Genomic DNA, 121896 nt, shown 5'->3' on the forward strand with positions numbered 1-121896 from the left:
CTGTGGTAGAAAATAAAATCTGAAGACTTAAGTTTGATTATGTCCTACATATTATGTTTGTATATTTTGAATCTCAAACATCTAATCTATATGTCTTCCATTTTTAGCAAATATTATAATAACCCAGAGGCATATTAATATCTAGCACATTACAAACAGCCTAGGGTATAGATTTTGTATTATTTACAAAATAAAAAATAATCTTCAAATGGTAGAGATACTGCTATCTAAAAGAGGATGGAGTATTCTTACTTCTTTCCCAACATAACCACAACATACATTAAGGAAAAGTATAGATTTGATTTGCTAAATGTAATTTCAGAAATAAATTACAAAGAAAATCAAAGGCAAAATGCCCAATACAAGCCTATGTGAATTATTCATGCCCACAGGTGTGGAGGGGACATAGGGGCCCTGTTACCACAGGTGTGATTAGAGACTGAGTCTGAACATACGCTTTCAGGAACAGGGAGGTAACAGTATACCACACATAGTGGTTTTAGTTTTGCTTTTGTTTGTTTTTGTTTTTCCTATCCAAAGTGGCACAAGATTTTGGGGTTTTGCCTTGCCTGTGCTCCCCCAAATCTCAAGTCGAAAAGAAAAGAAAAGAAAGAAGGAAGGAAGGAAGGAAGATAGAAAAGCTTCTTACTTTGTAGAAGTCACAAAATGGTAGATTATAGTTAAACCATTCTGAGTTTCACCAAGTTAATTGTTTATTATTTAGATCACAAATAGTTTTGAGAATTTCCCTGAGGACCTGTTCACTCCCATACTTCAGTTGCTTGATGCAATTGAAAACTGGGATTGAGGAAACTTCTATCCTTTTCCACTCAATTCAGCAACAGCCCAAGTCCACCACAGATAGAAATGCATGATGATTTCCCTCCCTGTCAACATTGTGATATTGACTAACAATCATAGTTCTTTTTCTCCCAACTCTCTGTGTAATCTCTCAGTTTGGGAAAATAGGTCTCAGAATGACTTTCATCCCTTTTGCTCTCTGCTCACCCACCTTTCCCATTATGCATCTTTGCATATATAATCTGCAACTTTCTTTTTCTCCTTTACATACTCAAAGCTATTCAACAAACGTTTGCTACTAGGCGCTGCAGAGGGGATTCCAGGTGAGTTAGTCTTCCTAGAGTGCACAGTCCAGCAAGGACAGCAGTGGTTAGTGCTTTATCAAAGTAATAGCACTCCTGCAGGAGCCTAGCAAAGGCAACGATCTCTCCTTTCCTGGATGTGAAAGTGGCTTTGGGAAAGACCCAGCAAAACAGCCTTGAAGCAAGGATAAGATGTTCCCATGTGAATAGTTTGGGAGTGTTTATTCTAGATGTCAAAGGCAGAAATGTATAAAACTTCAGAGGATGTTTGAGGAACAGTATTCACAGAGTATCCTGGGGGAATGATAGCCCTCAACACTGACTTTATCTAATTCTTCTACTTTAGCTTATAAACCTTCTCTTTAAATGTGTTCATTTATCACAACCCCTGTTAAGCACTTACTAGGCATTAGACTCTGGGGGATATGCAAACTTCAAATAGCTGAACATTATAGTTCGATTGTCTTCCATTCTTTAGAAACCTCACAACTTCATATTTTTATTCACTTCCTTCCATGATTTAGGGAAAGTTAGCAACTCCAACCTTTACTGCCCTTTGGAATCACCTAAAGGGCTAAACAACAACAACAATAAAAACACCCCATACCCAGAGACCTCCTTGGACCAATTAAAGCAGATATTTAGGCGATTCTTGTGTAAGGAGCTCTGGTATAGGCTGTCCAAGGAGTATCCTGTTGGGTAAAGCTAAGACCCCTGGAAAGAATTAGCAGTACAATCCCCTACCCTGCCCCAGGGCCATGAGCGTGGAACAGATTAACCTCCATCCACCTTTTAAAGCCCTGGCTGCTTTTATCTTTCCTGAGTTAGATACTTAGAATATCTGGAATATCTTTCGCTGGGTCCCCATGGACTTCAGGATAAAGTTAAAATTCTTCACAGAGCATTCAAGACCCTTCGCTGATTTCTCACTGGATGTATATTCAGCCTGAGCTGCTGCCCTGAACCCCCCCCCCACACACACACATCATTCTCAGTTTTGAACAGGCTCTTCCTTCTTCTTATCCTTGTCTTATTCCCTCTTTTCACTCCACACCTGTGTATGACTAACTTGTTCTTCTAGGCTCCATGAGCAAGTGTTTCTTGGTCGTGCCCCGTTCCTCAGGATGAATTAGACCCTCCCTCTCTCTACTCTTTGTGCTAGGTCCACTGCAGTACTTTTCTCCCTGTGTTATAATTGCTAACTTTTCATTAGTCTCCTCACTAGAAGGTGAGCTCCTGCTGAGTGGGCAGGAGGTCATGTTTGCTTCTGAAACCCTTTGTCCGCCACGCTTGACACACAGCAGAGGCTCAACTATGTATTGGAAAAAGAATTTTATGATTTCGTGAGGATGTTACTATTCCATAATATTTCCAGATCCCTGCATTGTCGCTAACTGGTTTTTAAACTCTTGGAACGTTAAGGGGCCACCTGCGTGTAGCACGTTTCGGCTATTGCTAGACATATGCACATAATCCACAGCTTTCTGTGGATAAAACGCTTCAGTTTTAGAGTTATGTTATTTTAAAATTATTCTATATATTTAAAAAAGTTGAAAATGCAGACTCAGAAAATGCTCAGTGATGTAGTGATTTCTTCTCTACATTTATAAAAACTAACTGGATAACTTTATTTGGAAAAAATTCCATGCTGAGAAGGAAAGATCTTTTCTTTGTGTTTAATTAACTGTTGCTACTTCAGGCTTAAGGTACAGGGAAATGAGAAAAACAAATTTATTTAAATTGGATAAGCAATCTGCAGATCAGTGAGAAAGAACCCGACGTCCTTTGAAGAGCCCTTTTCTTCAGGTTTCTCCCGTTAAAAGGGTAGAAGAGCATTGAAATTGCATAAATAATGCTAATGAATATTTAATGAGTGATTGACCAAATGCCAGATGTGAACCTACCGTGACCAAAACCAAGGAAATATCTTTCAGTGGTTTTCACAGTCAATGTCTCTGGGGAATCATTTTTCAAATAGGTTGTTAAAATGTTCCTAGTTTTCATAATCAGGCATTTATCTTCTGCTTCTATATTTAGGTGCGAAGTAAGAATCTTTGGGCTCGTAACCAATAAGCCAAACATTGTGTCTCACGGAAGTACAGCATTGTGTGCTTCAAAGCTACGGGAAGCACACAGATAATTTAAACCCTACTGTGCCACTACGCCACTCTGAACTGCTGCAGAGAAACATTCCTGTTATGTAATGAAACTTTTCTCTTTGGATCATTTCCTTTCTTACTATTTTATCTCCATCAATTGCTACTTGCTCTCTTAACACCAGGCTGATACCGCCAAGATGTTACAACTGGATTTTTCATTCTTAAATGTTGAAATTGGATTATTCCCCTTCACACTTCTATTTTCCGAAACAAATTTTTGGGTCTCTCCACAGGTTTATTTTCTCCATCTGTCTCAAGCATTTTTATCTTACTCATTTCATATTCTTAACTAGCAAGGGACTTTTGCAGGTTGGATTGGCTGGGAAGCAGACTCTGAGATCCAATTTTTTTCCGTAAGGTTTATTAGAGAGTGAACTCTAGATTGACGACTGTGGAAAGAAAAGAGAGGAAAGCAGGACTGAGCAGAGGAAAAGATTGAGCGGCAACATAGCCACATCCAAGTCTTCAGCTCAGTCAGTCAGCTGGTCCCATAGGGAGCACAGGGGCTGAGATGACCCATCATCAGTCCTGAGTTTAAATGTGGGTGTTGCCAAAATTCGGTCTCTGTTCACTGGTGCTGGCTTAAATCTTGGAGACAAACCTTGGGGTGAAGTAGAAAGAAATAGCTTTATTGCCTTTGCCAGGCAAAGGGGGCCACAGCGGGCTAATGCCCTCAAAGAATGTGTGTCCTGCCCTGGAGGGCGTAGTGAAGAGTCTTACAGTGTTCAAGGAGCAGGGCGTGGTCAGTTCGTGGACACTCTTCTGATTGGTTGGTGGTGAGGTAATCGGGAGTCAGCATCATCAACCTTCTGGTTCCAACCAGTCTGGGGTCTACTTGCTTGCGGGCAGTTCACATACAGTTCACTTCTCCCGCCTGATGGGGGTTTCAGTATCTGCAGAACAGCTCAAAGGACATGGCTCAGAATATTATCTATAGTCCTGAGGAAGAACTAAAGGTCCTTGACTTTGTTTCATGGCTAAAGTATTATTATTTTGTCTTGCTTGACTCTTTTCCTTTTTTCCTCCATTTTCTCACTTCTCTGATTAAATGTATTCTTTGACCACAGCTTTTCTACAGACAAAAGGCAGGCAGAGGACACGGGTGGGGATCTATTCTGGGAAGGCCTCATAGGGTCCTGCTCGGTTACAAGGGGCCAAGGGCTTCATACACAGACCAATCATTAGCTCTGGGCTGCCCTTGGTCAAGGAGACTGTCTTCACCTGAGCCAATTCCGGGACTCACAGAGACAACACTACCAACGGCTAGGGGAGAAGTCTTTCCTTCCTGATGGGGGATCTTTGTGCCACACCATAGTGTCCACTACAAGACCAAACTGGTTCAAATGTGCCTTTTAGCAAAGAGAGTTAGGCCAACATTTCCTGAGGGAATTTAATGACTATTGCCAACTAAGGTCTTTAGATAATACTCTGATGTGCGACATGAAAGGTCTCCTTTAGAAAACAATTTGAGAGACTGAATTAGGTGGGGGGGGGGGGGGGCGCCCAGGGGGAAAGAGCAGAGAAAATGAGGTGGGAATGAGAAGGACTGAGTGAGTTCGTTTAAGTGGAACAAAGTGCCAATGAGAAACCCCAAGTGGCATGGGAGCCAAAAGGATTTTAAAGAACATAGTTGTCAATATCTGATTGGAAGTTGTTGCTGTTGCCTCAGTGTCAGCCTCTCTCAGCTCCCTCACTCCCGTGAAAGTCTTTAATGAAATTTACTTCATGCATGTGTCCTGCATGAATTACGTAATTTTAGTGGAGGTTAAGGTGTAAGTTTGAGATTCATAAATGGGCTGACAGAGCATATGTGCAAATAGGAGCTCTGTGAATCAGTAGTTTTTAAGGGGTGATAAAATTCCATGGATTTGATACATGTGAAAACATATATAGTAGTTTTAAAATAAATAATGAAATTATAATTCAGAATTTAGCGAAAGAACCACTTTTTGAACTCATTTCCCTTTGAGATAGTGAAGACACGCTAAATATGTTAGTACACACCTGATAGAACCTTACTGCCAGAATGTCTTTTCTTGCATGGATATTTGTGTCAACAATTTATTAAAGGACTAGAGCAACGAAAATTGGATGAGTAAAATCTGTTTGGGGAAGAAAATCATTGCAATTTTAAGATTGAACCTAGAACAATTGGAGGGATAAAAAGCAAACAAAAATCTGCCATTTTCCAAGTACCCATTCTTGGAAGTGGGTACAAGTACAAGTACCCAAGTACTCACCAGGCCTTGGGCAAGGTGTCCTGATCCTAACACAACCTTGGATGGTAGATAGTCTCATTTTGCATGGAGGAGCCCAAGGGTTAGAGAGGTTATGTCACTTGACTGAGGCTATAGAACTAAGATTCAAACCCAGGTTGGTCTGGCTAAAGGCCCATGTTTTCTCAATTGCTGAGAAGTTTTGAAACTGTCTCATTAATTCTGATAAAAAGGAAATGCTCAATCTGACTGACATGTTTCAGCAAAATTCTATGGTACAGATATTATATTATTTCCAAAATCCTATGTAGAATATAAATTATCACAAAATGAGGAAACAGAAGGAGAAAGGACAAAAGGATCCTCATAGAACCATTAGTATGTTGGGCTAAGGTGTTTTCAATGACTAAGTAAGAAGGTAGTGGTGATTAGCAAGAATGTCATGGTAATTATATCTGCATATTATTTGAATTTGTTATACAACATCTGCTCTGGTTAGTAAATTATAACCTGTTCATTCCATTATCCAATTCCAAACCCATAATATTTCATCAATGATTATCGACATGATTGTGTTGACCTTGAGAGAGATATCTGAACTCACGTGCCAAACTCATAGTTGTAACCGCAAAAACAGCCCCCATATTTGTACATGTGGGCTGACCAGGCAAGCAGCATCATTTACCTAAAGATTTCTGAATCAGATCTGTCTATGCTTATTTCTGTTATACCTTAAACTTATAGATGTCAGAAATACCTTATTTTTAACGTATCTATTAATGGCTATAATGGAAAAAAATGTATTCAGTGTGAAGAGCTAATCACGCTGTGTCTCTGTATTTGTTAGATAAATTTGTTGTGAATCATCTTGGGTAGGTTTTATGTAAACTGGCTGTTAAAGAATGAACCCATGTGGTATGTAAATACAAGATTATATTTAAATTCTAAATAATTAAAGGTGGAATTTCTAGCATTAGAGGATGTACTCTTTTAAATTGTTATAATAGTCTCTTCTCCAAAGAGGTATTTTTAATAGTTCCTTGACGCTTCTTACTCAAACTTCTTTTGATTCTTATGTGTTCGCCACCACCTCCACTTTAGTACAACTACCCAATATTTTTCCATCCACTCTTCAGAGAACTATTTGGTCATTTTCTTCTATGTCCATGGACTTTCGGGCTTTGTGACTTTATCTTGTTCTGTTCTGCAACTCATAAAAATTAGTTAGCAAGTGTAACACTAAAATCATTTTCTACCACAAAGCCAACTTCGGTGTCTTCACCAAAAGAAGATGTCACTGCTCAGTTTAGAGAGAGCAGACATGTACAAATCAAATCAGGGCTGTCCCCTGTAGGTCCCAGCATCACACAAAAGCTTGACTCTCCAGTTACCCAGAGTCCGGTCTCAAATATGCTTTCCTTCTAGGCAGGTTTTCTGTAACAGATCCTGTGCCCACAAGACTCTCCCTTGGGCAGAAGCAAGCACAAAGGCGCTTTGTCTTCCTCTTGAACAGGATTCAAGGCGACAGCCCTGGTTTCTTTGCTTGTAGGTTCTCCAAGCTGTTCAGCGTGACAGGAGGAAGCAGAATGTGTCTGTGGTCCTCCCACCTGCCACATTACTCTGAGTCACTTGGGAGCAAACTGTTGGGGACCCTCATCCCACTTCTGAAGTCCAGCTTACAACTCTTAACAGGAGTCTTGAAAGAAGCAAGCTTTCCTTTGGTTATATTTATGTGGTTTACTTGGTGTTATTTCCTGATAAGTACATCATACAGTAAAGGCACATTATTCTGTCTCAGAGGAAGGACACCTTTAGGAAATATCAACACACACAAATTAATATGTTTCCACAGGTTAGAAGAAGAAAAAACCATTTTTTTCTTTATGTTTTACATATGTAAAACATATGTAAAACGTGTCTTTGTTTCTTACAGAACCAATAAATATTGATTTAGCTCCCGTAAGTGCACACGAGCAGGTGACGATGAGACTGAAACCCTCTGCTTCATACAGGGAAAGTGTGTTCTATCAGTGGACTACAGCCCCTAGGAATTATTCCTTTACTTGTGTTTCCTTGCTTATTTCTGCTACGTTAGGCTTTATATCCTCTATCCTTCCAACCTGTTTGGCAAAAACTGCCAAATGCTATGTGTTTTCCCCCTTGTCATTTTCTGAATTTCTGTTTGCCATATTTGATTTTCATTGTTCATAATGTGGTACAGTATTTTTAACATCTCTTTTTTAATTCTGAGGCCATACTCTTTATAATGTTTCTCTCCTGTGCTCACGGTTTTAAAATCTTTCAACACTTCTAACTTTTAAAGGTTTTATTCTGTGCTTAGCCACTTTCATGCTTTATTTCTCTCTTTTTTCATCCTTGCTTTTGGGTTTACATTCCTAGACTGTGATCCTGCTGGGCAACCGCCTGTTACAAACTGCAACGCAGGAATCTCCTGGGAACAGCCTGTCAAAATCGTCTACTTGGCGATCGGTTACAATGCTTGGCAGGTGGTGTGTGACTGATCACTGCTTGAGCAGAAATGTATTAAACTGATATGTGGCCACATTACTGTCACCTAAACAGCTGATTATAGATGATAAAGTAGCCGTGGAGCAGAAAAATAAGATTACATGAACAAAAAGCAAAATTACCAGTGAAATCACATAAAATAATGGTAAAGTGTCAAAAGATGGACCAAAACATTCATGTTTCATTGTTCTGAGACTACATTTTCTTGTGCTATGAAATAATTCGGTGTACATATGTGAAACAGCATATAGTGTGGATATAGCTGTTCAAACTGTGATTTTTAAAAAATATTTTCTAATTCTCATCTTTGTGTTTCTGTTCCCTAGTCTCTCCCCATGTTCACTGGAACGGACCTAGATACTCTACAGCAAAGCCATTGAGTAGAGGATGAGAATGGAGTGGGAAGTGATAAAAATCACGAGGAATGTTGCCTAGGTCCCTACAGTATAACGGTATGGTATTCTACATCTGGGCCTTAATAAAGTCAGAAACTATTCTTTTATATATGTTGAATAAAGAGGAGCAAGAAATTCAATTTTGGAAAAATAGCAAAGGAATTATGTGAAAAAGAAAATCCTTTTTTGAATAATTTATTCTATTAAACCAATTATTATATTTAATCACAAAAATGTTTGATTAAAAGACAACCAGATGAAAAATAACAGGAGCTGGCGAGGATATGGAGAAATTGGAACACTCATATTTTGCTGGGGGAATGTAAAATGGTACAACCACTGTGATAAACAGTTTGGCAGATCCCCCAAAAATTAAAAATAAAATTACCATATGACCCAGCAACATTCCTAGGTATATGCTCTGGAAAACTGAAAACAGGTACCCAAGGAAACACTTGTAAATGAATGTGCATAGCAGCACTATTTACAATAGCTAAAGGTGGAGACGGTCCAAATGTCATCAACAGATGAATGGATACATGCGATGTGGTGTATACAAACAATGGAATATTTTTAGTAATAAAAAGGAATAAAGTACTGAATATGCTACAACATGGATGAACCTTGAAAATATTATGTTAAGAGAAATACATCAGATGGAAAAAGTCACATTTTTGCATGATTCCATTTATATGAAATATTCAAAATAGATAAATCCATGCAGTCAGAAAGCAAAGTGCTGGTTGCCAGGGACTGAGGAGAGCAGGAAATGGGGAGCGATTTCTTAATGGGCATGGGGGTTTTCTTTGAGGTGATGAAAATGTTTTGAAATGGGGTACAGATTGGAGTCACACAACATTGTAAATGTACTACATGCTACTGAATCGATCACTTTAAACTGGTTAAGTTTATGTTTTGTGAATTTCACCTTAATTTAAAAAAGAGAGAGAGAATCAAGTCTTTTTGGAGATCCAAAGAAAGATAAAATTTTTCCTGACAATGTGAGGAAATGTATATTTCCACAAAAGTTTAATAATCACCTTGCATTTGAATGAATAGATGAAATTGTAGTTTTACATCTTCTCCTGAAGGTTTATTCATCATTTATTTATTTAACAAATATTCATAGAGTGCCTAGTATATTCTAGTTATATTTTAGTATCACTTGGTTCATCCTTCTGGGGAAATTTTCTTTTTTTTTAAGCAATGTTTTATTAGGTTTGTGGATAAAAACAAATAATTACATGTCTATTTAAAATCTATTTTCATGTAGTCTTAGACTTTAAGGGGAATTGTCAAAGAACGTTTGCTTAAAAGATGAATAAGTTGGAATTGGAATCCAGCCCAACATTTGTTTTCCTCGCTCCCTCCCTCTCTTTTTCTCTTTCTTACTTCCTTTTTATTTCAAAATTACTAAGTCAAATATATGAGAATGTTTTTAAATGATAGCTACAGAAGTTTAAAATATTATGTTTTTGATATATATATATAGTATATTTGAAAATAGTTGTGTGTATATTTTTAAAATGTTCCTTTTCTCTATCCTTAGAAGACCAATGATTTTCTAATTCATTTTAGAGCAGAATCCTGTTTTTAAATTTAATCTCATGCAGGAGCTCAATATAGAAAACAGATAAACATGGAGCTGAGCTACTTGAAGCTGCCCCTGCTTTACCCTTCATCAAGTGGCCTCTGACCTTGGAACACAGTTTGAAAACTGCTACTTCAACCAATTCAGTATATTTAATGACATTTCTTGTTCCCCTATTTCTATATAATTTGTTGAGCCTGTTACTACAAGAAAGGAACAAATTGCTCATTTTCAGTGATACATGGATTCAGGGATTCCTCCAGAATACAGTTAGTAAATTACTTCTAGTGAAGTAAATTGTACTTCAGTAGCCTGAAAGAGATCATGAAGTTCAGAAGAGAAAACAACCTATGTCTCATTCCATTCTTTCTATTAGGTTCTGGACATTCTGTACAGTTTGGGTTTTTAAAGGTTTTCGTTGTTGTTTGTTTGTTCATTTTGGTTTTTTGCTTATTCCCATCGGACTAGGTCACGGATCACATGTTATTGGTCCCCCTTTCTAATTTTTTATTATTAACCTTGAAAATCATCTGCCAGCTATATCTTCATCTAAGCACAGATGATTTTAAAACTTATTCTTGGGGAATGACCAAACAACACATAGTTCATTATAGCAGGAGAAGGCAGGGACTGCATTCATTGATCTAATGACAGCCACCAGGAAGAATTCATTCTAGCGAGATGCATCTCCTTAGGGGCTGGAGGAAGACAAAAATTGAGTTTATCGTAGCTGCTTGCATGATAATGCCTTAGGTGTCCTATCAAGACAACTATGTACTAATCAGGAATTCAAAAGCTGACCAATGTTTATTCCTATGGAGTCCCAAGACATCTATCTTCTGCAAGCATCAGAGACTGCTACTCTTTCCAAAACTTGGTAGAGGCCAGGAAATTACAAATGACATTATTTGCTGCCCACCTGAAATAAAATTATTCAATACAGAATATGTAATTTTGGATAGGTCTAAGCCCTTTGCCTCCTCGCTCTTTTCCCTCTCACCACCACCAGCAGCATATACTACTTTGACTAATAATTCTGGAAAGTTCATACCCATATCATCCTCCACGCTATGCACCCTCCTCTCCTGCTACCCAACTACTTTCTTGCCAATGTCCAAGAACAGCCTTATCCTATTATCTTTTTGTTGTGTCCGTTTGGCAAAATGACAACCCTAGATCAGTGTAGTTCCACCTTTCTTTTCCCATACAGGAGATACTGAACGGTCATAATTGCATAAGTTGATACTGTAGCAGACTCATTGTGTCCAATCCTGATAGAACAAACTCCCATTGCTGACTGTCAGTCATTCTATGAGCAGTTCTCTAAATATTTATTAAATCTCTATCACGTGCCAGGAGCTAGTCTATGCTCTGGTGAGGTAGCCGTCAGGAAAACAGGAATGGGTCCCTTCTGTCACAACACATTCCAGTTGAGGAGAGAGAATATAAACGAGTGAACCAGAATAAAAGAAAGTTTCAGTTACTGTTGAGTGCGGTAAAAAGGGTCACCAGGATGATATGATAGAGGTATAGGGAGAGTGCCACTGCTGGTCATGGTCAGGGAAGGTCTCCTTCTTAGAGGAGGTGACTTGAGTTGAGCCAGCAAGACAAAAAACACAGGGAGGGCATCTCTAGAGCAAATAACTAGATTCATAATAGAACAGGGGCTTTCAAATCAAGGAAATGAGGCCAATGAGCTCAGAGTCGCATATATAACAGTAAGTAGAGTGAGCAGGACTGATCATACAGGGCTTGTAATCCATGCAAATAATGTTCTGAGTACTAGGGGAAAGCCCTTTAAAGGGTCTAGATACTTTTTTTTTACTGTCTGAGAAAGAGGTTAAGCAAAAGGGGAATGCTGGAATGCACCCTGTGGTACTGCATTAGATAGGAATCAGCGGAACTAATTACAAATAGTTATTTACAAATAGATAGATAGATAAAAAACTTAAGTGTATGTATGTGAGTAACGTTTCAGGGTACATGCATATATTTCCTAGCTCAAACACTGAGAGGGTCTGGAAGCAGTGAGTAGCTCTTTGTCAAAGAGCACACACAGCATCTAGATCTTGGTTTTGAACACATTCTCCAATAAAAGAACCCAGAATTCCTTGGAGAAGCTGATTCCAGGGCTGTGCTGAGAAAAATGCAAGAGAAGCCTAGAGCATCTCATGGTGCCAGAATGCCCAAACCCATGCACAAAAAAGAAAAAACGCTGGGGTCAGATTGAAAGGACATAAGAGCCAACCTGAAGGAGCTCCTAATGGTCGTATCTGGACCTATTTAAGCAGCAATATCCACAACTACGGTACTGGATTATAATCCATACGGATCGGGAATCTGTTGATATTTACCAGTACTGACACAATCTGGTTTTGAAGCTTTTTATGGTTGGCCTTTGTTCGAAGCTGATTTTCACTCTTGGTTATTTCTGTGAGGACTTGCACAATGTACTCTTTTTTTTTTACACGAGTGATATATACCTGGCTGAGTTCTTGTTGCATCCCCTCCCCACATCTATCCTTTTACTCCTACGGTCCCTTGTGTCAGGCAGTCACCCTCTTGGGGAAGGTCCCTTCAAGGTGACTCTGGCTCAGGGAAAGCATTAATCCTGAGCCCCCCTACAGACCTGCAGATATAGTTTTTGTTTCCAATAGCCACCTCTATCTACTTTAAGATCAGAAAAGCTAGTCATCTCTAATATCTCATTTTAAAACTTTTCCAGATGTGAATGACACTGACGTAGTACCTCCCCGAAACTCTAGGCAGTACAAGTCAAACTCTCTGAGTAGTCCTCCTGACTACCCACTCGATTTGCTCATGTTAAAAGGCCAATAACCTGACCCTTTCTTCTGCTGGGAGAACAGGGAAAGGGAGGAGAAAATGCTGCAGTAGTTCACTAGCTTTCCTCCAAGAAACTCTTTCTCTCCTGTTCATTCAACTTCAGACTTCTAGAATTCAAAGAGGGAATGGCATAGGAAGAAGTATTGGCTAAGTGCACAAAGTTGATTTTTGATCACCTGCTTTACAAGTCCTGCATAGATGTCTAGCACATGACTATGAAATGTGGAAATACTTGCAAGCTGTGTGTGAATTCTCAAACTGGCAACAAGTTCTCAAACTTTTGGGCCTTCAGCTATCCTCAAGGTCCAAAGAGGCCCATTTTCTTATTTTGAGATAAGAATAAACTTGCCTAATAAGAACTCATTGCCATTTTCCACAATAGACTTGAATAATTTTCCAAACAATTCTTGTGGGCCTTGGCAGGAGACCTTACCTTATCTGAAAAATGAACTCCAAGAGAAATTACCTCAGTTTTGCCATTTCAGCTACTTTTATCCTTCCCTTCTTTTTCATGGAGTGCCCGAATTAATGGATACAAATAGATCCATACCTAGACACATAGTGAATATTCAGAACACTCTGGACAAAGAGAAACTTCTATAAGCTTTCAGAGAGGAAATAAAAAAAAAAAATGGAGGGACACTAATAAAGGGTGAAGGGTCAAAACAACTTTGAATTTCTCCATGATCACATTGAAAGATCACGGACAACATGCTCAGATGGCTGAAGGAAAGTTGTTTTAAATTGAGAATTCGAGATCAAACCACACTCAATCAAGGATGGGGATAGAATAAAGATATTTTAGTCATGTGGGGTAGCAACGAATTATGTCCCTTGTACTCTTTCTGTGAAAGCCAGAGAAGATGATGCATTCACACAAAGGACTGAAACAAGAAAGAGGAAAACACTGAATAGATTCTGTTTGGAAAGACATGAAAGGAATCCCCACAATGAGAGTACAAAGCGTCTCTGGAAGACAGCTGTGCACCAGGCCAAGGGGGCAATGAGACTAGATTGGAGTCAAAAAATGAAATTGATAGAATGACATAAATCTGATCATTTAGGAGAAGATTTAAACATTTGGCAAAAGGTTTGGGATTGAATTAGTGATGAGCATAGAGAAAGCTAAGCAAACAAAGAAGATAATTAACTCCAGAGAAAACTCATCTGTTACTAGCATTTGCATAATCATTGTAATGTAAACAAAAATATTAATCTAATCAACCAAATGACATAGCTATATTGGGAGGATTAGTAATGGGATGGTTGTGTACTTGTGGGACTCATCTTCCACAGTAGCAACTGATCAAATGATTCCTAAAACTGAAATATCAAGAAGTAGGAATACCAACATGTTGATGAAAACCATGGAGTTAAATACCACATAAACAGTTAAAAGTGATGAACATCATTGCCTATGAAAAGGAGAAATGTGGGGAAAGCGTCCACGGGATTGCTTTGTTACCAAACTTAGGCATTTATTTCTTTTTAAAACTTCTGCATATACCCGGAGAAAACCATAACTCGAAAAGATTCATGCACCCCAATGTTCATTGCAGCACTATTACAATAGCCAGGACATGGAAGCAACCTAAATGTCCATCAACAGAGGAATGGATAAAGAAGATGTGGCACATATATACAATGGAATATTCCTCAGACATAAAAAAAGGAATGAAATAATGCCATTTGCAACAACATGGATGGACCTAGAGATTGTCATATTGAGTGAAGTAAGTCACACACAAAAAGACGAATATCATATGATATCGCTTATATGTGGAATCTAAGAAAAAGGATACAAATGAACTTATTTACAAAACAGAGGTAGAGCCACAGATGCAGAAAACAAACTTATGGTTACGGTGGGGGGATAAAGTGGAGGGGAGGAGTAAATCGGGAGATTGGGATTGACGTATACACTTTACTATATATAAAATAGATAACTAATAAGAACCTGCTGTATAGCACAGCATAGGTCAATACTCTGTAATGACCTATATGGGAAAAGAATCTAAAAAAAAAAAAGAGTGGATATATGTATAGGTATAACTGATTCATTTTGTTGTACAGCTGAAACTAACACAACATTGTAAATCAACTATAATCCAATAAAAATTTTTAAAAAAACTTCTGTACACATAAAATTTTAATAACAGTGAAAAGAAAACACAGTAAAAACAAAACATTTACAGGGACTAATGAGGTCTCACCCCTGTCAGTCATGGGACTTACAGTCCAGTAAGGGAAACAGGCAAATAATAACTAAATAAATAAAATAATGGAACAATAGCAAACAGGGTACCTGATAGAGAATAACTGGGGAGGTTTCTTTCTTTCTTCCTTTCTTCCTTCCTTCCTTCTTTTCCTTCTTTCTTTCCTTCTTTCTTTCTTTTCTTCCATCCTTTCTTTCTTTCTTTCTTTCTTTCTTTCTTTCTCTCTTTCTCTCTTTCTTTCTCTCTTTCTCTCTTTCTCTTTCTTTCTTTCTCTCTTCCTTTATTTCTTTCCTTCTGTATTGGGTGGTCAGGGACAATGTCTCTAAAGAGGTAAAACGTAAGCTGAAGTTAGAATAAAAAGTCATACGTGGTGGGAATTCCCTGGCCGTCCAGTGGTTAGGACTCCGCACTTCCACTGCAGGGGGCACAGGTTCAATCTCTGGTCGGAGAATTAAGATCTTACAGGCCACAAAGCCAAAAAAAAAAAAAAAAAAACCCAAAAACAAAACCCCTGAAAAAAGTCATACATAGGAGTAGCTGGAGGTGGGGTTGGAGGAATGTTCTATGTAGAAAGAAATGTCAGTTAGAAAACTTGACATTTAGAGAAACTGAAGAAATTCGTAAGTGTTCATTGCGCATGTGATGAAGTGTTTGAGATGAGTTTGGAGAAACAGGAAGGGGCTAGATTAGGCATGGATTTCACTTATAAAATTATATCTAGAGGAAATTAGGATGTTTAAGCAAGCAAGTAAACTTGTCTAAAGATCAGCCTGGCTGCCTAATGGAGAATGGGTTGGACACAGGCAAGATTGGAAGGAGGTAGTCCAGACAAGAAACAATGGTAGCCATGGAAACGGAGAGGCATGATTTAATAGAAAACATATTTGTCATAATGTACAAAATTAGGTGATAGATCTAACATGGTGTTTAAAGGAAAAGGAAGTATTAGTGATAACAGGTTTCTGGTTGGAGCAAGCTGGGAGATGACGGCAGCATTTACTAAGGCAGGGAATGCCAGAGAAAGAACAGATGGGAAGGGGAGCATGCAAGTAGGAAAGTAGAGTCTTTTCTGCACAATTTAAATTTCAGATGCCTTTAGGTACTGAAGAGGAGCCGTGAATCTCGCAGATGGATTTGTGAATCTGGAGTTCAGACATACGTCAGGGAGCCGTCAGAGATGGGCAGGAGAGCACGGTGATGTAGAAGTCAAAGAGGAAATTGTTTCATGATTGAGAAAGGAAATCAACTATGTTCAATACTGCTGGGGGGAAGGTAAGAAGAGAACAGGTATGTGTCTCTTGTGTTTGGCAATATGGAGGATATTAGTGACCTTGAAAAAAAATAGCTTTACCAGAATGGTGGAGGCAGCAATCAGAGCTGTTGAAGAGTGAGAGCTGAGTGAAGAATTAAAACAGAAAGGGTTATTTCCTAAGAAATATTTGTTGAATGAATTGGATATCCAAACAACTGACTGGTCCCTCAGTAAATGGGAAAGGTTGAGTAGGCCACAGGATGAGTTGCAGGATAGGCAATAACAAAGGTCAGGAAAATCCTATATCATAGGAGATTGTAGTGTAAGCCTCATAAGTTAGACATTAGATCAGCTCCAGACTAGTAACAAATGGCTAGTTTTATTTTTCAAGTAAAAAGCATTCAAGTAAGTGTAAAAAAAACAAAATAAAATCAGAGCCAGTCTCTCCACCAGATTCATAGACATCAAGAAACCCAGAGCTCTTAACACCCAAGTAGTACTTTAGAATTTTAGTTCGTAAAAGCAAGCTATTTTGAATGCCTATTGACTCTCACATCTTCGATATGTTTTTGTTAATCATACGATTTTAAAACTGGAAAGATCCTGTGTTAGTTTCATAGGGCTGCTGTAACAAATTATCAAAAACATGGTTGCGGGGCTTCCCTGGTGGCTCAGTGGTTGAGAGTCTGCCTGCCGATGCAGGGGACACGGGTTCGTGCCCCGGTCCGGGAAGATCCCACATGCCGCAGAGCGGCTGGGCTCGTGAGCCATGGCCGCTGAGCCTGCGCGTCCGGAGCCTGTGCTCCGCAGCGGGAGAGGCCGCAGCAGTGAGAGGCCCGCGTACCGCAAAAAAACAAAACAAAACAAAACAAACAAACAAAAAACCATGGTTGCTTTAAACAACAGAAATTTATTGTCACAGTTCTGGAGATCAGGACTCTAAAATCAGTTTCTTGGGCCAAAATAAGGTGTCAGCAGACACCTGCTGACACGTGCTCCCTCCGGAGGCTTTAGGGAAGGATCTGTTCCTCCCTTCCTCCAGCTTTTTATGACCCGGGCATTCCTTGGCTTGTGGCTGTGTCAATCCATGATCACATTGCCTCGTCCTCTTCTGTACCAACTATCCCTCTGCCTCCTTCTTATAAAGATGCTGTGATTACATGTGGGGCTCACCAGATAATCTGAGATAATCTCCAAATCTCAGGATCATTACCTTAAGCACATCTGCCATACATATTAGCTAACTTTTACACATTCCAGGGTTTATGTTCAGGGGAGAGGGGCATCACTTGGCCGACAACAAGTCCTCAAAGAACATTGAGTGTAACTCTCCTTGTTCATGAGGGAAAAGATGCAGAGTTGAAGTGACCTACACAGACTTACCTAATAACAGGACTGAAGCCAGATGCCAGCCCCTTGCTGCGGAAACCTCACATTGAATTAGAAGCAGAAGGACTCTTTTTTTCTGGTGTTGTATAGGCAAACTAGAGATTCATGAATTACAGAGACTGGAGATCAAAGATTTGAAAAGAAATCATGAATTTGTGGTTTTATTTGGATGATAAACCGAAAAATTATTTTTAACAGTTGTACAGATGAAGCTTCTCATTTGTGGTGCTAATTCATACTTTAGAATGTTTTGTTAGATTAAGGATGTGGTGACTCCAATTAGTGTTTCTTAACTGGGATGTGTGGGCAATTTTCCTGAGGGTTCTGGAAAATTTTATTCTCTCTCTTTTTTTTTTTTTTTGGTTAGACTTGTTCCAACTTTTTTTTTTGAATGACAATTTTTTTTTTCTTCTTTTGAAGAAACAATGTTTGAAAACAGTGGTGTTGATCAGTGTGTCAATATATTAACCATTCAGATAATGAAACATTATTTCCCCTCACACCAGGAGAGATAGAAATAAACCTTGTGTGGCCAAGATCCCTCCTGTTGAAGGAGCAGGGAACGTTAGCAGGGTTTTCATGCTTCCGAACCATTTTTTTTTTACAATCACTGCAGTACACTCTTTTCCATTTTATTTGTATATTTGTTCCACACATAAGGTTTCCTAGCCAAAGGGAGAAAAAAAAAGTTAAAAACAATGTCTTGGATGATTAAATCATACCACAGACGGTGCTGAAATGGTAAAACTGCTGTTGTCAGTTATCACTGCAGACTTTTCCAAGTGTCACATCATTCCTATTAGGTGAAAAAACCGTATAGTACAAGAGGAAAATACTCAATTCAAATTGCTTATTTGACAGTCACTCAAAATTGCCACAGGGAGGGATGAAGAGATAATATCAGCATATCTTCAAAATAATTGGGTCAGTTCTAATGCTATTTGGAAACCTCATTTGTAAATATCTGTCGAAGAAACTTTTCCATTTCTTAACGTGTTCAGCCCCACCATACCTTGTCTGAAAGCTGAGCCTAACGAACACCATGTTCTGCTTCTCGTTTTATGATTTTGTTTGCAAGAATGTGGGCTGCCTGGGTCCTTCTGTTCTGGTGGGCTGACTACTGTGGGTGGTCTAGCAGGTGTGGCTGGCCGCCGTCCCAGACCCTGCCTGGTTGTAGGGTCCGGGTCACCAGGTGGCGGGCTGTAAAGCCCAGGGGGCCCAGAGCTAATGCTGCTCACTGGCGGGCAGAGCTGCATCCTGGGGTCTGGTTGCAGGATCCAGGGTTCCCAAACCTGGTGTCGGACCACTGGTTGGTACGGCCAGTTCCTGCCACAGCTTGCTGCCGGATCTGGGGTGTCCTGAAGCTTGTGTGGACCTTTGGTGGGTGGGACCGGGGCTCATCCGGTCCAAAGGCTGGTGCTGGCCTGCTGGTGGGTAGGCGGGGTCCTGCCAGCACAGGCTGTGGAGCTGTGGTTGTCCTGGGGCTGGCATCTGCCCTCTGGTTGGTGTGTCTGGTCCCCGAGTCTAGAGCAGGCTTGCTAGTGGCATCAGGCCCCAGGGGATTCTGGAGCTGGTGCCTGCCCACTGGCGGGCAGAGCTGGGTCCCAGGCTGCACCCTCTGGTAGGCAGCATGGCGTCCTGGGCAGGCTGTGGGCTCAGGGGTTTTCTGAGAAGCCTGTGTGCTGTTGCGTGGGGCTGTGGCCCTGCTCAGTTAGTTGCTTGGCCTGAGGCTAATAGGCTGGAGGGAGGATTCCAAACCGTCGCTTGCCAACACCAGTACTGTGGTAGAAGGAGCTCCCCAAGCGGCTGCCGCCAGGGTCTACATCCCAAGGGTGAGCTCCGCTCGCTTCCTGCCTCCCCGGGAGACTCTCCAAGATCAGCAGGTGGGCCTGACCCAGGCTCCTATCAAATGACCTCTGCTAGGGCTTCCCTGGTGGCGCAGTGGTTGAGAGTCCGCCTGCCGATGCAGGGGACACGGGTTCGTGCCCCGGTCCGGGAAGATCCCACATGCCGCGGAGCGGCTGGGCCCGTGAGCCGTGGCCGCTGAGCCTGCGCGTCCGGAGCCTGTGCTCCGCAGCGGGAGAGGCCGCAGCAGTGAGAGGCCCGCGTACCGCAAAAAAAAAAAAAAAAAAAAAAAAAAAAAGACCTCTGCTGCCCAGGGTCCTGGAGCACGTGAGATTTTGTGATGCTCTTTAGAGTGGAGTCTCTGTTTCCCACAGCCCTCTACGTCTCCCGCAAGTAAGCCAGGTGGCCCTCAAAGCCGAACACTGGGCGGGGCCTATCTTCCTGGGGCAGAACTCCCTCACTGGGGAGCCTGATATGGGGCTCAAACGCCTTGCTGCTTGAGGAGAACCTCTGCAACTGTAATCATTCTCCCATTCGTAGGCCACCCACCCGGGGCTGTGGGTCCTGACGATACCGTGACTCAGCCTCTCCTCATCTCCTTGTGGTCCCTTCTTTATACCCTTACTGGAGAAGATCTTTTCTGGTATGTTCTTGTCTTTTTCGCTGATAGTTTTTCTGTAAATAGTCATCATTTTGGTGTGCTTGTGAGAGGAGGTGAACTCAGGATCTTTCTGCTGTGCTGTCTTGGGAACGCCCTCCAATCATTAATTTTAATAACAAAATATCAGATTTTTTCTATTGTGATCAGGCTTATCCAACCATTTTTCATGCTTGATTTTAATCACCTGATCAGCCAGTTGTATAATTTTAAATAAGGGTTTTCAACACCCTGGTTTATTAAATAACATCAACCTGAAAATAAAAATCTTACAATGCAGAACCCAAATAGAACTGATTCACAATTATTTTAGTGAGAGTTATGTATCCGTGTAGCATAGTAGGCAAGAGAGTGGATTTTGGAGTCAGACATGGTTCATATCTTTCCTCTGACATCCGGTTCAGATTAGTGAATAGTCTAACATTTCTGAGTCTCTCAGTAACTGCTTATGTAAAATCGGGATAATAATATTTTACTGGTAGGCTAATTTTGAGTTTTAAATGGTTATTGTATATAAGATGCCTTATAATGTCATTTTAAGATACCACTTACGTAAAATTTTAGAGAAGTAGAGTACCAAAATATTTGAAACCTGCAGTGTAGTAGAATCCAGTGAAGTTTCCTGCTGTCACTAAAATATATGAATCAAAATATCCCTATAACTATGGAGTAAATACAATTCCTATGAAAGTGAGAATTATAAAGCACCATTCAGGTGATGGAATGATTCTCACAATTTTACTTTACAAATGACACTCAGGTACTTAATCAATTTTTCAATTGCTCTTTGAGAGATGAAAAATAAACTCACATATTATCAACGTAACAATGTCAGCTGAAACTGTACTTCAGATGATAGTCTTGGAAGGAAAATATAAATTAGATTCAACAGTTCTGGAGCCACTTTTTCTCAAGAATTAAATCCCATGGGTCTTAACGATAGCTTTAAAACGAATGGGAAAATGCTTGGCAATATTAACAATAAGGTACCGTATGTACTGCATGAGCAAAGAATAAGCTTTATTTAAGGAAAAACGTATGCTCTATGAGAATGTGAGGACCCATGATTAAGGATTCAAACACAATAGACCTGTCCAACAATGTGGAGGTTGACAGCATGCTGTTATCAGCATACGTGAGCGAATGATTGGTACATTCTTCTGAGAGAGGCAGCCACCATGCTGTGGGAAGATCAAAACACAGATAGAAATTTCTCATTAAGTTTGTTAGGTTGGAGGCAATTGTGTAAGTGTGTTGTCAGCACTCTTGAAAATGCTCTTGGCTAGAAAAGGCAAATTCCTTGGTAGCAAAGTAAATTATATGTCCCCTACAAGCTGTTGTTTTTTCAATTCACAGTTAGTGTTTTCCAGGGTAGATGAAAACTAATAAAAATTTATTACTGACATAAATAAGTTATACTGACCTTAATATTGTTTCTTCTAAGGGAATTCACCCCACTGGAACATTTATAGATAAGATATAGATGATATAGACATAGATTTAATGTTATCAAACTCTTTTAATTATCTATAACTAAATATATAAATATTAATGTTATATGTCAATTTATGTTAATTGTTATATATTAATGTATCTATTTATGTATATAATCAAAAATACATGTATATGATTGTATAATAATTATATAAATAATTATATATAACATACACGTATAGTTTCCTAGGGCTGCCATAACAAAATTCCACAGACTAAGTGGCTTAAGTAATGGAAATTTATTTCATCAGGAGGCATGAAGTCTAAGGTCAAGATGTTCACAGGTTTGGTTCCTTCTGAGGCCTCTCCCATGGGTTTGCACATGGCCTCTTCTTGCTGTGTCCTCACATGGTCTTTCCTCAGTGCAGGTGCTTCTCTTATTATGAGGACACCCGTCCGTGAATTAAGACCCACCCTCAAGACCCCATTTTAACTTAATCACTTCTTAAAGACCTTATCTCCACATACAATTACATTCTGACGTGCTGAGGATTATGATTTCAACATATGAATTTGGAGGGCGACTCGATTCAGCCCATAACAATACATTTTATATTAATTATGTTTATGACTACATATTAATTATGTTTATAACCACATAATTAATAGAGTTTGATTACAGTTGCTAAAAGTTTTACATGAGTAAGTTTAGTGTTCCATTTTCTTTTGTAGAATATCTTAAGGTGAAATGGCTCTGGACTCCTTTTAGGTCTCAGCTGCTACAATAGTGGAACAAGATGCCTACCGTCCTAGGTCACATGATCCTTGAGTGACACTCCCAGGAAAACTGGAAGTGCTAAGGAGTGGACATTAGCAATCTCAGTGTCAAAAACCTGCCACACCCCTGATGATTCCTGTTAGGCATAGCTTCTGAGCATCCTACCACATGGTGTTTGAACTGGTCCTTGAAGCCCAGCATTCCCTTCTGGGTATGACATTGTAAAAGAGATATTAACAAGCCACAGCAAGAATGCAGAAATTATTTTCTATATGACTGTGCATGGCAGAACTAAACTAACTTGTGAAAATGACAGGGAAATGTATTTTACCTCAATATTGGGAACAATCTATGTGGCTTAAAAGAGAATGGGCTTCTTATTATGTGGTTAACCCCTTGTCCAATAAGTATCTAGAGGGAGGATAATCCCCAGGCCACCCTCCATGAAATACTCTACTCTTTCAATTTCTACTGTTATTGTAACTGGATCTAACTGGTGCACGTAATTACTGATTTGTTTCCTCCCAGAGAAAAGAAATCTGCAGATAAGTGGAAAGCTTACATCTGATAGCATCAGGGTTTCTGGAAGGTCAAAGACTATGAAATATAATGGGACAGTTATCATCTTATTCTCCTTCAGTTTTTCAATATTTTGAGGATTTTTAACTGTAAAACTAATTTAATAAATTTAAAAAATCAACAAGAGAACTCCTTCTTTTTAGTGATTTTTTTCTATATGAAGCAGTTATGTTATCCTCAATGGAAAAGCAAATATATGCTGGTGCATTATTTTTCTTTTTTTCCAAAGAATTAACTGTGCAGTCCATTGTATGGCTTAAGAGCTATGGTAGCTTAGTATAATATATAAATGGAATTTTTTGGAATAATTTCAAAAAGCTTGACACCCTCTGACTGTGCATCATCTCTTTGTATTGTCTCTTAATTCATGACAAATCAAATAATGAGACCAAATTAACTGAAGAAATTTTTATTCCCAGTGATTTAGAAAGGACCCTGCTTGGGCAACTGCTCTCCAAAAGAGAAACAGGCATAATAGGGCAGAAGATGGGGGCATGGGGATTGAGAAGAGGGACTGAATTACATTTCCCAGAGTGTTGTGTACCTTGTATAGGATCATGAGTTCAGAAGTTAGGTTTAGCTTGGGCAGAACCAGTTCTAGGAGAAAGGGAAATGGATTTGACCCTGCGTTCCTGGCCTGAGAGTCATATTGCTACACCTAGCAAGTTATTTGATCCTTCTCTCCCATATTTGATGTTAAGTTGAATTTTTCCCCAACATTTTGATATAGTAAAGGGAACAAATACCATATAATGAAACAAAAAATTGTGATTTTTCTCCAAATCTGAGATATATAACAAAGATAGTTTATTATTTTTTTTCCTGTGTTTATAATCTTTTTTTTAACATCTTTATTGGAGTATAATTGGCAGGATGAGAATAAAAATGCAGACCTACTAGAGAATGGACTCGAGGACACGAGGAATGGGGAGGGTAAGCTGGGACAAAGTGAGAGAGTGGCATGTGCATATATACACTACCAAATGTAAAACCGATAGCTAGTGGGAAGCAGCCGCATAGCACAGGGAGATCAGCTCGGTGCTTTGTGAATAAAGATATTTTAAATCTATAAATACATGTTATAGTTCATGTTGATGTTATTACTTTAAATGGAACAAGGTATTTACTTGCTTTATACAACAGCATAAAGATAAGAGAATTCTGAATTTCAGAAAGTAATCTATTACATCTTCTTCTGTCTATGCTCTCATTTTAAGTACCCAACTTTTCCCCCAAACACAGAATGACTGATTTCCTAGGAGTTAATAATACATGTGCATTTCAAAAATAGATGGGAAATCTAGAGTGCAAAATTATTTTCTCCCAGTATTTTTTTTTCAGTATTTCAACTTTTCAGATGTATATGTATATGACAAAAGAAACCGTATCTTCTGTGAATGTGTTGTCCATTCTCACCTTGTTGCTCTTTTCTCTCTTTGCCAAATCACTAATCTGAATCAGTCACTAGACAACAGAGTCAGTCTCAACCTAGTTCTATTCCCATTTTACTCTATCTAACTGCATTCATTGTCAAGGTGTGTTCGACTGTTTTAATATGCTTATTCTTTTATCAATATTCCTTTGTTCTTTTTTTTCTAAATTTATTTATTTGTTTATTTATTTATTTTTGGCTGCATTGGGTCTTCATTGCTGCACGCGGGCTTTCTCTAGTTTTGGTGAGCAGGGGCTGCTCTTTGTTGCGGTGCCCACGGGCTTCTCATTGCAGTGGCTTCTCCTGTTGCAGAGCACAGGCTCTAGGCTCGCAGGGCTTCAGTAGTTGTGGCACACAGACTTAGTTGTTCCGCGGCATGTGGCATCTTCCCGGACCAGGGATTGAACCTGTGCTCCCTGCATTGGCAGGTGGATTCTTAACCACTGCACCACCAGGGAAGCCCTCCTTTGTTCTTTACAGGAGTCTACTACTATGATCTGTTTTTACCTCCATGGAACACTTCTGGCACCAAATGTGTGGATTTTCCACACCAAGCAATTCTCCAGTTCTCTGTGGACACCAGCTCAGCTCCTACACCAATTCTGCCACTATCTACCCAGACCCACAGCTTAAGGGATCAGTCCCACATGACTGCCCTCCACCTTTAGATGCCAATCACATGTAGTAGGTCCCCAGGTCACCCACACTCTTGTCTGACTTGGCTACAAACTGGGGGTTTCCACAACCACCTCCTCAGTTTTAATAATTTACTATAATGGCTCACAGAATTCAGGAAAAAACTCTACTTATTATTACCAGTTTATTGTAAAGGATACTCTAAAGGACGCAAATGAGGAGCCAGATGGAGGCACTGGAAGGGTCCCAAGTGCAGGAGCTTCTGTTTCCATGAAGTTTGGGGTACACCATCCTCCTGGCACTCAAGGATGCATTGATCAACCCAGAAGCTGTCCGAATCCCCTTGTTCAAGGTTTTTACGGAGGTTCTGTTATCTAGGCATGATCGATTAAATCACTGGCTTATGGTGATTAGATCAGTCCCCAGCCCCTCTCCCATCCCTGGAGGTCCAGCGAATGGGACTGAAAGGTTCAGGCCTCCAATCATATGGTTGGTCCCTCTGGCAACCAGAACCTTATCCAAAAGCTATCTAGGGGTTCCAGCCACCAGTCATGTCATTAACATATACTCAGGTGTACTTGAAAGGGACTTATGAATTACAAAAGACAATCTACTCAGCCTTATCATTCAAGAAATTATGAGGGCTTTAGAAGCTCTATGCCAGGAACTGTGGGTAAAAACCAAATATCTATTTCTATTACATCACAACATCACAGTGGATTTAACCACTTTGTAAAATAGCTAATTAGATATTTTCTGACCTTCCGTTTGAGTGAAACATAATTAAATCAAGCATGCAGGAATCCAAGTGGATTAAGTTTGAAATCTGTGACTTACCTGTACCATAGACTAAATACTGGAAAAGCTTCAGGTGGGCAACAGAGATAAGTGGAAATCATTTTAGTACTATCTGAATGTTTCTGTTCTACATTAGCTTACTCAAGATATTCTTAATAAAATACTTCCTGTAGTTTTTTCCTTGTATTTGTTTCAAGTGAGATTTTCTGGGAATCTCAAAATCTTTGTTTAAAGTGATATCTCTGAGATTAGAAACAAATATTTTGTTAGATAATAAATTGGAGTGTACAACTCTGAGCAACACTGTACTGATGTCCAAAAAGTTTTTATCATTTTTTTAACTTTAAGATTATTTCATTTATTTTTTGCCATCACCTTTAAGTGAAACTCCAGAAATGCTAATAGTGGATATTTCAAGAGTACTGCTTATATGCCAGCTAATATTCTAAATGCTGTATGTCTATTAATTTAATCCCTGCACCAACCCTATGAGGTAAATATTATTACCACTCATTTTACAGAAGATGAAACTGAGGCTCAGAGAGATTAAGTAACTAACCTAAGGGCACACAGCCAGTAAGTGGCAGAGTCAGGTTTTGAGCTAAGCAATCTTACTTGTGAATATTATGCATTCTACCTCCTTAAAAATCTTTTATTTAATTGCTCCTGCTCTGCTTTTTCTTTCGGGTCTTTTCTAGTGTGCTAGAGCAGGGGAAAACATTTTTAATCCAACTTTTAAAAATTCTTACTTTAGATAAATCAAGAAATTTTAGGGAAGCATTTTACCACTACTGAACCAAACAATTCTTAGCAATATAAAATGATTTTCTTAACTTTCATGCAATTTTGATATATTAGAACAGTTTGTGAAGTTCAATAGTTTTAACTTCTATACATTCTATGTAATCTGTTATCTTGACACTATGGTTAATATAATACCTAAAGAAGATATAAATACTATGGTAAAACTGATTTTAAAAAGCCAAATAGGGCTTCCCTGGTGGCGCAGTGGTTAAGAATCAGCCTGCCAATGCAGGGAGCACGGGTTCAAGCCCTGGTCCGAGAAGATCCCACATGCCGCGGAGCAACTAAGCCCGTGCGCCACAACTACTGAGCTTGTGCTCTAGAGCCCACGAGCCACAACTACTGAGCCCGCACGCACCACAACTACTGAAGCCCGTGCGCCTAAAGCCCGTGCTCCGCAACCAGAGAAGCCACCACAATGAGAAGCCCGTGCACCACAACGAAGAGTAGCCCCGCTCACCACCAACTAGAGAAAGCCCGCGTGCAGCAACGAAGACCCAACACAGCCACACACACACAAAAAAGAAAAAGCCAAATAATCAGGCTAAAACTTTATTTAGCAACTTATTTCTACTTCTGAAACTAATATAATGTTATATGTCAATTATATCTCAATTAAAAAAAATGTACCTATATGAGAAATCCTTTTTCATTTCGGCAATGTTTTTTTTCATATCCTTTTGTAGATAAAACTTTTTTACTCCCCTGTGAGGTTTGTGTCACTATGACCTAAAGAAACGTGAAGAATTAATATAGCGTTTGAAGTTGAACAAATAATTTCCTGTTGCATTTTCTTCTTCATATGCCCTCATTTTCTATGTTTCCCCCAAACACTGATGTATCACCACAGGCTAAGGATACATTTCAATTCAGAAGTACACTATCCAGTGTGCAAGGGTTTCTTTGTACTTATTTTTCTTTCAGTTTTTCAGTCTGTTACATGATGACTATGCAAGTTTCTTCTGGTAACAGGGTATATTTTGTCTTATCCGTTTTCATAAGCTTTCTTACTGTACTAATAATTGCTTTTTATTTCTTTGTTAAAAGTTGAATCCAACAGTAGTTGCGAGCTTGCTATTTGTCTCCTCCCCTTTTCTGTGCCTTCCCCTTCACCCTTCACAATCTTCTTTCCAGCATCACAGTGCTAAGCTCATCATTTATTGAGTACTTACTAGGTGTTAATCATTGCATTTAACATTTTACATGAACCATCATATTTAATCTGTATACAAATCTTAATAATAAATAGGAACTATTTTTATGTCTATTTACAGATAAAGAAAATGAGGCACAAAAGAGTCCAGTGCTCATAACTGGAGTTTGAACTCAGTAATCCATGCCCATAAGATCGGCCCCCCAATAGAATGCCTCTCCCATAAAATAGGTGTGACCTCTGTGTTTGACCAACTGACAACTGATTTCAAGCCTTGTTAAAGAAACCCCTGACCATCTTGGCTCCTAAATATATCATTAATTCTAGTCAGAAAATTTGATTTAAGGTAAATAAATAATGAAATTGGAACTTTTAGTTAGCAATATGCAAATAGTCAAGCTGTGGTTTACAAATGGTTTTTATAGCCTTTTATTGGGAGGCGACCCAGTTCCATAGGTTTAATTGTTACACAGAACAGACAGGTTACAGGGAACTCCAATTATATAAGGGAGATTGTTTTTATAAACATTAAATATTACACTTACTATTTCACACACCTGTAAAAATTATGCAAATCTTTATGGCATCTTTCTGTTTGAAGAAGTAATTTTAGTTACTTTCTTAGACAACATGAAACATTTGTACTTACCTAAAACATGACCTTATGAACACTTTACTCAGACATTTTTATTCAAGTCAAGTGTTCAGTAAACAAATACTAAATAAATGTCTACTGTATGTTGACCATTGGGTTAGTCCTGTGGGTATTGCAAACAGGAAAAACCAAGATTAACTGTCTGTGAAATAACTTTAATAAATATAACAAATAAGTGAACATTGAAGATTTCTGATTCTGGGATTCCTTTTTCTTTTCCCCCCTGTAGTAGCTATGCCTGAATGTAGATACCAAATACCAGTGTTTCTTTGTAATGAAAAGCAACACGTATAGGGTTTCAGAAATCTTTTCTTTTTTAAAATTTTGGTTATTTGAGCAATAAGTTTGATTATTTAGAGAGGTCTATAAATTATCCTTTATTCAAAATGTCTATAATTTTAATCATGTTATTTTAGTTGCAATAGGTTGTAAATTTGCAATAAAATAACAGGAAGGCTGTAACAGATGTTCTGTCAGCACGTGTGATCTCATCTGAGACAATCAAGCATTCATCATGCTTAATCTTCATCGATTGAACTGTACTGATTTTCAATAATGTGAGCTCTGTACATTCAAAAGGCTTCTGATACTTAGGAAGAAAATCTTTTGACTGGGAGATTTTTTGTTCAGTGGCTAATTTACCCCAAGGATTGCCTCATCTATTACAAATCGTGTTATTTAGTTGTGTATTATTTTCATATTACTTGATTATAAAGGTGGCCATATACAGTCCTTTTTTTTTTGGTCATTCATTCCATATATTTTTTTGCACATGACAAATAGTTCACCTAAATAAGTAGAGTATTTCTCTGCATAAGATAAATATTTCACCTAAATAAGTAAAATTTATGCTTAAACCGGATGCAATTTGTAAATAACAATGTTAAATTATTTCTTTGAAATATACGACCCAGATGGCAGTTTAATTCATTTAGACAGTTACAGAATCCTATTGAACAACACATTAGTAGTAATACTTGCAAAAAAGAAAATACAATTAGGCTTCCCTCAGGTCTATTACACAATAAAATAAATTTCACTGAAAATATAGAATTTCCTGGAGAGTGTTTTGTTTTGAATTATTCTTGGACCTTAGAAAATATGGGGCAAAAAATAAAATAGGGAAAAAAGGGACAGCAGGACTTTATAATCTGTACATTCTTTAAATGATGGTTTATGGAAATGTGTGTAAGAAATGGAGAGTGGGGAGGAAAAAGCAGGACAAAGGAGAGAGCCAAAGAGATCATGAAAGTGAAAGAAGAGGCCAACAGGGGTAAATAGAGAAAACACAGGCAGTTAGAAAACCAAAAGAAGAGGAAGAAAAGAAAGAAGAGGAGAGGAAGAGGCGGAGGGCGAGGGCAAAAGGAAAGGGAAATAGAAGGGACCTGCCAAAGGAGAAGCAGAATCGTGAAAGTTCAAGACCAAAGCTCTTCCTTTCACTCGCAAGGCCAGACATTCTCAGACTAAGGCTCAGACGTTCCTGCAGCTCGCCAAGCTGCTGCGTAATGAGAAGGTGATGTCCTGCCTGGAGGCTTGCTTTCCTAGAAAAGGAGTGGTTGTAGGGGGAGAAATGAATGAAAGCTCCTGCCAATGGGACCTGGGGAGAGGCAATTAGGTCTTGGCTGGTTCTCAGGTCTTGCAAAGGCCATTCGTCTGCACCTGGAACCGTCTTGGTTGCTGGGTAAATGACAGCAGTTTGAGAGGCTCCTGAGGAAATGTGGGGAGTTGCGGAGAAACACAGGAAGGGTGAATCTAGAGGTCAAAGTAAGATTTAAAGTGGGCAAAAAAAGGTATAGAGTCGCCCTTATTTCTTTGCCTTTTCCAACAAAAGGGTTGGAAAATAAAATAATATACCTTCCAGAATGTCTTTCCATTTATTCTGAAAAAATTGTCATTTTAATCCCGGATGATGTTATATTTCAGGGAGGGAAAATCAGAATTATGTGCTTCTGATACCTGTTCTGAGATTTTATAAAGAACTTCCTCTCCCAAACTCCACCCCTACAGTTAATTATTTATATAATGCATTTGATTATCAAATTCTTTCCTTTTCCAAAAGACATGCAGGCTGAAATCAATGAAATGTTACTTTAGGTGGAAATTTCTTTATCTTTTAAGAAAAAAGAGAGAAATTTGGGGGAGAGATGCATATTATGACATCATTTTATGATCTAACTATCTATCTATCTATCTATCTATATATATATATTTTTTTTTTTTTTTTTTTTTTTTTGCGGTACGCGGGCCTCTCACTGTTATGGCCTCTCCCGTTGCGGAGCGCAGGCTCCGGACGCACAGGCTCAGCGGCCATGGCTCACGGGCCCAGCCGCTCCGCGGCACATGGGATCTTCCCGGACTGGGGCACGAACCTGTGTCCCCTGCATCGGCAGGCGGACTCTCAACCACTGCGCCACCAGGGAAGCTCTATGATCAATATTTATATAGAACATATTATACTTTATATTAAGAGCAATCTGAATTAAATGCAGATTCATTTTAAAGCCACTAACTCTAAATTTTTAAAAATTCGATAGCATTTTCTTCGCTTTTAGATCTCAGAAAACATATAGAAAGTTTATATTTGCTAACTTCCTACATTTATTCAGCAGCAATGCCAGTTTAGATGCTTGGCAATTCTTAGCATTACTGGAGCATAAGCTTCATTTGTTGAAAATGTGCCCACGTTACCCATTCATGCCGTTTGTTTTAATGTGCAGACCTGCCTCACAGGACTTCAGGGAGAATGCTGAATAAACACACTAATAATCATGTTATACCAGGAAACAATCTTAAAATCCACTAAATGAAAATCTGTGGGAATGCTAACTTCTTCTCTTCTTAGACACATTACCAAGTTTCAAGAACCAAAATATGAGAAAACAATCATAAAGAATTTTTGGAATGAGGGAGTAATACTTTCCCCTTTGCTTCCCAATTTGTGAAGCTACTGTTACATTACTCAGAGAATAGTATTCCACACAGCCCAAAGGACAATGTCAAAATTTTTTCAAGACAAAGTTACAGGTTTTCAAAAAGGCAGCTGGAGTGAGGAGAGACAGTAACAATAGGCATTGTAGACTTTCTCTGCTAGAGAAAACACTTTGAGACACTGCGTAAAACAGTGACCAGCTTAAACCAGTTTGTCTTCTTAAATAGGTTGTTGATTAATCAAACTGAAACAGCTGGTAAAGCACTGATCCGCTTAAACTGGTTTTGCCTCCTTGAATAGGCTGTTGATTAATCAAACCTTGAGTTATTTTACATAGACAGCACTGGGCATGTGCAAGATGAGAACCCATGTCTCCTGGATAACCCCAGAGTGAAGGATCTTCAGTCTATGGAACTCAAAGAATAGAAGTGTTGCCACCAGAGCCCTTTAGCAATCAAAACTTCCTTCAGTAAGGAAATTCTGGCTTCCAGCAGCACGAGTAGTTTTTATGGACTGCTTTGAGACTAGCCAGTCAGCTTCCAAGTTTGAAATTTCCCAAACCCCTTGAATTTCACCCTGAAGCCTAGAGCAGGAAGACAGATTTGAGCCCTGTTTCCTGTCTCCTTGCTGGTGGACCTCAGAAGAAAGCGCTCTATTTTCTCAAAAGCCAGTGCCAAAGTCTTTGCTTCTGTGTGTGAGAGGCGGCGAGTCCTTGCTGGGTAACGATGTCGTCTGGGCTTAGAGGTAAGTTGATGAAATGGTACCAGTACCTTACATCTCAGATGGTTTTCACTCCTCCACGCTCTCACCCTGTGTCTGACCATACTCTGTCTCTCAACAGTAACCAGTTTGTCTCTAGTGTTTTCTTCTGTTCCCTCTTAGCACTCTCCTCCTCTTATGGGCAGCCTCCCCCTTCTACTCATCTTCGTTTTCCTCCTCCGTATTTCGTTGTTACGCGGGCCTCTCACTGTCGTGGCCTCTCCCGTTGCGGAGCACAGGTTCCAGACGCGCAGGCTCGGCGGCCATGGCTCACGGGCCCAGCCGCTCCGCGGCACGTGGGATCTTCCCGGACCGGGGCACGAACCCGTGTCCCCTGCATCGGCAGGCGGACTCCCAACCACTGCGCCACCAGGGAAGCCCCCTTATTTCTGTTGTGATCTTTCTTCTTTCTCTTGTCTCCATACATTTTCTGTCAGAAGCAAGAGGGAAAGAAAATATTTAGGAGCTTTCTCTTTGTAGTTTGTGTTGCTTTTGATTTTACAGTTGTAGGGGAAAAAATGATGTTATAACTTTTTTTTTTTAACATCGTTATTGGGGCTTTACAATGGTGTGTTAGTGTCTGCTTTATAACAAAGTGAATCAGTTATACATATACATATGTCCCCATTTCTCTTCCCTGTTGCGTCTCCCTCCCTCCCACCCTCCCTATCCCACCCCTCCAGGCGGTCACAAAGCACCGAGCTGATCTCCCTGTGCTATGCGGCTGCTTCCCACTAGCTATCTATTTTATATTTGGTAGTGTATATATGTCCATGCCACTCTCTCACTTTGTCACAGCTTACCTTTCCCCCTCCCCATATCCTCAAGTCCATGCTCTAGTAGGTCTGTGTGTGTAGTGATACAAGGGAGGTTAGTAAGTTGGTGTGATGTGTACTTCAAAAAGAGAACGGCAATTCAAATTCTGCATAATTACTTACTAGTGAAAGTAGTCGTTCTCCCTGAGGTGGTAGCTATTTTGCCTTCTTGCAAATAGTTTCCTCACAAGGTTACTTGCCAAGATAATTTTTCCATTGGTGTGAAGAAGACATAACTTGCTGGCAAAACTGCATCAGTGTATTAAGGATGTATCTAGGGCAAATAAGTAGCTGTTTGTTACAGCCCAGAATGAGAAAATTCGATGCCTTCATCACAGGGCTAAAACCTCTAACAAAGGTAACAACATTAGCCAAATATAGATGTCACATTTTAAATCTCTACATCAATCAAAAAAAAAAAAAAGAAAATCAGGACTAGTTTTGGGGTTGGTGATCACAAATTTGAATATTCAAATTATTTTTGTTCCATTAAAGTAAGTAAAATGAATTTTACTAGAAAATTTTCTTTTAGTAAAATTTAATTAATAAATTTAAGACATTTAATTCTTTTCGGTTTACAGCATGTTCTGTGTATTTACTGATCTCAGTGATCTTCCACTAGCTGCAGTGCCAAGAACTTTATTGATGGGCAAATGGTACCCGACCTCGTGGAATTCTATTGTAAGATGCTTTATAGGCATCTTAGTCTGCCCATTTTTCAGAATACACTACAGAATCAGTTTTCAGGTACTGGTACTGCTCTAGTAATATTTACAATGTATTTCTGAAATATGAAAAGATAGGTTCCTTTGTGATACCCAAGAATGCCTTTAGGGATGTTGGTGGTCATTGTTGGTAATGATGATGTTGTGGTTGCTTTCTCAAATATGCTGTACTTTGAGTATACCACATGGGATGAGAGAAGCCAAAATTATACAGACATTCAGTGATGGTCTTTGTTTATTGCTTCCATTCGTTGAGTGGGGTGGAGTTCACAGTTTGCTGTTAATATGGAACTCTGTGAAAGGCTAAAACCCACGTATGACCTGTCAGTTTGCCAACCATTTAAAGGAATGAGAATTAGTGTTTATGAAATAGAATCATGATTCAAAAACTTAATGACAAGCTTCAGAAAGGGCAATGAAAGTAGCATTAAAAAGACATGTAATCTCTGGAGAGTCTTTTAAATCTACAGAATAATTTCCACACTATTTAGCTGCCTCCTCAGCAGGATTAGAGATCTAAACATGTTCGTTAAACATTAATTCTACGATGGTGGGATAGGGAATCAGATGCAGTAGGGGATTGAAAGAGGGTTTCAGATTGCGGGAAGCATCTCTGTAGAGTATTCTGTGTTAAGCACAAGATTACTCTGTGACAAATCTTGAAAAGTAGTACATGTGAGTATATCTAAGAAATTAGGCTAAGAAAAGCACATGTTCTTGACATATATTGGATGTGTAAGTAGCAACTATCTTTGTTAAAGTTTAATATTTTTGCTATCATATATTATTCATCTAGCCACCTCAAATGATTTTTGGAAATGGCTAGGTGGTACAAATAAGTGTATTTTTTTCTACACATGTTTTCTGGCAAATTATTGTCATCCTTAATTCACAAATTTCATATAGATGAAGAAATAGATATGCAGTCCTCTTTATACACATTATGTACAATTAAATGCATTGGTGGTGATGATGGTGACAGCAAAGATCAATGGAAGTAAGTTACAAAAAAATTTTTGAAACTATCTGTAATTTTAGAAACTATCTGTAACTGCCTGTTTCCTGGTAAGAAGGATCTAGTCAAATTCTTCACTAGTGGCTAAAGTAAGCCAAGTAGAGTAGTATTTATAAGAACACTCACCCCTCGGGTTGTGTCATGTAGTATTTTCATTCTTAATCTGAGTGGACTTGATACAGTTTTTGTTTGAATCTAAAAGATATGGGGAATTCAAGTGTTTGAATACAAATATTTGGATGTAGATTTAAATACATTGAAAAAAACACTAACTCCTAGGCTGCAGTCTTGTGGCATTTTAACTGTAGTCTTCAATGGGCTTGGATGTAAGTATTTATTTGAATCCAACAGAAAATCATGTTGCCACCAGGATCTGCTATGGACTAATATTTTTTTAAAATATGGGAATAACATTTTTAAATGTTCTAAATATTACTACGTAATACTAAATATTACTACAAACGACACTTGGTACCAGACCAAAGTCTGGGCTTTGATATTTCATGAAGAAACCCACGAATAAAAGTACTAAAAAAGTCCTAAATTTGGACTTCTTCCAGAGTTCGGGATTGTTTAGTCACGATGCCAGCCCAGAGAAATGGACACTACTTTGCTGTTGTTTTTCTCCAAGCACAAACGCAGTACAGCTCATTGAAGATTCTCACCGAGCTGTGATAAAAGCTCCCAGGGGAAGGTGCTTTATAACACTCCTCTGCTCATTGATGAAACCCTGGGTTTGAAACCGCTGGGGCAGCAGACATCTCTGCCTCTTACAGGGAGGATCAGCCTGACTAAATGTACAATCTAGGAAGGGCGGGCTATCATTTCTGCTCTAATGCATCCCACACATGCTTGCAAGGATAGAGGATAGGCAAACTATTTTGAATAAGGAGAATTTTATTGCATCAAAAATTGCTTTTGAAGACAAAGATTATTACTCAGCTAGTTTCTAATGTGAAAAAGTTGACAGTAATAAACCATAGCAATTTTTTTTTAAAGTACCAAGTTGTATACCCATTTTCTTTAGACTTGGATAAAAAGTACATGATAAAAATCTTAAGTTTTATATGTATAATATACATAATTTATATATATTAGAAAAATATTTATATTAGATATATATTAGGTAAGTGAAAACCTTAAGTTATATATATATAACATAACTGAATGTATATGTAATATAAATATATGTATTATATATAAAATGTTTCTATATAACTGAACTTCTACAAATTAGAAATTCATTCAATTCAGTAAATTTATATTTTGAAACAGATAAACAACTTCAAAAAATCCCCTTTAAGAGCATTAAACCAGTCAGCCGAAAATCAATATGGCTTATTTTTAGCCTCTTAATGCCCAAATGATATTAGCCCCTTCTACCAAAATGAGAAATTTGGTAAGAGACAGTAAGAAAGAGCAATGTAGGCACACTTGGCTTCGAATACGAAGTTTCTTAATTCTTAGAGTGATCCAAAAGCAAGTAATGGAAGTTCAGTCAGAGGTGCAGAAAAAAGAGGGATTGGTTATTAAAGATACATTTCCTATCCTTATGGAACTACTCACGATTTGGTGGAGTAAATCGCAGCATGACTCTGAATAATGTATTTAAAATGCAGTATCTATCTGTGCTGATTTACTTGATACTTATTTTTACATTATTTAATATATGATTTATCCTGCCTGTCACAAAGTAGGTGTTTATTAAATAACTGATGAATGAATGGGTATGAAATTGTCATCAGTAATTAGAGTGTTAGTATACTTTGGGAGTTTGCTGGGCAAGAAGGTCTGGTGAGAGAGTAGAGCTCTGGAATTCAATCTAGGAAATAATATCCATTAAAGTCTGCTGTCTCCATAGGAAAAATCAAGAAAATCCCAGTGTTATATTTTTTATACATGGAAAGTTTGATCATGATGATTAGAAATATATTACATAGCTGTCCTACATTTTATTGGGTGGCTTTTTAAAAGATACCGAGACAAGGTCACAGCAACTTAGAAGTGGCTGGAATGCTTTTTGGCTATGGGTGGCAACTTGTCATTTAACTGTGTATTTTTACAAATACGTATGAAAATAAAGAATAATATTAGTAATTAAAACTCCAAACACCGAAGCATCATTTAGTGCTAAATGTTCTAAATTATCTAAATACAAAATCAAAAATTAAATCGTGCAGGGCAATAAAAATATTGTCAAATGATTTACTTCCTTCTGTTCTTGCTAATATTACAGAAAAGGCAGGACATTGAAATCACTGGTATCTGTTGAAGTATATTTGGAAGACAAAGATTCTGTTTAATCTAGGAGTACTTGAAGAAATTAAAAAAAATTATTTTTAATTTATTTTTTAATAGATCTTTATTGGAGTATAATTGCTAACAATACTGTGTTAGTTTCTGTTGTACAACAAAGTGAATCAGCTATATGCATACATATATCCCCATATCCCCTCCCTCTTGAGCCTCCCTCCCACCCTCCCTATCCCACCCCTCTAGGTGGTCACAAAGCACCGAACTGATCTCCCTGTGCTATGCAGCTGCTTCCCACTAGCTATCTGTTTTACATTTGGTAGTGTATATATGTCCGTGCCACTCTCTCGCTTCACCCCAGCTTCCCCCTCCACAACCGTGTCCTCAAGTCCATTCTCTATGTTGAGGTCTTTATTCCTGCTCTCCACTAGGTTCATCAGTACCATTTTTTTTTTGTTTTTAGATTCCAGGTATATGCGTTAGCATATGGTATTTCTTTTTCTCTTTCTGACTTACTTCACTCTGTATGACAGACTCTATTTCCATCCACCCACCTCACTAAAAATAACTCAATTTCATCTCTTTTTATGGCTGAGTAATATTCCATTGTATATATGTGCCATATCTTCTTTATCCATTCATCTGTCAATGGACACTTAGGTTGCTTCCATGTCCTGGCTATTGTAAATAGTGCTGCAGTAAACATTGTGGTACATGTCTCTTTTTGAATTATGGTTTTCTCAGGGTATAGGCCCAGTAGTAGGATTTCTGGGTCATATGGTAATTCTATTTTTAGTTTTATAAGAAACCTCCATACTGTTCTCCATAATGGCTGTATCAATTTACATTCCCAACAACTGTGCAAGAGGGTTCCCTTTTCTCCATATCCTCTCCACCAATTATTGTTTGTAGATTTTTTGATTATGGCCATTCTGAACGGTGTGAGGTGATACCTCATTGTGGTTTTAATTTGCGTTTCTCTAATGATTAGTGAGGTTGAGCATCCTTTCATATGTTTGTTGGCAATCTGTATATCTTCTTTGGAGAAATGTCTATTTAGGTCTCCTGCCCAGTTTTGGATTGGGTTATTTGTTTTTTGATATTGAACTGCATGAGCTGCTTGTATATTTTGGAGGTTAATCCTTTGTCAGTTGCTTCATTTGCAAATATTTTCTCCCATTCTGAGGGCTGTCTTTTCATCTTGTTTATGGTTTCCTTTGTTGTGCAAAAGCTGTTAAGTTTCATTAGGTCCCATTTCCTTATTTTTGTTTTTATTTCCATTTCTCTAGGAGGTGGGTCAAAAAAGATCTTGCTGTGATTTATGTCATAGAGCTTTCTATTTATGTTTTCCTCTAAGAGTTTGATAGTGTCTGGCCTTATATGTAGGTTTTTAATCCATTTTGAGTTTATTTCTGTGTATGGGGTTAGGGAGGGTTCTAATTTCATTCTTTTACATGTAGCTGTCCAGTTTTCCCAGCACCACTTATTGAAGAGGCTGTCTTTTCCCCACTGTATATCCTTGCCTCCTTTATCCAAGATAAGGTGACCATATGTGCGTGGGTTTATCTGTGGGCTTCTATCCTGTTCCATTGAGCTATATTTCTGTTTTCGTGCCAGTACCTTACTGTCTTGATTACTGTAGCTTTGTAGTATGGTCTGAAGTCAGGGAGCCTGATTCCTCCAGCTCCATTTTTCTTTCTCAAGATTACTTTGGCTATTCGGGGTCTTTTGTGTTTCCATACAAATTGTGAAATTTTTTGTTCTAGTTCTGTGAAAAATGCCATTGGAACTTTGATAGGGATTGCATTGAATCTGTAGTTTGCTTTGGGTAATATAGTCATTTTCACAATGTTGATTCTTCCAATCCAAGAACATGGTATATCTCTCCATCTGTTTGTATAGTCTTTAATTTCTTTCATCAGTGTTTTATAGTTTTCTGTATACAGGTCTTTTGTCTCCTTAAGTAGGTTTATTCCTAGGTATTTTATTCTTTTCATTGCAATGGTAAATGGGAGTGTTTTCTTAATTTCACTTTCAGATTTTTCATCATTAGTGTATAGGAATGCAAGAGATTTCTGTGCATTAATTTTGTATCCTGTTACTTTACCAAATTCATTGATTAGTTCTAGTAGTTTTCTGGTGGCATCTTTAGGATTTTCTATGTATAGTATCATGTCATCTGCAAACAGTGACAGTTTTACTTCTTCCTTTCCGATTTGTATTCCTTTCTTTTTCTTCTCTGATTGCCATGGCTAGGACTTCCAAAACTATGTTGAATAGCAGTGGTGAGAGTGGACATTGTTGTCTTGTTCCCGATGTTAATGGAAATGCTTTCAGTTTTTCACCACTGAGTATGATGTTTGTCATACATGGCCTTTATTATGTTGAGGTAAGTTCCCTCTATGCCCAATTCCTGGAGAGTTTTTATCATAAGTGGGTATTGAATTTAGTCAAAAGCTTTTTCTGTATCTATTGAGATGATCATATGGTTTTTATTCCTTAATTTGTTAATATGGTGTTTCACACTGATTTGCTTATATTGAAGAATCCTCGCATCCCTAGGATAAATCTCACTTGATCATGGTGAGATCCTTTTAATATGTTGTTGGATTCTGTTTGCTAGTATTTTTTTCAGGATTTTTGCATGTATGTTAATCAGTGATGTTGGTCTATAATTTTCTTTTTTTGTGATATCTTTTTCTGGTTTTGGTATCAGGGTGATGGTGGTTTTGTAGAATGAATTTGGGAGTGTTCCTCCCTCTGCAATTTTTTGGAAAAGTTTGAGAAGGATCAGTGTTAGCTCTTCTCTAAATATTTGATAGAATTCACCTGTGAAGCCATCTGGTCCTGGACTTTTGTGTGTTGGAAGATTTTTAGTTACAGTTTCAATTTCATTACTTGTGATAGATCTGCTTATATTTTCTAATTCCTCCTGGTTCAGTCTTAGAAAATTGTACCTTTCCAAGAATTTGTTCATTTCTTCGTGGTTGTCCATTTTATTGGCATATAGTTGTTTGTAGTAGTCTCTTATAATCTCTTGTATTTTTGCAGTGTCAGTTGTGATTTCTCCTTTTTCATTTCTAATTTTATTGATTTGCATCTTCTCCCTTTTTTTGTTGATGAGTCTGGCTAAGGGTTTATCAGTTTTGTTTATCTTCTCAAAGAACGAGATTTTAGTTTTATTGGTCTTTGCTATTATTTTATTCATTTCTATTTCATTTATTTCTGCTCTGATCTTTATGATTTCTTTCCTTCTACTGACTTTGGGTTTTCTCTGTTCTTCTTAGTTGCTTTAGGTGTAGGGTTAGATTGTTTATTTGAGATTTTTCTCGTTTCTTGAGGTGAGATTGAAGTGCTATAAACTTCCCTCTTAGAACTGCTTTTGCTGCATCCCACAGGTTTTGGGTCGTCGTGTTTTCATTGTCATTTCTTTCTATGTATTTTTAACTTTCTTTTTTGATTTCTTCAGTGATCTCTTGGTTATGTAGTAGTGCACTGTTTAGCCTCCATGTATTTGTGTTTTTTACAGTTTTTTTTCCCTGTAATTGATTTCCAATCTCATAGCATTGTGGTCAGAAAAGATGCTATTTCAATTTTCTTAAATTTTCCGAGGCTTGATTTGTGACCCAAGATGTGATCTATCCTGGAGAATTTCCATGTGCACTTGAGAAGAAAGTGTATTCTGCCACTTTCAGATGGAACGTTCTATAAATATCTATTAAATCTAGCTGGTCTGTGGTGTCATTTAAAGCTTGTGTTTCCTTATTTATTTTCTGTTTGGATGATCTGTCCATTGGTGTAAGTGGGGTGTTAACGTCGCCTACTCTGATTGTGTTACTGTCCATTTCCGCTTTCATGGTTGTTAGCATTTGCCTTATGTACTGAGGTGCTCCTGTGTTGGGTGCATAAACATTTATAATTGTTATATCTTCTTCATGGATCAATCCCTTGATCATTATGTAGTGTCCTTATTTGTCTCTTGTAATAGTCTTTATTTTAAAGTCTATTTTGTCTGATATGAGTATTGCTACTCCAGCTTTCTTTTGGTTTCCATTTGCATGGAATATCTTTTTCCATCCCCTCACTTTCAGTCTCTATACATCCCTAGGTCTGAAGTGGGTCTCTTGTAGACAGCATATATATGGGTCTTGTTTTTGTATCCATTCAGCCAGTCTGTATCTTTTGGTTGAGGCCTTTAATCCATTTACATTCAAAGTTATTATCGATATGTATGTTCCTATTACCATTTTCTTAATTGTTTTGGGTTTGTTTTTGTGGGTCTCTTCCTTCTCTTGTGTTTCCTGCCTAGAGAAGTTCCCTTAGCATTTGTTGTAAAGCTGGTTTGGTGGTGCTGAATTCTCTTATCTTTTGCTTGTCTGAAAAGCTTTTGATTTCTCCATTGAATCTGTATGAGATCCTTGCTTGGTACAGTGATCTTGGTTGTAGGTTTTTCTCTTTCATGACTTTAAATATATCCTGCCACTCCCTTCTGGCCTGCAGAGTTTCTGCTGAAAAATCAGCTGATAACCTTATGGGGATCCATTTGTATGTTATTTTTTGTTTTTCCCTTGCTGCTTTTAATAATTTTTCTTTGAATTTAATTTTTGTTAGTTTGATTAATATGTGTCTTGGTATGTTTCTCCTAGGGTTTATCCTATATGGGACTCTCTGTGCTTCCTGGACTTGGGTGACTATTTCCTTTCCCATGTTAGGGAAGTTTTCCCCTATAATCTCTTCAAATACTTTCTCAGGACCTTTCTTTTTCTCTTCCTCTTCTGGGACCCCTATAATTCGAATGTTAGTTCACTTAGTGTTGTCTCAGAGGTCTCTGAGATTGTCTTTGATTCTTTTCTTTATTTTTCCTTTATTCTGCTCCTTGTCAGTTATTTCCACCATTTTGTCTTCCAGCTCACTTATTTGTTCTTCTGCCTCAGATATCCTGTTATTGATTCCTTCTAGTGTATTTTTCATTTCAGTTGTTGTGTTGTTCATCTCTGTTTGTTTGTTCTTTAGTTCTTCTAGGTCTTTGTTAAACATTTCTTGTATTTTCTCAGTCTGTGCCTCCATTCTTTTTCCGAGATTCTGGATCATCTTTACTATCATTACTCTGAATTCTTTTTCAAGTGGGTTGCTTATTTCCTCTTCATTTATTTGGTCCTGTAGGTTTTTACCTTGCTCCTTCATCTGTGACATATTCTCTTGCTGTCTCTCTCTTTTTTTCTTTGGATGAGTGGGATTGCGTTCCTGTCCTTCTGAGTGTTTGGCCTGAGGATTCCAACAGTGGAGTTTCTAGGCTGTTGGGTAGACCTGGGTCTTTTTGCCAAGATGAGGACCTCCAGGAGGCCTCACTCCGATGAATATTTCCTGGAGTCTGAGGTTCTCTGTTAGTCCAGTGGTTCGGACTTGAAGCTCCCACCACAGCAGCTTCAGCCTGACCCCTGGCTCATGAACCAAGATCCTGCAAGCCATACGGGGTGACAAAAAAAAAAAAAAAGGAGAACAGTAAAAAATAAAATTAGACTAGGAAACTAACAGTTATGTTAGAAAGAATATAAAAATAAAAATATAGATGAAACAACAACTGGAAGGTGAAACAAAACCACAATAGTAAAAAAGGAGAAGAAAAAAATGGGGGGGAAGGCCTTGCTGTGGAGGGTGAGGCCTAAGAAGGGGTGGGGTTTGGGTGGTGGGCAGGGCCTATACTTAGCACCCACGGAGCTGGAAAAGGCCCTGGCGGGTGTGGAGTGTGGAGCTTAGGCTCAACAGAACAGAAGGGGCCCAGGCGGGTCTCCTGCCTCTGGTCTCAGAGGGTGGGGGACCAGCCTGGGCGCTCATCAGGTTTCCCGGGCTCGAGTGGGTGGGGCAAACATCCTCTGCTCCTCTCCCACTCCTCAGGTCCTGGAGGGCCCCTCCCACCTGCCTCTCTTGTAGATTGTGATGTAATTTCAGGCAGGGACTAAAGAAATTATCAAAACTTTCCCAATATTTTTGAAAATGACACATTTACACAGAATAGAAATTGTCAATCATTCGGCCTTTACTTGTCCGCATCTGGCTCACACTCTTCCCCAGTGTCCTGAGTGAGGCTCAGCTGTGAAGGCACAGCTATGTTGGCTCAACATGAGACATTCTGATGGGCAATAGTCACTTCACACTTACCTGCAGGGTTATTCCAGGTTCATTAGGCTGCAGTTTGAAATCTTCTACAGATTATCTGTGATATGTGTTGTAGTGTGTTCATTCCTTTTTATTGATTGGCAGTCCTCTGCTGCATGGGTATGCCAGAGTTTGCTTAACTATTCATCTATTGCTGGACGTGTGGGTGGAACCTAGTTTTTGGCTATTATAAATAAAGTTACACTGAACATTTGTGTACAACTCTTTGTCCGAACATACACTTTCAAGTTTCAGCAAATTTGAAAAATTTTTAAGTTTCTGCCATGAGGAGATAATATTTTCACTTCCGAGATTGGCAATATTTTTAAAAATTGTGAGTTTTGATGAGTATGTGTTGGGGGTAATGAGTACTCTTTAAACATGAGCAAACTGGGCCTATGGAGTGGTACAAATCTTTTCAAGGGCACCTTGATAGTACGTTAGAAAATAAAAATATATGCTTATCCTTTGTTCCTGAAATTCTCACAATTTGCTGAACTATTGGGAAAATTACCTTCTTCCTGCTTCTGTTCCTCATAAGTATAAGGAGAATAATACATGATACATATCTCACACGGTTAGTATGTTATACATAGGATTATAGTAAGCATTAGAGTAATTGATTCATGAAAAACGTTTGCCATACCAAAAACTTCTTACTTATTATTTTTAGGATAACTTATAGGAATCTCTTGTTCAAAACTATCTTGTTAAATACATAGGGAATATATGTTTAAGGGTGTTCACTACAATAACATTGTTATAATGAAACATTGGAGATAATGCAGATGGCCTTCATAAGAGATTATTAAATCAATTATGGTACATCTTAGGAGGTAACATACAGAAAGGATGGATGTGAGTGCTGGAGAAGAATGGCTGATTCTAAATACTGCCTCAGTCCTTCCTACTTGTGAAGCTTGGTCCATTCCTTAGTCAATCGCTGTTCAACCATAAAAATGATGATAATAATACCCACCTTATAAAAGCTTTTGTAAGGCATCAGTATAAGTTGCTTAGAAGAAAACCAAAGCAGAGGGAGCATCCCATAAATCCATAAATTGTAGTATCACCATGGCATATATGCACCTGTTATAAGAATAAGGCAGGTCTGCATGTGTTACCACAGGATACTCATTAGAGAAAAGTGTTATTTTTTTCCCCTGTAGATATTGTATGATGGAGGCAGGTAAAATGTCCACTTCTGTATTTTTAGACTTGGGTGTAAGTGTTCAAATGTGTCAAGTACTACTTTATTCTCTAATTATAGGAAGGGAACAATAGTTTTTTTTAAATTTTATTGAAGTATAGTTGATTTACAATGTTGTGTTAGTTTCTGGAGTACAACAAAGTGATTCAGTAATACATATATATATTCTTTTGTCAAATTTTTCATTACGGTTGATCACAGGATATTGAATATAGTTTAGGAAGGGAACAATAGTTAAGCATATTTTAAGTTTCTAATTCAGCTTTAAAAATTCTCATTACAAATGAAAATTTTAATATGTAAAATTAATCAGCTCAACAGGAAAGAATAAAAATCAAAGTTAAAAGAAACTTCTTGGTCTTTGAGTACTTTATTTGAATTTGTGAATTTAAGAAACATACGTTATATATTTATGTACACAGAGAATAACAAAGTTAAATGTTCTATTGGAAAGACTACTGTGACTGGCAATATTGAGTGATTGTCATTTTATAATATTTCTTTTACACTGAAATGCCTTAACATGAAAAGACAAAAATAGGAATGGTTATGCTAACAAATGCACTTTGTTTTCCATGCCTCTAAATCTCCTTAGGAGCAAGAACTCCATATACAGGTTGTCCAAAAGATATTCAAATGATTTTATGAAATAAACAAACTTGCAGCCTTACTCAGATTTTAAAAAGAAGTTGGTTTTCATTCATGTGGAAAAACCAAAAACAGAGCAAATGTGCATGCAAAGATAAATAAAAACACTGGCTGCTTCTCAGTAAAGGTGACAGTCTGTCTTTCACACTAATTTATGTACGGTATAATAAGTAACCACTAAATGTAGTAGCAGGGGGAAATTTGGCTGGAATTGTTCCTTTTACAAGGTGCAACCACACTTCCTGCCCATAATTTAATTCTAATAAGGCATCCCCAGTCAAAACCCTATCACAGCATATCTCACCGTTAATACTTTCAGACTCAAATGCAAGCTTGTCTACTCCATCAACCACTAAAAATCCAGAGATATGAGCACTAAATGACTCAATGGTATACTTAAAAACATACACCCCAAGATAGGGGATTCTGAATTTTCCAGTTCTTGGAGTATATGAGGCTCCATAGTTGACATCCAAGTTATTAAATAAGATAGGACCAGGTGTAGTCATTCCATATGTATGAGATGCAAAAAATGCCACCATCGGTGCATATCTGTAAGATCCTTTTGAAAAATCTGTTAGCGGAAAAAAATGGAAAGAGTTAATTTTCATGTTTTGATCTTGTTCTGTTTATATCTTTATCATTTTATGTCGGTTACAAAAAGCGTTAGTAGAAGAAAAAAGGTCATTCATCAGACTTAACAAGGGCATATGTGTCTGGGTGTTTGCCCCTTTTCTTGCCTGAACTACCCGAAATTGCTTAGCCTCTCTGAGACTGTTTCTCCGTTTAGATCAGGATAGAATGGTGGTAGTAACACTCAATACCTTCCTCATAGAAATGCCTCAGAGATTAATTTGCATGTTGCTTTGATCTCTCCAGAGATGAAGGAATTCAAAGCACTCTGATTATTATGGTGTGTCAGAATGTTTTAAAGCCTCTTGCAGGAATTAAAGCTGATATGATGCAGAAACAATTTTTCCAGCACCTTGTCAAACAGTTTCTAGAGGCTAAAACAGAAACCCAATGAAATTGTATGCACTATCGAGAAGTAGACAAAAGCAATCTTCTATGTAATTAATGCCAAATGTACTTACAAAGGCTGAGATTTAAAAACAGACTAAAAAATGTACTCTTTATTATGCAGCGCACTATTAAGAACAGCCTGATCTGCAACATATTTTTTTGCTGTCATTTTAAAGAGAATATATTTTAAGCCCTGCACACATTTTCTTGTATAAAAATCAGAAATGGTACGCTCTGGAAGTAAATCTATAGCAACCAATACTTACGAAAGTAAATGGGCAAAAAGGCATCTTGTTCTACTCAATACATCTGAGCATGTTCTAACAGCCCTTAGCCAGTCAAAATGACACTATGAATTTGACCTTCATAGAAGACATACTGCTATTCACTTGTTATGGCTTCATTTAAAGGATCAGATCTGATATGAATCAAAGATGTATTCTTTAACAACTTGTTTGAGGAGAAAAAGTTTATACTAGTTCGACATATATATATATGTATTTTCTTTTAAGATGCACTAGGAAAAAAATAAGTGGGGGGGGGATTTTCACTAAACTGCCTCTATTATACCAATATTGACAATTTCAACTTGTGTATATCAATGAGTTTACCTGACAAAATCATGTACGTTATTCACTTAATTTGAGAAGTAAAAGGAATTAATCCTCAAGTGAGTCCAGATTAAGCAGGTCTAAACATTCATTCGTAAACAGTTCAAAAAATGTTTTTATGACCTTGAGCAAATCCAAGGATGCATGTACTTTCTTACCTGGAGCTAAAGCATTTTCTTCCACCACCTTGACGGTACAGTTGTCACCAGTAAAAGGATGTCGGCAAGCACAGATAACGCTAGTTCTTCCATTTATACATGTGCCCCCGTTCTGGCATGGGGATCTACTACAGTCTGAATACTCCTCTGTTACTGAAAAAGAATCAAGATGAAAGAGGGTAAAAGTGACCTGTTTTCCTTTTGATCTCAAATCATAGTTTGCAGCAGAATTAGAATTAAGGAAAATGCATTCCCAGGCCCAGGACACCCACCAATGTAATCATGGGACTTCATGCAAATCTCTGAACTACCTGAGCGGCTTCTTCTGAAGCCCTTTCCTGCTTTGTGGAAGTGGGACTAATTCTGTGATTCACTGCATTTATGTGTGGTAAATATTAAGATTTTGGTCAACTGTAGAACAGATAGACTATCTGGACACACAATCATGTATATTTGGAACCAGTACATGACAAAAGTAATATTTCAAATCATGGGAGAAAAAAAAGTCTATTCAATAAATGGTGCTGAGCTAATTGGATATCCATAAAAATATAAATTCCATGTGTGTAAAAATACTAAATGTGAAAAAAACATATATGATTGCATTACAATCAAATAAAAGGAATATCTTTGTTGAGCTTTAAAATTTTGGAAAGCTCTTTCAACACAAACAAAATAAACAAAACCCAGAGGCCATAAGAAAAATCCTGACATTTGACCACCTAAGAATTAAAACTCATTTGCAATGAAAACCACCCATTATTGAATTTCAAAGTGCCAGATTAAGAGAAACTATTTTTTTTTAACAGCTACAACAATGTAATGCCTAATTATAGCAAATGAAAACTTCTGACTAATCCAAAAGAAAAAGTATGTAAACCTGTAAAAATAGTGAAAAGTGGGCAAATAATATGAACTGGCAAATCATTGAACCAAAACTACAAAAGCTCATTAAAATTTTCAAAACTTATTCAACCTCACTACTAATTAAGGAATAACAAATTACCACCAACAACATTTTATCAGGTGGCAACATTTAAAAACTAAATAATCATGCAATATGAAGGAAAATGGGCATTCTCATACCATGTTGGTTAGAGCTTATATTGTTGGAACCTTCGAATAGGAGGACAATTTGACCATATTTGACAGAATTAAAAAGGTTCTTTTGCTTTGGAGTCAGAAATTTCTCCTGGCCAGAATATATATTCCAGATACCCTTGCATACGTATACAAAGATAATTATTCAAGAAAGTTCTTTATGATATTACTTGCACTAGTGAAAAATTGTAGGACACCTACATGACCATTGATGAGGGACTTATTAAATGAATTTATAGTATCTTTTCATCAAGGAATATTAGACAGCAGTAAAAGAGTGGGGTAAATCCCCAATATGTTTGATTTGCTGAAGACGGCAAGTTTCAGTTCACTTATTAGGTATAGAATAATTTCAGTTATTTAGGAAGCCTCAAATTGTGAATATGGTTATAAACATAATTCATAATTACGTGGAGAGGAAAGGTTGGAAGAATACATTACTGGCCACAGTTACCACTGTGGCTCCACCTTGTGGAAATAGTGTAAACAGTTTACAATTCACTCATTTCAAATCATGGTCACTGATGATTTTTAAAGTTAGGGTTATTTGTTTTAACATTTGTCTCAAGAGTGAGATCTATAAATATTTTAAATAATTCTACCTCATATTTAATAATTCTAATTCATATAAAATGTGACCAAACTGCCTGCCTGTATAATTAGAATTAAAAAAATTTTTTTGAAGTGTAGTTGATTTACAGTGTTATGTTATTAGTTTCAGGTGTACAATATAATGATGCAATATTTTAACAAACTTACTCCATTTAAAGTTATGATAAAATATTGACTATATTCCTATTTTGAGAAAAATATTTAATGGATAGTGTCAAGTAGAGAGCCTTATAACATACAACCAAAGATTGGTTGGCACTGATTTGTCCATTGAAACTATTTGTATTTCATTATGCAACCAGCTACAAATCTACTTTTGTATATCATCTGACTCATATTTTTTTACTTTATTACTACAATACTTTAAAAATGGTTAGCTCCCTTTATAATAAGTTCCTGTACATATTTGTGCTCAATAGGCAATTTCTTCTTGAATTAACAGTAAAAAATCAGACTCCAATAAAGCATCATTTTCTTTTTGACGTCTTTCCTCATCCCTTTTGATAGAATTAATTGTATGAATTCTCTTCTTTGTTGTCTGATGCTCTGAAGTTCTGTTGAATTTATCATACCCTACTGTAATTGCTCACTTGTCCTTACTTCCAATGAGTGTGGGCTTTTGTGAGGTGAGGGCTGAGGTCCTCCATTTCTTAAACTTTGTGTCACTATTGACTAGCACAGTGCCTGACATATAGAAGTGCTAAATTGTCTTTTTAAAGATGAATAAACAAATCAATGGAAGATGGAGTAGATGACCTCATCCTTAATCTAATACTCTTATCCCTTCATCACATGTTCTAAAACATCATGCAGAGTTCGATGCTATGATGTCACTGGCATGTTTTTCTAGGGACATAGAATTATTTCAAGCAGACTTTCCACAACTTCTACCTTGGGCTTCCATAACCTCTTAAACTCCTTCCAGTCCATTTATTTTCTTTGTTGGTGATCGTACAATTAGTTAAGTTCTGCCAACTCAACATTCTACTGTCTTGTGCAAAGAGCATAACTAATCTTTTAATATTCATTTCCCTGCTCTGAACATGACTAAAATTCTTCTACCACTGTCTTGGAACGTTTCATAAGTCTCAATTTGTTCTGATCTTTGCTTTCTGTGCCCTAATATGTGCTCACGTTACACTTTTCTATTAATCCTACTTCCATATTTCATAAATATTCATGTTAAATTTGAACTGACTGAAGAGCTCCTTACATTTTCAATGCACTGTCTTTGCCAGTATTTACCATTCTTTATTTTAATTACTTGCTTAATGTCTGAACTCCGTGAGAAGAGGGATTGTGTTGAATTTACCACTCTGTCCACTCAACCTTTCTTGGCGCTCATTCAGCACTTATTCAATAGGTATTCAATGAATAAAATGAAAGGCCACTTTATGTTGATGTCTTCTATTTTTATTTATAGTACCCCTAACATGTCATATGTAATATGTTTTACATAACATAATGTTTTACTTTTCTTAATTACTTATTTAAATTATTTTTAAATTTGTAAAGCTTAGTTCTATTTTAGCATCAGTATTTTCTTCATTTAAACAGTAACGTTGTAGAGAGCAGATAACTCTGATCTCTGCTTAGGGCAGAAATGGAGTTTGAAACAGGTTAGTGAGGAGACCTATCACTGCCTCTGGGTGAGTTTTGTCATACACAGGAAAACATTATACAAATCCACCAGTATCTGCTCTAGATACTCTATCCACACAACATTAGAACTTTTCTTTATCTTTCATCCTGATGCCAATGCTCTCTAACATGTTTTCACCCTCATACCGATGGACACATTAATTTTCAATGCTATTCTGTTGCATCATTTATCAAAATTATACCTATCAAATAATACTTATCCTTCCATTGCTCTAAAAATACTTCATATGTCCCTTTTCAACAACTTCTAGAAATGTGAACAGTTGTTTATATTACGTTTTCAAATTCATTGCTCTAATCACTCATATCCTGTTCATTGGTGTATAGACAGATGGCAATATTGTTTCCAACCATCTTTACTACTTTTCCTTCAATTGTCAGTTTTAATTTTTGTTCTTCTTTTTAAATCGCATCTGTTGTTCTTGATATTGTTTCTGGGATCTATTTTCTCAACCTTTCAAATATAATTTAAAGCTCATTTAATCATATCAGCAATCTTTACCAAATGAAGTAGCCGTGTCCCAGATGATTTATTATAACCCTTGTCATTAAACTATTTTCCTTTATCTTAAGCCATGACCCAGAAAATTTAATGTTTTTTATTTGATATTATCATCTGTTTTGCCTTTTTCTCATAATCTTCCATCAAAAGAAGTATTAAAAATGGCAAATATATTGAAATATGCTCAACAACGTTAGTCATTAGGAAAATGCTAAATAAAATCACAATTAGATACAGTAATACACTTATTAAAATGGTAAAATAAACAACATTGACAGTGCCAAGTGCTGACAAGGTTGTGGAGCAATTAGAATTCTCATACATTACTCATGGAAATAGCAAGTGATTGGCCTGTCCTTATAAAGTTAAAACTGTACTTATCTTACAACCAAGCTATGCTACTGGTACATATTAGCTCAAGAGAAATGAAAACATATGTGTACACAAAAGCCTTTATGTGAATGTTTATAGCAGCTTCATTCAGAATCACCTCAAACTGAAAACAGCCAACATATCCTTCAACTACTAAATGGGTAAACAAACTGTAGTACAGCCATACACAATGGACTACTACTGGGTAATGAAGAGGAATACATGCAACAACATGGATGGATCTCAAACATATTACACTAAGTGAAAGAAGCCAGACTCAAAAGCTTACACACAGTGTATGATTTAATACACTTTGAAAATGTAAGGGAAGAAAACAGATCACTGGTTGCCAGTGGCTGGGAGTGGAGGTAGGGTTTGACTACAAAGTTACATAAGAGAATTTTGGGGGGGTGATAGAACTGTACTTCATCTTCATTGTTGTGGTGATTGCATGACTACACATCTGTCAGAATTCATAGACTGCACATCAAAAACAGTGACTTGAATTCTATGTAAATTATACCATAAAAATCAAACCTCTCCCCAATATTTTTACTTCTATTATTTTGTTTGCACAGGTCTCCTACCTCACTATGTCTTCTTGTCTTTTTCTTTTTCTTAAAGACTTTGAGTTCAGAGAATCACGCACTTTCCTGGTTCTGATTACTCCTCCCCCAACCCCCGTGCTCTCTTCAAATAAAGGAAATCTCCATGTTTCTGTCTTCAGTTCTTTTCTTTTTCTTTAGCTACCTGATTCACTTCTTTGCCCTCAGATATCACTTCTGTGCAATAATTTCCACTTTTTATCTACAAACGCTCTTTTGGTTCCAGACCTACATTTGTAAATGACTTCTGGACATTTCTATAGGGATAAGAGATCTTTAAACTCATGTATCACAGAATAAACTTCTCTTCCTGTGTACAACTGTACTTCCTCCTTAACCTTCCTATTTCCATTAATGGAATTGACCAACTTCCCATCATTGATGCTTTATTTAAACTTTGGTGTTATTCTTTATTCTAAGAGTTTGTATTTTCAATTAGCTGTTTTCTACTGAATATATATTCACTTTTAACTAACATTCCTAGTTTCCATTTTGTTCCTTTCTCTATCACTATTTGAAGTCTTCATCTATTCAAGCCAGGGCTGCTGTAATAATTTTCTGACTGATCTGTGGAAGAATGCAAAATAAATCGTAATAATGCACATACGAGGTGATGTCATACTCCTGCTCAAAAATGTTTAATTGTTAACAATAGGATGAATTTAAACATATTATACTCAACACAGTGTGTAAATGGTTGATTGAATAAATGCTCAGCCCAAAGCTACCTCTTCCATGAGATTTGTCCAAACATTCAGTTCTCAATAAGACACGAAACTCTTATGATAATGAACTCCTATAACATTCATTTAGTGCTTAGTATAGGCTGTGGCATGTTTCTTTTCTTTCACATTCAAAACAGCTTTATAACAGCATAGTGTTCAAAAGCACATGGAAAAAATTTTAAAACTTAAAACATAACAACCAAATATCACATTACTCTATAGGTACATCTTCCACTGTCAACTTTTGTTACAACAAAATAACAAAGTTTCCATTATATCCCCAGTTGCCTGCAGAATTCACTATTTTTCCCACAGTTGAAGCCTATCCCACCATCTTATTTAATAATACTGCACTTGGCTCCCAACACACTCAGCACATCCCACAAAACTCTGCTTCTCTACCTTTCTCTGCTTTTTCTTTTATGCATAATATTTATCACCTTTTAACATACTATGTAATTTACATTTTTACTTATGTTTTTTTTCTCTATCCTTGCTAGAGCGTAAACTCCAAGAAGATAGAATTTTTTAAAATGTTATGATGTATCCAAAGCATCTATAACAATACCTAATTTTATTGGCACAATATTTGTGCTGATGCCTCTCGAATCTAAATATCCATGAAAAATTTAAAATTTAACGCTTGCTTAGGATTATGAAGCCTGGAAAAGAGTTCTTAAAGGACTGTTGATTAACTATAAAAATTGATTTCCTTTTTTGTAAAAGTTAGATGTGTATTTTAATTCCTATATGACTCTGGCACATTGACACACAATAACTTTCTTTCACTGATTTCTTTAGCTGTCCAAACACTGTGTAATAATTTTTCTGGTAATTTGTTCGAGAGGTGAAGAGACTTGAGTTTTCATTAATCCATAGTATCAACAAAGTGCCATGTGATATTTTCCCCTAAAACAATGATATTCAAAATAAACAGCTTTGAATAATTCAAATTAAATTTATAATAAAATACTTATTATTTCCATTCAGATCCACTTTGAGGCTGTGTATAGTAAAACTGGCAATTACAACTTTTAGGGTATGTTTTTCAAATTTCGTACGCAGTTAATATATGGCAGAGCTATTTTTTTATGCTGCAATTTTTTTGTCAAGATGCGAGTATCATGTCCACTCAGACTGCTGTGCCACATGGTCACAATCTGTGATTTAATACTCCCAGCACATTCTTTTTCATGTTTGATAATCAATACAGCACAAAATAATACTATCATGTGCAATTTTGAACTTATAGTGTTGTCAGGGACTGGTGGAAAGACATCTATTCAGTGTATTTAATTACAGACCAGTTAATAATCAAATTTGGTGTCAAAACTTTGGTGTCAAAGAAACAGTCTGTTGTTGAGAAATAGCTCCTGTGATTCTTGTTAGAAAATGAATCCCAGCATATGCAGTGACTATGTAAATGGAACCTGGTATCCTGTCCCATTTCCTTTTTATTGTCAGACCATGTGTCGTAAATTTTGGTTCAGATGTGAGTGTCAAGTGCATGAGTTTCTGACTGTTCACCTTAGGTACCATGGTCACTTTATTGCAAGACATGAAGCAGGAAAGGATTGTTAATTTTGTCAGCATCCTCTCTTCAACTGTCATCCTTCCATACAAAGGGGCATCCTCTGGAAAACTAGGGGAGTCTTTTCTTCTCCCAGGGAACAATGAACAAAAACAAGTTCATTTAATATTCTTTTCAATACTGATACGTTTTATTGACACAAACTGGGGAGGCTGTCCCCAGAAGACAGGTTTGCTAACCAACTCTGACACAAAGAATATCTTTAATATCATGAGCAGAAAAGAGTCAATATAACAGGCCTGAGACTGCTGCCTTTAGAAAGGCTGACTTGCAAGGATTTTCCCTTGATCTATGCCTGGGAACTTGGCTTGTCTCTATTCTCTAACTATTTAAAAAGTGTCTTTTGCAGTGCCCTGACTCTTCAGACAAGCTATATGGTTTATGCTGAACGTCTACTTTCCTTTTAGAGTATGGAGTTTTGGTATGTGCTCAACAGAGGGTACCTATGTGACCAGCCCTATTATGGAGTGAGTGTTTGTGTCCTCCAAAAACTCATAGGTGGAATTCCTAACTCCCCTGGTGATGGTACTAGGAGGTGGGGCCTGTGGGAGGTATTTAGGTCATTTAGGTATTTAGGGTGGTGCCTTCACGAATAGGATTAGTGCCCTTTTAAAAGGGACCCCAGAGAACTCTCTCACTCCTTCCCTTTCTGCCATGTGAGAATAAAACAAGAAGTTGACAGTCTGCAATCCAGAAGAGGGCTCTCATCAGAACCTGACCATGCCGGCCTGATCTCAAAACTGTGAGAAGTGAATTTCTCTTGACTATAAGCCACTTTATCTATGGTACATTGTTATAGCAGTGTGAGCCCCAATAAAACCCTTGAGAGCTTAATATCTGACGGTCTTCTCTGGGCAGAAAAATTGCACGCATGTGACTGCATTTTTTGGTGACTGGAAAACAGAACATATAGAAGTACACCCCCTCATGGGAGGGAGAGAGCATAAGAAAGCCTATGCATGGATTTCTCCAGACTCCACCTGGGTCTTTCCCCCTTGCTGATCCTCTCATCTATTATTTCACTATAGTAATCCTTAGCTGTGTGTATAACTAAATGCTGAGTCCCATGAATGCTTCTAGCATAGCAAGCTTGTGTGTCATTTTGGATACCTTACAGAACACATCGTAAACTCAATTCAAGTAGCTATCCTTCAAAATTTAATTAACTTGTATTCAATATTTTGTATAGAAGTCAACTTATCCTGAGGTATATGTGAGAATGTTTATTTTTTATGATATGGAAAAGCATATAAAGAGTTGAAATACCTTGGAAAAAACTCTTGTTAACACTTTTGTGGATATTTTTTAGTGCTTGTCAGTACCCATGCATTTTTATACATTTAAGCCTTTATATTTTTAATCCTGTTCTTTTTGATTTATTATGTGTAAGCATAAGCTCATTTATCAACATATGCTGAGTTTAAAACACAGTGACGTAAATTAAAGATGGAACAATGGAATACGATGAGCATTTAAATTATGTTGCTACATGGAAATAATTACCTATCAAATATTAAGTGAAAATTTTAGAGAAAATAAAATATAAACATCGAATATAGCTGAGAAAATTGTATCATATAGTCCTAACTACCTCAATAATACACTGTATGAAAGTTGATTTCCTTGATTCTCAAACTTTGTAAGGTAGATATGTTATTCTAATTTTATAAATGAGGAAAGTAAGTTTTAGAAAAATAAATGACTTTTACAAATAAACACATTGCTAGGCAGGACTTAAACTTTGTTTTCCTGATTCCAAGTTCAGTGCTTCTTAGTCATCACAACTGCCTCTGTGCTGTGTCACAAAATTTAGAAATGGTTTTAAAGTGATGTAAGACAGTAAAATATTCACTAGGTTCTTATTTTTTCTTTTAAATTGCTTATATTCACAGAAATGATAATTTAAAAAGTTGTATTTGGTATACTGCCAAATCTGTTACAGAACGTAGTCTTTCTTAAGAAGAGTAGTTAAAGTGACAGTGATGAATAAAAGGTTTATTAAGGAGAGTTAAATATACTTGGTAAATACTGGAGGAACGGTTAAAATAAAAAGTCAATGGTCTCACGAGCAGAAGGCGCATCGTCAGCCATGCTGCTGACATTGTTAACAACAATTCAATTCAGGATTCAGCTCCTCTTGCAAGGCAAGCAGCCCGACCTGCTCTGCGGGGACAAATCTGCCAATTGCTCCACAAACAAATCTTCAAAGAGGAAATAAAATCCTCTTGGTGTCTACTGGACTTTTGTTTAGAAACAAATCAAATATTTAGGGATTCAACCAGAACAGTTTATCTATCAGAATTGGCCTGAGAGGAATCATAATTAGCATAACTGGATGTGGGAATGGCTCAGAAGAAAGTGATATGGAAGAGAACTCTGAATGTTACCTCCCACTGCATCAGCTCAGAGAAGATATGGTGAACAACTGATGCCAGCTTTCAATGACAACTGCCCATTGGCCATTAACACAGAAAAGCTAAACTGAAAAGTAGCCCTTTCACTTCCTTCTGGTCAACGCAGAAACAAGTGGTAATATTTGGGTCCTCAAGAAAGCAAACTCCCTGGGAATATCTATGGAATATTCAGATATGACCAGACTCTGAGATAGATATGATTCGTCAAACACAAGCAGAAGGAAGAGAAAGGCAGGTGAATAGACTTCACAATCTACTTCAGTACAGTAGTTGAGCGGAGCCCTGAGTCCAACAGACCAGGAGTCAGGCTCCATCACTTACTAGTTGCATGACCTTAGGCAGGATACCTTAGTTCATCTCTCTGAGGGTTAGTTTACTTACCTTCAAAATAAGAATAATGATAGCTACCTCATAGATATTAAATGAAAGAACATATGTAGTATAATTTGTACAGTGCCTGGGATGTAGTAAGTGTTAATACATGGTGTCTAATATTACATCATTATAGTATTACTATTATTAGGCTTCAAAGGAGGTTATCAGTTATTAAAATTAAGATTAAACAGAAAGAGAGTTACAGACATAGAAAACAAACTTATGGTTACCAAAGGGGAAAGGGGGAGGGAGGAGGGATAAATGAGGAGGTTGGGATTAACATATACACACTACTCTATATAAAACAGACAAACAGGGCTTCCCTGGTGGCGCAGTGGTTGAGAATCTGCCCACTAATGCAGGGGACACAGGTTCGAGCCCTGGTCTGGGAGGATCCCACATGCCGTGGAGCAACTGGGCCCGTGAGCCACAACTACTGAGCCTGCGTGTCTGAAGCCTGTGCTCTGCAACAAGAGAGGCCACGATAGTGAGAGGCCCGCGCACCGCGATGAAGAGTGGCCCCCGCTTGCCACAACTAGAGAAAGCCCTCGCACAGAAACGAAGACCCAACACAGCAAAAATAACTAAATAAATTAATAAACTCCTACCCCCAACATCTTAAAAAAACAAACAAAAAATCCAGACAAAAAACAAGGACCTACTATATAGCACAGGGAACTCTACTCAACATTTTGTAATAACCAGAAGGGAAAAGAATCTTAAAAAGAACATATATGTATAACCATATAACTGCATCACTGTGCTGTACACCTGAAACTAACACTATATTATAAATCGACTATACTTCAATTTAAAAAAAGCAAAAAAAATTAAATTTTAAAAACTATGTTTCTGTGGTTTTTCTTTCTACAAACTGCATTTATTCTGCAAATGATAGTGGCTATAATCTGAATAATATTATTGTGAGATTTGTAAAATCGTGATAAATTACCTTCTGGTGTTAGGTAGGGGAGTAATGTGGCTAGACAGTATTTACAGTATCATAGCAAAGGTCAAAGGAAACACAGCCAAATTTAACTAGTATGTCAGTGTGTCTCACAGTTGGTATCCAAGGAAGTAGTTTATTTTGCAATTGGTTTATTCTTAGAGGAGAAATTAGCCTGAGTCCACTGGTTTCATTATCTTGCGTAGACTTTACCTGCTCAGCTGTTGAATGAATACCATCAGTTTTATGACCCACAGAAGCAGAGCCGGCTTAATGAGCACGCATATCTACGCATCCACTTGAAAGGGCCTCACACATTTTGGTTGCTGATCCTGCGGTACAGTGAATATCTGCCCCACACATGAAATTAGGCCAATTTACCTTTATTGCCCTGACATCATTATGGGTTATCTTTACAAAGATAAAATAAAGAACTTTTAATTAATTATTAACTTGAGGCCTAGAAAAATTCTACTTACAGTAAATAAAGGAACAAGAAACAATTATATCAAGGCATCATTAAAAAGAGAATCAGTACTAAGTTAATTATTAGCCCATTAAGCCCAATATTGAGTCAACTTGATATAAATGTCTCAATGCAATTTTTATAAGCTCCTAACATGCATTCTTTATACTCTGAAAGTTTATTAGTTCTTATGTTCTACTGAGTCTCTTAACTCAATTAATTTTGAAGCTATTTAAATTTATACTTACTGTAGAGATACGGGTATTTTTTGGTTTAAGGAAAAAAGAATGACCCAGTTTGCCTGGTGTATGATCACATATCCTGCAGAGTTTAACTGAAACTCATTTGCAGTGTCCACAAGAGAACCAAGGATTAAAGTAGTTTGGAGAAAGAGCAACTCAATATTTTTCCTAAAATGATTATTGTAAGAACATCTTGTACTGAAATACTACTTTTCTCTTGGAAACATGTAAGCCTAAATAATTTGTTCTGTGATCCCACATGGTAAGATTAGTCCTCCTGGGTCAGATTAATTTGGAAGGAGTCATAAATAAATACAATAGCTTAAATAGTCAAGAGACAACTCAACTTTGTATTATTCTGTGATTTTTCATATTCTCTGAACATTCAGAGATTAAACATGAAGGGTCATGTTAAGCTAGGATAATAATTACCCTTTTGTAATGAAAAAGCAATAAAATTCATCCAAATGAGTGTATATTTTAACAGCAGACTCATATGAGAGGTTCACTGTATTTCTTTTAATAAGAGTCCGTAGCTATTCTTTTCATTGTGGAAAGATTATTTAATATTACTCATATGCCAGACATCTTAATAAAACACTTCTTTCATACAGAGAGACTATTAAGTAGTTTATATGCACTACGCTAAATTCCTCTTTCTTCCCAAATTTTTGCTTCTCTGGTGTTTACAACATCTGTCAATGGTACTTCTACCCTATCATTTCCCAAATGCAAAACCGCAGAATATTCTAGATCTCTCCCCTCCCCAAGTGCTGTGTATTCAGGCTGTGAAAAGCTCATGTTGTTTTACAGCAATCCAGTCTGCAACATATTTCTACTAATGAGCTCAGGAAAATACCTACTGCAATCCCATCTCATAAAAGGAAGAAGCCGAGACCCAGAGAGGGGAATTACTCAAGGCTACACAGAAACATACGGAAATAACTAGGACCGGAATCATGATTTGTTGTTCCTTAGACCATTAATTTTCCCACAATATTTCTGTTTCTGTTGATGTTACTTTCATGACACTATTCATACCCATCTCCTCTGATGCAACTACCTCTTCCTAAGATCTGGCTTTCACTGATCTTGCCAATAGTGTCCTAACTGGTATCTCTGATTTCTTCTTTGTAGTCATGCTACACACTACTCCTAGCTTCGTGCTTCTGAGACACAGTTCTCACCATACCCAATGCTCTGCTTGAAATTTTCAAAGACCGTTCTTTACAAAATCATGTCTACATGCCTTGAATGTATCTCCCCAAAATTTATATGTTCATATCGTAACTTCCACAGTTGCTGATATTAGGAGGTGGGGCCTTTGGAGGTGCTTAGGAGATAAGGATGGAGCCCTCATGAATGGGATTAGTGTTCCCAGAGCTCCCTCACCCCTTCTGCCATGTGAGGAAACAGCATGCAATTACTGGAACCAAGTGAACCAGAAAGAGGGCCCTGATTTTGGACTTTCCAGTCTCTAAAACGTCGAGAAATAAATTTCTGTTGTTTCTAAGCTACCCAGTCCGTGGCATTTTGTTAAAGCAGCCCAAAGGGACTAAGATACTTAGCTTGTCATTCAAGGCCTTCTGTGATCTGCCCAAACTAAATACCTGCTCACTGTACCTTCACTCAGCCAGACAGTCATTCAACAGATACTGAGTTCCTGTTGCATACTGACACTTTGCCAGGTAACACCAAAACGAATAGGATACAATCTGGTCTTACTCATCAGGGAGCTCATTGTCTAATAGCTTCCTTTAATTACACATGTAAAGAAAAATGTTCTACAAGGGCAAACTTGATTGTTTTATAGGGGTCTTGTCAGAAAAAAAGTTAAGAAATATGTAGAAAAATATTTACACTATAAACAGTTGTTTTGTATTGATGCCTGCTTTATATAGGATAAAATCAGCTTCAAATAATATATCAGGGATCTTTGAATTTCTTAGCTATTTACTCAAGTTTAAGTAAGTGCTCTTTATATCTTATGGTCTTGCTAAACCATACAGACCTACTAAATACCACTTAAATAGGAAAAGAGATTAAAAGTTAATTTTTAACAATAGCTTACCAGGAAGTAGAATGTTGTCTGTGTTTCTTTGGGTCCGGCCCATCAGGACAGTGGTCAGATTCACTGTTGGTTTCTTAAGTGTATTGGGTTTCTTCAGCAATGGTTTTATTTGCTTCTGTGACTTGACAATGTTTGCAAGACTACCAGACAATGATTGATTTATATACCGAGTTAAATTAGATAGGGCAATTTGAGTTTTTATTTCAATCACTGATTCCACAAATTCTGTCAGACCTTTCTGAAGAAGCTGAGTATCTGGTATGGAACCTTTTATCTTGGGTATGGTAGCATTCAGTTCTGATATACTTGTAGAAGCATCATGACATATTGTTAAAGCTTCATAGAGAGTCTTGTTAAGTAAAGAGAAATTAATGGAAAGATGAATGGATTTTGCTTCCAGTGCTTTAAATCTGGAATTTAGTACCTGCAGTTGTAGAGCCTGGTCTCTCTCATTTGTAGCCACAAAGCCTTTTTTTAGTGAAACATAATAAGGTATGAGCGTCTTGGTCACTTTAGACTCAATGCCTTGCAACCGAGTTTCAAAATTTTTGGAAATGTTTGTGGCTGAGAGTATTTTTTCCTCCAAATGACTCACAATTTGCTGGTATTTTATCACTTGGGAACTGGTTTCATTGACCATTTGAGAAATCTTTTGAAAGTTGGACAGACTTAGTTTTTCATCTTTAGGAATATATGCAAGGGCCTTGGCAACTTGCAGAACAAAGTTATATCTCTGATTGTCATTGACCAAAATCTCAATAGAATCATTCAAACGTTGGAACTGAGAAATGAATGTCAAAATGGTCTCCATATTTTGGGTACATTTGTGATGGACCTCAGGATCATACTTCGTTGTATCTAAAGTCTCTTTTAGCATGTAGTTATCTTGAATGAAGTCAATGGCATTATTTATAATAGTTATTGTCTTATTTAGACCATCTTCCATTTCTAAGGCATGTTCATTGATACGTCTGTCTAAGGAATCCCCACGACTCTGTACTTCATTTCTAAGTAAGTTGTATCTTTTTGTAAGTTCTTTGATAAGCAAATTTAGACTGCTAACAGCAGTCATCAGATTTTCCACTTTTTTCTTTGTAGCTACTACTTCCTTTGGTTGCTCATATGTCATTGTCTCTCTAAAGGATGCCCCCTGCTCGAGCAAGGGTTGAAGAATCTCCATATCGTAAGTCAGATCATTTAGTTGCTCATTCATTTTATCCATCTTATTGTCCATTGGAAAGAGAACCTCAACCAATGTTTGGTTTAAAACTTGTAAATTCTCTTCTGTGTCCTTAATTTGAAATTTAAAATCATCTCTGCATTTGGATAACATGTGTTCACATTCCTCCCTGACAGATTCTTTCTCCATCTCCAAAGCAAGGGTGAGATTGTTAATCTTGCTATCTTGGGTGTGCAAATCATCGATCATACGCAGCAGCATCAAACCCTGCTTCTTTACAGTCTCATGTAGAGTAGACATGTATTCAGTGGCGTTATTGCTAACTGATCCAGCGGCTGGAACGCTCTTCTGATTTGATACTTGTTCAGTTGATAGAAGATGCTCCTGCATGTCCTTCATTTTAGAAAGGGTCTTGTTGAGGGATTCATGATACAGAATGCTCCTTGAGCGCTCCTGTTCTAGAGCACCTTCTAAATGAGTCTGCTTTGCTTCTAGTTCTTTAATAGGCTTCTCACATGTAAAAGTCATTTCTTGTCTTACATTCACAATGCGATTTTTTAGATCCAGTATATCAGTCGAAGTGGGCCTATTTTCTTGCATTAAAACAGACTTTTGCTGGACTGCTACTGAAACCACGGTTTCATTCACTTGTCGAATTATCTGTCTGGTGTTTTCAAGGTCCTCTGAGAGAGTTGATACAGTCTTGAAGAGCTGCACTATGGTCTCCTGCATGTCATTTTGAAAAATTTTAAATTGTTCTCTTACTATATCTTTCACCAGATCATTAATGCTTTTGGATTTTAGACCTGGAGAAAGAAATAATAAACAACAATAAATGATACATGATTTTAATAATGTAAACTTTAGATAGCTCTAAAAAGATAAAAGTTTGAGACTAAACATTAATGACATGAAATAATGAAAATATCTCTTGACTACATTTACTTATGAAATTTTAAAAAAATTACTAGAGTTCATATAAGGTGGTCACCCTCTTAACTGATAAGTCTGAGGGAAAAAAATCAGTTTCCGGGAACACGCTAGAATCATAGAACTAAGGTTCTCTGGACAAAGGCATAAAGGAACTACTACCGACTTCAGTTAATACACCCTTGTATGCAATGATTCTAGCCTTAGTCTTGCATAAAAATGAATGGTTTGGGGCTTTCTGCCTTAGTAAATAATACCTGATGTTAGCTCATGACTGTTTATTAGGTTTCTAGTACAGTTGACCCTTGGACAATGCAGGGAATGGAGTGCCGACCCTCTGCACAGCTAAAACTCCACATATAATGTATAGCTGGCCCTCCGTTATATCCAAGATTCCTCTGAATCCACAGTTCCACATCCTTAGATTCAACCAACCGACTGTGGATTGTGTAGCAGTGTAGTATTTACCATTGAAAAAAGTCTGCTTATGTAAGTGGACCCAGGAGGTTCAAACATATGTCGATCAAGGGTCAACTGTAATTAGGTTTCAGAACTTGTGTTTCGAGCTTATAAAATTTAATATATTGGGCTTCCCTGGTGGCGCAGTGGTTGAGAGTCCGCCTGCCGATGCAGGGGACATGAGTTTGTGCCCCGGTCCGGGAAGATCCCACATGCCACGGAGCGGCTGGGCCCGTGGGCCATGGACGCTGAACCTGTGTGTCCGGAGCCTGTGCTCCGCAACGGGAGAGGCCACAACAGTGAGAGGCCCGCGTACCGCAAGAAAAAAAAAAATTTAATATATTGACTGCAGAGACGAAATTTAATGAGGTTCCCAGAGGAGGAACAATATGAAGTAATAATCACAAGATTCAACAATAGTTCATAATAACAATAAAATAAAAATAATGAGAGGTTTGAGGATCACAAAACTAAGTCAAATGACAGAAATTTAAGATACACGTTGACTCTCATAATATGACATTAATTTTTTTTTTTTTTTTTTTTTTGCGGTACGCGGGCCTCTCACTGTTGTGGCCTCTCCCGTTGCGGAGCACAAGCTCTGGACGCGCAGGGTCAGCGGTCATGGCTCACAGGCCCAGCCGCTCCGCGGCATGTGGGATCTTCCCAGACCAGGGCACGAACCCGTGTCCCCTGCATCGGCAGGCGGACTCTCAACCACTGCGCCACCAGGGAAGCCCGACATTAATTTTTTAGGTGATTTTATTTATTTTTAGTTTGATAATTCTTTTTTAAAATATTTCTATTGAAATACAGTTGATTTACAATATCATGACATTAATTCTTAACAAAAAGAGGAGAGGAAACTTGCCACTAATGAAGCACATACTAGTTATCTCCCCTTTAGAAAGAATAGACTGATCACGAGCCAGAATTATGGATAGTTATAAACGTAGCATTAGGAAAAAAAAGGAAAAAGAAAAAAAGGGTCTTGAACTATTCAGAACTACTTAGAACAGGAAATAAATATTCAAACATGTAAAAACATAGAAACAAACCTGTTACATACAAAAACAGAAAATGGGAAAAATAAAACATGCTTGAGGCATATTTATAGTACATGGCAATGAAACAGATATAAATGGAAGATATGTTCATTCAAACATGTAGTTGATATCTATAAGGTAAGATACAGGCAACATAATACAAAGCATTTTAATCAGGAAGGTCTGTACAATGGAGAATTGTGAAGTAAGTTATGGCTACTATGAAGTCTATTCAAGAAAGATGATTATAGGATAAAAATACATAGTCTCTACGTGTCTCCATTTTGTAAGCAAGTTTTAAAAAGTATTTAAGTTGCTTGAGAGACCTCCATAAAACATATTGTGAAAGAGCAATTATACCAAATAGAATGATATATTGCTTGAGGGTCTTGATACTAATTAATGTGGTACAAAGACAAAGCTGTGAATGGATAAATATTTCCTTGGAAATCCTAGACCTTAAAGATGCATGTTTTTAATTGATCTTTAGGGTCTAGGATTTCCAGAGTACAAAAATTTATTTTACATTTCTAAACCTAGTGGAAACTGATATAAACTTAAAAGTCTAGAAACTATAAGTAAGTGAAAATCAACTTGTATGTAATAGAAAAAAATAATAAAAGCACATGAAGTATGAAATAGTTATCAGTGACACACAGCACCAAAGTACTAAGGAAAGGCTTAGAAAAGATTATATAGCTGCAATTAAGATAAATTATACTGAAACAGTCCTAACTTTTGCATTTACTAACATGAATAATCATACCAAGAAAAGTTTTAAAGTATTTTTATTTTCTAAATTTTACTTAGCATTTGACATGTCACTCATTTATACAACAAATCTTTGTTGAGTACATTCTAGATGCTACACAAAAAATGAAATTTGGAAAATTAGATTTCTTATGCTTAAAATAGAATATATTAGCTTCACTAAGTGTAAGTGCTATTAACTACTTAATACTACTTAAAGTGCTATTAACTGCTTAATTAACTACTTAATAGCAAAGTTATTTTTATTGCACTTTCTACAGGATCATTTAGTCATTTCCTGTGGGTTAAAATTGTCTTTAATTCTCATGATGAAAACAGCTAGATTGAAACACAATAAAATAATTAAGGTTAGGAATCAGACTTCCCTAGGATTTATAACCTCATAATTCTGGCTTAAAATGTTTTTCAAGATTGACAAGGTAAAATAAAACTTAAGCGTAATTAAATTAATTAATTAATTGTGGACAATAACAACAGATTTTAACTACAGCAAGGGAAAAACTACATGATCTGAAAGTCAGAAAAAGAATGAAAATAGGCGAAAACACTGTAATAGGTAAAATTCAGTACAGAATCTTGATCAAATTAACTAGGGAAAAAAGTAAACAATCAAAGTAAAAATTAGAAGGTACTCTCATGCTTTAAAACTTCAGTGGAGGCCGGGGGCCCCGCCCCAGGGAGGGGAGGAGGAGAGGCAAGAGGGTTTGGCTGAGCTGCAGCTGTTTGTCTGTTTGACACGGGCTTGGGCCCTACGGGGGGGAGATGGAGGCCCAGGACTGTTGAAGCCTGGACGTCCCCTCCCCTCCCCCCTCCCCCCTCCCCTCCCCCTCCCCTCCCCTCCCCTCCCCTCCCCTCCCCCTCCCCCTCCCCCTCCCCTCCCCCTCCCCCTCCCCTCCCCCTCCCCCTCCCCTCCCCCTCCCCCCCCCTCCCCCTCCCCCTCCCCCGTCCCCCATCTGCTGCTTTGTGGCATCCCCCTCCCTCCACCCTTTCCCACTCTTATAATCTAGCCATGACTAGCAAAAGCACAGCCAGGCCCAGTGGGCAGCCCCAGGCCAGCAAAATATGTCAGTTCAAATTGGTCCCGCTGGGTGAGTCTGCAGTGGGGAAGTCTAGCCTGGTATGACGTTTTGTCAAAGGGCGGTTCCACAAGTACCAGGAGAGCATCACCAGAGCGGCCTTCCTCACCCAGTCGGTTTGTCTAGAGGACACAACAGTCAAGTTTGAGATCTGGGACACAGCTGGGCAGGAGCAATACCATAGCTCGGCCCCCATGTACTACAGAGGTGCCCAAGCTGCAGCTGTGGTTTATGACGTTACTAATCAGGAAACCTTCGCCCGAGCAAAGACATGGATAAAGGAACTACCGCGACAGGCCAGTCCTAGCATCGTTATTGCCCTGGTGGGGAACACAGCTGACCTGGCCAGCAAGCGCACGGCAGAGTACGAAGAGGCCCAGGCGTAGGCAGATGACAACAGCTTACTGTTTATGGACTTCAGCCAAGACAGCTGTGAACCTGAACCATCTCTTCCTGGCGATAGCTAAGAGGTTGCCGAAGAGTGAACCCCAGGGTCTGGGGGGTGCAGCAGGCCGAAGCCAGGGTGTGGATCTCCATGAGCAGTCCCAGCAGAACAAGAGCCAGTGTTGTAGCAACTGAGGGGTGGCTAGCGGCAAACAAGGATGGAGCTAGCGCGAGAGCTCAGAACTAACCTCCGTCCCCACCGCTCAGCACACAGCCCCTACGGTAACAGCACACTGGGCCCTGGCTCCCAAGGGCTGCCCCTTGACAGCTCCGTCACGGCACTTTGTAACGCTTCAGCAACGACACCAGGCAGCTCTTGCCACTGGCCTCCTACCCCTACTCTGGGGCTTGGGGGGCAGATCCCCCAGGACTTACCTTCCAAATCAAACTTCCTTCACTTTGTATTATAGGTGCAAGACAGTGACCTACTTATCTTTCCTCCTCCTCCCCATTTTTTCAGAAAACTCTTTTTTGGTCTCCTTCCCCTTCCCCTTCTGCTTTCGGTCAGTCTCTGTTCTTGATCCTCTTTTTCTTCCCCTCCCCAGGATGGAGAAGGTAGTGAACCCAGGAACTGAGGAAGGAGGTTTGCAGTTCAGTCACATTAGGGGCCCTGGGGGAAAGTAAGCCTCAGAGCAGAGGGGAGTAAGGAAATATTTCCTTTTTGTTTTTATGTGGCTGGAGTTCTCATATTTGGAAACACTGAGTTGGCCTTGTGGAGGGTGTTTCTACGTAGAGGCGAGAATGGGAAGGCAAGCTCTCAGGCACCAGGTTGGAGTCTTGTTGTTAGCTAACTGGGCAGAGGTGGAGATGCAGTGTCATCTGTGGCTCAGGAGCTCTTCCAAGGCTTACTGTCCCCTCACCCAGCCTCTTAGGTAGCTTCTCCCCCATAGTGGGGGAGATTCTGGACCCCAGAGTCCTCCAAAGCATCCTCACTGGCTGCGTGCATCTTTGGCTCTACTGTGATCTAAAGGGAGGGACCAGCCTCTGACTTACACATATGCATTTTTTTCTCTCTGGCGCTCAGATGGCCTCAGCCCCAGACACTATATCCCCCCTGCAGTTTGTACTTTAATTGATGGTAGTTCAGTTGTGATACTGTTTTATGGGGGTTTTGATTGATTTACCTGCCCTCTTAACTTTTTAATTAAGTGGAATCCGAGGTGTATATGAGGTTTGGGGAGGGGCTGTAGAGAACAGTACCGGTGGCAGCTACTCAAGCCCAATCTCCATTGCTAGCTTCCTCCAACTCTGATTCTTACTTCACCTATGTTCTGGTCAGCCTAACTCTTGGGTGTAGGTTTAATCTTTCCTGAGGAATTAACTGAGCAGCTGGAGAGCAGTCTCAGGATAGCACAGGCCATTGTAGGGGAGTGAAAAGGAGTCAGCAAGATGGAAGAGTTTTCTGGGTTCCCATTCAATTTGATCCACCTATTACCATGTCTTTTCTACTTCCCTGTAAATAGGTATGATCTTTATTCCCACTGTACAGTCTGTTCTGCCCCCCACCTCCCATCAGGCCCTATTTCTTTTCTCCTTTGTTAGTATCTTTGGTTTGGTCCCTCCATGCTTACCCCTCAAACCCATCCCCCATGCAACCAGTGGTTTAATCCGCATACCACTAGGAGGGTAGTACCACAGAGGCCTACTTGTGGCCCCCTAGTACCATAACACCTGTTCCTGTGGACAGGGAACGACTGGCACTGAGGGTCCCTCACAACTATCTCACATCACCAGAGGATGTTGGTCCTTTCTAAATCTCTAGTCTCTCTTCACATCCCTCATCAGGTATTTTAAGATGTCTTTGGGAGGCCATCAAGGCAAGAGAGAACTCTAAATCCCTTCTTGTTCTAGCCCAGGGTTTTGAGGAAATTGGAGGAAATAAGATAGGAGAGGCCATAGTGACCTAGGATTGGAACCTTTCTGCCCTTCTGGCTTGCAGGCTGCCTCCTGTCCCAGAGAAGCTGAGAAATCCATGAAGCTGAGATTCTGAAGGACCCAGCTTAGGTTCTTCCACTTACACCTAAATTCCCTTTCTTTACCAGGGACAGCCTTAGTTCCCGTGGCCCTGAAACACGTACACATTTTCCCCTCCTTTTCCCAGTACCCACTAGCCCCCCAAAGCAGCCAGTGCATCCTTACAAGTGGAAGAACTACGCGGGCTCCCTTAAGTTTCTTAGAAATGAAGCTCTTTCTCTGTGTAGTTTTCCCCATGGAGCAGTAGCGAAGATGTTTCATTGCCTTGGGGCTGGGAAACCATTTCTCCAGGCTTCTTCTCCCCCCCCTGCCCCCCTTAGGAACAGGATTGGCCTTAGCTTCTGGGCCTACCTGCTGCCTTCCTTCTACTTTCTATTAGCTCTTCTGCTTTCCTTTGAGCTCTGTTGGGCTTAGGGAATCTTAGTTTTTATTTCCCAGCTCTTCATTTTTTTCTTCTGATCATTTTTTTTAAGGGGAGGGGTATCATTTTTTCTTTTTTGGCTTCTAAGAAAGCATTTGCCTTTTTTCCCCTTTCCTCCTCTCCCAACATAACGATCGTGGTAACAGAATGCAACTGCTGATTTACCGATGTATTTAACGGAAGTAAAAAAGGAGAAAAAAAAAAAAACCTTCAGTGGAAAACTACATTGGGCACAGGGTAAAAATCACAGCAGTGTCTGAAAAGGAATCAAACAGATTATTAGCTTAAAAGCTCGTTTCAGGAAAACAAGCTTTTCAGATAATATTTCTATAATTTGTTACTAAAGAAACAACTGTGCAAGAATCTGATTTTGCAAAGATACATCGAAGTGCTTTATGTCAGTGTATGAGTGGGCACATCATTTTAACTCTATTTGATTCTGTTTCATGTGACTCAAGTGCTTCTACTTCCTAAACGATTTGATATTGTATTTGGTAACAACAGACATATTTGATTATCAGACACCTGGGCATGTCACTTCTGTGGTTGTGAATGCATGGCCTATTCATAAAATTCAGATACTTCTTAAGGTGTTGGGGCATTTGATTTTGAACAGTTTCTCTGGCTACTAGCAGATGAAGCACTGCTTCTCAACTTGGATGTAGAGTAAGGGAGAGAAGGGGTGGTGGTTTCAGGAAAACACAGTGCCTTGGGGGTGAATTTAGTTTTTGTTTCCTGTATAAACATTCATTAACTGCAAGCCATCTGGTTCTCATAATTGATTGTGCTCAGTAAATGATTAACGTGTCCTGTTGAAGAGGGAATACTGTTGTTGTTGCTGTGAGTGTGTATTGTTTCCCATGTCTGGGTCGGAATTTTTGTTAGTAGGTTCACATATAGCTGTTGACAGGCCTAATTCACTCAGGCTATGATAACCAAATTTTGCTAGACAAATTTCATTACTGTGGTTATAGTCAATTATGTACTGTTCCTATTTCACTTCTTTCTCATGCTCACTTCAGGGAAAATATATTCCTCTCTCATGCTTGCCATGGGTAAGTTTTAGCCATAGGGAGCATGCCAGAAACGTAGGACAGAGTCTTTCAGTTGGTTAATAGCACCAATAATTTACATGATTAAAAAAAATCATGATGGCTCTGTACTGGTAAAGGATATGGAAATCACCTTTTTATTTCTTTTACATGTGAACCACATAAAATAGAGAAAAAATAACTTGTGAGTGATAGAAATGGGGTGTACAGTGAGTATGTTTTATGCACAAAACAAAGTGAAAGGGACCGATAATCCGGAAACTTGGGAACAAACAATAAGCCCAGTGAATTGAGATGCGCCTAGTAACCAAAATACTTGTCTGGAATATCTGTGCGCTACCTGAAACCTCTTCCGAATTATCAGTGATCCCTTATCAGTTGAGATGGTTTTTCTTTGCAGAAACCTTCCCTGAAGTCTAAGACTGGATTTATTGAAACTATCAAGGGGCCCCACTGTATCGTACAGAACACTACCATGGCAATTTCTCACTATATATTCAGCATACGTCTCTCTGGTAGGCAGAAAAATGCTGCCCCACCTAAGATGTTCACACCCTTATGCCCTTAACCTGTGAATATGTTACCTTCCATGACACAAGGGCCTGGACATATGTGATTAAGGTTGAGAACCTTGAAATGAGGAGATTATCCCAGATTATCCAGATGGGTCCAATGTAATCATATGAGTCCTTACAGAGGAAGGAGAAGGCAGAGGAGTGGGCCTGAGAGCTGCCATGAGGGCTCAACAAGGCCACAAGCCAAGAAATGCAGTGGCCTCCAGAAGCTGGGAAAAAGCCAGCTTACAGTCATCAAGAAAATGGAATCTCAGTCCTACAACCGCAAGAAAATGAATTCTGACAACTCAAATTAGCAGGAAATGGATCTTCCTGTAGATCCTCCAGAAAGGAACACAGCCTGCTATTTTTAAGAGCACAAAATTCAGGCAAACCTGACTCACATTTCTATGAATAACAACCTGATGTGTTTTAGAATATATTTTATTGATTATATTCCATGAGCGAGATACTTTCTGGGATAATAATGCACTTTAGGTTTATCCTCAATATCTTCATCAACATTGAGATAACCATGGATCTAGCTGTCCCTGACAATCATCCCTTAACCTCACCTTTATCTTGAGCTGCGAACCACAATTGGAGCAGATTAAGTACGGCTCATTTTAACTATAAAGGAATACAAGTTAGACTGTAACTAGGTACATAATGTCAATAAGTCAGATGAAATATTCAGACAAAAAGTTGACTATATTAGTAAACAATATTTAGATGCTTCAACTTATTTCAGAAATTGAGGGATTTAAAAGTATCTTATTCAAAAAAAATCTTAGACTTCTCTATCACCCAATCTAAAGCAAAAATCCCAAAATGATGTGAGAAAAGATAAATGAGTCATTTGCTGTTTGTCTCAACTGAATGAATAATTTATTTTACTTTTACCTTTTAGAAAAGATTGAAATTCCCTGCCTTTATCTTCACTGATTTTCCCTTCCAGTGAGGAGTATGTGTTCTTTATATCACTCACGGCCAAAGAAATATTGTCAATCTTCTTCTGCAGAAGGGTCAGTTTCATTGCCTGGTAGTTCATCTGGTCAGTCATTTTTTGTGTCACTGCTGCATATAGAAGAAGAGAAAATGGGAAACGTTTAAACATACATATTTAAAAACCACTCAAATTTCATGATAGATTGAAAGGTCATTCAAATAAGCCATGTTTGCACTTCATATTTGAAAATACAGATTATATGCACTTAGCAAATGGCATCCTGAATTTTATACTAATATTTAGGGGTAGAAATTTGTAAAAAGCATTCTAATATCTTAGATTTCTAAAATGTTTTAACTTTGTCTAGAATTTTCAGTCTCTCTTTTGCTAACCTGAAAGAGTTGTTGTTAAACTTTCAATAGATGAGGAAATTGAGGGTCAGAAAACTGAAATACCTTGCTTGAGGTTACAGAGCTAATGCTTTATCTTCTGCTTTCAAGTCCAATGCTCCAGCATTAAATAGATGTAACCACAGATATACACACACACATATGTATATATACTACATGTATGTATGTAGTTTGTATATATATTCTGAGAATTTTATTCTTTACTGAGGTATTCTTTAGAGAGATAGAGAGATTCAGAATTTGGTTAGAATCACTTTATAAAGCAATGATACTTTCCATGCCATTACACATGCATTTCAATAATTCAAGGAGGATTTTACGGTATCTTGTGAAAATACTGAATTTCAATCCCTTAAAAAAATTTGAGTACAGATCCTAAGCTATATTCACCTGCATTCTTAGAGAGATCCCCTTAAATCAGATTTCTCAATTTGAGTGCCTTATTCTGTATGACTAGATATATGCCAAACATAGTGAGATGTTTTTAGCAGTAACCAACTTTATGTTTCTAAGAGATGAGGTTAAGTCTAAAAGGAATGGTAAAATACTTATGATTAGAAAGATGAGAAAATATGTAACATGCCAACTTTAGATCAACACGAGGTCCTCGTTGATTCTGAGCCACATTCTTTGCCCTACTCGGTGAGCAATACCCCTCAGTGATCTCTTGTCAACCAAGGGAAGGGAGCCTTCTTAGCTCCCTTAAAATGATCCAGTCCACCCATCCATGTCAAGGTTCTTCCATGATTGTACTCTTTGCAGGACAAAAGTTTGATTTAATTTTGGAAACCTGTGATTTCCTTACAACCTAGTATGACAGCATTTTTATTCTCCTTCTGTGTCTGCACACAGAGCTCCAGTAATTACACATGTTCCCTTCAGGCTGGGAACCTGCAGCTCACCCATAGTTTCTCCCAACATGCAAATAGAAAAGGATCGAGAGGTATGTTAATGTCACCATCCAACGTTTGACAGGCAAGTGATGTCTTGTTTGGAAGTCATCATAAATAGTGTTGACAGTGATTGGGTTTAGGGATGACAGTAATTACAGTCTGTGACCTGGGTCACCACAGTCTTGCTGCTGCTGCTCGGGCGTCCCTCTGCCACCTGCGGCGTGACTCTCAGCCTGGTTGCTGTGTATCAGCTGCTGTTGTTCCTGGGCTAGAGGGAAGCAAAAAGAGAAGAGAGAGAGTTAAGCACTGGAACCGCCTCATTTTTTTCCAGTCCTGAGCAGCAATATGGCTGCTGTGCATTTTCCCGTGTACTGAAGCTTGACGGTCAGCGATGACTGCAGAATAAGAGGCTCCGCCCCCATCCACAGGGTGATGTGCTCCCACATTGGTGTGGGAAGTGCAAGACTCTAGTTCTGTTTGGAAAAAATAAAATTATTAAGGTTTCCATTTAGGTGAAAATGGGTGGTAGTTTGGGGAAGCCGTGTAAACCGGGGTACGTAAACTGCCGGCATGATCGAGAGGAACCTTAAAATCAGCTGTGTTAAAAGCTAGAGCAGCTTTCTAAGTGGACTGTCACAGAGATGGCTTGTTTAACAATGCAGTTTCCAACTGGTGGCCACTTGGAAGTAAGGGAGAGCTACAGGTTCTTTACTAAAAGAATACCTGCGTAGTAGTGCCACTTAAATGGGTTGTTCCCAGATTTTTAAGAAATGCATAGGCTCAAAACCTAAGGACTGCATGTAAAAGTAAACCATTATAGGGCATGTCTCGAGGGGTTCTATCTGTAAAATCAGTGAAATTTCAGAAGAATAGAAATTCTTGTAAAGCAAATTTACTCTCTTAAAGAATTGCTTCTCATTTCCCATGAATCAAGTAATATTTTAAATGGCAATATAAGTTTTCATTGGGGAAAACAGTTTAGAGGGAAGATTTATTAAACATATTGAATACATCAAGTAGTGTATGTCTGTAATTTGCAGACTTCTAATGAACAAATTTATTCATGGAAGTCTGCATATCAGACATGAGAAAACAAGCGTTTGGTGTCTGACTGCTTCTTCCCGTGTGAAATCATGTACCAATGAAACTGCACCTCTGGCACGTGTTAATTATGCTCCCTAAGGCATGTGTGGCTGGGACAATACTACTAAAGCATCTCTACTCCATAGAAAATTTATTTGCCCCTAATTTGAGTTAGTCTCTATTGCTAGATTGAATTTTGCATTGCTTTCTTCGGGGCATTGAGCTAAATGAATGACTCTCCATTCATGTCCAAGGTTTTTGCTTTGATTTTGCTTCTTCTTTTTCTCCACTGCATAATAGATGGTCCTGCATAACTGTTGATTTATTTGGTGGAAGAAAACAATCTGTAGCTTGGGGAAAAGTGTATGCATTTGAGGGCTGCAGTAGGTGGTGAAAAGTATTAAACTTCTGCTAGATCCTAGTAATAAAGTTCTTAGAGCCCCAATTCAAATGAATTCATACAAATATATCTGCTAAATAATTGTATGGTTTTTAAAATCAAGGTTCCTTCTTAGATGATGTAATAAAGCATTTTACTGGCAGCTAAAATCTATCTACCCAGGAGGGTTACCAGAGAGTAAAGCAATGATTCTCAAACCAGGCTCTCTGAATCAGCAGTGTCAGCATCACCCGGGAACTTTAAAAAATACAACTTCTGGGCCCCATCCCAGACCTGCTAATTGAAGAAACTCTGGAGTGAGGCAGCAATGTGTGGTTTAACAAGCTCTCCCCCTGATTCCAATGCACACTAAAGTTTGAGAACCACTGGAGTAGAGCATCAAGATACATCTTCCTTAGCAACTTCCCACCTCGCTACCTTCCCTGTTTCTCTTAGCAGTGGAAGAGTGTTCAGGATACAGACTTGTCAGTATTACAGCAAAAGGAACAGGTGGGTTTAACAGAATGAACAAATGGGTCTTTTCATTTTTTACTGCTTACCTTTCTGAGCTAGATCATAGGAAAACAAAAAGGGCTGGTGTATTGAAATGCATACCACGACTTGGTAGGCAGAAGACTTTGTTAGGAAGCGATGTGTAATTATGGTAAAACAAAGACCATATTGTTTTGTGACATACAAACAAGGTTGCTCTTCAAATTTCTTTTTCTATTATTAACTTTTAATGCATATTATGTTTTTGCTTTGTTTTTTATTTTACGTTTCTTTAGAATAGTGATTTTTCATCATGGGTGGAAATCAGAAGCATCTGTTAACTTTGAAACACTAAGTGTTAATGTGCTCTCCATCCTCCTCCCACCCATCTGAAGATTATGATTCAGTAACTGTTTTGGGGAACTGAGCATGTGTGTACAGAGTTTTTTAAACTCTGCAGGTGATTTCGATGTATGACCCTGGTTAAAAAGCACTAATTTAGAACAAATTTCAAAATTTTCTAATTCTAATAAGTAAATGCAATGGTGTAAGGTAGAAAATACCAGATGTTTAAGTTAAAAATTGCAATCCAGAAATTGATCTTCAGAGATTTTTCAACAGCCGTAAGTGCTTGTTGATAACAAGAGCATATGTTAAAGACTTGATTTATTAAAACTCTAGTGAATAAAAACCTTTAATCTCCTACCATTCCATAGAGAAGCGGGCCTTTACAAGGAGTCAGTGAAGCGTGGTGGACGTGCAGGGTGATGGTCACTGTTCGTGACTCCCTAGTATAGATGATATTATTCTCTCTGTTGTTAGGACACAGGATCCCTGAAGAGGGACTCCTAAGCATGGATGCATGTGAAGTGTCTGAGCCACCTCCCCAGAGATCAAACCCAGAGTCCACTTACAATTGTAGAATGTCTCAGAAATAAAAGGGCCTTTCCACTCAAAGCCTAGGCTATAGCTCCTGACTCCCACCTGGTAACATTCCACATACCCCAACTCCAAAACTGTATTTAGTCAGTATGCACCGGTGTGACCTAGCAATTATTAAAATACTGAAATACAGCCATACCTATTGGCAAATATATAAAGTGTAATAACTGATACAATTAATTATAAAAATCAAAATATTAACTTATTCCAAGTTAATTGTGGATGCACGATAAAGAATAAAGATATATCTTGTAGGATACATGATAAATGTATGGAATTCCTATTATAATAACATCCGAGAACCGTTTTTCAGAACTAGCAGTTTGTTGGGCCCGTTTCACGCACTACATAGAGTTTATGAAACATTCTGTGTTTTGGCAGAATCATCAGTTTATCATTATATGTGATTTATGTAGTGGTTAGAATTTCCAAATTGTTTGGTACTTACTTTAGTTTACTTGCTAGCACTAATTGTCCTCAGCACATAATTTTTGCTAAATATTATTAAAGAATTTATAATCAATTATTGAAAACACTGGAAGAGACAAAAGTTTAAATTTTCAAAGTATTTCTTTTAGATATCATGAGTTGGAATTTTTTGAATCTGAGAAAAAAACAAATGTTTTCAATAATGAAACTAGTCCTGGATTATCTAATATACCATGCAGAAATCAGTTAGTCTGGGACATCTTTTGATATATAAAATATCAAAGTCAAAAATATCAATATCAAAAATCAATTCAATTTAAAATGTAATTAGTACTTTTGAAATAAAATCAGCTTGATTTTCAATAAAAATTAGTGGGCTATTTTTACTTAATATATAAATGTTGATTTCAAATAATGATATGAATTTGTATCATTTAAAATAAAAATTGGGCTTCCCTGGTGGCATAGTGGTTAAGAATCCGCCTGCCAATGCAGGGGACACGGGTTCAAGCCCTGGTCCGGGAAGATCCCACATGCTGCAGAGCAACTAAGCCCGTGAACCACAACTACTGAGCCTGAGCTCTAAGGCCCACGAGCCACAACTACTGAAGCCCACATGCCCTAGAGCCCGTGCTCCAAACGAGAGAAGCCAACGCAATGAGAAGCCCACGCACTGCAACAAAGAGTAGCCCCCACTCGCCGCAACTAGAGAAAGACTGCGCGCAGCAACGAAGACCCAACACAGCCAAAAATAAATTAATTAATTGATTAATAAAAAAAGTAAACCCTCAATACTGATCTAAATAAAATTACAATACAAGCCTATATGAAAAAAGTAAAATAAAAATTACTAGACTTATTTGTCCTCATAATGACATTCAATTTCTGTTAAAATTCATTTGTGATCAAGAGAAAAATATTAAAGAACTTTATGAAATTAGTCTCATGAAATAAGCTTTTGTAATAATAAAAATTTTCAAGTTAAGCAAAGCTTTTGAAATAAAAAACTTCAAAAACACTTTATCAAGTATGTTAATAAAAATCAATAAAATAAAAATATTTAGAAAAAATTAGAACTTTTAACATTATCATATAATTGAAATAGTAGATCATTTCAGAAAAGAAAAATATTATGGAAGTTACCTGACAAAATAATTCTGATATAAGAATATCATTTCAAATCAGTTTTACGTTTAGCATTTGGAAAACAAGCTTTTTACAAAAAGAAAAAAGAGAATTGGTTTTCAGAAATGACAGTCTAATAGAAATGTCAATCCTTTTTTAACTTTATAAGGGAAAAAAATATTCCCCTTTTTAAACTGGAGATAACTTGAAAACTGATAAAAGATATTTTACATATGAAAAATGTTCATACATACTATTTGACACAAAAATTCATAAGGGATAAACTACATGAGAAAACATAGATTTTCTAATAAATCATATGAAAATGAAATTTTTATGACAAAACTCAAAAGCATAATAAATGTTTAAGTTCCTTGATTTATGATGCCCTAAATTTGACCAAATGATGTTTGCAAAGCTCTATGAATTAATTAAATAGGACATTCCTACAAGAATTTTTATGATTTAGTTAATAATAAATATACTGAATATTTAAAAATGCACACACTATTCAAGGACTGAAAAAAAAGGAATGCAATCACTGTTAACTCAGTAGTGGCCAGTAGATAATTCAGCAGGATGGCAATATCATTGATGTTAAAAGAAATTATAAACATACTGAGATTTCCTGTCACCTAATGGCTCTAAATCTGATGGAGAAATCTCTAAAGGAGATGGACCTGTATTAAATCATCTCTCTGACATCATTTAGCTGGTGTCATTCATGTCAAAAGAAAGAGCACACCAATAATTTGTAGAAATTAATAAGCTGTTTAGAAATTATTTGAATGATACACGATGAGTGATTTGTGTTATGGCTTATATTACTTGGTATATAGTTTATAATATAGATAACATATGCATTAACTTAAGAAAATAAAAAGTAATGCATTCTTAATTTTTGATTTTTATATTAATGTATATATTAATTGATACTGAGTCAGTTGTCAAATGTTTGAATATGACCCCTGCCCATTCTTACCCCATCCTCATAATCAAGAGGCAGATTGGTTGAGGCAGAGTCACGATCCTGACTAAGGTGGAGTCACCTCAATAAAAATCACGACAGCATTTTACACAGGGTTTATTTCCAGGGGCTCAGAATCCTACGCTAAAGCTTTATTATAAATCATAAGGCATTATTTTATATTGCATTATCATATTCTAATGAAATTGGGTCTCTTCATCTCTTTACAAAGTATTACATCTTGCATAGTTAATGTAGAGATTATTACGTTGCATCTCATTGAATATTCTCCATTTGAAAAGTACTGGCAAAGCAGGGAATCACGCGCACACACACACACACTCACACTCACACAAGAGGAAGTAGGGGGTATTTTACGTGTGCTCCATTCCTATTTGAGGGGGGGTAATTCATCAAGTCGTAGTTCTCGCTTTGCCACTCAGCCCAGGCAAGATCCTGAATGTGCAAGAAGTGAAAACAAACCTAGGTTAGAGGGAGAGGGTCAAGAACAGAAAGGAGGCAAACCAAAAGAATTCAAGAGTAATTTTCTATTGACCTTAGGGTCAAAAGAATTTCAAATAAGTTTTATTCATGCAATCTGGAAAAATCCTATTGCACTGCAAATGAGAGGATAGAAAGTGACATACCAGAGAAAATCAGCAAATTAGAAATAAAAACTAAAAAGAGAAGAAAAAAATTTTAAACCAGTGACAAGTAGGAGAAGAGAAATTAAATAAAGCTTTCAGGAAGAAAAAAAAGAAATAACTGAAAGGGATAAAGATTAACACATAGAAGTATTGAGTGGAAGTCTTCAGTTTTCTTGCACACTCATTTTTGGTGATTCACTCCTCAGTATGTGGAAACAGAATATCTATGAAATAAAAATGAAAATTTCTCCATATTTTTGTAAAGTTTTAAAGAGACTGATTTGAAAGAAAATGTAATTGGACAAATCCTTTCAATATTGAATTACAAAAACTAATGTGATTATGTGTGTGTGTGCATAAAACTTTCCATTTGCTCTTAGCTATAGTTATTTTTAAATTAATTGTTGTAGGAGGAAATAGGTGAGGAAATTATACTCCTAATTGTAAAAGAAACAACTATTAAGCATCACACAAAGATCTTTGAGATCCAATTGTCATATGAACCTCTTTTCTCTGGAATTCATTGGATGGGGTCTGTGAAAACCTGCAATACCTGTTTAGCAAATTCAATAGTTTGTTATCTTTTCTTAGCTCTGTTTGTTGACTGGAGTTCAATACTTGCATTCATCCCAATTTATTTCTCAGTATTTAGCTGGTGGAGAAGCACTGATAGGATCTCTGACAGCGGAGTCAGTTACTCTCCTGTGATAAAATTCCTGGTTGATCGATGCTCTTTTATTTTTTTCATTTAGCAATCTTTCTGTCTTCCCCACGTATTCTCTGCCACAGGACTGCCACGATTCTAGGTTTTCCAGGCAATGTATCTTATCTTGCACTTAAGCACAGACCTTTACTTTGTTCCACAGGGCCCAAATTTCTGTCTCTTCTTTTTCGATCCTTTCTACGATATTGGAGCTGAGACAGAAGGGCATTTGTTTAAGTCAGATAATTTCCAGAGATCTTTATGTACTTCTCATTTAAAAAAAAATTCAATATATTTTAAAAATTGGATTTCTTTTTTCTCTTCTCCCAGTACAATTACTCTTTTTCCCTTGCACTAGAAACTCTGATCTTGGTGGATCAAGGACTTAGAGAAGCAAGGTCAGCAAGTGTCAAGAGCAACCGTTTTCTTATTAGGTGCTTTTTCTTTCTTTCTTTCTTTTTAATTAGACAGGTATTATTTGTGAGGTTTTTTTTTGTTTCCTTCCAGGCCTTTGAGGCATATCGCGGAAGTCATTAATGGCAACTCAGTAATGAGGAAGCTTGCTCTCTCTGCCTTAGAAACAGAAACTTTCCTGTGTGGCTTGACAAGACGGGTTTCCAGCTGATTCTTTGATATCAACTGAATGCTTGCATGACGATGTTCAGTACATATGTAAAGATTTACCGAGATTTAGTAGTTAAACAGTAGAATGCAGTTTTATGCAACAAAGGTCCCTGGTGTTTTTTGACTAAATGTATCATAATTTTATTGAGCAAAGATGCTTACAGGAGGTAATGTTCTTTTTCAAAGAGGAAAGCATTAATCACCACCGAGGAGAACCAGTTATGCAAAAATATAAGAAATACAGGGTTTTTTCTGTTTTAAATATTATAATTTTTATGGCGTAGTAATTGGAGTAATATTTAAAATAATCTTACTAGAGAAGCCCCATATTTATAATGTTAGTTACAATAGCTCTTACATAATTTATTGAATTAGTGCACACTTGTGAAATGAAATATTTTTATATATTCATAACATATGGCAGGGTTAGTTTATTCCAATTACTGCATAATTGCATTTTTTAACATTCATAATAACTGTGATAGATTTTATAAAGCACAATTTTATGAAATATCTTTTCCCTACATAGAGGATCTGATTAAAGCTGACTGGACTTTGTTTTTTTATTTTTTAACATCTTTATTGGAGTATAATCGCTTTACAATGTTGTGTTAGTTTCTGCTGTATAACAAAGTGAATCAGCTATACATAGACCTATATCCCCATATCCCTTCCCTCTTGCATCTCCCTCCCTCCCTCCCTATCCCACCCCTCTAGGTGGTCACAGAGCACTGAGCTGATCCCCCTGTACTATGCGGATGCTTCCCATGTGGCACATGTATACAATGGAATATTACTCAGCCATAAAAAGAAACGAAATTGAGTTATTTGTAGTGAGGTGGATGGACCGAGAGTCTGTGATACAGAGTGAAGTAAGTCAGAAAGAGAAAAACAAATACCATATGCTGAGTAGATTTTTTAAAAACAGATTTGCAAAGAAGTTTTTTTTTTTCCTCCTCTCTGATCTAACATTATTTGAACTTAAATTCCTGTACTTTGTGTCATTAGAGCAAAGCCACAATTTCCTTGTACTACTTGAGAACATTTTAGAGACATCTACTGGAAAAGCAAATTATTGCAATTTTTATAAAATTGGCTTAAAAAGTATGTTGTTACTGACATTTCAAAAAACTTTCTCGCATATCATATCACAAATCTAGCTCCCTTTCTGAGACAAACTCGTTGACCCTCAAAAAGATATAACAAATGTAAAATATATAAAAAGTGTTACTTTGCCGTTGGACTTAATGCTCCTTTTTCTCCCAGCAAAACTCTATTCACTTAGACTTCTTAAAACTTAGTTTCTTCTTGACAGTATGACTAATATTTTTAATAAACTGATCTAGAACTTATTATCAGAATTTTGATTATCTGAGTTGCAGCAAAAAGAGCATCTGTGGAGGGTTAGTAATATTATAAACAGCATATTGGAGAATAAGATGACGGAATAATTGCCCCATGGATTCTTTTTTAACTCTTTATTTTATATTGGAGCATAGGTGATTAACAATGTTGTGTTAGTGTCAGGTGTACAGCAAAGTGATTCATTTATACATGTACATGGATCTGTTCTTTTTCAAATTCTTTGGACCAGAATTTTGGATCACAACATCCTTTCCGAACAGGTCGGGGATGGGTCTATGGAGAGAGAGAGAGACAGAAAAAGAAACAGAGAGGGTAGAAAGTGAAGGAGGAGAAATAAACAAGAGTACAGTTGCCAGCAGTTCCATTTTATTCCTGATCTACTGATTTTTTTGTATATTTAAAAAGACCTCCCTACTGCAATTTAAATTAAAATGGTTACTTTTTCTATTATGAAATGAATTTTTTTGTGGGGAGGAAACTTGTTGGGGAAACAGGGGGTTGTGAAATTCATGTAATAGTTTACAAATTTTCTGTGAATAAAATAATTTCCTCTTGTTGTAAAGGACTAGCACTGAAGTAATTATCACGGTAGCTACATAACCAGGTTTTCCAAACCCTTGAGGGCTCTGAAGAGCTTTAAAGAACAGATCAGTCACACTGATTATTCTTGCCATATTTGGAGCTGCTTGTCATATGAGACAGTGTGGAGAGTGCCGTCAAAGGAAACCTGACAATTTTCTCTGCCACATAAGAATAAAAGACTGTTGGCACATACATAAAGTGTGATGAAAAGGGGAGGGGGACCTTGGCACATAATTGGGTAGGAATCAGAAGGAAAATATGTGCACCTCCCCACCCCCTGCTCCAAGGATAGATGAGATAATGAAGAATGGCTCAAGGGACAAAGGGACTCAGTAGTTCTTGATACTACCAGTGCATCAACTGCAGTAATAAAGAATTCAACAGCTTTTATGTACTTCAATAAAAGGGAAGATGAGGATGGTCAGGATGCCGTAGGGAGCAACAGTCGGTTCTTTTGGAATCACAGTTGTATTAGAGTTGATTGTATGACAAAATGACACAATGGGCATATCTGCCATCAGAAAATTATTCCTACCATAGATTTCAATAGAAAGAAGTCCTTCCCACAGCAGCTTAATCAGCACATACCTGAATTATGAGTAATTCTAGTTACAGTATTGTGACAGAGAGTCATAGAACTGTTCTGGGACATTTTTGTTAATGGGGATTCAAGATCACGATTTGTGAATCCAGTATTAAAGATATCCACAGGTTGCATCCATTAGAACATGAGGTGTTAGTAAGCAATCAAAGCTAAACTGTTTGAATTCCATTTAAATATTTCATATAATACTTTTCTAAAAAAGGGAAAAATAGTACGTAGCAGGTATTCAAAACTGTCAACTCGTCTTGTCTCTTGTGTGTGTATTTATAATGATGGAATTCTATGTTTTTCCCTCCTAGGCATATACAGTCCATCATAGTGATCAATAATCGATTAGCAGGTATAAAAGGAAGAAGCATGAAACAACACAGTCCTCATCAGCTGGACACCATGACATTCTTTGACATACAGACTTTGCTTCCTATCTCTTATGTACGATAGGGTGTGGAACGACATTCGAAATTTCTAGAAGGGTGTATTGTGAACAAACACTGAATATTTAAGAAATGATCATGGAATTAAAATCCTTTTTCATAAGGAGAGAAATATAAAAATTAATCTTAGACTTTAGAAATATAATTCTAAATACTCTTAACTGTCTGACATACACAGACTATAAACAAATAGGTTTTACCGCTGTGAGTATATCTGTGCACCTCACGGAAATTAGAAATCCTTTGAAAGCAGGATCATATTTGGAGTTTTTCTTTTTTACAATATGGTAAAGTATCTTGTTTGCAAATATTTTCGGTATAGATGATACTTTGTTTAAAACTTTATTTTACCTGGTTATAAATGAAGTACATATTCATGCTGTACTCTGGAAATGTATTAAATTTTTATAACATCTTTGAAATTAAGGCCATATCCAGAATAAATAGCGTTACAGTGAAATTTGCGTATAGATTCTCAACGAATGGGCTAGAAGAACCATATATAATATCCTTAACTAAACTGCAGGTTTTCTAGAGCTTTTATATTACAACTTTCTTTTTGTAAAATGTGAATCATAATGGTTTCTCCACACTTACATTAATTTTTAATCACAGTCTCTTACACGGCTGATTGAATTCCCCACTACCGCTAATAGCCTTCCTTGTAATATTCATTCATTTAAAATATGTATACAGAGGCCATATCTTATGTTTCACAGGGAACCTGTTTAAAGCCCAAAGCAAAATAACAGCCACATGGATGCTAGGCCACAGCAGGTTACCATGTACTTGATCAGCCTTTTGCCACCAGAAAATCCTTAAAATCTGTTGGAAAAATGGCTCCATTAGGAGATTTTTTAAAAAACAGGATTATTCATGTCATATTGGTATATTCTTTACAACTGAATTTCATTTATAGACGATATTATTTCAAATAACTGAACTGGAACAAAACTAGAGGGTAATCTTATTTTTACATAAGGTCACTTCTAATGACAGTTTATTTAAACATATACAATTAGGATTTCTGATATTTTAACAAGGCATGTGTCTATGCCATATAGCTAAGAAACAGTAAGGTATGTAGTCAGGTCTCCAATTATTCATCCTGTGAAACCAACATAAAAATGATGAGAGAAGTTAAAGGACAGCTTATGAGATATCACAGCTACTAAATTAGGAAGCTCGAAGAAAGTAACAGTCTTGATAGTTTGGCTACATGTTAATTAACTTTGTTCAAAAGATAAATTGCAACTCTTTTCTTCACTGGAATCAGTTGCTTATTCTTTAGAAGTTTTATGCTTCTCATTGTTATTATGAAATTAAGATTAGAATATACCTTCTAACTGACATTTTGGTCCACTGAATCCAGGACAGCACTTCCATTCTAATGAGGTAACAATTTTATGTTGCATCCTGTACACAGGATTTGATATCTTCTGAGATCTAGAGAGGAGAGCAGTTGGGGGAAAACAGATTATTTGTCTCACATTAAATTATCAATTGGAATAAAAGTGCTTGGGATGATACCTGGAATATAATAAACATTCAGGGACTTCCCTGGTGGTGCAGTGGATAAGACTCTACATTCCCAATGCAGGGGGCACAGTTTCGATCCCTGGTCAGCAGATCCCACATGCATGCTACAGTTAAGAGTTTGCATGCCACAACTAAGGAGCCCACATGCCACAACTAAGGAGCCCACCTGCCGCAACTAAGACCCCATGCAACCAAATAAATAAGTAAATATTTTTTAAAGAAAAGCATTCAGTAAGTGTTATCTGTTCTTATTATAATAATCTTCACCATCAATATTATTGTCAAACTTAGATTTCCTTAAGTACATTACAAAAAGCATTAAGGTTTATACTTTTTGGTATTTTAAATTTATACCTATCATTATGTTTTCTAAAGACTCTATAACTTTTCCCTTGGTAATGCTTTTCACTAAACCAATGTTAAAACTTATTGTAATTCTAATTTTTAAATAGTTTATGGGAATATTTTTTTTAGTTCTTATTTCTTAAATCATTATAGTTAAAAGGATGTGTTTTCCTCCAGATCAATATCAAATAACTCAAAACAAATTAGATATTCCACTGTGACTTCAACCTGTACTTTCTCATATCTCAAGTTTTTAAATTGTACCATCTATTATTCCTCTCATCTAGTATTTCTCTGAGAGGGAGGTGAGGAAGGGAAGAGGATCTAACATGAGAAAATGTTGTTTTTGAGAAGAAACCATGAAAGGGAAATAAAGAAACTGTAACATTTCAAATTAACAATCAATATAAGTAGTCAATGGCCCTAAATTTGCAGGCATTATGTATGTAAATGTAAATCATAAATCCAATTTGGCCATATTAGCCTTATCCTCATGACTTCAACATTTAGCTAATATCTATCAAATGGTTCTGTGAAATGGGTATGTATTATCTTGTTTAGTCCTCATATTAGTTCTATGAGGAAAGTATTATTATTATCTTGACGTGCTGATGAGGAACCTGAGGAACAGAGAGATGGAATACTTGCTGCAAGTCCCACATCTAAAAGTTATCGAGCTAGGATTTTAATCCACTCTGCATGGCTTAGCCTCTCCTGTCATTATCTAGAGTTTGTTACGTATGACTATGGGGCGACCACAGTAGTCACTCTCATGGATTATGTATTATAACAGACTGGGTTTTAGTTTCTGCTATAACCTGATGGGCAATTAATTATGTGTGAAATTATTCCTCAATTTTAAAATGAGCTGTAAGACTCCTTCCATCTCTGAAAGCAGGCTAATCATTCATCTGTGTTTATTTCGGTAAATTATACTCAGCCAATAACTCTGTTCAGTGAAATATCATATCTAGTCCAACAGCTAGTGCTAAACAGGAAGTAAGGTAGCTTGGAAAGGATTCTTTAGAGTTTATTAGGGCGAACTCAAGCAGTTAGCTGCATTATTATTGGACTCAATGTTCCTGCTTTGGCAAACTGGATTGCTGGTGTATGTGGCTCAGACAGAAAGAAAAAGTGACAAACAGTGCATATGCACTGAAATAGTGAGTGAATGCAGAGAACCATTCAAATGCAGAGAAAGATAAGAAATGAGAATAAAGATACCTATTCCTAGTTTGTTTAAAGAGAGAAAAAAGCTCACCTTGAACTCAGAAGGGCAGTATGATGGGGGTTACTGTGGTAATAGTTTCATTACTAAAGAATTAACAGTACATTCTTTGTATCTCAGGTTGACTAGGAAATTGTCACAAAGGGAGTAAATGCCAGAAACAGAACTGGAGCTCAGCTCTCCCAAATCCCTAAGATATGCTTAGCTCTCTGGACCATGAGCCCTAGCTATTTCTTTAGGGACTACGAAACACCTTGATTTTATGTATCCTTATTGCACACTGTTCCAGCTTGCCAACATGTCAGATTCACTGCCTGAGTTATTTGTATGACTATTTGTATAACATTAGCCATCATGGCCTGAATGACAATTTTAGTTTTTATTGCAGGCATTCCTGAAACACCCCCAGCTGAGCTACTGTGACTGTATGAATTCAGAGAATTTATCAATTACTCAGCCCCACATTTTAGGACAATTACATAATTAAAACAAAAACCCCTAAATAAGTCATTACAATAGACACAAGAAGAAAGGCCCTACTTAGCTGCTTTACCATGCATAATAGCAATTAGTGGCTTGCAAAGTTATGGACTTCTCTTTGGCCTAGTATGAAAGGGAAATTATCAATAGCCCTTTAAAACTGTGTATGAATTTAATGGAATTAAAGGACAGGATTGTTGGTCAGGTCATAGAATAAAAGTAATAGTAATAGTAAAAATAGAAAGACACATGAGTTAACATTCACTGAAGACTCACAGAGTACCAGGTACTAGGCTAAACATATTACTCCATTTATCTCACATATTCTAAAAACACCCACATGAGGCAAGTATAATTAGTTTCTGCATTTTAACTTATTTAAGATCATACTTCCAGTTTAATGTGATGACCCTACCCTGACCCTCCTATACTTACGTGTACCTGGGATGATTAACTTTCTCTATATATTCCAGGCCACACATGATTATGGTACAAGAAGTAGGTATTTTAAAAAAATATTACATACCTCTGAGGACAGGATCCACTGGTCCAGCCACAGGGCCCTCTGCCAGCTGGAACGTAAGTGACTTGGTTGTCCAGTATCACTGTTGGAGATAATCTGGTATGTACATAAGCACACCAGTTCCTAAGGAAGAGATCATTTTTGTTAGAAAAAAATTGTCAGAAAGAATTCTTTTCATCAAAGTTATTTGCATAGACCTATACTGTCAGTACTGTGTATCAGATACATTGAAAACTTGATATCTGGCTTTAAAATATCTAGAAATGACAGAAAACATGTTACTTCATTACTGTACTGATGGACAGTAAAGAAGCACTGTAAGGGGAGATTTGAGAAAATGGCGGAAGAGTAAGATGCGGATATCACCTTCCTCCCCACAGATACATCAGAAGTACATCTACACGTGGAACTGCTCCTATAGAACACCTACTGAACGCTGGCAGAAGACCTCAGACCTCCCAAAAGTCAAGGAATCCCCCACATACCTGGGTACGGCAAAAGAAAAAAGAATAAACAGAGACAAAAGGATAGGGATGGGACCTGCACCAGTGGGAGGGAGCCATGAAGGAGGAAAGGTTTCCACACACTAGGAGCCCCTTCGTGGGCAGAGACTGCAGGTGGCAGAGGGGGGAAGCTTCGGGGCCGCGGAGGAGAGTGCAGCCACCGGGGAGCAGAGGGCAAAGCGGAGAGATTCCTGCACAGAGGATCGGGGCCGACCGGCACTCACCAGCCCGAGAGGCTTGTCTGCTCACCCGCCGGGGCGGGCGGGGCTGGGAGTTGAGGCTCGGGCTTCGGTTGGAACGCAGGGAGAGGACTGGGGTTGGCGGCGTGAACATAGCCTGAGGGGGGCTAGTGCTCCATGGCTAGCAGCCTGTGAAAAGGAGACCCCAAACACAGTAAGATAAGCAAAATGAGAAGACAGAAAAACACAGCAGTTGAAGGAGCAAGGTAAAAACCCACCAGACCTAACAAATGAAGAGGAAATAGGCAGTCTACCTGAAAAGAAATTCAGAATAATGATAGTAAAGATGATCCAAAATCTTGGAAATAGAATAGAGAAAATGCAAGAAACATTTAACAAGGACCTAGAAGAACTAAAGAGGAAACAAGCAATGATGAACAACACAATAAATGAAGTTAAAAATACTCTAGAAGGGACCAATAGCAGAATAACTGAGGCAGAAGAACGTATAAGTGACCTGGAAAATAAAATAGTGGAAATAACTACTGCAGAACAGAATTTAAAAAAAGGATGAAAAGAACTGAGGACAGTCTCAGAGACCTCTGGGACAACATTAAATGCACCAACATTCGAATTATAGGGGTCCCAGAAGAAGAGTAAAAGAAGGAGACTGAAAAAATATTTGAAGAGATTATAGTTGAAAACTTCCCTAATATTGGAAAGGAAATAGTTAATCAAGTCTGGGAAGCACAGAGAGTCCCATACAAGATAAATCCAAGGAGAAACATGCCAAAACACATATTAATCAAACTATCAAAAATTAAATACAAAGAAAACATTAAAAGCAGCAAGGGAAAACCAACAAATAACACACAAGGGAATCCCCATAAGGTTAACAGCTGATCTTTCAGCAGAAACTCTGCAAGCCAGAAGGGACTGGCAGGACATATTTAAAGTGATGAAGGAGAAAAACCTACAACCAAGATTACTCTACCCAGCAAGGATCTCATTCAGATTTGATGGAGAAATGAAAACCTTTACAGACAAGCAAAAGCTGAGACAGTTCAGCACCACCAAACCAGATTTACAACAAATGCTAAAGGAACTTCTCTAGGCAAGAAAAACAAGAGAAGGAGAAGATCTACAATAACAAACCCAGAACAATTAAGAAAATGGAAATAGGAACATACATATCGATAATTACCTTAAATGTAAATGGATTGAATGCTCCCACCAAAAGACACAGACTGGCTGAATTGATACAAAAACAAGACCCGTATATATGCTGTCTACAAGAGACTCACTTCAGACCTAGGGACACATACAGACTGAAAGTGAGAGGATGGAAAAATATATTCCATGCAAATGGAAATGAAAAGAAAGCTGGAGTAGCAATTCTCATGTGAGACGAAATAGACTTTAAAATAAAGACTATTACAAGAGACAAGGAAGGACACTACATAATGATCAAGGGATCGATCCAAGAAGAAGATATAACAATTGTAAAAATTTATGCACCCAACATAGGAGCACCTCAGTACATAAGGCAAATACTAACAGCCGTAAAAAGGGAAATTGACAGTAACACAAACATAGTAGGGGACTTTAACACTCCACTTTCACCAATGGACAGATCATCCAAAATGAAAATAAATAAGGAAACACAAACTTTAAATGATACATTAAACAAGATGGACATAATTGATATTTATAGGACATGGCATCCCAAAACAACAGAATACTCATTTTTCTCAAGTGCTCATGGAACATTCTCCAGGATAGATCATATCTTGGGTCACAAATCAAGCCTTGGTAAATTTAAGAAAATTGAAATTGTATCAGGTATCTTTTCCGACCACAGCGCTACGAGACTAGATATCAATTACAGGAAAAGATCTGTAAAAAAGACAAACACATGGAGGCTAAACAATACACTACTTAATAACGAAGTGATCACTGAAGAAATCAAAGAGGAAATCAAAAACTACCTAGAAACAAATGACAATGGAGACATGACAACCCAAAACCTATGGGGTGCAGCAAAAGCCATTCTAAGAGGGAAGTTTATAGCAATACAATCCTACCTTAAGAAACAGGAAACATCTCAAATAAAGAACCTAAACTTGCACCTAAAGCAATTAGAGAAAGAAGAACAAAAGAACCCCAAAGTTAGCAGAAGGAATGAAATCATAAAGATCAGATCAGAAATAAATGAAAAAGAAATGAAGGAAACGATAGAAAAGTTCAATAAAACTAAAAGTTGGTTCTTTGAGAAGATAAACAAAATTAATAAACCATTAGCTAGACTCATCAAGAAAACAGGGGAGAAGACTCAAATCAATAGAATTAGAAATGAAAAAGGAGAAGTAACAACTGACACTGCAGAAATACGAAGGATCATGAGAGATTACTACAAGCAACTCTATGCCAATAAAATGGACAACCTGGAAGAAGTGGACAAATTCTTAGAAATGCACAACCTGCCAAGACTGAACCAGGACGAAATAGAAAATATGAACAGACCAATCACAAGCACTGAAATTGAAACTGTGATTAAAAATCTTCCAACAAACAAAAGCCCAGGACCAGATGGCTTCACAGGCGAATTCTATCAAACATTTAGAGAAGAGCTAACAGCTATTCTTCTCAAACTCTTCCGAAATATAGCAGAGTGAGGAACACTCCCAAACTCATTCTACGAGGCCACCATCACCCTGATACTAAAACCAGACAAAGATGTCACAAAGAAAGAAAACTACAGGCCAATATCACTGATGAACATAGATGCACAAATCCTCAACAAAATACTAGCAAACAGAATCCAACAGCACATTAAAAGGATCATACACCATGATCAAGTGGGGTTTATTCCAGGAATGCAAGGATTCTTCAGTATATGCAAATCAATCAACGTGATACACCATGTTAACAAATTGAAGGAGAAAAACCATATGATCATCTCAATAGATGCAGAGAAAGCTTCCGACAAAATTCAACACCCATTTATGATAAAAACCCTGCAGAAAGTAGGCATAGAGGGAACTTTCCTCAACATAATAAAGGACATATATGACAAACCCACAGCCAACATAAACCTCAATGGTGAAAAACTGAAACAGTTTCCACTAAGATCATGAAAAGACAAAGTTGCCCACTCTCACCACTCTTACTCAACATAGTTTTGGAAGTTTTAGCCACAGCAATCAGCGAAGAAAAAGAAATAAAAGGAATCCAAATCGGAAAAGATGAAATAAAGCTGTCACTGTTTGCAGATGACATGATACTCTACATAGAGAATCCTAAAGATGCTACCAGAAAACTACTAGAGCTAATCAATGAATTTGGTAAAGTAGCAGGATACAAAATTAATGCACAGAAATCTCTGGCATTCCTATACACTAATGATGAAAAATCTGAAAGTGAAATTAAGAAAACACTCCCATTTACCACTGCAACAAAAAGAGTAAAATATCTAGGAATAAACCTACCTAAGGAGACAAAACCTGTATGCAGAAAATTATAAGACACTGATGAAAGAAATTAAAGATGATACAAATTGATGGAGAGATATACCATATTCTTGGATTGGAAGAATCAACATTGTGAAAATGACTCTACTACCCAAAGCAATCTACAGATTCAATGCCATCTGTATCAAACTACCACTGGCATTTTGCACAGAAGTAGAACAAAAAATTTCACAATTTGTATAGAAACACAAAAGACCCCGAATAGCCAAAGCAATCTGGAGAATGAAAAATGGAGCTGGAGGAATCAGGCTCCCTGACTGCAGACTATAATACAAAGCTATAGTAATCAAGACAGTATGGTACTGGCACAAAAACAGAAATATAGATCAATGGAACAGGATAGAAAGCCCAGAGATAAACCCATGCACATATGGTCACCTTTTCTTTGATAAAGGAGGCAAGAATATACAATGGAGAAAAGACAGCCTCTTCAATAAGTGGTGCTGGGAAAACTGGACAGGTACATGTAAAAGTATGAAATTAGAACACTCCCTAACCATACACAAAAATAAACTCAAAATGGATTAAAGACCTAAATGTAAGGCCAGACACTATCAAACCCTTATAGGAAAACATTGGCAGAACACTCTATGACATGAATCACAGCAAGATCCTTTTTGACCCACCTCCTAGAGAAATGGAAATAAAAACAAAAATAAACAAATGGGACCTAATGAAACTTAATAGCTTTTGCACAGCAAAGGAAACCATAAACAAGACCAAAAGACAATCCTTAGAATGGGAGAAAATATTTGCAAATGAAGCAACTGACAAAGGATTAATTTCCAAAGTTTACAAGCAGCTCAATAACAAAAAAAACAAACAACCCAATCCAAAAATGGGCAGAAGACCTAAATAGACATTTCTCCGAAGAAGATATGCAGATTGCCAACAAACACATGAAAGGATGCTCAACATCATTAATCATTAGAGAAATGCAAATCGAAACTACAATGAGATACCATCTCACACTGGTCAGTATGGCCATCATCACAAAATCTAGAAACTATAAATGCTGGAGAGGGTGTGGAGAAAAGGAGGCCGTCTTGCACTGTTGGTGGGAATGTGAATTGGTACAGCCACTATGGAGAACAGTATGGAGGTTCCTTAAAAAACTAAAAGTAGAACTACCATACGACCCAGCAATCCCACTACTGGGCATATACCCTGAGAAAACCATAATTTAAAAAGAGTCATGTACCAAAATGTTCATTGCAGCTCTATTTACAATAGCCAGGGCATGGAAGCAACCTAAGTGTCCATCAACAGATGAATGGATAAAGCAGATGTGGCACATATATACAATAGAGTATTACTCAGCCATAAAAAGAAATGAAATTGAGTTATTTGTAGCGAGGTGGATGGACCTACAGTCTGTCACACAGAGTGAAGTAAGTCAGAAGGAGAAAAACAAATACCATATGCTAACACATATATATGGAACCTAAGGAAAAAAAAAAGGTGATGAAGAATCTAGGGGTAAGATGGGAATAAAGACACAAACCTACTAGAGAATGGACTTGAGGATATGGGGAGGAGGAAGGGTAAGGTGTGACAAAGTGAGAGAGTGGCATGGACATATATACACTACCAAACGTAAAATAGATAGCTAGTGGGAAGCAGCCGCATAGCACAGGGAGATCAGCTCGGTGGTTTGTGACCACCTAGAGGGGTGGGATAGGGAGAGTGGGAGGGAGGGAGACGCAAGAGGGAAGAGATGTGGGAACGTGTGGATGTGTATAGCTGATTCACTTTGTTGTAGAGCAGAAACTAACACACCACTGTAAAGCAGTTATACTCCGGTAAAGATATTAAAAAAAAAAACGCTGTAAGATAAAAGTAAATTAAGAATAAATCAGAGCTAAAACCAGAACCTCTATTGTTTAGCTATAAGCTAAGTCAAAATCCAAAATTGCCCTTATGCAGATATCAATATTAGACTGAGGTAGTGACTCAGATGTAGATCTGTTACTTCCATTGAACAATGTGCAGTAAGATGAAAATAAATAAATAAATAAATGATATAAGGATCTAAAATGAGGAAAAAAATAACTTATTAGCAGCAGGTGATATGATTATGAAGAAAGAAAATATAAAGGAGTCTATATGTAAATGATTATAATGAATGAGTTCATCAATTTAGTGAAGATCAATATAAAATGTTTTATAATTAATACAAAAGTTTAGCCATACAGTTAAGATCAGTTATAGTTTGATGTGCTAACAACAAATTTAAGAGAGATACTGTTTATAATAGGAAAAATAACATTGTTCTTGTTAAATTTAACAGCATGTAAAACATTGAGCAGCTTAAACTGGTTTTGCATCCTTAAAGAGGATGTTGATTAATCAAACCTTGAGTTATTTTACAGATAGCCCTGGGCATGTGCAAGACAGGAACCCACGTGTGCAGTATAACCCCAGAGCCGAGAATCTTCAGTCTATGGAACTCAAAGAATAGACATGTTGAGGCTTTTATGAAATGAGAAGTTCTTCGACAAGGAAAACCTGGCTCCCGGCAACAGTGGGAGCTTATATGGACTAATTCAAGCCTAGCCAATGAGCTTCCAAGTCCCCCTAAACTTCACCGCGAGCCCTGGATGGCGAAGACAGATGCGAGAGCCTTGCTTCCTGTTTCCTTGCCGGTCGATCTCGCAGTAGAGCTTTTATTTTCTCCAAAGCCGGTGCCTTGGTATTGGCTTCTGTGCACATTGGGCAAGGAGCCCTTGCTCGGTAGCAGTGTTGGTCACCACAAAGGGATGACTCATGACTACCTGCCAAAGGCACCACAGCCCCTGGCAGAGTGCAGGCCCTCGTCACCCACCCTGGGCGGCCACCCAGACCAAACTTGTCTAGAGGGTCAGCTGTCACGTTGCTGCTTCCCGCTGCTGCTCTCCAGGCTCCTTGGTGCTCCTTTCACTTTTGGGAGAAGGAACCGCACCTGGATCAGACGTCTTTTGGGTGAGTAACATTGTTAAAACGTGCCAGCACGTAAAGTTGTCTAATAACCTTCTCAGGATTGTGAGAAGGGAGGGAGACAGTATAAAAGGTTACAGCTGCTGAGGTACTCAAAGGATGGAGTCCTAAGACTTTGGATTTCTTTGTCCATGTTTGTCTATGTCTCTTTTGTTAGGATTGGTTAAGAGGGGTTGGCTGGCGGATGGCTGTAGCAACATATTAAGCCTGATATTAGTGGGGGTCCTCTGAATCAGGCGGTAAGATACTGCTCCCTGACTAGAAATCCTGCCTTTACGCAGGGGTTGGTTTTTCACCCATGCCTAATAGGATCGCCTGGAGGTATAGATACGGGTGTGTGTCCTTAGTGGAACCTGCCCCCATTACCATGTTGTGTGAGAGGGTAAAGGAGAAATGAGGGACTGTAAATCAGGAGAACTCTGCACGGCAGAACATGTTCTGTGCCTGGGTTAGAGGAATTTCCACCCAAGACGCCTCCTTGGTGTCATTTTGCTCTGGTCATCCTGAGAAAAAGCCCTTCCAAAATGGGGTATGTCAACGATATACCTGCTAATTTAACAGGAAGGGAAAAGAAGAGACATGTGATCGTACCAGTCAGTCTAAGGAGTAAGCACAGTAAAAATAAATAGGAAATATAAGAAGTAAAATTAGTGAAATGGGAGCTAAGAGAAAAATCGTCTATTTCCAAATTGGTGGCCAGCATGGAATAAAAAGCACACCTGTGTCTGTAGAGTGAGTTAATGAAAGGCAGAGACGAAAGAAACAAAACAGGTGGGACAATGTTATTAGACAAATAGGGATTTAAGGAAGGTTGAGATTGTTAAGGCAGTAACAGGACAAAGAGGAATTGTGTATAATTACTTGCAGTTTAAATTATAAATATGGTGGTCAGACTTGGCCTACATTTAGCCGACTGTAAAGCAAAGCAAAAAAATCTTCCAAAACACAAACAAAACTTGATAAGAGCTATTTTCAGCAATCTCACTAAGAATTCTCTTACGTGTTAAACACATCTGAGAGTGGCTGGAGAGGGCTGAAGTATTTTGAAGATGGAGATAATGTTTTCTAATGGAGATAATATGTAAGAATCAACTGGATATAGAACTCGTATCAGTAAGTTTGTACCTGTCTTTTCTGATAATGTGGCTCTTTTAGCGACGTGCTTTTATTCTATAAATGGTAACGTATTACGTTCTTAATTCTGTATGACTTCCTACTGTATGTGGTATACTGGAGTTACGAAAAAGAAGAAAATGACTTTCTTTTGTAACACTGCCTAGCTCCAACATCGGCTAGAGTCAGGGGGAAAATGGCCTGAGAATGGGTCTTCGAATTACAACACGAACTTACAATTAAGACTTCTTTTGCAAAAGAGGAAAAATGGGAGGAAACCAGCTGTCTCCCTGTTTCTTGCAAGGGAAGAGGCCTTTATATAATTGGACACATTTGGGTTTTTCCTCAGTGAGAGTTTTAACCCTCTTTGGTATGAGCCAAGCTAGCAGGCATTGAACTGCTTTTAAGTGTGTAAATATGTATGTTAAAAGGAAACTTTTCCAGGAGGAGCAAACCTTGGTGGTGCTAAATACCATGGGCTACGTGGAGGCCTAAATGCATTCTACCTGGAAATTGCCCAGACGTCTAGATTAGCTCGTCTGTGATCTCTGCTGGGGAGGTACAATGTTTTGATCTTCTCCCATGAAGATTAAACCCCGGCATGCTCAGAAGGAAGTGAGGCCTTGATTATTTCAGCCTATATCCTCTGTCGAATTCAGCTCTGAGTCTCGGGCAGACTCCCCACTTCACTTTCTTCAAGGGGATACAGTCACCTCTTCCACCCGCCTCCCTATTGGGTACGTTTTTCAGGGTGGCGAGCGAAACAGAGGCTGGACTTTCCTAGGCTCCTCTGCGGTAGGCAAGTCCACCTCAGCCCATGGGGGAGAAATACTAGGATCCTCTGACCAAACTGGCAACAGTCTTGGAACAGCTGGGAAGCATGCGTGTAGGCTACAGTTCTGACAACCATCTCCAATGGAAAGCTTTCCAGGGTTCCCTAAGTGAATCCTCAGGTCCAAGCTAGTCAGTCGTCTTGGAGACTTGGTCCTCAGTGGCTTCTTAGGGAATTCTTATAGCCAAGTTGTAGATAGTCCCTGCTATATTGGCTTGCTTCTTTCCAGAAACCGAACTAGGAGATGGAATGGGTTCTTAAACACTCAGGTTCTTGCTTTCTCTCTCACGCCTCTTGAGGCTGTTTGATTTCCTTCTGCTTTTTTTTTTTTTTTTTTTTTTTTTGCTGTACGCGGGCCTCTCACTGTTGTGGCCTCTCCCGTTGCGGAGCACAGGCTCCGGGCGCGCAGGCTCAGCGGCCATGGCTCAGGGGCCCAGCCACTCCGCGGCATGTGGGATCCTCCCGGACCGGGGCACGAACCCGTGTCTTCTGCATCAGCAGGCAGACTCTCAACCACTGCGCCACCAGGGAAGCCCCTCCCTCCGCTTTTTGAGGGGAGTGAGGGAAGGTCCTTTTCTAGAGATTTGCAACCCATAGACTGTTCTCAGCTCTTGCGTTTGAAATCTGGGATATTGACCGAGCTGTGACCTAGGAGTCTCGTGCTCACACACGTGCTCTCTCTCTCCAAACCTCCATTCTCAGAGGGGCTGGCTAACCCCTCAGAACTAGCACTAAGGGGGAAAGCCTTTGAGGGGGCAAGCCTCTAGTGTGCCAAGGTGCCTCCTATAAAGGAAGAAGTGGGCTTGGAGTCCCCAGATGTGCCTTCCTTCATCTCCTGTGAACTCAAGGGTTTTCCAGGTGCAGCCAACATTGCTGCATCACACAGACCTCGAGTTTCTGGTAAAGCTGCTGGTTGACACCAGGCCCAATTCATGAAGGCTAGGAAAGCCTTTCCAGGCTCTTGGTGTATGTCGCCAAATAAGCAAATTTTGAGAATTTGACAATCTCACGTGTTCAGAGGATATAGAGAACTGGAATCTCATATATACTGTTCGTAGAAATATATGGTAAAACCACTTTGAAAAACAATGTGTTAATATCATGTAATGATGAACATGCGTATACTGACCCAGCAGTTACACTTCTAGATATATACTTTAGAGAAACTCTTGCACATGTGTTCCAGGAATCATGTTATCTGAGTATTTATAGTAGCAAGCATTATTCGTAACTATCAAAACCTAAAAGTAGTTTAAATGTCCATTTACCATAGAATGGAGAAATACATTGAAATATTTACACATAGGTAATATTCACCAGTTAAACAAATGAACTGTACTATTCAATAACCCAAATATAACTTAGAATAAACTTGTGTGCTACAAGCAAGTTACAGAAATAATACCATACAATGCTTTTTTCTTACATAAAGCTAAAAATAAAAGTGAATGATACACTGTGAGGGATACATATGGTAAAATTAGGTATTATAATACATCTATTTTGTATCAAATATAGCACAATTTTAAATGATATGATTAAGAATAACAAATAAATCCTGCCTTACAGAAAGATTTAGCTGAATTGCTGTTCTGATCCACATGTCTTATCAATTAGACCATATTGTAGCCATAACTTTCTCAAGCCCGTTTCTAAAAACCTTTGTTTATATCCATCCATGTATGCTTACTGTCTTCAACATATAAGATAGTAGAGGAATATGAATTGACCACACTCCAGTGAAGCTGAGAAACTTTAAGAGCATCAAAGTAGGCCATTTGCCACAAAAATGCCATGATCAGACAAAAACAGCCTTTATTAAAATACCTATTTTTAGATGACATTCTGGTAGAAGCCATCCAAAATCATATAGATACTGTTTAGGAAAACAAGAATCAGCCTCATTTCTGGTTGTAATACCAGTTATTTTATTATAAAACATCCTATACTAAACTGTAGAAAGTTCTTAATAACTATAGATTGAATGATTGGATTATAGCATGATTTTTTTCTCTTTACTTTTCCGTTTCTGTCATTTTTTCCCTATTGTGAATATGTACCTTGTTATGTTAAATTTATATTCTTCCCTCTCATTTGTTTTCTGAGGTTTTTTATCGAGGGTAGAGGCAGAAATGATTTACAAAATCTAGTACTAAAGGAAATGCCACATGACTGTAAAATCAAATCGCCACGAGTTCAAATTAATATGAGATGTGCACCACTAAATCAGTAAAACATACGAGCTCTATGCTGCTTAAAATAATAATTATTATAATTAAAATAACGCAAAAGTCAACCTAAATGTTAAAAAACAAAGAAGGAACACATTTTTCCCCAGAGTAGAGTCACTAAAGTTAGTAAACATCTGCTTTGGAATATTTAGGCCTCTTTGGACCACATGTTCCTCTACAAATAAAGCGGACTCAGCCATTCGTCTGTCTAAGGCAGATCAATTGAGCACTGTACAGCTTATTGTGCAAGGTTCTCTTGAATGAGAAGTTTGAAAATTCAGCTCCATAAAGGCATGAAAAGACACGTTGGTACATTTTGTTCAAGCATGGTGATACTTGGCAAAATAATGTGAAACTAAGTACGGCAAAAACAGGAAATAAAAATTTTAAAATTAATAAAGACACCATGATAAAGGGATATTTTAAAAATAGATTTCTCCTGCAAATCCACTGATTATCCTAATTACAGAGAACGTCTAACTTCATCAGAAGCACACATTGTCTGTCACGTGAGCACTGGCTGAATGACTATGGAGGGCACAGGGCGAGGCAGGAAAAAAATACCACCGTCCCTGCATACCCTGGATACTGAAAAAAAAAGAAAAGAGATGGTTGTTAGAAAGACAGATAGACAAACAGAAACATATTGTTGGTGAGAATAAATCAGTGTCACCTGCAGAGATTGTTTAAAACCCTAAATAGTGAAACCATTTCATGACTAAAATAGTTGAGTAGGCAGAAAAGCAGATTGCCAGGGGCCCAGCAATCTTTGATCCAGTGTAAATTGGAAGAACAAGCCACGGCCAGAGCCCCTGGTGTGACTTGTAATTAGGTTTATGCCACCGATGAAATAAGCTCATCAAGAGATGCTAAAAATGCAAATATAAATTTAAAACGAAATAATCTGAAAATATAAGTTTAAAAACAGAAAATTCAGCATGGTGAAATGGTGACAGGCCAGTATAAAAGCAAATGTAATGATCCCAGACAAGTATTTTGCTTAAATCTAGAGATCCTTTGTACCTTTCCAGAGTGATTATGGCCGACGGAGAGCGGTTTCTTTGAAGTATTGAGCTTTCCGTGGGGTCCTAACACTCCAAACAGCAGATTGCATTTGGGATTCTCTTTAATGGTTGCTTTTGTGCGGCAACATGTACTGAAAAAAGCTTGTATTGATCCTTTGGATTTTCCAAGTTAATAGGTAAAATGTTTGTTTGAAGAAAAAGCAGACATCTTTTGTTATTTATGAACGTGAGCCTGGCTTGCAGAACTTACGAAAGGGAGAAAAGGATTCTATTTTGACAGAGACAACTTGAAGTCTTGTGGATAATGAACTAAGAAAAGCATTGTAAGTAAACAATCACTGTACTTTTGGTTGAAACATTTTAGAAATCCGGTCTTCCAAGGAGCCGTGAAAACACTAAATTAAAAACAAAGATTTCATTAATTGGTCATTTGCCACTTGAAGTGTACCCTGACCAAACCCCAGTCCAAACATATCCATTCTTATCCTGAATTGAGAGTGGACTGAAGCAACAAAGGATTCATTTAAATAATAACCATGACAAGTATTTTCCTTAAGAAATAGAAGACATCAATCTAAGAATTAATGTTATTTATTTATACTAGTCCTTAGAACACAGATTAATAAATTGCTTGTCATCCTGTTCGTAGAAGACAGTGTTTAAACATTTATATTCATAACCTGTGATTTGAATTGACACCATAGCATGAAAATACCAAGTCCTGAGGCTATTCACTAGAAATCAAGGTGAACCAGCAAAATCCCCTCCATAAACTAGCCAATGATATGTACTTTTCTCTTGGAAGTTGGAGAAGATTTTCTGCTTGGGGAGATGATGTATTTAAGGACATTTTGACTTTGTTTCCTGTCATCCCGTTATTGAGATGAACTTAGGGATTCAATGAGGAACAAGAGAAAATGAAACAACTTATTAGCCATTAGCTTGTTTGTTCAATGTGGCTTCCTCATCGATACAATAAATTTAATAGTATTACCTACCTACCTCACAGGATTGTTGTGAGATTAAATGACTTAATATATGTAAAACACTTGCTGCTGCTGGTAATGCCTAGATGATTCAGAGAGCTCAGTAGGATTTTTTATGAAGGGAATAGATACCTATATAGCTATATATATGTATGTATATATCTCCCATTTTGTTTTTGGCCCCGTACACAAGTAGAGGTTGCTCCTTTCTTGTTTCTGTAATGACCTGATAAATTCATCTTAACCATAATTGCTTATGTATATCAGGTCAATAATAAGTTCCAGAAAACCATGACAGAAGACTATTATTGGTGATGTTCAATTCATATGATGAGGCTTAGCTCTCAGAAGAAATATATTCTAAATGTCTTTATAGTCTTAAGTAGTTATGAACAAAAATACTTCCTAAATGTTATGGAATTTTTATAGGAATCTATTTTTTTCAAACTAAAAAGAAAAGATGAAATTATTAATTATTATGAGAGACCAGGATTTACAGGTAGTTCATCAGTCATAAATGAGAAAGGAAATATACCCAGTGTGAAAGAAATATTAACAGAAATTGGAAGTAAGCATTTAGATTTAGTAAAAAGATTCTTAATATGTAAATCACACACAAATAAAGCATTAGACTTTTTATATTTAGTTTTGGCTATTAGTCCAAAAGATAAGTCCATCTTGATACGAATCGCCTTAAGAAAATTACTATTTTCAAATTAAAAAAATATTGTGGTTCATTTTATTTTAGTGTAAATACCTTTATATAGTCCATCCTTTTTCAAAAGTCTATATAATATATAAACTGGGATAGAAGTATTAGTTTTAAAAAAGAATCATGTAAATATTTGAAACAAATCTTGAGAGGCAATCATGAAAAGCTCAGATTATGGGGAATTTCTGATACTTTAATCTTCTGGTTCATTTAGGTTTTAAGATGAAACCCCTTTTATATACCAACTTTTGCAATGAAAATCTTTGGTCAGGCACTGATTTGCCTTCCATGGTGGGCACAGTGTAGTATGTAATTGAGTTTTTAATGATATATGCCATATAGTACCTCAGAGTCACAAATCGTTGTGTACATACAATAATAATACTACTAATAATTTCTCAGTGTAAAATTTTAGGAGAATGAGCTGAGTGTGTCCCCCTCTCAGGATGTGCATGGAGTTTGCTTTTTGGATCCAACCTATTTTCAAAGTTTTAAAGCCAATGACAGTACATTTTTAAGAGGTACACTGATTTAGATATAAAAATACATATATTATACCTAAGAAACAATTCTTAAAGGTACCTTAATTAAACTTTTTTCACAAATTTGTTTTATTTTACCTAACTTTATTTTTTTGTTTCTTTTCCCCATCCTGTTACTTCAGCGTATTCAGGGACATTGTAAATTCTATTCCAGTAGGTGTCAGACTTTCCCAGTGTGCAGACCACAGAGCCTCGGGAAAGGCAAGCTAATAGGTGCTGTGATGCTTAATTCTATACTTAAACCAGTTGTTCCTGTAAACTGACTGTTTTAGCATTTCCCGAAATAACACATTTTTAAATTAATATTTTGGTATTTAAAGAAACAGAAGGTGTACAAACATTTCTTGTTTAATCACCTAGACGGTATAAATTCTGGCATGTATCATACAATATGTGTGTGTATATTCAGCAGCAATTTAGTGAGTAGAAATATCAAAGAAATAAAAAAGGAAATGATTAATGAGAAAAAAGCTGAGATACTGAATATACTTTAGTATTTTCACTGGCAGTAATGTAGTAGATACATTTAATTTCTCAAGGACATAAAAAATACTCTTTAATATAATGGTGTGTTTCTTTTTAGAATTTAACAGCATGTGAGAATAATCCCCTTGGATGCTACTAGGCCACTGATAAGAACTTTGCAAACTATAAATGATAAAGACTGAATGTTTGTGTCCCCCCAAAATTCATTTGTTGACATCCAAATTCCCATTATGATACTATTGAGAGATGGGGATTTGGGGAGGTGGTTAGGTATAAGGGATTAGTGCCCTTATAAAAGTGGCCCTAAAGAGATCCCTCATGCCTTCCACAATGTAGGAGTACAATGAGAAGTCGGGAATCTGAAAAAGGCCATGCTGGTAACCTGTTCCTGGGTTTCCAGCTTCCGGAACTGTGAGAAATAAATTTCTGTTGTTTATAAGGAACCCAGTCGCTCATTTTGTTATAACAGCCTGAATGGACTAAGGTGGCATCTGAATTTAATTGACCAGATTTTTCACATGTAAAACCTCATAATTTACAGAATTAAGCAGAAAATTGCATATTACGATAGGCAGCAGAATTAATTTAATGGTTAGTTTTTGTAATTTTAAACCATTAAATTTTAAAATTTAAATTTTCTATTTACAAGTGGTTTAATAAAAGACTTATAGAGTTTATCATGTTAGACATATTAGAAATCAGAATTCATTTAACTTGAGCCACCTATTTGTACATAAAGCAAGTTACATAGCTTATAGAAGGAATAAACAAGTGAAATTCTAAAATAAATAAAGTCAATAAACTCAGCAAACATAGGATTCATCTTGTTTCATATTCAACTTCCCTTCTGGCCCTTTCATTAACATTTTACCACATTTATGGCCATTCCAAATGCAAAATCAAATACAATGACAAACAAGTAAGTGGGAAACTCTCTGGAAGAGCTCTGATTTCTGCCCTCTCTCCCTCCTCCCTTTCGTTGAAGAAAGAAAGAAAAACTCCTCAATTGAGCACCCGTATTTCTATAGTTCTCATATTTCCCAGACTTATATTTCTAGTGTTTATCTCCGCTGTGAACTCCAAATCCACCCAATAATCAGTCATTCCACAGAGTTTTGTGGAGCTCTCTCTATGTGCATGGCACTATTGTTGGCAGTGAATAGAATAATAATAAGTAAGAAGGTCAAGGGTCCTATTTTCACAGAATGTATTTTGTGGAAAAATATAAAATACACAACTGTCTGCAGAAATAGACCCAATAATTTCAAATAAATGCTCTGAAGAAACAGTAAGGGTGATAAGATAAGGATGGCAACTTTCCATTGGGTGGTCAGAGAAGGTCTACTTGAGGGAGGGCCATTAAAGCTCAAATTGCATAAGAAAAGGAGTCTTTTGTCTAAATGCTGAGGGAAGAGCATTCTCTCAAGAGCAAACAGGAGTTTCCTTGAGATATGTATTAACTTGGCATGGTCAGTAACCAGGAGGAAGGGCAGTGTGGCTGGACGAGATTGAGAGGAGTGAGCTTGGAGCATGGTAGAAAATGAGATCATAAAGCTAGGCAGGGGTCATGTCAAGCAGGACCCTGTGTGCATGGTGAGGATTTAGGATTTTATTCTAAATGTATTGGAAAGCTACTAAGTGATTTTGGGCATGTGAGCAAAATACTAAATTTCACAGGTTTTAAAACATCTCTGAAATCAGGAATATATTTTGAAATCAATGATATATTTTAGTCACTACTAGTCAGACAGTAGTTTTTGTCATTGCCTTAGAAATGTCTTAACCAGTTTCATTTATATCTTCATTTCAAGGAGGCAAAAGTGATATAAAATAAGATAAATCTGAAAACTTTAAATAATGTCATACTTTCTGATTAGTACATAAAATCCCATCACAATAGATGAAGTCTTACATCCAATGAAACGCATTAACCTGAATTAAAGTTTAAATACCTTAAATGTATACAATGTTCTATGTCCAATGTATTCAATAAAAAAAAAGTTTGAAAGATCTCACACTTGTGTGGAGGCAAGAGTGGAAACATGGACAAGTTAAGAGACTAAGTAGATAATGGTGGCTAAGAATAACATGGTGTGGTGAAGGTGGAGAGAAGCTGGCAGATTTGGGGGATATTGGAGGGAACACCAAGAAGACTTCTTGATTGATTATATAAAGGCCGGGAGAGAAAAAGTATAAAGGGTATAGCCAAGGTTTCTAGTTATGGAACTAGCCGTTCACTGAGATGAAGATTCAAGTACGTGTGTGCAGGGGTTGGGATTGTGAGAGAAGTTAGGTAGGCAGTTAACGCCAATATCTCGTTTCACCTACTATCCTCTCAGGGAAAGCTCATAGCCTCCAGGTAGACCACTCATCCTGTTATGTTCTCTCATAAACTTCGTTCAGAATGTTTGTTCATCACCATTTTGATTCAACATCAGCATTTGTGATATACTGTTTTTCCTCCCCATGCCCTTTTCCCACTGGACTGCAGATTCCGTGAGGACAGAACAGGTGGGAGTTTGTCTTCACTGTTTTACCCTCAGCACAAGCACAATGCTGGGGACATATTAGGTCCTCAGCAAATACTGGTTCAATACCTAAATGCATTAATCCCAATTTCTTCTTTTTATCCTGCCTGTTTCAAAGTGCTTGGTCACTGACCAACACCCACTGTTCCAGACAGGAAACCACAGCTCTGGTGTAGCCAGGAGTTCCTGTGGTGGTAAGATAAGGGAAAGTACAAGATGAGACAAAAATATGCCAGAAAAATTCTATTGACAGAAGTATTCCTTTTACTTAGAACCACTATAAAATTCCAAAAATAGTAAGGAAAAAGAACCCCAAACCTAAGATGAGTTTATCCCAAGTCAACAAGGTTTTATTATACAGAAATATTTCTTTGGGAAGGATTCATCTATATATTCACATATAGATCCATAAACTTTACATTCAGTTTGTTAAATACTGTGTACTTATTGTAAACCAAACACCTTACTAGCACTGGAAATATGTCCCTAAACTCAAGGAGATCACAAGTTCACTGTAATTATAACATTGTAAGTGCGGTGATAGAAGAATTCAAAGAGAGCTATATGAACAGTTAGAGGGGCCACATAACTGAGCGTGAGAAAGCTTCCTGGAGGTATTATTATCAGGTGTAAAAGAAGTAGGTGATGGGAAAAGAAGACCATGCTAGCCAGAGGGACAAACAGGGAACAAAGGTAGGTTTAACAAACAGCATATTGCGGACTAGAAAACTACAAATTTTCATGGCCAGAAAGTCACAGAAGGTGAGGCTGGGGAAGTAGGCAGGAGCCAGGTCAAGGATGGCGTTGTATGACCGACTGGGAATGAAATCTGGAATTTATTCTGGAGGCAAAGAATAGCCTCTGAAGCCTGAGAAGTGGGGAAATAAACTGGCCACTCGTATTTTCCCAGTTGGGATAATAGACTGTATTTGCTGAAGGAGTATAATGTACGGATTGAGAGCTACGTCTCTGAAGCCAGCCAGCCTGGGTTTGAATTTTTGTCCTGGGATTTACTAGCTAAGTGACCCTAGTTAATTTTCTTAACCTCTCTATAATGAAATAGTAACAGAATCTTCTTCATGGAATTATGGTTATGATTAAAGGATTGAAAATATGTGAGTGTGTGTGTGTGTATACATATATATACACATACACACACACACACTCAGAATAGTACAGTACTAGGAAAAATGCCATAAAGTGTTTGCTATTATCATTATTTGCTAATCAAACGAAAATATGAAAGACCTCTTTTGACCTTACCAAGGCTTATTTGCATCAGCACTGTGGCCATAATAGATGGACCTAAGTTTTCTCTAATACCATTATCAATTGCATGGCTAATGAGTAAGAAGTCTGGGACTTAATGAAGTATTACCTAATGAATGAATACTTAATGAAAAGTATTACCGGGACTTCCCTGGTGGCGCAGTGGTTAGGAATCTGCCTGCCAATGCAGGGGACACGGGTTCGAGCCCTGGTCTGGGAAGATCCCACATGCCATGGAGCAGCTAAGCCTGTGCGCCACAACTACTGAGCCTGCGCTCTACAGCCTGCGAGCCACAACTACTGAGCCCACGTGACACAACTACTGAAGCCCGCGTGCCTAGAGCCCGTGCTCCGCAACAAGAGAAGCCACCGCAATGAGAAGCCCGCACACCGCAACGAAGAGTAGCCCCCGCTCGCCGCAACTAGAGAAAGCCCACATGCAGCAATGAAAACCCAATGCCGCCAAAAATAAATAAAGAAATAAATTTATAAAAGAAAAGAAAAGTATTACCAAAGAGAACCTTAGCTCTCTAGGACCTCAGGATGTAGAATCTCTAAGTACAGTTAGTTCTTTTCTCTAGAAATAATTTAAGATTCTTTTCATTGGAAAATGCATGGGATGGAGTTTGGCTCAGCAAGTTACACCTTTAATATCTTGTTTCCTCCTAACATATAATGAATTTTTAAAAATCTGAGATATGTTGGTGCTTGCTTTTTATATAACACATTCCTTGGGAGCAGGAATTATTTTTATTTGAAAAATTCTGTTTCCCCCGAGACCAGCAATGTATAAACAGTCATCAAATAAGTACGGGTTCATAAGCTTTGACGGTGAGGTCTTTGGATAAAGCAACTAGCATTTATTTAAAAACTAGTATTCATCAAATTATCAATTACTAGTTCTAATTATGAAACAACCATATGCCACTTTCTATATGCTATGTAAAATTTAATTGGTATTTTACTTTCAACTGTTCCCTTCTTTTGGTTATATTTACTAGTCTATTGAAAAATCTCTTTATAATAACATCTCTAAAAGGTTCAAATCATTTCCTATGAGTGCCTAAGATTTCTATATAATTGGTTTAAAAAATTAAATCATAGTCTAACAAAATATGATTAATAGAAATGATATTATACATGACTCAGAAAAGACTCTCAATAAATTACATTTTTTACTTAATAGACCACATTCTGTTGTTCCTAAACATGAGAAAGTTTAATTTATATCTGTTAAAATGTCTGTTTTAGACAGTCTGTCTATCCTAAGTTGAACACTTTGTAATCTGTAACATTTGTTTTTACAGTAAATTGGCATGTTCCAAATTCCACCATGTTAATAAGTTTTTATAAAATCAAATTTACTTTCATGTTTTAAAAAATGCCATAACCTTTGAAATACAGTGAAAAATGGATTTGAATAATAAAGAATACATAAATACAAATCTATTGGCTTATATACTTCCCAGTGTCTCATGTTTATATCAACGACAGTGTTAACACAATGCCTTTCATAGCAGGTGTTAGTTGCTATTATTAACTTGAATTATTTTATATAGTCAGGTGTTTAACTTTGAACATTAAATGAATAGGACATTGACGTGCATTTTCCAGGGTTTTGTTTCTGTTTTTTGGTCCTTTTGAAAGACTTCTTTAATGATACTTCTGTAAGCTTTGTCTTATTATTTTGCTTCAACAATTCAAATTGAATTTTCTCTCACTTTAAATCAAAATCAATTTGAAAAATTGGCCTTTCTAGTCAACCCATTCATAATGATGGCATAATTCAGTATAATGGTCCTAGTAAAAGATGACTTGTTGAGTACCTATTCTGTGAGAAGCGTCTGTCTAAGCACATCTCATTAATTTGAATCTTGCATGATAACCCTGCAAAGTTGGTATTTTTATCTGTACTCCTTATACCATATCTGTCTTTTACAAATGAAGAAACTGAGATTCAGGGACATCAATTGACTCGCTCAAGTCAAGGATCTAGACAGTACTGGAGCCAGGATTCCAACCTAGCTCTGCTTAGTTTGAGCTTTCCACAGCGCAGTCTGTTTCAGTTTTTAAATCTGTTCACACCTTAACTGTAATGACATTTTTTCTTTCATGTTGTGTCTGTAGTTCTGAGCACAACCAACATACCCTTGATCTGAATTAACTAACAGTCACTGTGAGGTTACACTGTTTGTTACCGACTATCCCCAGTTAAAGCACCTCTATTAGTAACTTCGACCACTTCAATTACAATAAATTGCTGTGTTTTGTTTGTTCATCTTTTCCCTTTTAGATAAGGTAACACTTAATTACCTCACCTAACTGAAATATGATCTGGTTTCATCTTGGACATGAAATCCTTTTCTGGAAGTGAGACAACTGTTAGCTTGCAATCTTATAAACCTTATAGTTAGAAAGAAAAAAAAAGAATGTTTCTTACTTTCCTCTAGTTGTTTCAAAGCTTGATTTTTGGTAGCTGGTTCTTTGGCTTCCAGGGCTGTCACCTCTGCTGAGGTACGTTTCCCGTGGGGACCGATTTCCAACGCCTCTAACCGAGTTTAGAGAAATGGCTTGTTCATTCGACCTTCTGGCAAAGCTCTGAAGAAATTTCAGGGTGGAGTTGGAAAGGACCACTGACTCTGCTTTAGGACTGAACCTGATGCTCGATTTGGTCGGGAGGGCAAGAGTTTGTAACTTCAGTACCACTTCTGTCTTCCCTGTGGGTGTGAGAGTTTGGTTTCTCACACGCTCGGGAGATGCACTTGTCTCTGAGGGAAGCAATGTCGATTTCAGAAGACTCTCCTCGGAAGTGCTTGCCTCGGGAGCTGTGGCCATCTCCACCGATGTGATCTGGGTGGTTGGCAGCACCTGAAGACTTTGTATTTTGCTTAGAGGAGCCGGAGCAGAGGTCTGGGAGTTCCAGGAGTTCTCATCCTCGGGTGTAGTCCAAGTATGTGTAGTGTTGTTACGCCCAATCCCCCCACTCCATAAACTAGAAAGGAGGATGAATAGCCTTGCTCCTTTCATTTCAGTAGTTTGAAGCTAGAAAGCTCGTGTGAAATCGGGAGGGGGACAAAGTCCTTCTAGCCTCTTCGATGGCTGCTTCCACACTGAATCTGCTAAGACAGAGCTTTGCCAATTTGAGATGTGTAGAGGAAACAGGTTTCTGTGTTTTGCAGTGGACTCAGGAAGTTTGATTTCCTGTTTCTGTAGGTTCTGTGGGATCTGTGACCTCTGGGAGGATGATCTATGGAAGCAGTGAAGGGTGTCTGACGAGGCTAAGGGTAAATGGAAAAACACAGGCAATTATTATCAGGAAAACCCATGAGAGAAACATGAAGTAACTTTCCTTTCCTAGGTTCACTCATATTTCATGTGTTGCTGATTTTGAAGAGAAATTTCACGTTGATAATGGAATTTTGTTTGGATGGGCTGAATCAAGGAGTTTAACGTTTTTTTTTCTACTATACAAGGAACTTGAGAAAAAGTTTTGTGGTGCTTCCTTTCCACTGTGCCCCATCCAGAGAGCCACATTTTGTTCAAGGACATACACGCATGTACACGTGTAAACAAAAACTCATCTGCAATGTCTCTGCTCTTTCACACATCACAGGCTGAATTGTGAAATATATATATACATCCTTATTTTTATATATACACTTCAGCTGTAGCATTATTTGAAGTTAATCTCAATGATGATAATAAAAAAGAAAAGCATAAATTATTGAATTATGTGAGTATACAAGAAAATCACTTTAAATTATGCTCTCCAAATTTCTATTAGAACCAATTAATGGAATGAATAATCAGAAAATTACTTCCTCTATTTTCTAATTCTTATCTTCTAGTGGTTGGGGGGTGATGAGTATTTTACCACTAAGGAAGGGATGAAGAAAAAGTGGAGTCACATGAAAATAAACTGGGATCCGTTTTTGTACTTCTTCTGTAGTGCAAAATATAACAGCTGCAGAAAAGAGAGAACTAAATTGATCAAAGGCTTTTCTGTGGTTGTTTTCCCAGTAGAGATGCTTCATGGGATTTATGATTTCACTACTCCAACAAATGTCTGATTCTCAGACTTCCATTAAGGTCTCTCATCTGTAAAATATTCCGTAGCAAACTTTTCAGACATACAATTAACAAGCTAGAACAGTTCATCCATCCATATACATTCCTTTCTTCCTTCCTTCATTCATGTGGTAATTACCCAAACCCTCAGTCAGCTTTAGTAAGGTACTCGCTTAGGTGCTGAGATTATAAAGCAAGAATATTCTTGGCTCTCAATTTGCTCGTGGCCTATATACATTATCTGAAGGCTAGATCTCTGTGGAATTAATCTTTCTGTCAACTTCTATGTGTGGCATTAGGTTCTTGTTAAATATTCAGTCATGGAATGTTTTCTTTCAGAACTGGAAAACTGGAAACCTTGTGACTATTTGGTTATATATTATTGTAGATATATACTCTTGTCTCTAATCCTGGATACAGGACACCGGGGTTTGAAACAAGACCTAGTTTTCCTCTGAACTACTAACTTTTTGGTGTTAATACTCCTTTCTCCCCTTACTCTTTGCCATTCTCTTATACAAGCATATTGTCGACATATTAGAGAGTATATAGTATGAGGTTATTTAAACAATACACAGTAGTCAGCAGCAACCCCAGTTGACTTTGGCATGGAGTACAAACATCTGTTTCTCGGCTATATCACAGAACAATCCCACAAACTTTGCGTTAGTAAAAGAGCAGAAAAGTCCAGCACAGACAATCCAGGCAGCAACTAGTAACTAAAAAGAGTGATGAAACTGCATAATTTTCACACAAACATGGTTTTCAGTACTAAGAAAAAGACATTACAGCTTCTTAATCTGGAAAAGACACAAGCAACTATCTTTGGCTTAGAGCAGAATAATAGTTAGAAAAATCCAAGTAAAGTATTTCTATTTAGTGTACAATTTTAAATCCATTTTCCTAGATTTAGTGAAAGTCGATGAAGAAACCATCTTGAAAGTTTAAGAAACAACCAGAAAAATGACACGTGTAGATTTTTTTGCTTCTATGATTTGAAAAACAACATCTTGATCCTGTTTAGGACAAGTGAACTTGAGTGGTAAAGGGTCACTCATTGGATCTATAAGTGATAACAAATGGCTCTCAAATGGTAATAAAAACTGAACTGAGCTAAGCAATTCATTCCTCCTCCCGTAAGGTATTGACCAATAATGATCTTGGTTACTCTTATCCTAGCCTACAAGTGACCTTGCAATCAAAAGCCTAAAGGTTCTGTATCTCATTATCTATTCACTAAGCCATCCTGTGCTGTAACTCCCCAGAGTCCCCAGCTCATCTGATGGTTTTAGATGTATGGATCGTCCCTTAACTGGAGACGTAATTTATGTCTGTACTTCAGAAACTGTCAGAGAAACTGCTTTCTGAGGCTCATTAATACTTATCAAATAACAGTTAAAAAATAATATTCCTGGGATTATTACCTAAAGAATACTCAATCATTTTTCTAACTACTCTAAATACTATCCTTGGATTAAACTATATCATCAGATTTTTGTATATCTGGACCCCATCATTCTGCTACATCCCTGTGCCTGCTAAATTTTTTATATTAAATTATGTTTTACCCTATTGCCTTTTTTTTCCATTGAGTAATTTATAAGAAAGAAACTATGAAACTCATTATATTATGTGCTATCAGGAGGTTTTTATGTCATTTTTCATTGTACCATAAACAAAAGATTGAATACGTATTGCAAAAGTGGTTCTCTCTAGGTGATGGTATAATGGGTTTATTTCAGTTTTCTTTTTCTTATGTATTATTATTATTTTTAAAAATAAATTTATTTATTTTTGGCTGCTTTGGGTCTTTGTTGCTGAGCACGGGCTTTCTCTAGTTGTGGCGAGCAGGGGCTACTCTTTTGTTGTGGTGCGCGGGCTTCTGATTGCAGTGGCTTCTCTTGTTGCAGAGCACGGGCTCTAGTTGCTCAGGCTTCAACAGTTGTGGTGTACGGGCTCGGTAGTTGTGGCTCGTGGGCTCTAGAGCGCAGGCTCAGCAGTTGTGGCGCATGGGCTTAGTTGCTCCACGGCATGTGGGATCTTCCTGGACCAGGGCTCGAACCTGTGTCCCCTGCATTGGCAGGTGGATTCTTAACCACTGCGCCACCAGGGAAGCCCTCTAATGTATTATTATTTAATTTATTATACATTATTATTTTAGTCTTCTAATCATAAGAAAAAACAAAAATGTTATGAAGTTGAAACAAAAATACAAATGAGTTAAAAGAGAATCTTAGATTAAGGATTTCCTGGTTTGTAGATGGTGCCACGTATTATTTAAAGCCATTTTTATGGCTGCAAGAGTTATTATCCTTTGTAAAATATTGGGAGTAAGGAATAACTTCCACTAGATTATTAGGACTTCTTAGCAGCTTCTTTCTTTCTTACATGAGAAATGATTATTTTCTTAAAATAGTATGAAACTTTTAAAATAATACTTCACTACACCCCTTCTCCATAAATTGTCACTGTCAGAAGATAATTGCAGAAAACAGTGCTCTAAGCTTTTTTGATTTTATGTTGGTTGAAAGTATTAAAAACATGTTACATTTATATGTGGACCCAAGGGAGTTATAACCATACGGTAATAGGGCTGGGGGAAGGACTGAAACAGATTTACATGTGATTTTGATGAGCTCAGCAATGTGCTAAATAAGTTAAATTTGGCATATTAGTTAATTCTCCTAATCATGCCAAGTAAGTATCCAACTCTCATTTTACTGAGGAAAAATCAGGCTTAAAGAAGTTAAGTAACTTCCTAGGGTAACACACTGGTAATCGATAGATATGTATGTCCAATTCTGGTTCTTTCCACCATCTGAAAATATGCCCCCAAAAGAAACAGTAAACATCTAAGTTTACAAAAATCTAGAGAAAATAATTTTCAAATTATCTTAAATTCATTTTCTCTATTGTTTTTAACTCAATATTTAGCTTTTATTTCACAGCTAAAACATATAGTGAGATAATGCTAATAACATTGTGATTTCTATTTGTTCAAATTTATGGAATTAGAGAGGAAGTGTTGTGTTTATAAGTTTGCTTTTAGTCTAATCTTTACTTTTTATTCTCTTTGGTTGGGTGCCTTTTTCAATTCCTGTGCAGTATTGTAAGTGATGACATTGCCTTATCCTTGACAGCACAGATAATATGCTCCTTTCATTTGCTAGATTGGAACTTCCAGGACAGTATAAGACTGCTACATCCCCGGCAGCTAGAACAGTGTTTGGTAGGCATTCAATAAATATTTATCAAACACATGAATGGATAAAACTATGAATGTAGTTCTATATATCTGTAGTAGCACCTGTCAGGGGTTAGAGAGGAGGATCTATTTCCCCAACTCATAGCCGCACAAAAGAAAAAAAAGAAAGCAATTTAAATAAACACAAGTACTCCCTTTATGAATACAGCTTCAAAAGGTCTCCTAGAATACCCTTTCAATCAGATTACCTCTTGCAAGTCCTTCCTAAGTAAAACTCAGAAAGCCCATTTTTTCTACCTCATCTGTTTTCAAAGTATATTTGAAACAGTTTATTTTGAAACCATTGCAGACACAAGAGGACTGGAGAGCAAAGTCTAAGAGCTGTATAAGAAAGGGTAGTAACAAAGTAGTTACGCCAGAAAAATCTCAGGTGTGCAACAAACTGAAATTAAGAGTAAAATTTAGGTCTAAGTAGGCTGGTAGAAAAGGGAATATGGAAGTATAATGAGTCATATAATTCTTAATATTAAATGAGAGAAATGTATTAGTTTGTCAGGAAAAAACACAACATATTTTGTACTAACATAAAAATTTTAACGCTATAGTTAGGAACATTAAGAACAAATTGATAAAAGATGACCAAATATCCTTCATAAGCAAATGTTTATATTGGTAGGATGCAAAACTATACTATTGCTTATTTTATATTTCCAATTTAAGTAGAGCAATACACTTGAAAAAGTTAATTTAAAAAGTCTTTAAGCCTAATTTCTTTTGCACATTTTAGAAATAACATTTTCTTTACCTTCATGAAGGTTATGTCTGGTCATTGAGTGATTATCATTAGTGACTTCTGCTTCTGGACCTATGGAATAGACATACTTTTCCCTATTCCTCCTGCTGAGTACATCTAAAAATCCTGGACACTATATGTAAAACAAACATAAGACTCTGAGGTGAAGAAAAGAAGGCAGATTGGCTAGGAGACCCAAGGAACAACACAGCATTGGGTTCTCTGGATTTTCTTTTTGCCTCATACCTCCCAGACTGAGTACTGGAGAATTTGGCAAACTAGAAACACCAATGGCATGAACAATTAAAAAAAACCCAAGAAAAGCCAAAGGACCAGAAAGCGGTCAACCTAGAAAGACAGAAATCTTATTAGACGATAACTGCTCTACTAGCACAAAATACCACAGAAAGAACTGTGGTGCTGCCCCGTCCCTGCCTGCAGAGCCTGAATGGAGAGCTCAGGCTTCCACACTCACAAGGTTTGTACAAGGAGCCTCAGCCCCCATCCCTTCCCTGGGGTAGTGACAAGAGAAGGCTAACAGAGGAGAACTTAGTCTCCACTAAGTCACTGCCATAACCCTCTGTAGGCTGGGTAAAGGGCAAGAGAATAGAAAAAAAATAACTTTGAGGCATGCCAGGTCTTCACTGAGCACACTTCGATGGTCCCCCAAAGGTAGGTGATAAGGCAAAAAGTCGGAGAAATATCCTCCATAGTGTAGAAATCCAGGAGGTGGTTCTGGGGAAGAAAGATAACTCATCAGAGATGAAAAAAATAGATTTTTTACTGTAAAGTAGGAGATCTCCCACAGTGTTTTAATCATCTCCTCTTCACTGGTGAGGAAGGAATTCCCACCCTAAGGTTATGGGGGTGGCTGAACACATGACACCCGATACTGGATGAATGTATACTCACAGAGGTGGGAAGGAAGATACCACACACCATGCAGAGCGACACAGGGGTTGCACTTGAGAACAGAGCAAACAGCCAGGAGCTGTGAGAGGCAGGCTGTGTAATATTAAGAGTATAGGTTGCCCCCCCGGCTCTCACTGGCGGATGCAATTGGCTTGTTTGAGTAATTCTACAGGCTGGCAGAGAACTGAAATCCACTACTCAGGGACAAGCAGGAACTGTGTCTGGTCCCCTTGATAAGAATTATTTGGCCAGGGGACCTTATCCGCTGGAGCAGAGTGGGGAAGGGAACTTGTGGTTAGGCCATATGAAGCCCTCGGGGTTTCACATGTCAAGGCAGCATATGATAGTAAACCTTAATTTTAGGTCTTATAACACACAAAGTTCAGAGAGCTTTTTTCTGTATTGCAAAGAATAAAGAACTCTCTGGAGCTTTGTTTCTGCTCAGATCTTAAGCTTAGTTGAAAGGAAAATACTGATCACACCCTCCAAGTACTTAAAAACTATAGTGAGTTAAAACTAATAAAAGATGCAACAACTTGGTTTAGATGAAACCGAGCTCACTACAAATTGGTGTGAATCAGCCTCCATGCTAGAGGCCTGACAGGAGAAAAGGTATGCCCTTCTCTGAGGTAAATATTATTTACTACAGTTCTTTCACACATAATGCCTCTCAAAAATTATGAGACAAATGAAGACACGAGAAAATGTGACCCGTAGTCAAGAAAGAAAACATCAGTAGAAAAAAATCCAGAGAAGGCTCAGATATTAGATGTATTGACAGAGAATTTAACCTAACTTTGCTAGAATGAGGGAAGCATGTCTGAAAGGGAATTTGAGCAGAGACAAAAACTATAAAGAAAATGGAAATGCTAGAAACAAAAAATATGATATCAGAAATAAAGAATTAATTTGGTAAGCTTAATAGCACTGTGGAAATATCAGAGAAGACAACTGGCTAATTTGAAGACAAGTCAAAAATAAATTGTCGAAATTGAAACACAAAAGAGATAAAGGTGTAGACGAAAGGAACAGTGCCTGAGATCTGTGGAACGTTTTCGTATGGTATAACATAGATATAATAGGAATAAAGAAAAGAAAAGAAAAGAAAGCGATTAGGAAAAAAGATAAAATTTTAAAAGATAATAGATAAGAATTTTCCAAAATAGGTGAAACACATTAACCCAAACACTAAAGAAGTTCAGAAAACCCTGAGAAGGAAATTGTGCCTGGACATACTGTAGGTAAAATCCTGAAATACCAAAGAACATTTTGAAAGCACTCAATAATTTTTCTAAAAAGTCACAATTACATAAAGGGTACAGCAATTATGGTTGACTTTTCATTAAATACAATGAATGAGAGAAGACAGTGGAATGACATCTTTAAAGTACTCAAAGGAAAAAAACCAGTTAATTTAGAATTTTATATCTATCTAGTAAAAATATCCATAAAAGGAAAGGAGAAATAAAGATACCTACATTAGGCAAAACCTAAAAGGATTTTTCTCCAGAAGACCCACATGCCAATATGTTTGACAATTTAAATGAAAAAGATATATTATTTTTTTAAAAAACTTACCAAAATTGATAGAATCATTAAAAAAATCTAAAAATCTCCATTCATAATAAACTTTCCAATAAAGAAAACTCCAGGCCCAGATGGTTTCACTAGTAGGTTCTATCAAACATTTAAAGAAGAAATATCATGTCTTCATGAGCTCTTTAAAAAAATGAAGTAATATATTCCAACTCAATTCATGAGGTCAGAAAAACACTAGTACAAAATATTACAAAACCAAATACTTCAATAAAAACAAAAGCACAGACTAATGTCCTTCACAGACACGAAGACAAAAATAACTAAATAAGAACACTATGTAAAAGGCTATTATATCATGACCCCATGGCAAAAAAAATGGGAGAAAAATGGAGAAAAATGGTAGAAATTCAGATATTTGAACAAATTAGCTATCCAGAATGTAAAATGAATTCCTGTAAGTAAATAATAAAAAGACAAATAATCCAATTAATAAGTTGGCAAAAGCCTGGAACAGACGCATAACAAAAAAGATACACAAATAGCTAATATACACATGCAAAGGTACCCAGCATTTTTTGTTATCAGAGCGAAGCAAAACAAGACTATAATGAGATACCATTCTACCATGAGAAGAACTGAAATTTAAAAAGACAACACCCAATGTTGGAAGGGGGTAAAGCAATCAGAACTCTCACATATTTCCAGTAGAAGTGTGAAATGGTACTACCATTTTGGAGAACTGTGAGACAATTATAAAGTTTAAATATATATCTCACCCTTGATAGAGGAATTTTACATTGAGATATTTACCCGAGAGAAATAAAAACAAAAAGATCTTTACAAGAGTATTCAGAGCAGCCTTATTCATATCAGTAGCCCCAAACTGGAAACAACCCAAATGTCCATCAAGAGAAGAAGATATAAATGAAGACTGGAATGTTCATACAGTGGAACATTACTATGCAACAAAAAAGGAATGAAGTACTGATATGTGCAGTAACATGGATGAATCTCAAAATCAATATGTTGAATGAGAGATCTGAGATAGAAAATATAGTAGAGAACACAGTTCTATCTATATGATATCCAAGAATAGGAAGCACTAATTTATGGTGGTAGAAATCAAACAGTAGTTTTTTCTGGGGGTAGGAGGATTTATTGGAAAAGGACATGAAAGATCTTTCTTAGATGATGTAAATATTTTACATTTTGCTTTGGGTTGTGAGTAATGATTATGCACAATTGTCAAATCACTTAAGAGCTGTGAATTTAAGTGTATGTAATTTACACATTAATTTTTTTAAGTGCAAGAAAAAGAATTTAATAAGCTTGAAATCAAGAACATTTGCCCCTTCTTAGCAGTGTGTTGAACTTTCTTATATTAAGTGTACAATCTTTCCTTTATCAAATACAACAAATCTAATATTTACATTCATCTGTAGAGCAGAGATGATCTTCAGGGTAAAAGTCAACTTCAACTGAATTGATATTTACCAAAAATTTAGTATGCCTAGAACATGAAAGAAAAAATACAGTAGGACACTGAGAAAATTTTGCTGTTAGAATCAGGACTAAAATCCAGGGTTTGTAAAATGGAGTCAGTAATCCTTCTATACCTAATTTTGTCTTCATACACATCCTCTTACAACCATCTTAGTAAAATTTAGAGCTTAGAAGATTTGTTCTAATTTTATTAAACTGGAAAAAATTTTAAGTGCTGTTTCCAACTAACTAACCATGATATATATATATATATATGTCATTTATTTTATATATATATATAAAATAAGTAGCTGACTAGCAATCCAACAGTTTTTTTTTGTTGTTGTTGTTTTTTACTGTGACAAAACTCACTTAAAATAGAAAAATGAAAAGCCAATAATATCCTCCCATCTTAGAGGAATTAAAGAATTATGGTCATTCTACAGAAATGTGATTCAAGATGGCGGAGGAGTAAGACGTGGAGATCACCTTCCTCCCCACAAATACATCAAAAATAAATCTACATTCCTATGACTATAGGCAAAGGGACTCTCTGGATTTGCACTGAAGCAGTCAAGAAATGACTTTCCCTTAAGTTTATCAGTACTTCTGCTCCTAAATCCCAGTAGATAATCCTCTCTTCCAAAAACATCTACCCTAACAAAGCACATAGTTTTTCTCATATTTTCATGGACCCCTTCTCTCCAGATTCTTTAACTATTTCTTTTAGAACCATAGGCAGTGCAGTGTAGAAAGAAGGCAGCATGGCAAATTATCTCTGGTTTGAACCTGAGACCTTCTTTCTCATCCTTGCTCTGTCATGGACTGCTGGTATGATCTTAGACATGTCCCTCGATCCTGCTAAGCTTCAGTTATCTCATCTGTATTCTCCTTCCGATGATTACATGGGTCAGTGCACATGAGACTTTTTATACAATGTAAAGTAATATACTGGTCAAAGTGGGATGTTACTATGTCAAGAAACCAGAGCTATATTTTATCAACCCTATGCTTAATTTCCATTATATTCTCTCTACTCTTGACAAAGTAAGAGCTTCGACCCACCTATTCGTGAATTCCTTTGATCTTCAAGGAAGGATTATTCTTACTCAGAGCACCAGAAAGCCTTCTGTGTGGTTCATCTGTTTTATAAATTTTTGTCGGACACATAAATTTTGTTTTTCCTTCTTTTGCCAATAGAAAGATTAACGCTGATTTAACTTCTGATAATTATAATAATTGTTAGCTTAGTACGCACTGACTCTGTGCCAAGCATTATCTTAAGTGGCACATAAACTGTATTGTTTTATTTCTCTCACAACCCCTGATATGTGACTCATAATCCCTATTTTACCAAGAAGTCAAGTAACCGCCCAAGGCATGGCAGCTGAAAAGTGACAGAACCGCCATTTGAACCCAGGTCCTTTAACTCTGAGGCTTTGCCCTCTTTCCAGGTTACCCTGATCTCATGTATTAAGTTAGAGTCTTAGTTTTTGTCGACACACAGAGGTCAATTTCTGTTATATTAGAGAACTGGTTTAAATAGTTAACACAGAGCTTGGTTTCAAAACAAAAGAAAGCAGTCAAATTTGCAAATGCACCAAACGCCCTTCTCCAAGGTTTCTATATCCAGAGCAATCAAAATATCTGTAAAATTAAAGCCGCAACATTCCATTGTCCGAAAGATTAACAGTTTCACAGTACAAAGTCTTTTGATTTAGGAGTTGATTTAGTCTATCAGTTAAAGAAATAGCTAAATAATTGTGCCATAAGCAATAATAACATGATAACACTTTTCAACATAAATGCTTTTTTTCAGGCTGTTTTCATATATATTGCTAAGTTCTGCCAAAAAGTTTTTCTCTACACAAGCTCCTACTGGATTATGATAAATGCCACATATTTTAAAGGAAAATTAATGCTTTAAAAAATAAATTTATTATATGTTCCACAAATACTAACACTATTAATACTTAAAATAGACCTGTAATCTCATTAGCGGCAACAGTAGCAAACTTCTGTTTAAAAAAAATTCTTTCAAGCAGAATGTTAATTGAGAAAAAATCCTTGGTAGCTCTTACCTTAAAATTCTTTGCCCGGGGATATAAACTAGATGGAAGCATGTGGAAACCTCTGTTGGCCTCTTTGTAGGCTGCTTCCAAATAGTCACTTATTTTCAGAACCAGAGAAACAGCAGCTTAAGCAGGGCAAGGGGAAAAACACCCTTACAATAGCCCTGCCATTATTCTTTCTGTGAGCGCCTAGCAACAGAAGCCCAGAGAGGGAGCAACTAAGGTGCCTGAGGGCACTGACCCCCAGCCTGCCTCCTGTCCTTTCAGCGTTGATGTGAGCCAAAGGCTCTTACTAAAAAGTGTTATCCAACCTGGAGGTTTAGCCACTGCGATGGAAGTGTTCTTACTAATGCAAGGCTAAGAGAGTTTTCTCCAAAATCTTGATGGCATTATATTTTGTTAATAATATTTAAGCCAATATTGAAAACAGACATAATGTATAAATCTATTTATTAAGATTTAGACTTAATTCTACCAGATTTGGAAACAAGAGGAAAAAATGGTGGAAGCCAGGGTAACCTGCGCTAGCTTTTTGTTAGCACCATTACTGCAGACCTGGGTTGCATTACTGAGAGCATTTCGCAGTCAGCCACACCTCACTGATAAAATCTGCTTTAATTCTTTGCTAAGGCATTCTATAGTTTCTCACGCAGCTCCAGAGAGTGGATGGAAAATGAGTTCTTGGGAGTCTGCATCTCTGACAGAATTTTTCTAGAGTGTGGAGAAGTTTCAGTCACCTGAAAATCTTTACACTTAGCTTCTGCCTCTGTTTCAGCATTTGTAGCATTTCTTCTGTTGAGTAAATAGATTTTCCTCTGCAAGCTTGTGGGAAGGGCCCTGTGCTTTGTTGTCTTTTGAATTTCTCAGGCCCAATCGTGCACATGATTGCTGATCAGTAAATAATGTGTAGTTCCCTTCTGTAGCTCGAAGCTTTGACATAAGTTTGAGTTCATTCCCATATATATTTTGATCCCTTGAAGATTTTTCTCTCTCTGATCAGCTGAGAGCTTCACCAACCAAGAGCTTTACTGTTGAAAAAGTCTACAGATTATAGCACATGTAGGTCTCTGTCTAAAACACTTTTGAAAGTTTAAAGGCATATGGATGGAAGTGTACCTAAATTCCAGTGAGTTTTCAATGTTCTGCTTTTGAGACACACACACAAAAAGTCTATTTAGCAATAAACAAAACAAAAAAAACAACTAGAACAGTGTTCTTTTTTAAATTTAAATTCCATTTATAGTTCAAGTATTTGCATGCTTCATGTCCAAAAATTGTTTATACCTTTTGAAAAGAAAACAAATCGTGTTCTTTTTTCTTTAGTGATGTAAGCATTCCAATAGCTACCCGACTACTATGAAATAGGTAGAACCATAACAAAGTATCATAAATCTCTCATGTGAAATAATCCAAAATTCATTCACAGATTTTATGAAAATACAACATCTAAAAGAGCCCTGCATTTAGCTCTACATTCCACTAACCTATCCTATTTAGAGTCAATCTAGAAAACTTCTGAATTGCTTTATAGGTGTCTGTCACAAATAGAATGAATTAAATAATAATTAGTCCTAGGTAAAGGAAAATATTTTTGCCTTGACACTAACATTTGACTTGAACTTATATTTTAAAATAAGAAATTATTCTTGATTAGACATGTATTTTCACATAAAATTGAAAAAGATGAAGATATTTAAAATAATAATTGTTGGAGCTTCCCTGGTGGTCCAGTGGTTGACTCCAAACTTCCACTGCAGGGGGGACTGGCCAGGGACCTAAGATCCCACATGCCATGTGGCATGGCCAAAGAA

The 121896-nt window shown here is 37.5% G+C and overlaps 1 protein-coding gene and 1 pseudogene across 2 annotated transcripts; one reads left to right on the forward strand and one right to left on the reverse strand.

Annotated features, from left to right (window-relative positions):
- Window positions 1–44592: 44592 nt before the first annotated feature.
- On the reverse strand, window positions 44593–109090 carry MMRN1 (multimerin 1). The gene is made up of 8 exons (XM_082838326.1): window positions 108455–109090; window positions 87106–87225; window positions 84327–84433; window positions 72778–72879; window positions 71263–71436; window positions 60453–62438; window positions 46769–46921; window positions 44593–45550 (listed from the first exon to the last, which is right to left on the reverse strand). The coding sequence occupies exons 1-8, from the start codon at window positions 109039–109041 to the stop codon at window positions 45129–45131; spliced, it is 3651 nt and encodes a 1216-aa protein (XP_082694452.1). The 5' UTR covers window positions 109042–109090; the 3' UTR covers window positions 44593–45128.
- Window positions 65791–66493, forward strand: LOC309961252 (ras-related protein Rab-5B-like; annotated as a pseudogene). Its single transcript has one exon. The product of its transcript is annotated as a ras-related protein Rab-5B-like (transcript).
- Window positions 109091–121896: the final 12806 nt, after the last annotated feature.

Source organism: Leucopleurus acutus (genome assembly GCF_964270905.1).
Source record: "Leucopleurus acutus genome assembly, chromosome: 4".
Taxonomy (NCBI): domain Eukaryota; kingdom Metazoa; phylum Chordata; class Mammalia; order Artiodactyla; family Delphinidae; genus Leucopleurus; species Leucopleurus acutus.

Excerpts from the sequence above, each read along its gene's own strand:
- MMRN1 (XM_082838326.1), bottom strand. The coding sequence starts at position 109,041 with ATGAAAGGAGCAAGGCTATTCATCCTCCTTTCTAGTTTATGGAGTGGG. Across the intron at positions 72,880-84,326 it reads ACCAAAATGTCAGTTAGAAG|CCCAGGAACAACAGCAGCTG; the intron begins GTATATTCTAAT and ends GCTTCCCTCTAG. Across the intron at positions 45,551-46,768 it reads AGAAAATGCTTTAGCTCCAG|ATTTTTCAAAAGGATCTTAC; the intron begins GTAAGAAAGTAC and ends TTCCGCTAACAG.